The sequence below is a fragment of the Pelecanus crispus genome, chromosome 15 (assembly GCF_030463565.1).
Source record: "Pelecanus crispus isolate bPelCri1 chromosome 15, bPelCri1.pri, whole genome shotgun sequence".
Classification (NCBI taxonomy): domain Eukaryota; kingdom Metazoa; phylum Chordata; class Aves; order Pelecaniformes; family Pelecanidae; genus Pelecanus; species Pelecanus crispus.
In genome coordinates, this window is record NC_134657.1 from 7,122,939 (window position 1) to 7,255,614 (window position 132,676).

Below are 132,676 nucleotides of genomic sequence, written 5' to 3' on the forward strand. Positions count from 1 at the left end.
CAGAGACAAGTGAGACAGTTCACTCTCGTAAAGGTTGGAGTTGGTTTTTAATTTGATATGGGCCCCTCAGCAGGATCACAGGTGGTTACAGGATGAGAAAACATCTTTATATGCTTGTGAACACAGTTCTTTTGTATTATTCTTTAAAAATACATAGCTGTCTGACTTTCACACTGCAGAAAATTTTCCTTTAATTGTAATTGTAAGAAAAGCATTGCAAATTTTCAGGTCAGATGCAAAAAACAGGAATCGGAATTTATTCTATTTGTTCTGTTTGTGGGTGCCTTTGGGTAAGTCCTTTGCTTCAGTTTCTCCATCAAATGAAAGTAGTACTTTATGCACTACTCCACGCATGCAGTCAAATGAGTATTTTGAGGCTGCCCTTGGTGGATGAAGAAATAATTTGAGAAAGAAAACGCACCCTGAGGAATGTAGTGAGGGTTAATTAGTGTTCACATGTACTCAAATGTAATCTTGTCCAGTAAATGTGGCAATGCTGTGGCTGCTGAGCGTCTCTGTTTAGATTGTCCAGAAAGACAAAGAGCGCTTGGAAGAACAGCCATGCCTCAAGGCTGCTCAGAAGTGAGAATGCTGATGAAATAGAAAGCTCTTGTATCCCAGAAAGACCTTTGATATCTCCTTGGGGAAGCAATTTCCCCAAGTCCTCTTACCAACAGCCATGTTACAGTGGGATCAGGAGAGGACCTAAGTGCGTAACTCATGTGTACTCAATGGGCCATTTTTTTTTCTTTAGTTACCTCATGGGTTGACCATTGAACCCACTGCAGCCCAGATAACCAAGATAGGTCTCTCAGCTTAAGTAGTGAAAAAATGAGGAATCTTTACTTCTGCCCTGAATCCAGAGAACTACCCCTAGGCCCTCTACTAGTTCTTCAGTCTCTATAGCCTGTGGAATTGGAAGATCAATTATAATGCACTCCCTTACTTTACACATCCATACAATGTGTTCTCTGACATGTATCATAGCAAGACTACTAATCTATTCATTTTGTCTGCTGTCTAAAGCCACTGCTAACTGGCACCACATAAATATTTTGCATGTGCAAAAGCATAATTTGCTAAATGGGAAGAGATTACTGCCTACAAGCACAAGATGCATTAAAGAAATCATTGCCCAGTGAATAAACGCAGGAGTGTCATGTGGCCTCTCATGCCTGGCTTCCTCCTAGAACACAGGAGGCCTCAGGGAACTGAAGGTGCAGGGCAAACGCTGCCTGGCAGTTTCTTCCATTACCAAAGATACAACAAAGATTCAGAGCAAGCAAAAGCCACAGGGATCAGTAAAGGAGGAGGCTTGGGAGTGTTACGTCTAAGTAGCAGAGATGTGGGTGGAGATTACCAAGCACAGTAAAGGTGAGGGTGGAGTTGGACAGAGGGGTAAGGAGCTTGGATGGAACGCAGAAGGAGAAAACAAATGGGGAAAAAACATTCAAGGGCCTCAGAACAAAGGGCACTGTGGCAACGTTGATCTGGAGGTGCTGGGAGAAGTCAGTCAGGCATGGGGCTGAACCTTTGCAAAGCCGTGAGGAAGGGAAGAATGAATCTTTAGGATGTTGTTAAGGAAGAAGTAGCAGCTGAACAATCACCTTGAAGACTTCAGCCCCTGAGTAACAGGTGATTTAGTTCAGGAAGCCAGAGAGACACCTTCTCTTATTGAGCAAGGGAGCACCATTTATTAGCATGGCTATTGTCGGCATTCGCCAAAGACGAGGCACAGCTGCAAGGAGCTCAGTGATGCTGGTGAAGCCATCTTTCATTTATGCCAGGTGCAATGTGTGTTCCAGACACTGTTATCTGAAAGGCCTTAGTTAGGATTTTGGTTTTGTACTCTGTTTAAGCATTAATAAATATTGCTGAACTGTATTTAGTCTTAACTTTCTGAAGTGTATTTCTTCATTTTGGGGGAATGCAAAACTTTTACAAGGGTTTGAGGGTTTTTTTTCTTTTCTCGGAGGGGCTTTCAACAAAAGAAATTTGGAATTCTGAACCTTATTAAAGGCAGAACGATATTTGCTGTTCAATCTATAGTGAATCTCCATCACTGATACCTGAATGTGCTGCAATTGTAACTACCCGTGTGCAGATGAGAACGGTGACACTGAGAAACTAAATCACTGTCCCAGGGTCGTGCTTGTAACTGCTCGCATGTTTTCCACTGACTGAGCCTGCATTCAAACCAAGAGCTATCCTTGACCAATGATCCTTCAGAGATCTTTTTATAAGAGTACAGGGCATTAATGCTAATGTCTTGGCCAGATTTAGTTCAAGTGATTATATCCCACCTTCCTGAATTCCCTTCCAATTTCAAGCGCATATGAGATACATCACTCCCAGGTCTAAACTATGAGCAATGTCATTTGCATTAAAACATCTCTCTGCTTTCCCATCTAAAAGTGTTTCCATTTCATTGGTGGATGAACAATGTAGGGTTTTTGTTTTGCTTTTCTCATAAAGCGCTGCCAAGTTGGCTCTCCTATAATCTTTGGCCAAAAGGCAATTTAGGGGTATTGCATATTTGGTTTTGTTATTTTTGGTTCTTTGTCCTTCTGAGGGGTTTTATTGCTTTAACTACCATACTGGCTTTTACTCAGGAGCTTTTCTTCAGTGAATGTTTTGTAACTACAGTGCATGTTTGTTTCATAGTATTACAGAAATGTACTATATTATCATCTAGTGGAACTATATTGTTTTGTAGAATTCCCCAAACCCCTTGATTCCCTAGGAAACTGATCCTCATTTTTTTTTTTTTTAATGGAAACGGATAACTTGTTCATAAATAGCTTCAACAGGGGTGATTATCTTGAGTTTCAGAGGACTATGATGGTTCCTGAGTCTCACTGATTCATGGTTGATCATGAGGAAATCATTCAATTGTTTTGATGCTTCACTTTTCCTCTTGTGTAAAGAAAGGATAATATTATTTATCTAGCTTTACTAGAAGCATGCACGCTTAATCATTTGGTGAGTGTCACCTATTTTGAGCTCTCCAGACTAGAGGTTCCACACCAGCAAGTGCCAAACATGAATCATAATCTTTATTTTCCATAATCACTGCTGTTTATGATAATGATCAATGCTGTTCATTAATAGGCCAGATTAATTTTTCCAGGCATCATACTTTTTGTGATTTACTTCATTTTCTACTGTCTGAATCGGAGAGGCAGCAGGCAATCAGACAACCTTAGGTGACCCAAATAAAATGACAGGCAATTTAACCTAAGCACTGATAAATCCCCGAGAAACTTGCTGAAACCAGGGCTTTTTTCCCTTTGATTTCCTCTCCCGCCTGCCTAAGGTCGGGCGTGACCTCCTTTATGATGATTGACAAGGAAGCAGTATTACTTAGAAAATAATTTGATTGACAAGGAAACAGTATTACTTAGAAAATAATTCTGGCATGTTTCTGAGTCAGAAAGAGGAAAGGTCAGTCCTCTTCCTTATTTATTCCACTGCTGGTAGGTAAGGAGCTCCATCACCAGGATCCAGTTCCCATTTACCTCTCCATCCTGTGTTTCCCAAACTATAATTGGTACACAGCCATCAGCGGCCATAAGTGGACTTCTAATGACATCACCTTAAGACGCAAAGACAAATGGTGTGACATACCAGTTTCTCCTTACTGTTCATCACTTTCACTCAGAGCCTTTCACTGCTTCCGCATGCTCTTTAGCATTTGACATTTGTGTGATTACATTGCTCCTTATATCCGAAGTACAGCATGCCTAGTATTAGGACGTTATTAAGCTATTACCTTGCAAGGTGGATGAACGCCTTCAAAAGCCATTATAATGGCTGTGGTTTCGTTACTGCTGAACTTCCTTTAAAGCCAGGCGATCTCTACACAGATCTCTATAGATAATCATTCTTTACAGAGATCATTTGCAATTACATAGCATGTTTTTGTGACAAAATAGTTTTTCTTACTTAAAATATTTAGTCCTACAGGAAGATCCTGGCTGAGCTGACCAGCGGTTTGCTTTCCTCTGGTTAGACACAAAATGAGCCTCATTGAATGGGCTGCTTTGCTAAATTTCTTTGACAAATATGCCTTTGCCTTGACCTAGAAGAATTGTCTCTGGTGCTGACAGGAGGAATTGAGCCTTTCAATGATAAAATGTTTCCTTTATAGAGCTTACTAAGCAACACCGAGTACCTGCTGAACTTACCCTGAGCTGTATGTAAATCCTTGCTCTCCCACTCCACCTGCTGATGTTGTTTCTTTTTTCCTTTATGTCCATGAAGAGAAACGGGCATGCACTGAATGCCACCAGAATGGTTGGAGCAGACAGAGTGCAGAAGCACATGCAGTCTTTTACAGCTAGATTCTGATCTGTTCAGGTGTTCGGTTCACCTATTGATGCAAGCTTTGGGAGGTGCTGCAGCCTTGCAGGAGGACACATCTTTGAAGAAGAGGAGGGAAGCCTTTTGGAACTATTGGTACAAATAAGGCTTAGAACTTATGTCTGCCAGCATAATCCCTGGACAACTTAATAATAAATGTATGCCAAGACAGATTATCAGAAATAAGAGCAAGGCAGCCTGATTTCCTGTGGCGCCCAGAATAATGCAATGATGTTCAATCAGACACTTTACACTGAATATTCATGACAATGTGTCCTAGAGAGTCTTCTCCTGAGGGGTGCTCAGGGCATGTTCTGAAGTCTGCGACAGATCAAAGGTAATCTGCTTTTGTTCATCCCAATAGCAAAACACCCCAATCTTACCCTCTTTGTAGTTCTACTATTGCATTTAATCTTTAGTGCGCAGATATGTGCAGTATACAGTATTCTTTGACAAAGAACTAACCTAGCTGCAGTGGCAAAGCAGGGCATGGGGAAGCAGGGAATGTCTTGAACAGAGTTTCACAGGTAATTGCTGCTGATCTATCAAGTCAAAGTCAATGTTCAGGTTTTTAATGGAATAGAATATGAAGTTGATGTTTGCTGCCAAAACCTGCTGGAAGGCTCCAGTCAAAAATGCCAGGGATAATGAAGAAAAGCAGGGTATTTTATGTTAAGACACTTTTCAAAATTAAGTAATACAAAATGCATTACTTGCATTGTAGGCCTAACTGTCAGTCCTTGTGTGATGAGTGAATGCATTATCTCAAAGAGGAGAGAAAATTTCAGAAAAAATAATCAGGTAAAGGATATAAGCCCTCATGACATGCATTCACATCTGGAGGCATATTAAATGGCCTGCATGGCAAATACAAATTACAAATGTTCTTGATCTATAGACCTCTTTATGACAAATAGGTCTAGAAGTGAAAATAATCTCAAGATCTTATCCTCTCATGCTGATGAAGTGAGAAGAAAGTCTATTGTGTTAAGCAATGGGCATTGCAAGGAGCTCATCTGGTGAGGCTGAAAGCTAAAGGCTAAAATATATGGGATCTGATGGAGGCAGCACCCCCTGCACACTGTTGGAAAGTGTCTGCAGGATTGTTAAATGCACAAAGAATTCTGTCACCTCTTTGCCTAATACAGGAGTAAGTACTGGTCATCTTAAAATATCAGATGAAATCTAGGAATATCTCTTAAAAACATATTTTAAAATACTGTAGCATGACTACAACCCATCCTGTTGCAATTAACAAGCAGTATCAAAGCAATAGTCATCATCGTGCTTACATGGCAGCTTACATCACCTAAGCTTTATACAAACACCAATTAACCCTCTCAACAATGCTGCAAAGTGTCATTATGTCTGTTTCAGAGATGAAGCAACAGAGAGAGGCAGAAAGATTTGCCCAAGATTTCACAGGAGGAGAAGAGAAAAGTTCAAGAGTTTAAGGCTTTCACCTTGGTATTTCTTTGCCCATGTGTGGCAGACTCTACCCCTGTCTGTGGGTGGACTTTTGTATTTATTGCCATTGCTTTTGCAGTTCTGGTGGATAGGGAAAATTGAGTATCATCTTCTTGCATTTGTTTTTTATCTTCATTGGGGTTTTGTTTGTTTTTAACGTGCTAGAGAATGGACAAAATCTCCTTGGCAAGCAGGGACCCTCCGGCAAACAGGACATAGACTTTCAACAAACAGCTGTGAAGAGTTTGTAGACTTCTGCCCTTTTTGGGGTTTTATATGGTGCGGATGGGGTAAATCCAGTGAGAAAACATCACTAGTCCAGTTCAGCTCCTTTTGGTTACAAACCATTCCTGATCTAACTTTTGGGGGCTGCTTGGGGACTTCTGTGGAGGGTTCCTGTTAGTGCTGAACAGACAGGACAGACCAGGAATATTTGTGCTTTTCAGGTGGACTATTCACTCCACATTACTCATGGTAAGGTACGGGTCGTGGAAGTCACATGGCAGCATTTCTACTCTTCGATTGGCTAGTAAAGCTTTGCCAGGCATGAAAAAAATGAAAAACAAGTGATTAAGAGTGAATCCTAGGGGTTACTGGCTAAGTATGGTGCTTTCCATGTGAATAAGCACACCCCAAACATCAGACCAAACAGACCCAGAGCACAGGGATATTCATGGGTCTTCCAGATAATCTTCTGGAAGTTCGAATGAATCAAAAATAAGTCATCTATGCAATTCTTACACTGGCCTAGCATTTTGGATCACCTTTGGCATCATTTAAAGGTTACTAAATTATCTCTTTTTTTAAAGCCATGTTTTCTCTTCAGCCACAATGCTTCCCCGAGGGTTTTCCTGCATTCAGAGGATTATTACTACGCTTTTTAAAGTTTTCAGCACTGGTAGCCTGTATAGAGCTGTTTGTATGTTTGCCATTGGGGCTTTGGGGCTATGACTTTGCAATTACCAACTCAGGCATAGATAGAGCTGTTCTATGAGAAGGTGAAGGAATCCTTCAGAGGTTGCTGATGGAAAATGTGGTATTGCACCTGAATTTAACCTAAAAAGCATCCATCTAAAGAGGTATGACAGCTGACACAGCCACTTATATAATAGCTAGTTTCAGTTACTGATTTGCTAATGACTGTTTTGCCCTTGCGCAGTTTGTTCCCAGTTTCTTCATTCCCCTCCTTCCTAGCTGCCATACTGTAGTACCTCTTCCTCTTGTTGACATCTGTTCTAGTTCCCAATAGGAAAGCCTGAAGTTACTGGGTTGATTAACCCCAGTGAATTGCTACCAAGCATTGCATTGCAATCTCTCTCCTGGGTACCAAGAGGAGTAGGGATCGCCAGGGGAGATCTGCTTGCCAGAAGACAGGAGCCAGAAGTATTATCTACCACTTTCTCCAGGAGCTTGGACAACTGCTTGGGGAGATTTGGGCTTCATTTATGTTGAAGTTATGGTATCTGTGATTCCAGGATGGTTGCATCTTGCATGTCCACAGAACAAGAAGCTTTTACTGATGTTCTCCAACCTCTGCCAGTCCTAATTGCATCAGCATTCCTACAGATACTACGTCTGAGCTGGAGTAGGATTAAAAAAAAAAAAAAAAATCCACTAGCAAGCAGGATTTCACCAGCCTGTGAATCTTTGAAATTGGCTGAGGGGTTGACAGGTCTGAACAGGTAGAACGGCATCTATGAAGGCCTGTGACTAAAGAAACAAGAACAGAGAACAGGAAGAGAAACAAAAAAAACAGGTGGTATCCCAGAGGGATGACAGGAGCAGCTACAGACATCTTACTCAGAAAGGTGAGTGAGTGGAAATGAATGCTTGGTCATACTGGAAGCAAGCAGGATTTTGCTACTGAGGCTGCATTTTTAACCCTATGCGCCTCTGGTGGAGGCTTGATGAAAAGCAGGGGTTACATGGGGCTTCTTCATAACAAGTAGTGTAATTAAGGAATATTTAAATGGCTGGTGACTGGCAGAATATGCATGTGCTCGTTGCTGTGATTTCTGGGTTTTGTAAGGATGTGCCAGCTAGCTTTAGCCTTGCTAACTCAGGCACTGCTGGTGATAAAACCAGAGCACTAGGGAGCTCAGCACAAGTTAAGGAGTGTTTACCTACTTCCTCGAGCAGGTTTGGCAGCCTTCACAGCATTCGAAGCTGCTTTGGCTGGATGCAAACCAGTGCGAAAGGGACACCGAGGTACACCAATGCTATCCTGTTTCCGCAGGCAGAGCTCACTGTGGTTTCAAGATATAGATCCCCTCAGCCATGGCTCAAAGCTTCACACAAGCAAAGCAAGGAATGTTGGGATTCCCAGAAGAAATTTTGGTGCATAGACCTTCAACAGAGAGATTCCAGGAGATGAGGAAAACACCTGAAAATCAGAATCAGTTCAGGAACATTTGGGGCAGGATCAAAAGGAGACATTAAGCAATGTTTGGAAGCTCTCCAGGGCAGGGACTGCCTTTGTTCTACCTCTTGCATAGGACGGAACAAGCTGTCAGCTCTTCCATAATACCTCTGAGTACTGTTCCTTTCTACAGTAGGACGGCAGAGAAACAATTTTGTGTTCTGCTTTGAAAAGATGACAAAGTGGTTCTGGCTTGTGAGAACTAGGAAAAAACACAGGAGGCAGAGCCTGGTGCATGCCAGTTCAAGTCCATACACGCAGCACAGCCAACCAACAAATGCAAAGAGTTTTCCTTCCACTGGGAGTTTCCTTTTCCTATAGTTGCCCAGAGAAGTTTGTCTGCCTTTGAGTGGGAGGAGGAATAGACTGGCTCAGCCAGTGGCCATGAAGAACGCACCGTGAGGGAGCTTCCACAAAACCAGAGGAGATAACTCGCACTGATTTCAGAGAGAGGAAAACTGGGTTGATATGCTGTGGCCTGTGTAACGAGAGAAAATGTGGGAAGATGGTTTGACAGAGTAACCTGGAGCATTCCAGGAGAATAAACGCCATTCATGCAGGAAGAAGTGACGTGAGTAAAGCAAGATTTGCTAAAAATCAAGATTAAACTGTAGATCTGCTGAAGGCATGGGGGTACAGGATCTGCTCTGTATCCCTTCTACTGCTAGAGGAAGTGATGCCAAAGGCTGCTTTTCTCAGCTCGCAGGCTGAAGACCAATATAGAGAAAAAAAGCAGGGAATGTCCGGAAGACACAGGCAAGTTGAGGAATGATAGAAAGTAATGAAACACTTGAGTGTGAGAGAGCACGATAATATGAAACAAATGCAGCAAGGGAGAAAGTTAATAACTGAAAGACAGTTTGTGTGGTTAGTGGACAGCAAATTACAGTGAAGTTTGCAGCATGGTATGGCAGCAGGGAAAGCTGCTAGAAGTGGGGGGATTTTGATGTGTCATTTCAGTTTGCTAATTTGTTTTAGGCCTCTCAGTGCAAGCAACTTTCAACCAACCAGGAAAGCCTTCCTGAAATGTCCTCTTGTTCGTGTGTAAGCCAGAAAGTGTGATTTATGTGATTAGGGAGAGCATTCTTATCTGCCTGGTCAGGCTTGCCTCACTGCCATTCAGTGTTCTCACAAGAAGTCCAGACACTGGAAAAGATGTTTTGGACATTTAAAGTGATATTGGACAAAATATTAATATCTGAGCTCTAGAGGACTAGCCAGTCACAGCAGGAGAGACTAGCTAGAGATCATCACTAAGCTTCTCCAGTTTAATCTCAGCCTCTCTCACTCAAGCCGGTAACAACAGCAAATGCAATAAGGGGCACACTGAATGTTCCACACACTGAACGCTGTCCGTGCTGTTCATCTGCTTAGTCTAGATTAGTCTAGAGTCTTGATTAGTCTAGAGTGGGCTTGGTAGTGTAGGTTAATGGTTGGACTGGATGATCTTAAAGGTCTTTTCCAACCTAGATGATTCTATGATTCTATGATTCTATGATTAGTGTCTAGTAACAGCCAAAGTCAGTGTTATGAGAGGGGTTTGCTCTGGAGAGGGCAAAACTTTTTTTCACATGCACCAGCTGTAAGGAAATATTCAAGGATTAAAAAAAAAAAAAAAAAAAAAGATTGTCTGGTAGTACATTTCCCTAAGTGCCTGAGTCCATTCCACAAGGAACATGAATTCACTGAGTAACTACTGCCTCTTCTCTCTGCCAGCAGGATGCTCTTTGTACCTCTCCTGTTACTCTGAGCCAGTACTGATACTAAGACAGGCACATACTCAAAGGCATGTTTGTACAGTCTGATTTTCACCTCTGTTTCAGCAGTATCAGACAGGTGACAATTGTATTGTCCATGCTGAGCGTGCACGACAGTCAAGGCTAGTGTAGAGCCAAGGGTCGAGAGCGGAGTTTGGACAGTTCCTTTAGTACGTGACAGCAGTGGAAAAGCTTAAAAGCAAAATGACAGAATTCCTTTACTTTGCCTGTACTGTCTCCATCAACTAAACGGGATTTGGTTCCATTAATCTCAACCAGAGAACCAATTGCAATTCAGGGTTTGAGAACTTACGGTGTGGGAGGCATCCTTCTGCGTAAGGCATAACGTGTCCACATTGACATTTGCCGCTGCTCTGCGGGGCACGCACAGACTTACACCTTTCCTCCCTTACAGTACTATGAGCACTAATAAACCTTCTCTGCCCCACTGAAAATAACGATAGCATAGCCTTTTTGCAGCCCGAAAGGACTTTCTCATGAATGTTATCTCCGTAATCTGTTTCTGTATTTTGAAAGAAACACCAACTTACTTTTTAAACCAGCGGAAGAGTTCTCATCCCCTCTCCTCCCAGTTCAGGATACAGGATGACAAATGAGCAAGTGCAAACAGAAATGGTATCTTGCTTGAGGGACAGCGCTGTCTGCATATCCAGTTCTTCTCCATTTCCTGCAGGAAAAATTCATGGCTGGCTCAGAAGGTCTTGTTCTGATGTCCTGCCAGCAAATCTCTATGCTGAGGCCTGCAGCCATAATGAAGCAACAGAATTTGTCTTGTGTATGTTCATTGTGCAATAATTTCATTGTCAAGGATTTATTGTTGCCATTTTCTATTGCACAATAGAAAATGAAGAGAGAAAGAAGGGTGGGGGACAAATAAATGGACGTGACAGAATTAGGTTTTCAGTGTTCTGAGTTGTTTTAATGAGAATTTAACTACTTACCCCTTCATGAATCAGAGACAAGTGACTCTGCTGTAGCTGTTCATTCAAGAGCCGACTGGATTTTTTTTTTTTTTTTTTTATCAAAAGTTTAATTTTTACACCCCAAAATACTGGCTTCTTTTAAAATTTAAAAAACTTTCCAAATATTTTTTGTGACATTGTCCTTTAATACCAAAGACAAGGAGGGGTAAAAAACATTAACAACAGCTGTTTAATAGGATTCGCATCTTTTAAAATAATAATTTTAAAATTTGACCTGAGTGTTCTACATGTTTTGTTTTTCTAAAAATCCAGCACAAAGCAACTGTTAAAAATGTGAACAGGATTGAAATCAGTCAAAATCAAAAGAGTATGTTTCCCCTGATCTTTGCCCTTTCTCCCTTCTTTTTGAATTCAATTTCACAAGAAATTTTCATTGTCTTTGCAAATGAGAGTATTTCACAACTTCCAATGTAATAGGAAGTCTGGTTCCAGCCAATTTTGAAAGGCAAGCAGGAGCTCTGCTGGTCTGATTTGGAGCTCTAGACATCCATATCTTGAGTATTAATATTTTCATATAACAAGCTTCTTGCAAAACCATTGCAGAGCTTTTTTGAACTGGGCAGATTTCAGTACTAATACGCAAGCAATCTGAGGTGCCTGTGTCTTAGCAGTCCCAGGATTCTGAATCTACTTCTGCACTATTTATGCAGACTTTTGCAAGTCTTAACTAAGCAGTATTACAAAACCAGGGTGTTCTAATTTAAATTGAGTATCACGGTTGATTTAGCCTATTCAAGTCTCAACATCTGAAGAGTTAAATTCTTAATGGGTACGGGATAGCTCGCTATGGATAAGCAATATTCTTGGAGAAGCAGGAAGAAATCCACTGCCACGTGTGCCTTCGACTGAGTAGCTGATCATTTCAGATTACACTGAGGTATGTAATTCCTCAAGCACACCTGTGGAAACCTTAATGACTTCAATTACTAGTGATCATGCAAGCCTCCGGAAACCATGAAAAGACAGCAGAAAGCTAGTTCCTTGATGGGAAAGTTCAGAGCGGAAAGAACCTTACAGGATCCACGGTTACTTCACTAGGCCTCTGTAGAAATTACGGCTAAAAAGCTATTCTAGCCATTAAAAAAAAAATTAACGCACCACCACCACTCAAACCAACTTTAACTCAAGCGTAACCTTAATGTTAACTTGTTTGTCCAGTTCATTCACTTCCTATTATTCCCTGGATCATGCTTTGAATAATTTCCATGATCTGTTTCTTAAGTCCTGCCCCTTTTGATGTCATCGATTTGATCCATATAGGCTGGACAGCTCCCAATGTATCTTCAGTTAGAAAAGGAAATCTGAGAGCTTTGGACCAAGACTTGTCTTCTGTTCAGGACAGAGCCGAAGGCTGAGTTTAGCGGGTACCCTAAACACTCAAAGATAGACTTTCTGCCAAGGTACAGTGGGGTGTTTTGCTATTTGGTCTTAGTTGTTTTACTGTGTATTTCTGTATGTATATATGATCGATATGTAGATATAGATACCTATCCGCGGTTAAATATTTGACTACAGGACATGCGTGCGTATGTGTTTAGTATGTGTTGAGCATTGAGCTGCTGTGACAATACCTGAACATATATTTGTTTGCCACTGCTGTGTAACTTCCACTGACTTTCTTATGACCTGCAGCCTCTCTCCAGGCACTTACCACAGACAAGACAGGCAACTGGTCATTGTTGCTGTTACATGTTTTATTAAGTCCCTGACTGCAATTGCTATGTTAAATAAATTAGTGGTAGGCTGATCTGGGAAACCAGTGGAAAGAGGATGTTCTGTTGCCTGTACACATGTGTGTTTTGAAAGATTCCCTCTGGGGTTTTTTTTGCATTATCATATGCTTTTTCATTCTAGATATTTTAAGAATGCAGATTCAAATGGTATGAACTAACTAGCCATAGCCTTAAAAGCCCAGTCAGAATGTCTGAGAACAGTGGATTGTCTCTGAAAGCCATAGTTTGAATGTTTGCAGGTGGTTTTTCAGATTCAAAATTATACATAGAAAAAGTGTGTTTGATAGATTTGATTTAGCATTCACTTTTGGTAACTATTACCTTTTATTCTGCTTTTTCTCATTAGAGCAAGGCTGACTAGTGAGATTAATACAACAATAACAAATTAAATTTTCCTGTTTTAGTCTCACACAGCTTTCATTTCTACCTTAAAATACCATAAATATTTAAAGACTCATTCAATATATTTCTTAACATACCCTGCAGGCTTATTTTCATTTGTTCTTATCTAAATAAAATGAGAAAGAAGGAACCGAGTAAGACAAAGGTTGAACATACAAGTTAGCATAAGAGTTCAATCTGAAAAAAGTGTAATAGGGGGTAGCAAGACTACCATGGATTTGTGTCTGGAGTTTGCCATGGATAGTCCTTTTTGACTGAAGCAGCATCCAGCTGTAAGGTTGGCTGACAAAATTTGTAACCAGCGGTTCAGAGTATGGCTCTGCATAGTCTGTGTGGGAGCAACAGTTCAGCTACATACGCACTGCAGAAAAACAGCGCTTCCTTGTAGCAAAAGTGGAGTTGCTACTTTCCCACTTCAATTCTTTATCACACATGTTCTTTTAATTGTTCATGCCTTTTTTTTTAATTTTTTTTTTTAATATTTCACTTTGCTTGGGCTTCCTGTACTTGTTCAATGGCAAGTATATCTAAGAAATTTGAGAAATCATTTGTCATGTTTAATTATAGAAGTATAGAGCAGGTGCATGTGCCTTTGAGTTAATTTTGTATTGTTGTTAAACAATAGCTTAGAAAATAGAAATGTGGCGTGTGCTGTGGTGTTTGGGGAAAATAACTTGTGATAAACTGGGTTTCCTTGTCAGATAATACACTTTTGTGGGCTATTTTAAAGCTAATCTGGTACACAGCTTTTGGAGTGCTCTTCACTGTTTAAGGATTATTCCTAATCTTTCTGACATGAATAGGCACACTGAAGAGACTGCCTTAGCAGCTTGTAAGCTCTAAGATATCATTTCATATCAAGTGTCCTATTCCAAGGGCCTTTGAAATAAAGCCGTGGTTTAAAATGGAGAGGTCTAGCTGAGGATGAAGGCGTTGCAGGTCAGGGCACTGGTGGGTATCAGCGGAGCTGTGGCATCTCAGACTGAGCCACCACCAAACACTTCAAGGCCTGACACTCAGCGAAGGACCCGAGCTTTTGTTTTATTATCATGTCCCCACTTGCAACAATTCTTTAGTTATTTGCGCACTCCTTGTCTTCAAACTCTGTTATTGTGTTTATAAGGTTTTTATTTGGAGTTAAGGTTGGACCCAAGTGTTGTACTCAGTAAACTTCTCTTAATAGCATAATAGGTAGGGTGATTCACGGAGTGCTGTAATGTTGGAAACTCACATATTACAGGACTTGATGTCACGTTCAGTAAGTGGAAGTATGTCAACACTAGTCCAGTGTCCCAAACTGGTACTAAAAGCTAGGAAGATGTCCTCAGTCTGTACTGGCTAAAACATATGAGCATAAGTAATGCTCACACTTTCATCAGCATAAAGTCTGAAATTATCTAGAGTAGCATAGTAGATGTTTTACTTACTGTGGCAAAGGAGATACGGATTTTGATTTCCAGTTATGCCACTCTTGCTGGGCGATTTTCAGTTTCTGTGCTTCCTTTTTGCTTCCATAAAATAGAGAGAAAGAGAAGATTTTTAGATTCCTGGAAGAAACTATTTATGTAGGAGATAGGTGGCAAAATTTCTGTTAGTAGCAGTAATTAATATTTCTGTGGTCTTCAGACTTGAGCTAGTATTTGCAATGCTTTATCCATGTCCTAATGTGGTTAAACCCCTCTGTGGTTCCAACTGAGGTGGTGTTTTTCTCCACTTCCTTTCCTAAATACCCAATTCTGCTCATCTGACCTATGAAATACCTACTATATTTCATCTTGGAAGAGGCTCTCTTTCAGGGGTGGCAGGAATTAATCCTGTTTACCTCCGTTCTGCAGAATGAGAGATCATACAGCAAAAATTAAAACCAGATCCCTTTCATTCACTTGAAAGTTGGATTTATCCCGGTTCCTTGATGTAAGGCTGAAGCCTTACTAGTTCTGTGACAGTCTTGTTTCAGCCCTACAGGCCAGCATGTTTCACTAGCAATGTACTTGTAATAATGAATTAGTTATGGATCTGTATTAACGCACCCCGACACAATGTTTGAGAATTAAATGTTGGTCCTCAGTGTTCTTAGAAAGAAGAAAACTACACACCCCTTTGGCTGAAAACTTCTCAGCAGCTTGTGTATTAGTCACTTTTGCACATCCATACTAACAGAGAAGCCATAGTGTAAGTCTGGCAGAACGCCTCGAGTGACTTCGGCAGCAGTACGCAGAACATTTGACTACTTCCTGGTGTCCAAACCCTGGAAAGACAGATGAATCTCAGCTCACAGTTATTTTCAGCTTTTGCCAATAACAAACTCACTGACGCCCTGCTTGTAAGAGTCCACAGGTTGGCCATGGTCTTTCTAAGAAGCTAATAAGATTTTTTTTTTTCTTTTTTATTGAACAGAAACAGACTTAGAGGATGGAGCAGGAAGTGGCAAGAGAAGAAGAGAAGAAAGAAGGCTTGATTGAGTTTTATGATTCCTTCAAGGATATGTTTGAGTTCTTCTGCAAGAACACAACAATCCATGGCACCATCCGCCTTGTATGCTCAGACAGCAATAGGATGAAAACAGCTTTTTGGACTCTGCTTTTACTTGCCAGCTTTGGCATGTTATACTGGCAATTTGCACTTATGTTCAGCCAGTACTGGGCCTACCCTGTCGTCCTGACAATGTCAATACATTCAGAGCCCAAGATGTTTCCAGCAATTACCATCTGTAACCTGGACCCATACAGGTAGCCTGCGCTTTCCCCTTGGCGTAGTCGTGTCTTTACAGTCACGAGGATTCAGGAAGGGTCAGCTACCTTATGACTGCAGCCTGGAGGAGGCTGAAGGTAGAGGGAGGGCTCTCTGCCTTACAGGGCTGGAAAGGGACTATTGTTATTTTCAAACTGGTTTTAAGATAAGATCTTGTTGGGAATTGTGCAACAGCATGTAGCAGTTTATTTCATGCACTGAGTCAGGATAGAGGGAACTCTGCCTTGTGACTTGGTTCAGGCTGCTGGCTGATTTTATGCTCTGATAAAAACAGTCTTCCCCTGAAAAACACGGGTACTGTGTGTATTCATTCATAACTAAACTATCCATCTCTGGAATGATGCATGCTAGAGCTGATTCTGCTTGGGTTTTTGTGCTGCAGAATGGCTTTAAGGAAAAAAAATATAACTTCTATGGGAGTCTATGTGGCCCTGTTTGTCAAACAAGGCTCGCACAGTAGTGGCAAGTTATCGAGACGTTTCAAATTACATAGTAAAGGAATTATGTAATGTCCACGGAACAATTATCTAATTGGCTGACAGGAAGGCCAGTTTGTGCAGCTGATGTTGCACAGCTACAAGTTCTGAGGTTTTCAGTGGAAGATCCAGCAACTGGAAATTCAGCTACCGGAGCTCCTAATAAATTAATTTATTGCAGTTAGGTACACTAAGCGTAAGCACCGTAATTGCTTGCTTTTCTCACACAGACATCAAGGTCTGCAGGGACTGGGAGAGTAGCCTTTCCATAGATACTGTGAGGGTACATAAAACACAGTGCTTTTGTCTAATGGAAACATGGATATTTACAAATAGCTCCTATTTCTGTTCCTTGCAGATTTGAACTAGTTAGTGAACATTTGGTTCAATTGGATCAGATGGCAGAGGAATCTATCACTTTTTTGTATGGCATCAACACGTCAGCCAGCTTATTCCACATGAATGAGAAAAACATCCACGTAAAAGACTTGTCAAGCATAGGAAACCTCAGCAGATCTAGCTTCAAGCTGAGCCAAAACTTCTCACTCTTGAGAATGCCTGACCACAGTAACAGGTCAGGGAAGAAGGATTCCAGCGTGGGCTTCAGGCTGGTAAGTGCATGTCCTCTTTGAGATTTTAACCAGGCTACAGACGCGAGCAGCGAGGACCGGCTGCTCCCTAAGGGACAGGGGCAGAGGGGGAGCCTGCCGGCAGGGCAGGGACCCATCCCACGGTACCTGAGCAGGCGAGCAGGAAAGGTCACAGGTGGCGGCCAGGTCCAACCAAGAGCCCAGCTCATCAGGCAAGTTCATGGCAATGAGGCAGGTTCAAGAGCAGGCCATGAAGTTAGCCCACGGGACTGACAGGGTCCAAGGCGAGGCAGGAGCGCAGCAGCCCAGCTAGAAAGCAGCAGCCCCACAGCACAGCCCGAGGAGGGTGAAGACCCCAAGCTGAGCTTAAATGCCCTCCTGGGCAGAGGGTGTGGGTGGAGGCTCCAGGTGAAGCTGCTCAGGGCCCTGGAACCCTATCAATGCACTCAGGGCCCTGACAAAGATCTCACAAGGTACATTCAAAAAAAATGAGTGAAAAAATAGATAGTTTCAGTGCTGTGTAGTGACAGCTTGGAGGATGTTCCAGGAGAGTCCATCCCCGCCTCTAACAGTTTATGCTGATTGCCAGGATTCTTGTGAAGTGAAACAATAGCAACGTCAATGGTCTTACACAGCTCACCCAGCTGTAAAGTCCTTCTGGTAGTGACAAATTCAGTAGAGAATGGTAGCAGCAGGCTATGGGAATCATTGTACCCCTTTCTAAAAATATACAAAACATCTAGACTTAGCAGGTGAGCCTAGAAATAACAGAGAAACAACATGCGAGGATTCCCTCAGTGTCTAAATGCTGTGGTACTGGGGGCACTAGAAATGTTGCAGATAAAATGAAAGATGGCAATAACACGTCAAGAGGATGAATACAATAAATGTGTATGTGTGACTTTGGAGAAGAGTGCAAATGCTTCAGATTCTTCACATCAAAAACAGGGTTAGCGTAGATCTAAGAGCAGAAGCTATGACAGAGACATTGATGTGGCTTGAAAGGCCAGCAATTTTTTCCTGATTATTATCGTCCTGCCCTATCCTGAAGTCCTTCACCAGGCACACTTTCACCAGAATCTGTGGGTGTTCACCTGTCTAAGTCCTGAGTAAGAACAAAGAAACCATCTCAGGACTTGGTTCATGATTCATGGGTTGTAGAGGATTCCCACCAGCCCTGTCCTTCCTTCTTCCAAGGTACCTGAATTTGCTTGTCTGCTCTCTTCTCCTGCCTCTGTTCCCCTGCACTCATTCCCCTGAGATGAAGTAGAACACCTAATTCAGCTTCAAGGAGAGAAGGTGTTTAGCACACGACAAGATGACCTCCAGAGGTCCCTTCCAACCTCAGCCATTCTGTGATTCTGTGATAACTAAAATGATCGGAGATTTCACTTTCTGGAAAAATAGAGGTTCCCCTTGTCCCTGTATCCAGTATTGCCTTTACCCCCTGATCTCTGTTACCCTTAGGCTGTCATGTTCTGGCTGTGCTGAATAGCTGCCTCTTCTTTTCTTCCAGTGCAATGCCACAGGTGGAAATTGCTTCTACAAGACCTATTCATCTGGGATGGATGCAATTCTTGAATGGTACAGGTTTCACTACATGAATATCATGTCCCAGCTACCAGTTATAATCAATGTTTCTGATCATGAGGAGCAAATAGAAGATATGGTCTACTCCTGTCAGTATGATGGGGAGCCCTGCAGACCCAGGTATGTTACTTCTTGAGATGCTAACTGTGATTTCCGCAGAACTCAAGGACTTGGGAGACTGAAACTGAACCCACACTTTCAGGCAGTGCAGGCACTGCACCTCATGGCATGCTGCCAGGCTTAGCCCTTGTTGGAGATCTGACTGAAAGAAAGAACAGCCTTCCATGATCAGAACTTGGAGCTAGGAACCTAGAAATTAGTGCTCTGCCATGACTTACCTCTATGACTGTGAGTTAGAGTCTTAGGTTGTCAAAGAAACCTAAGCAGGAATTAAACCTTTACTGGTACAAAGATGCATTGACTGTCTTGAATGGCAAATAATTAATGTCTATCTGCATGGGAGGAAAGGAGCAGGAATCCTCAGCTATCCAATGGATAAAAGTCGTATTCCTTTTTGTTGTAACAATGAAAAGGGGGGAGAGAAGGGGAAGAAGGCTCTCACAACTCTACCGTAGCACTTGCCCCCTGAGCACAAGGATTGTTCTCAACTATTATGCCAGGAGGACTCAGTTAATGCCAAAAGGGTGAGATGGTCTTTTTGCATCCTTCTGTCCCCAGAGGTAAAGAAGTGAGCCTGCTGCACATACCAAAGGCAAAGGTGTACCTCCTTTTTCCCGCATGCCTACGGTCTCCACTGTCGGAAGCTCTTCCAAACCCAACTGACATACACCACCCAAGGCAATGCTGTGCCTCAGGCACACGCCAGCCATTTGCTGGCCTACTTGTTTTCAGCTGATGGCTTGAATGAACAGCAATGCACTCATCTATGACACAGAATAAGCAGAAGGCAAACAAGTGTTTTTATGAGCACTTTCAGCAAAGAGGAGAGGGGTCTACAAAGTTTGTTGTAGATCGTTTTATGAGATAAGGTCCTATCTTATCTTTCCTGGGGGCAACTGACTCTTACGTTCTTCTGCACTTAGTGTTTCTGATGCTTTCATGTAATCTATCTCTCTGTGCACTTGATGGTGAGCATCATCACTTTTGTACATGTGTTCATCCAACTCTTCTTAAGAACTCTTATAAACTGGTGGAATGTGGAGGCTGATTTGGCCAGGGAGGTTCAGCATGATCATAATAAGTGGTATAATTTTTAAGAAAACAAGGAAAGAGAGAATCTATTTCTCCTATTGATTAGAGCACAGAACTTCAACCAGCCTGGTTGTTGGAACAAGCAAGGAAATATTTAGTCTACTTGGTGGAAGGAAAAGCAAGTCAGAACTCTGAATTTGACTCCTGTGTTTGCTGCTCTGGCTGTAACCTTGGGTGAGCAGTGAATCCCTTTGCATCCAATTTTTTCCCTTGTTTCCGGTGAGTTAACAACTCTCCCATAGGCACTCCTGTACATATACACACACAAAACACATCCTACATAGAAGTAAAGGTATTGCTACACTCATAATTTAAACTCATCAAAATCTCTCTTGATTTCAGTGACTATGTTCACTTTCACCACCCAGTCTTTGGAAGCTGCTATACTTTTAATAGCAAGGGAACAGATCCGTTTTGGACAGCTACAAAACCAGGAGTTCCTTACGGTATGTTATTTGGCAAAAGGTGGGAAGAAGAGCTAAAGTTAATATAATTTGGCCATGGATTAAATATATGTCTTCTATACATGACTTACTGACATATAACACTCTCTTCTAGTCTGGTGGCACAAATTATATACTGTATTTGCTTGCTTCAATAGCCACATGTATATGATAGCCATATCTTAACTTATAGCAAGCAGAATATTATTACAGTTTTGGAATAGGCTGGTGGAATTGCTACCCGACCTCTCACCAGGTCTCTAAGGAAAAAGAACTTCTCTTCTGTGAGCTAAGACAGCAATCTGATCAGCACTGAGAATTCAAGACGTGGTGATGTTCCTATTTTGGCTCAAAATAAATTGTTATCTCCTTCCCTTTTCTGTGGTTTACAGGACTTTCCCTTATCCTGAGAGCAGAGCAGAAGGATCACATCCCCCTCTTGTCTACAGTAGCAGGTGTGAAAGTGATGATACACAACCACAACCAGACACCGTTCCTTGAGCATGAAGGCTTTGACATCAGACCAGGCATTGAAACTACCATAAGCATTCAGCAGGTTAGCCACTTGCTCGAGAGCATTGTTTCTTTTCCTTCTGATTGCAGAAAGTTCTGAGGCGCTGAACACTGTGGCTGACCCATGCAACGGACTGGTGGGACTCTTGGGGTCACTTCTCGACTGTGCATATATATTCGTGCAAGTCCCTTTTCTCTCTTCACTGTGCTCAGGTTCCCATGGGTAAAACAAAATTATTCCAAGTGTGCAAGTGGCCTGTTGGTCCTCAGTACATTGGGGCCTGATTTATTTTACACTGAGGCTCTTACACCTCTTAGATCTCATTCCAGCTCTACACAGGGGGCTGCGGGTGTGCATTAGGATGAGAACAAACATTCAGAAGTGATTTAGTTCTTTTGACGCGATGAGTTACTGCTTGTCAGCTGAGCCAGTGCCTGACCAAATGCACTCTCCTACCTTTGCCCTGCTACTATATATTTTATTAGCAAGGTATAGCTTGGCTGCTCGCATGCATTACTACACTTCCTGTCCTTTATATGATGCTCCATCCAGTTAAGTTTAGCTGGTGATGGCTAGGTCCAATTAAAGCTCCTAATCACTCAGGCCTCTTTTCTGTGTCCACAGGATGAGGTGAATCGCCTGGGTGGGAATTACGGGAAATGCACAATGGATGGCAATGATGTGAATGTTAAACTCCTGTACAACAACTCCTACACCCTGCAGGTATTGTCAGAGTGGCTGGCTGAGGCCCCCGCTTATTCAGAGTGGATGAATAGCAAACAAGTCATTCCTTACTCTCCAGAGAGCTTTTACAAATCAGCAGGTTCATTGCTGGAGATAGCAGAGAGATTCATGCCCTTCTGAAAAGAAGGGTGTTATAACTTGGGATGTGTTTTACTGAGTGGGGGATACTCAGTCCCAGACACTGGGGCTCTTCCCTCCTTGTAACACAGGAGAGATCAGACAGTGAACCAGTCAAGGCAGCTGGACTGTTCTAGAAGAAGTTCTTGGGCCATCAGGTCTTTATTCGTGTAAGTAGTTGCTCCTGGCTCTAGACAGCTTGGGCTGTTTGAGTGAGATCTTACTGGGTGTAATGAAACAAGGAGCTGGGGAAAATTCTATCTCACTGAGCTCAGTACTGTTTTCAGAGGTAAAGCCAAGGAATGAAAAGTGAAAACTTTTTGCACCACCATGCTCTAGTAACGGCCGGTGTCTTTTTGCTGCAACAAAATCTGTTCATTGTCTCCTAGCAGCTGCATGCTACAGACGGAAGATTTGGGCACTTGAGAATTTCTGGCTTATCCAATCTCTTACGCCGCCTTTATTTTCCAGGCTTGTTTGCATTCCTGCTTTCAGCACATAATGGTTCGAAAATGTGGCTGTGGTTATTACTACTACCCGCTGCCTCCCGGTGCTGAATACTGTAACTACAATAAGCAGCCTGCATGGGGTAAGACCACCAGCCGGCTGTCCTGTCCTTGTCGGAAGGGAACACCTTCCTCCAGCCGTCACTGGTTACATGACTCCTTAGATTACTGCCCTTCTACTGTGGGCCTATTTCCTGCTTAGACTATTTCCTCACATCACTGCATCCAGCCAGATGGCAGAGACCTTTCTGTGTATTTGCATGGATATCAAGTTAGTGCATAAAAAATTGTGGTGCTATCAAACATCCCTTTATTAAGGACATCAATGTAGGGTCCCTTTATTAAGGACATCAATGTAGGGTCGAGCTCTTTCATGTTACCCATATCGGTGGCTGTGCTGGTGCAAGACAAAGATTTGAATAACTTCTCTTGGTTTTCTGGTTGGCCTATCCTCAGCAGACCCGCACAGGGAAGGCACCTGCGTTGCACACAGGTGGTTAGCTCGGCCGTCTGGAACCATTCCAAAGTGTGAGTGAGGCCAAAACAGGTCTCAGAGAGCGCTGTGTGCTTGGGAAGGCCAAGTGAGGGCAGAGGTTTTGGTAGCTTTCCATTTGGTAGCCTTCCATTTCCCGAGGAAGTGTCTGAGTGTGTTCCTCCCATTTCTTTCACCAGGTCACTGCTTTTACCAGCTGTACAACAGGCTCAGAAATCATCACCTGAATTGTTTTGACCAGTGCCCCAAGCCTTGCCGGTAGGTCACAAAAGTAGAACACAATAAATGCCAGCTTGCAGAGGAAAATTACACCAGCGGAAACGTGGGCAACTTAGTGGAAAATTTATGGACCAACTGGCTGACTGAATTTTGGCATTTGAATGTTTGAACGCCAGTGCTGAGAAAGGAAAAAGATGACAGCATTAGGCAAATTAAATAAGAATTTTGTGTGTGCGTGACAGCAGAGAGGGGAGGTTGTGTTAATCACACTGAAATGTTTTATTAAGCCCAAACCAAATTGTTTGTGTCATTTTTCAATCTGTATTCTTTTTCTTGATTCACCTTTTTTCTGGTACATCAATTTCAAAATGGAAAGACATAATTGTACAGCAAAATATCAAATATTTTGGTTTTGAAAGCATCAAAGAAAAGTTTCCAGGATTTTGAAACTGTTCTGGTTTTCCTCCTGACCTGAACAGTTTTCAGGCAACGTCTGATTTCATTTTCTAAGCCGATTTACAAAGCTTTTTCCAAGGTTCTCAAGAGTTGCCCCCAGAACTTCTGTTTTGGGCAAGTAGTTGGCATTGTTAAACTCCTTCATGTATTCACTTTTAAATGCCAAGAGTCATAGTGATCATAATCCCCATTTTTATCTTATCAGGGAATCACTGTACAAGGTGTCTGCTGGGACAGCTAAGTGGCCGTCAGCGAAGTCTCAGGTAGTGCATACCGACAGCTGCTGTGTTTAGAGGGGTTACCCTATTTACTGTGACTGTTAAGGGTGAAAACAACGACACAGGCAGCAGCAATGGAAGTGGCAAATAAAGCAAACTGGTCCAAAACCTGGGCCCAGGGGGATGACCCTGTAGTTAAGATGCCAGGCTAAGATGCTAGAGAGGTACGTTCAATTCCAGTTCTAATCCAAACTTCCTCGTGACCTTAAGCAATTCACCTCACTGCCTTCGTTCCCACCTACCAAACGGCGTTAATGACTTGCTGCTTCCAGTGGGTGTTGTGGCGTAACAACTCGCTTGTTACTGTTTGTGAGGTGCTGCGGGGCTGCAGTGGAAACTCTGTGAGTCAACAGATGACCTCCTGCCATTCCTCATGTTCTAATGTTAAATGGGCAGTCAGGCTGTATGACCAGGTAATTAATTCATGTGATATAGGTGATAATGTGGATGTAAATACAACCAATCCATTTGAAAAGAGGAAATTGTTTGGTGGGGTTGCCATTAAAGGCAGGATTTAAGAACCAGAATACTATACACGCCTAAAATATCAGTGTGTATTTCCTTGCTATTCTGGCAAATATAGCTGCCACCTGATAGCTACCACTATGTGTTATAAACCAAACAATTACATCCTTTTTTATTATTTGCAATAGCCATTTTATTGCTTATGAAACCTACATTTACAAAATATTAAACATACAAAAACTCGGAAGACAGGATTGCCAATAACATACATATACTCTGCTGCAGGACTGGATCCGCCAAGCTCTAAGGCATCAGAATGGATATAACTCTACCAGCAACAGGTTAGTTACTGCAGGACGGTGCTCCTGTTAACACTACGGATTAACTCTTCATCCTTGTAGAATTTGTAGATGTTAGACCGGAAAGGGAGGAGAAGAGAAAAAGGTACAGGGTCACCCAATAAATTTCCCATCTTCCCTCACAACACTGTAAGACAGTCACTTCTGTAACCTTTTCCCAAGCCCATGTTAAACACCCTCAGGAAGAAAGCTTGAGCGAGTGGTGAAACCCATTCCCTAGCAATCCACATGTAACGTCGAGACCAGAATGCCGGCAGGTGAATGACGTGGCATCCCATCGTCGCTAACTGCTCTCTTTCTCCAACACAGGAATGATATTGCCAAGGTGACTATCTTCTACCAGCAACTGAACTACCAGTCTGTGAACGAGTCTCCTTTACTCTCAGTAGGTTGCACTATATCAGCTCAAGACATTGTTACCTGTCCTTAGTTATGGCGTGCTGGGTAGGGTTGGAGGGAGGATTATTTACAGCCCCCAGGATGGGATGGGATTACTCTTCTTAAGGAAGAGACTTGAAAATTTCCTATTTTACACGGTCACACAAAATTACTCCCCAATGGCAAGCAGCTAACCGACCTGCTGGCAATATGCAATAATTTCATGTTCCCAGAGCTCTGCCGTGTTTGATAAACACAACCCTTTGATTCTTTCCGCAGGAGAATCTGCTTCTGTCCAGCATGGGAAGCCAATGGAGCCTCTGGTTTGGATCCTCAGTGTTGTCTGTAGTTGAAATGTTTGAGCTACTTATAGACACGCTGGTCTTGTGTCTCCTCTTCTGCTACCAAAGGTTCAGGTCAAAGAAGACGTTGAAAGTAACTCACACTCCTACCGTCCCCAGCATGAGCTTGACCCTAGAAAACTACCGAGTTGTGCAAGAAGAAGCTGGAAAAGGTGATGATTCTGCTCATACTCACCCTCCTGGAGTGACTATTGCCATGAGCAGCAACAGTGACCTGCATCTTCACCCACTCTCCAGCAAGGTGGAAATGCCAGAGCTTTGCCCGGATGTGGTGCCTAATGGATTTACACACACGAAGGACAGCTCTGCGGAAGGGGAACTGAACAGCTAAGGAAGTGTTTGTGTGCGCAGAAGAAGTGGGAGGCTTGAAACTCCCCGAAAGCTCAGGTGCTGTCAGAAAGGTCGCGAACAGAAATGTTCTGGGTCGGCGATCTGTGAGCACCTAAACACCACACTGCTGAGCTTAGCGATCCTCCTCCAGCTATTACAGTTCATTATTAAACCAGCCGTGTGTCCTGGATTCAGGCATCATGCAATGTTCTTTTGTTCCTAATGAGTATCTGGGGAGGGGAGAACTGCAATTCTGCTCCCTGGGACAGTCGTCGAGTCCTCGTAAAAGCCTATTCATAGCTTTTAACTTTTAAACCCCTGTGAGGAAATCCGTCTGTGGCTTCAGACAGGCCCATCTACATTTCACAAACGCACTCAAGAGAAAAGCCAGCCTGGCTGTGAACGGAAAGACCTCCAATGCTGGCCGAGGAGTGTGTGCTCGTATCAGTCAGCGTCGTCTCGAGGACGACAGCGCGCCTGACAGCACGAGGTGGCTCTGATTACAGCTTTGCATCCGAGCCACCTCTCTGTCCTTCACCTACTGCTGTTGCCTTTTGAGGACAACGCACAGAATGCTGCTGCTGAGATGCTTTTGGACTTAACCCAGATTATTTCAAACGAGACTCACTATCTTAGAGGAAAGGAAAGAGAAGAAATGGTGTTGGGAACTTCTTTATGTCGCAGACAAAGCATCTGATTTATTTAGAAGACTAAAACCATGCTGCGTTTTTGTTGCAGTCCATTTATAAATAGAGCCGGTTTAATGTTAATATTTGACAGTAACTTATGTGTACATAAAATACCACATTTATTTTTGATGATGTTGTTTGCTCAGGAGCATTTTACTCTGTTATGATCTTGTTTATGACTTTCTGTAGAAAACAAGAGTTAACAAGAAATCAACGAGCTTTGTTTTGTAACTTTTTTAAATAATAAAATGCTCTGAATACGGACTGCGTCTGGGGGTTTAGTTTGACTTTGTTTTGTTTTCAACCAATATTTGGGTTGAAACACTTCTAAGCGTTGGCTCTGGAAAAGTCTTTTTCAAACACGTCCAGACCTTACTTGCAGAAGCCTAAATGCACAGGGCCAAAAAGATTTTTGGTTCCAAAAATGGAGGTGGGATCCTCATAGCCTTCAGTTTGCTGCTGACATCTTTGGAAGCCAAGCACCGAGACACTTTTGAAAGTCTCACTTTTTTGCCTGAGAACCTTTTAAGAGCCTGGGTATCCTCCCTGCAGCACTTCTCGCTGGGTCTCTAGGCCTACCCCAGCTCCTCTTCTGTGTTTTTTTAATTCACAAGGAGCATCTACAGAGAGTAGACCAAACCCAGATCGATGGAGCTGTAACGCGCCAGCCAAGCTACAGTGGGTAGGGACACGTGGGCTCCGTTGCAGCGGCCAAGCCAGCCCGTTCTCTGGGTCTTCTGCACCGGGAAATGCAGCTGCTTTGCCGAGTGGTGAGAGCGAAGAGTGGCTTTAGGCAACACTGCAGTCTGAGTGACCCTGTTGAGAAAGGATGCCATGAAGGAAAAAAAGCACTAAGGACAAGAAAAAGAGAAAAGAAATTAAGCTTCTAAGCAGAACATCTGGGCGTGCCCTGGGAATGCAAAACTCACGTGAATGCCATGCAGTGATTACTGAGAGATGGCGATGCCTTAGGCATGCGCACATCTATACGTGTGCGTACACACGCACTTTGCCCTCAGGAGAGAGCCCCTCTCAGAATGTCCAGACTTGTTACCACTGGGACTAAATGGGACGGCTGAAGGTCAGCTAAAAGGAAATCGATGAAAGTATCTTTATACAGGTCCCAGTGCACCAAAAAAAAAAAAAAAAAAAAAAAAAAAAAAAAAGTCACTACAGAATTCTGCATCATATAATACAATTTCCAGGAGGAGCCAATTTTGGGACAGAGGAGCGCAGAACGAGGGATCAAGTGGCGATGTCTTGTCTGGTGGTCAGATTTGGAACACGAGGTATGTGGCAACACAGGACAGGGGTGTGTGCTTCGGTTTATACGTGTGCAGACCCAGAAGAGCAAGGGGTGTTGCAAGCCAGGAGGGAGATGCCTTGGCAGCGCGGTATGTGAGTGGGCAGGGAACGTCTGTCGGTCGTACGGAGACCTAAGGCTGGAAGAGCAGAAGGCGGGGGGGTCACTACGGGAGAGGGACACGGAGAAAATTTGCTTCACACCTGCTTGTGCCACCTTTAGTAGAATAAAATAATGGTTTCTAAGCTAGTGGAAGCATAAGAGGTATCCAGTTTGAAGGCAGATTAGAGCAATCCTCTCTGAGGGTGTGGGCTAATTTTCAGCTTAGCAGCTACCTCTTTATTACACAGCATTCCCGTAGCCTGCTGTAGTTGAGAAATCAGCCGTACAAATTCTTCATTAGGGTCATACCTTAGCGCCTGTGATATCATCACTGGAATATCTGTCCTATTTGGAGCTCCTTATATCCGAGGGGCGGATTTCCAGCGTGGAGCAAAAATTGAGGCACAAACGGGAGTCAGTGTTCTACTCAGAATCACAGGGCACTGCCATGGAAAGGTATAAATCTGGAGTGCCAGCTCTCTGCTCTAGCTGCCAGGCTATCGTTCCGCCCCGATGGAAAGCTTTGATGCTAGCTGTCATAGAAATGAAAGCTGAGCAGCAGGAAATGCAAGAGGTTGTTTCGAGTCCCTTGCCTGCTGCAAGCTGCATGGCAAGCTCTTCCGCAGATGTGACCAGGAGCCGGCTAGCAGCTGCTCCCCTGCAAGCCCATCACCCTGAGCCACAGCCCGGCCCTTTCACCGAGCGCTTCCCGCCGCGCAGCTCCGTGCTCGCCCAGTGCCGTCTCTCCTTGGGTGCCTGTGGCCGTGACGGCTCGTGAAAGCCGCATCCTCTCGTCTGGCTAGGGAGACGTTCGGAGGCTTGTCTCTCAGGAGAAACACCTTGCCAGAAGGACGGAGGTGTCTATGAAGCTGCCACATTGCTAGTGTGCTTCATTAATAGCATTAATGAAATTAGAGCATTTCTTAATCAGATAAAACAGAAGGGCTACCAAGAGAGTTAGAATCTTGTGACTCTTTGGAGAAAAGTTCATTTAGCTTTCCCTCTTCAAGCCGTAAACCCGTGCCAGATAAATTTCATATTTTAAACCTTCTCATACTAAAGTGCTTCACTGGCTTGTAAAGATCTAGGGTCAGAAAGAATGAGGAAAGGTGTGTGAATTTCAAAGAAACCAAGCCGGTCTTTATTCTCACTTCATAGATACTGTTTGCATGTGAGATTTTTTTACTCCCACCTTTTGAAAAAAATACATTTCTTCTGCCATAAGATATATTACATTTCCGCATGTCGTAGTTCATACACATCATTGTGACAACGCACTTTATTACGTCGTGGTGCCTATACCTGTATAGTCCACGCATAACCTTTTATTATTTTCGGTAACTATGACATACAATAATAAAAATGACAAAAATAGTACTGTAAGCCGTGCCTTAGAGAAGAGTACAACTCTCCTAACAGTGAGACGCGCAGCTAGCAGGAGATAGAGACCCCCTGAGGGAAAGAGCTAGATTCCGCTTTCAGCATCGCTCGCAAAGTCTCCATGGGCTCGGTGTTACATTTCCTGCTCCATGCTAAACCAAATATCTCAAAGCACTCAGCGGTAGAGGTATCTCACGAGGTGAGTTACACAGCACAATGAAGTCTTTTGCCAAAGGTTTTGCAGCCGACCGGTCGGGACTGGGACCGCTACGGCTTAGCGGTAGCCCGGCGCCGCGTGCCGGGCAGCCTTTCTCCTGCGCGAGGACGGGAGGGCTGCGTGCGGAGGGCTTCGTGCCACGGGGAACGGCGTTCTGTCGCCGCTGCGGGAAGCCGGCACCACCTCGGAGCGCGGCAGGCGGCCGGCGCCGTCTGTTACCGAGCCGAGCGGTCTGGCTCCAGCGACGCTGCCGCAAAGCAGCGGAACTAAAAGTCTGGCACATTCGCTTTTCCTCAGTCTCAGGAGCGCTTCAGGCTTGGTCTCCTGGCATGCTCAATGGTCAGGACCACTTACCTGTACTTCATCTGAGGGAGGGGGATTGTTGCAGTATCGCTCGTGTTTGCATACACCCAGCAAGGGGAGATTTTCCCAGAAATAGCAACGTAGAAAGGGCGTTGAGAGCTGAAAGATCAGCTTGACTCATTTTAAACTGCATTCAGGCACCGCAAGGCATGGGACCCAAGCCTACAGTCTGAACGCACACCTGTTCTGGAATTACCCCTGGAACGTCCGTCATCTTCCCGGGCAGGGTGTAAAAGCAGACACCAGGGAAAACACAGGTTTGCAGCAGGAGCGTGTCTGAACAGAGAACCTCTTCCGTCAGGAGCTGAGCTCAGCTTGCCTGTTACGCCTGCTCGGGTGTTTCTGCCGCTCCGCGCTCGCGGGGCTCGGGCAGCTCAGAGCTTGACCTTCCCGCAGAAGGTCCCGGCAGAGGGAGGGAGGGGACTATCTGCAGGAGTGGCTGAAATGTAGGCTCCTCCTCTTGAGTTTCTCAGGGTTGTTGGAAGCCATGTGAGAGAACTCCCGGAAGATGTCCAGGTAGGTAGCATCTCCTGCAAAGATACACAGGAAGAGGCATTAGTCCCAAGGTTTTTGCTTTGCCTTGCTTTGATACTTCCCACCCATGGAGATGACGGTGCCTCAGGCCATTTTCACTTGGAACTCAGGACTTTCATCTGGATGTAAGAGACAGCTCTACCTGCGACACAGAGCCCAGCTCTTTAGCCTTGCGCTGCCTCAGAGGGTTCTGCTTTGGCTTTCCGTTCTTTGTTAATAAGAACAGGATTATTCGTGAGCTTGCATATGTAAACATGCTCTCAGGACTCTTGCTTCACAACCGGATTTGGGATAATTCCTCCCTTTTAACATTATTGGTACTTTTTTCCAAAGCCCAAGAGACAGTAGAGCAACTTTTAAGACTTGAAGGAGAGAGCTATTGTGGAAGCCGCGTGCTCTGAAACGCAAAGGTCTTTTGCTGTACCGCTTGTGCAACAGCAGAGCTTCGCGCAGTCGGGGCCATAGGGCTTGATGTTAGTGTGCTGGAGACAGCGTTCAGCCAGGAACAGAGATAAGGGAATTTAAGAGTGGTCTGGCTTCTCTTCTGGCAGCCAGACTTTTCCGAGCTTGTTGTGGCAGGTGCAACATAAGTCCACCTGTACTGGAACAAAACAACAACCTGTGGAAGGGCACTATCAGATAATAACAGTTCTCCATGACGGCTGACTCAGGGCCCTGTGCAAACCACAAGCGAAGGCAAAGAGTTCAGATGTCCCAGCAGCGGTTCTGTGATAGGATCTCCCTTGGTGCAGGAAAGGTTTCAGATTTATGCTGCAATTCTAGAGATAATTGGGCACCCGCATCCCATTAACGATATCTCTGCTTGTACGTTTGCTGCTGGATGTTCCAGGGCACTTTCTGTCACGGACTGGGCTACCGAGCTCATTTTTACCTGGTGATGAACCCAGGTAGTCACAGGGGAAAAGATAAGGGAAAGATCCCAGGTATTCACCTACGTAGGTGCAGCTGCCTTTAGTCTTTCAGAGAGCTCCCGTGCCCTTTGTTTGACAGAAGACGTGTCCTGGAGAGTCACCGAGAGGGTAGATCCGCAGCTGCCGTGAGCTGTGCAACTCCAAGGCACATCATCCGGCAGTACTGGGGCAGTGCTGAGGGAAGAGAAAAGCTAATGCCAAAACTCGGCTCCCCAAAGCCAAGTCGATAGCAGGACCCGGCGTAATTTCATATTGCCTCACAAACTCGGCTGGGGAGAATGGTCTGAGGGTGAGTGTGGACGGAGAAGGCCCGCAGCTTCCTCACTCGCCTGGCAGCGCCTCCGCCCTGGGGCATCCTCCGAGCCTTCCTCCGGCTGCTTTCGCTGCAAGCCCGCAGGACCGGTCCCTCTGCAAACACGGTGTCCCCTTGCACCCCAGCTCATGGGTGAGCACAACGGCACCTGAGAATTGTCTCTTTTCAAAATATGAAGAGAGTCCAGCCCAAAAGCTCTTGAAAATAATAGTCTTCAGCATTACCCACGTGCGGGTGGCAAAGGCTTCTAACGCGAGCCTTATCATCAGGCAGGCTTTGATCAGCATCTGTTGATTCCCAGGTGCAGCAATGCTTTGTACCTGCCACAAACCCAACTTGACCTACCTGTTAGCTTCTGATTACAGCCACTCGAGCCCCTCCTTAACTGGCGGGACTCAGCCCGCTTCCACCGCCCCTGCCAGTGCTGCCCTGTACGTGCAAACGCATCCCGATGTTACAGTGACTTCTGCCGCGCAGCCCGTTAGAGCACCGTGCCCCCCGCCACCGACAGACCCCCCACGCTGCCTTTCGTCCTCTGCAGGCACCACCCCAGCTTCCTAGCATTTCTACCTGCTCCCCCGCCACCTCTTCCTCCCCACCTTCCCTAAATGAAATGCACTCCCTTTCTGCGAGAGGAGAAAAACCCCCACTTACACCCTACACAGAAACAGGTAGCTTTTCTGGGAGGACGATAAAGACCCATCTCTCCAGGGTTTATTTAGAATGAGTCTGCTGTTGAATTGTTAAGCATACCTGGCAGCAGCAGGTAGAATCATAGAATCATAGAATCATTTAGGTTGGAAAAGCCCTTTAAGATCATCCAGTCCAACCATTAACCTACACTACCAAGTCTACTCTAAGCCAATCAAGGGTAGACCAGACTAAACCATGTCCCAAAGTGCCACATCTGCCCGTGTTTTGAACACTTCCAGGGATGGGGACTCCCCCACCTCTCTGGGCAGCCTGTTCCAATGCTTGACCACCCTTTCCATGATGAAATTTTTCCTAATTTCAAACCAACACCTCCCCTGGCGCAGCTTGAGCCCATTTCCTCTCGTCCTATCGCTAACTACGTGGGAGAAGAGACCAACACCCCCCTCACTACACCCTCCTGTCAGGGAGTTGTAGAGAGCGATAAAGGTAAGTGCTGAACTGGCCGAGACCTGGTGTAGAGACCAGGTAACGGCCGCGACTTCTCCTCTGATCCGGACTCAGTTTTGACACCAGCGGGATGGTGCCGAAGCGGCACTCGTAGGGTAGCAGGACAGAGAACTGCTATTGCCTCCTGCCAGCAGCCTGACCACGCTGGTAAAATCATCAGCATGTCCTTGGTCAGTGAGATCACTAACCCTCCTGCATACTAGCAAAATGTTCTGCCAACGCTCAGAACTCCAAGAATCCTACTGCTGTAGGAAAGTACTAGTCCCAGATTTTTGAAGGTATTTAAGCATTTAATCCTCATTAACTGAAGAAAGAGACAGTCTTTTGGAGATCTGGGTTTCTGTAATCGCGTTTCAGTATTCAGTGCATTTATCTTTGTGAAACTGGGTGAGACCGTAGTCTCCATTTTAAAAAGGAAATAGGTAGCAAAATAAAGGGGTGGCAGTGGGAGCCCGTAACGGGGTGAGGAGTGAGCCATGTGTCTCCCAAGCTCTGTGCTTATAAATTTACTGTGACAACATGCAGCTCTCCTTCCATAAATGCCTTAAGTGACTGCAATGCTCCTGATTTTGAAGTATCCTTCCTATTTAACTCCTTCACTGAGTTCACAAGCCTATCTGCATTCATTAATTGTGATCCGTTCGTCCCTCCAGGGGCTAACAGAGGTTATTCCACAATTTTGTTTTTCTGCATTTGTTTTCCATGCTAAGTATGACAGAAATCATGAGCCCAGGCCAGTCTTTCTTTTCTTCTTCTTCTTTTATTTTTCTGCCACAGACACACAGCATGAGAGAAACCAACAGGTGAAGGATTGCACTGTGATATGTGGAAAATGGTGGTCCATGTGCAGAAGAACGATATTTTCATCTAGTGCAAGGTCTCCTTTTACAGGATAGCCATCAGCAGAGCTCGTAACATATCACGCATTAACCGATTCGGGTACTCTGAAGAAACATGGGGGGGGGGGGGGGGGGAGGTTGGGGGGGTGATCTGAGCCTGTCACCTTAACCCCAGCCTTCTTCCAAAGCACCCTGAAATCACATTATCACAAGACAGTGTCACAGAAACCCAGACAACACTGCAGAGTATTTATGTGGCGTTCCACTCTATTCACTGCCATCAAATTCATGCTGTGGGTTGCAGAGGAGAAGGAACACAGGTTAAAAGGGTGTGGTTTTCTAGATTCAGTTAATACAGACAACAAGGCAAGAAACCCTACATAAATAAATCAAGCCAAAGAAGGAGGAGGGAAGGAGTTTATCTAGATTTTTATTAACAGTGTTTCAAGAGACAATAGAAGAGAAGGGAGGGGAAAAAAAGGCAGACACCACAGCAACAGTTTTAAAATTGTACAAAGATAATAACATACAGAATATCTGGTTCCATAGTTACAGTCAGTACAGGCTGTGTAGGGAAAGGGGGAATTAAAAAACGTGTTACAAAGTTGTACTGAAAGCAGGCAAGTGAAGGAGGTTAACAGGTTATAGCGTATTTACAGCAAGTGTCAGCCCCCGGTACAGCAGCCCAGCCATTCCGTGTGTAACAGAGCCGTATTAATCAACCACACTTAGCAGCTTCGACTTGGCTGAAGAACTTCTTTCTCTCTGTGCTGTTTAGATAGGAAGGTGTGGGAGCCTTAGCCAGGAAGTGGCTGGCTGGGCTTTCTCATCTCAAAGGCTTTCACTCCAGCCTGCCAGCCCGTGTAACCCTACGGTAGGAAAGGTTTACTCCATTTCTGTGATTCAGCAGCCACAGGTCACGTGTAGAGGGCTCCCAGGATGGGGAAGCCACACCAACGTTCCTGTGCTGTTGGAGGGACACGATGGATGGAAGTCAACCGAGAGGGGTCTAGGGATCCATGGGCAACCTGAAGGCGACCACCTGGCCATCCCCAACATGCCACCTACTGGAGCACAAGGACGTACAAACCAAACATGCTCCTTCACGGGCCTCACTGCTAAGTGCTGAGATGCAGGAAGTAGGAGCAAATGCTGAGATGGAGTAAGTAGGAGCAAATGCTCCTCCTTCAGCTAGCCTCTCTAGCCATCTCAACTGCTGCCCTAGAAACACACATGGTCCTCCTCGTGCCTTGGAAACCATCTTGGCTACTACCCCCACCTCTATCCCTTATTCCCTCCCCATAACTATTCAGCTGCCCTATCTTCCCACTAACACAGTGCTGGGATACAGCTCAGAAGGGACGTACCCCAGCCCACATTCCCTACAAGGCTGAGGAACCAGCAGGCAGACTGATATGAATCACATTCCTATGGAAACAGCACTCTATATTTGGAATCTCAAAAAAAATCTTGTTTCTTCAGAACTCTCACTCTCCCTTCTCCTGCTCAGTCCCTTCTCCCCCACACCCCCTTCTCCATACAACAGCACCACACGCTCACAGACATGCGCACAGACATTTGTCATCAGCTAACCAGTGGTTTAATATCGTATTTAATCCGTTCATCCTCTTTTGTCTTTGGTTGAAAGCAATAATGCTCGGGCAGTGAGGAGAGAGAAGTGGGTTGGGGACAGTCGAGCAGCACAGGAACAACACAGGAGTTCAGCAGTAGACGACAGCTGTGTTGTGGCCACTGGACAGTTAAGTTAATCAGTGCATTCCTTTAGGAGGTCCTGTTTTTCTCTTGCATAAATAATGGACATTTTTGCTGGCCTGAGATGTTACCGATCTATTTTATGCTGATCACAGTCTCAGCTTGCCAAATCTTTTTCTTTGAAGACATAAATTCTTCCAACTCCATGTTTTTCCTCTAGACTGCTCCAAGAAATTTCACATTGCAGAGACCATCTCAGAGACAACAATATTAAAATAACCTGAGGCTTCCCTGGGTGACATGTGGAGAGGGAACACAGAGGGTATAATTTCAACTTGCCAGCAACCTGAAGTTATCCCATTTGGAATCAGAGACATGTGGCAGACCCCAAAGATTCAAACCTAGACTACCTGTCCAGGCACTTGGTTACAGGGTTTGGGTCGAGTCAAGCAAAAGCTAGGACAGGTATATAAATATTCACCCAGATCTCAAAAACTCAAAAGATGACAGAATCTGCATGGCTGAGGCAATGGTTTGGGTCCATTTGTGTTTTGACAATGCCTGGCATGTTGCTTTCTAGACAAAGGCAAATCTCATGTTAACTGCGGTTGCAACCAAGTTACTGTCATATAGAGAACATACGCACTCTTTGAAAAGAAAGGAAGAATGAAAAGAGAGTAGTTTTGGCATTAGATATTTCAAACAAGATTGTACAACACAAATACAGCTGTATTTGAAGAAGGAAAAAACAAAGAGAAAGTGTTCACATCGAGTCTTCCCTGTGGCCCGGTTGGCCATTTACTTTGCTCAAAACAAACTTTCTGTACAACTTCCCCACTCTCCCCTCCAAACTTCTAAGCACACACACACGCACACACACATACACCCCAATCAAAAAAATTAAATAAACACAGAAAACATTGAGAAGTGCCTCCTTAGCATTTTTTTCCTGGAGAACCTTTTTGTTTTAGAAACTGCAGGATGTACTAAAGTGTTTGATTATATTTCAAACTAGAGGCATTTAATGTCTCATGATCTGTATAATGAAAATAGAAAAGGGGGGGGGGGCAAGAAAGGAAAATTGTGGGGGGAAGAAAGGCAGGTTTTCCAAAAATATTCCCTAACAATGCTACAAAAAAATCCTGACATTAAATACAGACAAACTGTATTGAATAAAAATTGCACTAGTCCTCTGGGCACATCAATAATAAATTAAATACTTAACAATTTCACTGATTAAAAAAAGACAGCACAAAATCCATAACAAAAGAACATAAACCCCCCCAATACTGTATGTAGGAAAAGTGCACAAAGTTGCTTTATACATTGAATCTAAATAAAGTACCAATACATGTTAAATAGATAAATTGTCTTGCAAGACACTGCTTTTTGCACCAGTATTTACATATGCTTCAACTTCATGTACTTCAGCAGTGAGTCTGAGCTTCAATGGACCTAACTGTACGTGATTTTTGTATTGTTCTCATGAGCCACTAACGCTGACTGTGAAATAAAATGACCCAAAGTGGAAGCCACGTCTCCAGTTCTCATTGGCTTACAGAAAGGATCAGTCCTATTTCTAACTTCTCATAAAGAGCTGGAAAACCAATTGGGGTGTTTTAAGTTGCCGTACACGTAAAAAACATGGCTAGACAATGACCATGTTGAAATTCATTAACAGAGTAGGACCGTGGAGTGGTGAAACATCTATTTCACTTTCAAGATCTTTGAAGTACCCTGAAAGATGCCAGCTTTGCTTCAGTGTGGCCTTTTTCTAGGAAAGGGCACAACTTGAGGGGGCATCAGCACCGACAAACGTCTAAACTGATGCAGATCAGTATAAAAGGGGATAGGATTAGCAAAGAGAATTCATCAGAGAATCTCTCGGTTCCTAACCCAGGAAGCAGAGTGAGTTCGTGGCTGGATTTCGGTTCCCGTACTGAGCACCAAGTGCTGGTCTGGATGCCGCAGGGTGCTCTGCGTGGTCCAGCCATAAGCACAGCACAGTCCTGCTGCAGGCAGACACGTGCTTAAGGGCTTCGCTGTATTGCTAGCGGGCTCAGCACCACGACTCCTTTCACTGGCCACCACCACCCGACACCATTTGAGCTCTGCACAGAGCAGCGAGGTCTGCAGGGCATTTCACACAGATGATTTGCACGACTACAGATTTGCTCCTGACCCCACTGAGACTGATAGTAATGCTACTACCAGTCGCAGAGTAAGTGGGCTCAACTGGCAAGGAAGGGGTGTCAAACGGGGCAGTGACACACAAGTGAAGGCACCACCCTGCTCTAGTGGGGAAGCCCATTTAAATTTAGGGTGACTTTTACCAGAAAGAAGACAAAGTTCAATGCAAAGGACAGAAAGATGAAGCTCCATGGGAATGTAAAGTGGTAACTTTCCATAATCCTGCGAAAGAAATGCTGAGTGGGCAGCGATGCTGGCTATACCTTCACATGAGTGCCAGGAATAAAGGTATTTAACCCGGAGCATATTAAATGCACACTGAAGGAGACCATGTAGCAGCACTGCAGCGACAGCTATGCGCAGTGCACATCTACCTCCATGTGGTATCACTTACACAGGTGTATGCCTGCAGTCAGCCCTCTTCGTTCAGTGGCGTGACTCCAGAGCCACGTGTGGGAGCTACAACTCAGAACAGTCCCTACCCACAAAGAAACTGTCCTCTGAACTAGGGATTTATATGTCCTAGCGCTCCTCCAAAAGTGCATTGCAGAAATGATGGCGTTTTATGCCACGCTGCTTCATCCCACACGCAGTCCCGAATCGCTCCTGAGGGTGCCACAGCTGAACAGGGTATGAATACAGACCAAGACCTGCCCTCTGCCAACTGTTAAGGGCACGTCCTACAGCTTCTACTCGGAGAAGAGTTCAGAGGGAGTACTGCCTGGTCAAAGGCTACAGGACAGTTTCAGAGCAGGCACTGAACAGCTCAGAAGGGAGGATGCAAGCCTGCATGGTGCACTTCCCCTCCAGCCCATCAGCGGGCTGCGGATCCGCGGCTCACGCAAGCCAGGAGTTCGGCAGCCCAGGTTCAGCAGCAGCATGCTGCGTGCAGAGCACCGGCTCCTGGGACAGAAAGAGTGGGGAGAGGGAGAAAACGCCAGGAAAGGTATTGCCAATGATAAAAAGGCTGATGGGGCTTAGCTCATTAATTGTTATTTTCCAAGATTGATGGAAGATTGTTTATTATTTAGGGAAGCACAGAGGCCCTGGGGCCGGATTTTGCGCTGCCATCGATGTGCAGCAGTGTCAGCCCAGTCACTAGGACCGTTTCAGATTCACAACAGACAACTGGGACCGAGACCAGAACTCAGCACTTGGTACTGTGCATCCCAAAGCTCCAAAGGCATGAGAAAGCCGCAAGACAAAGAGGGACATCAATACCCAGATTGCACAGACAGAAAACTGTGGTCTGGCTACAGCAAAATATGGGACAGCACTTTCGTAAGGAAGCAGGGAACTCCCTTGAACTGAGAGGACACCCTTCTCGAATCTAAGTGGAGTTTCTTTATTGTTCCACTTTTAGATGCGTGGGTGGACACTGAGTGCTGTTGGTTCAGTCTGAGGGCAGTACCTTGAGGGAAGAGCTGGATCACTGTTGCTTCAGTATCCGAGGACACAGTAACGTCAATAGAAACAAACCTGCACAGGTTTAATCCGCTAAGGGCTGCAGCACGACAGCAGCCAGCATACAAAAAAAAAGAAGTCAAACACGTATTGGATAAAAAATAATACGATTGTGTATCACTGCTGATGTAATGCAGGAGGATGGGGAACTCTGCCTGGTATTCTTGCATTCCTTGCGAGATCTTGATCCCCTCAAGATCCCACCACTATCTGTAAGGCACTACAGCCCAACCCCAGAGCCAGCAGCCCAGGTGCCCAGGCAGGCTGAACCCCAGTTGCGGACAGCCACCCACGAGTCCCAAAAAACGCTGATGTCAAATGCAGTTGAGGGCATTCTGAAGAGGCTCTTACGGGAGCACATCTCAGCTTGGCATCCAAATTCCCAGCCAGAGGGTAATCTGCCAGTGGTGTGTGTGCTCCGTAAGCCCTCCCGAGACAGGATTACACGGCTGCAGCATTTCTGCAGAGCTACTCTAGCACGATCCCCGTAATACAGTCCATAAACATAGCAACAAAGTGCTCTAAGTAGAAACACATTCCCCCACTCCAGCAAAGAATAATACAAGAAAAAGGAAAGAAACAAAAAGAAGATGATTCTGCCGGTCATTGGAATTGGGGAACTCAAAAACCCCGGGGCCAGCTGCTGAGATGCCCTGCTCACATGCTTCAGCATGCGGGGGGAAGAGCACAGAGGGATGCACATGCAAGTAGAAGTCTCCTTCACAGAGATGCTAAGTCAGAAATCTGAAGTGACCAAGAAACAAACTGAACCAAGGTCAAATTGCATCGCGCAGCCAGCCATTCGGGCAGTGGGAGTTGGACGTGGCTTTTCTTCCCTGACACAAAGCCCATCGCCAGCGACAAGCTTCTCCCAGCCTCAAAAAATTAGCACTGCTGCTTCCATAACACTGTGCAGATTGCACCTTGGCCCAGGAAGCAGACAAGCTATGGCTTTGACCAGCTAACCACCAAGGGCAAAAAAAGGGGAGCGTGGCTGGTATAGTCCTGAGAGCAATTAAGGTGAGTAGCCATCGCTCTCAATCCTACCCCTTCTGTTGTGCCTTCTGGAGCAAAGTATCTCCGCCCCACAAAACAGCCTGTTCCTGACTTAGAGGTCATCTTTTAGTTTTCTAAACTGGCCCCAGCAGCTCCCAGACACTGCAGCAGTCCCATGAGAGAGCAGGCTGCTGGTCACGCTGCCAGGAGAGAGGGCTCCATGTCAGAATCCCTTCCAAACAAACTGTTCAGACGAGAACGCAGTGCATGGTAACTACACTGAAGCAGAGACAGGTTCGTCTGATTGTATTGTTGGTGGGTTTCTCCTGGTGATAGAGGGTTTCCTTTTCTTCTCTTTTTTTTTTTTCCTTTTTTTTTTTTTTTAATGCTAAACTCGTCTCCCATACTTTTCACACACTCAAGTCCACACGCCATGGTCTGTGGTTATGCCCTAGGAGTCTCCTACACAAAATCAACCATCCAGTAGTCAAGCATGAGAACTTAACGCTAACAGGAAAAGACCCCGTTTCCTTCCTGTGTGCATCTCAACCTGTATGTGCAGGCATCAAAAACAGACCAATCCGCAAGAAACACCAATATACCAAGGATGGGGCTCTCAGGGCTTCTAGAAATTCAGCCCAACTTCAAGACAGCAAAGGGAGGTGGGGGAGTTGTCACTAACACTCATCTATATTAAGGCTGATGAACTCCTGTATACACTTCCTGTACTGCAGCTCAGTAGGGCTGTTGCTGGGATATTGACCTGGTTGTCCAAAGGGGCCCTCTGCTTCTCGCATTTCCTCATTCATTCGAGCCAGACGCAGCCTAAAGTGAAACGGAGAAAGCACAAGGGAGAGAGGTTTGGTTATTCCTTCCCTGATGGCTATTTACGGGCAGTGTTCCTGTATATAGGCACTGGAAAGTCCTGGCTGCACTTACAAGGTAACTATGTCTGCGTTGGCTGCCTGGACAGCAATACTGAGCGGGTCCTGCCCGTCGCCATCCACCGCATGCTGATTTGCCCCTCGCTTGAGGAACAAGCAGACCTGACTGCAGAAGGGAAAGAAAAGACCATCAGAGCAGAAATTCCAGCTCATCCCACCACAATGGCGTGGGCAGAGGGTACTGTCCTTCCAGAGGCAGGCACAGCTTCACTTCTATAGGGTTTTTTTTTTTTAAAAAAAATCAGGAAATGCTGCAGTGGCATGGAGAAAGGAATGGGTGTACAGGGGCCCAGTTACATCCTGTCTATCATCATGGGGCAATTATCCTTAAGACAATCAAATTGCTGATGCAATATAAAAAGGCATGCTTTGCAAATAACCTATTCACCAAAACCCAGCTCCCTTGCCCACCCGACCCCATGACTCTCGGTGTTAATGCTGAATCTCAGTCCCAGGGTGATGGAGCATGTCAGAGCAACGTGTGAAGAACTTACCCAGTATGCCCTAGGTACGTGGCATGATGCAAGGGAGCCCGGCCTCGGATATCTCTTTGGTTAACATCTGCCCCATTCTGCAGCAGGAATTCACAGGCTATCAAGGAGCCCTGGCAAGGTAAAGAGGAATTTCTAAATAAATTCAGCCAGCCGTACTGAGGGGATGCATGAGCATGTACCAGGCTTTAAGTTGCCCGTTGTCAGTGCGCTCTGAACTAGAGTCAAGACCTTACGTTCCCAAATGTGGCCTCCCAGCCACTAGCACAACATACCCCCATCACAGCTTGAATCAGAGGAGTTTTGTTTTCATCTTCATCATTCACCCAGTTGATCTCAGCACCATGTGCCAGTGCTTCTGCCATGAGAGGCAGGTTTCGGGCTTGTGCTGCCTTGTAGATCAACAAGCCAGGATGAAGCTCCCTCAGGTCCTCCAAATCTGATGCTTCCTGTTCAATCTCTGCTTCACCACTTGACTCCTCTGACACCTCGCACTCTAAAAGGCAGAAAAGGATGGAGAGAGATGACCCAAAAGCTTCGCATTTCCAATTTCTTATGTTCCCTGTTGTTCTTGGCACCAGACAGTCCTGACCATCCATCCTGCCTGAGTGCTAGCTGCCTCCCCGCACTTCCATCAACAGCCTGCGACACCCACCTTCCTCCGTCACGCTGTCCACCACAGAGCCAAACACCAGGATATCGGTGCTCCCATCTGTGCTTCCTCCAAGCCCACTGTCACTGCTCAGACCTGCAGGGCCAACAGAAGACAAACCAAGCCCATTTTAATACACAGGCATTCCAGTACCAGGCACAGCTGAGACCACAGGGGAAAAGTGCTGCGCAGAACGGCACACACGCATTGCACCGGGCACTGCCTGCAAGGGAGAGGGGGACTGCTATCCCATTTAGCCCCACTCAATAAAACTGCCCAAGGTAAAATTGCAAAGCCTTATGGTGTGCACGTCCCCACGCTGCCCTTCATGCAGGGATGCTCCAACATTGCCATGGCACTTTGGACTGTTGAGGACAGCCCTTGCTGCAATGCATGAGGGACGCCGTGACGTAGACTGGAGCAGAGCAGCAGCAGAGACAGCTTTGCAGCAGATTATGCAGTGTCATAAGCAAATAAAGACACCCCTCTGCTTTTATCACTAATAATCTCAGTTTCCACTCTATCTGTGCTCTCCCTCGAGCTTTCCCGTTGTCACTGGGGCACTTGCCAATGCATTGCTCTTGTGACAGATTATTGACCAGGACTGGACCAAATAATATCAATAGCGTGTATCTCAAGCAAAACTCTTAAAGTATTGTCCATTGGATCACTCACTTTCACAGACATCCCTACCCTTTCCCCACAGTGCTTCCCACCTTCCCTGCTTAGCTGGTGAATGTTACAAGACAGCTGACTATGTACAAGAAATGGAGCCATAAAGAGGTGAAGCAACTTGTCCAAGGACACACAGTGTGTCAGTGGCAGAGCAACTTTGTACCTTTGCCAGCCTGCACCCGAAAGCAGTCAGGAAAATGACAGAAAGGAAGGAAGAAGCATGTGCAGAAGTCGCCCCTGCAGAACAGGGATGGCCCATCACCTTTGTCCTGAGGGATGCCCAGCCCCCTTGGGAACTCTGGCTGGACTCAGCTTCTTGCTACTTTTAACTTCCCAACGACTCTAATGGCCGAGAGTGTCTGTCCTCCCAGAACTCAAGAGGTTAAGTCCCCATGATCTACCCCAAGACCTACACTCAAACCACTGCGATTAGAAAGAAAAACAAGCCAGGTTGTAGCTGAGCAAGTGTTTCTAAAATATGAGCCGAGTAGTCTTTGCAAAGAGTAATAGCAGGGAAGCCTGCAAGAGCTAAAGATCTGAGTCTTGAAAACCATAGCAGAACAAGACACCTTAACCTTAAAGGCTGTCTCTTGAAATCTTTGGAGCAGCTACAGCTAGGTCCCAGATAAAGAACAGTCTGTAAATCAGTGGTCCTGAAATCATGGCTCACAAGTAATCCTTCAGCACTTTTCAACAGCCAAAGGAGATAATGAAGCTACAACAGGAAAGGTTTAAAGTGGCACATATCCTGCGTAGCTTTTTTTTGGATTTGCTGTTAGAAAAATCATTGCTGTTTTTTTTGTAGAAAGCAATCCTACTGCTTGCTGAGACTATGCTCTCCCCTGTGTCAGTACAAGTAAAGAGGGACTCCAACGAGGCCACATGGCACTACTCTAGATTTACATCAAAGCAAAAAAGCAGGATCTGGCTCATATCACGTGCATTTTAGTATGTCAAATTCCCAGTTCTGTTCCCACTGAATCAGTGATAAAATTCTGATTTTCTTCCACAGGAGCAAGATAAGGCTGTTGAGCAACTCTGAAGTCCTGCTCCTCCCAGGTATTGTTTCTGTTGACTAATAATGCTGAATTCCTTGAAACTGGAATAGCCCTTAACGTGCTGATTCAGACAAGCACTAAAGCACCTTCTTCACTGATTTCAAGAGATAACACGTACTTGCAGGAAAGCCTGTGATCATCTTCTGTGCTGACTCAGGACCTTAAATATTTCTCGTAAGTTCATACAGTAACAAGCAACTGAGCTAAGTTTTAAAAGGTTACCACTCCTCAGCTGAGTATGTTAATGGCCCACACCACCAGCCTGCGACAGATGTGGGGCATTTGAAGTAAACACTTCTTACTTCCTATTTCCCATGAGATCCCACATGTACAGGATTGGATCCTTTATCTCATCTGAGGGACAGTTGTTCCTTTAAGATGTAGTAACTTGACTGCTGGAAACCCGAGGAAGTTTTTTGCCTTGTGAAAGCCTGCCAGCCTGTCTATCCCACACGGGACTGGTAACATATGGGTTCCGATCATCTGGCTGAAAGAAAATACATAACTGCCTCCGAAGCTTGGTTTGGAACAAGTAAAATTTGGGTGTCTCTTTTGCTGCTAGCTGCCAGAGCGTCACCTTACCTCCGTCCAGGAGGAACGGCGTACCGCTCCCACCGGGACCAATGCCACTGCCACTCCATGGGCCACCTGTTAGCGGATGCTGCATAGAGATGTGGCTGGCACCTAGAGGAAGGTGGACGGAATATGAGGGGAGTTCATCGTCACAAACACAAAAAGAAAAATTGTCCGCAGTAAGACTTGCTAAAAAAGGAAAAAAAAATAAAAGCCAAAACTAAAACCAGAAAAAAGCCAATGGAATGCATAGTCTGGAAGTAAAAGATGTTGGGAAAAAAAAATCCCATCCACCAGAATGCAAACACCAGGGACTGACTGGATAGGATATTAAAATAGTATGTGCAACAAAAGAGCAATGGGCTGGAGTTTGTGCAGCTAACTCCCCATCACTCTTCTGAAATATTTACCCCCTCTCCAGTGAGGCCGACACCTTGCCTTAGGTCTGGTGCAATGCACATGCCCTAGAAGAGCCGGGAGGTAAAGCGTGCTGGAAGCAGAGACACTTTCTTTCTTTGTACTTACTGCGTGGGCCGGAGCCAGCACCAGTGTCAAAGTAGGAGAAGAGAGAGTCCAGCTCGTCAGGGCAGAAAAGGGAATCGCGACGGAACTTCCTCTCCAGCGTAGCTGCTATTTTACACAGAGAGATTTTGAAATACATAGTTAATAACGTGCAAAATAACAAATGAGACACAGTTCTACAGAAGTATTTACACAGGCTGAACTTGAATGTCCAACCAATGTACCCCAAACCTGTCCAGTGCCATACTCACGCCCACATACACCATCAAAATATACCAAAGAGCTGACCATAGGTGGGGATGCACTGCAGACCAAGTCATCCCAAAGCATTCTGAGCAGCCAGAACCCTTCATAAGCATGGACTCTCTTACAGACCAGGCAGGTAAAAATAAAAGGATCTGAAACTTTTTAAAAACCAGGAAGCTGGAATACGAAAGCAAATGCACAAAGCAAGCTTAGAAGTTGCTGGATCACCCTAGCATAATGATCTCCTCCTTTAACCACAAGAACCTCCTTAAACAGATGGAAAATGTTAGGAAATGGCTCTAAAGACCTGTGTCAACACGGTTTGTGTAACAGCGTTTTTGCTTATACCTCTGGCAGGCTGCAGGTCCTAGAGAAAGGCAGGGCCACATGTGATTCGGGCAGCTGTGTACACACCTACAAAGACCGGCGGGCAGACCAACACAGCTTTTCATGGGGAGTGGGGCAAGGGAGGTTCCCACCTGATGACAACATGGCTGGTGAGGCATTGCCTGCTTCATGGCGGTACTTCCTACGAGCCGTGGGTGCTTTCGTGGTGCTGTTGTGTCTCTGGCACTTCTTCACACACCAGCGTCGAGGTTTCCGCTCATTCTCTGTTAGAGTCTCCCCATTTGGCAGCTTCTTCAGGAATTTCTTCTCAACATACTTCACCTTGATCCAGGCTTCCTTGTCCTGCCTAAGAGAAGAACAGCATAAAGGTGTGCACAGGGTCACAGGATTTGCCTAAAGCAAACAGCCACAAGGAGATGAAGCTGTTCTGGGTCATTTTATCAATGACCTAAAAAAATCACTGAGGCCTGTATGAGAAAGGGAGAGTTTCTCCAACCTAGAAGTATCTCCCATTTCAAAGCAAAACTAAGAAGTGCAGTGTGTAGCTGAGAGTGGAATGTGATGTTCAGCCCTAGGCAACACCACGTGCTTCAGTTACATGTATTTGTAAGGTCTCAGAGCAGGCGTAAACCCAGCAAGCCCTGGTTCCCAAGCACGTTTCACCAGGTTTCTGGCTGGTCATGCCCCACTGACCTTCCTGAGAGTCAACTTCAGGCTGGCTACAGAGGGAGGGGGCTGAGGTAGCTGTACCTGAGGTAATTTGGGCTGTCAGTGAAGGGCCAGTCACACTCGATCTGACTTTGCAGAGTACTTAGGGTATTGGGTTTACTGCGTGGATAGATAGCTTTCCACAGGACTGAGAGGACCAGTGTGTGCACTGAGACTCACCTGGAGCTCCCTGCTGTTGGTTTCTTAAGTCCCAACTCCTCACACTGTGCCTCATAAATCTGATTCATGGTACTGTTCCCCAGCTCGCACATCAGCTGCAACACAACAGGGAATGAATGAAATCCTCAGGTGAGGATCTACCTTCCCTCTAGTCTAGCCTGCCACCAAGTAAGGCTCCCTCCACGTCCACCATTTGTCTATCTCTTGCCATTAAAAGCCAACACTCACTTTCAGTAACTCTGGCTCCCAGGAGTCCAGTGTGAGAGATCGGACTTTGGAGCAGTGAACACCCAGACTCCTATTTATCAAAAAGGAAGAAAACTGAAATGGTTACATGCCTCAAAACAGAACTGCTCACGCATAGTAAGATGAACAAGATCAATCCAGTTCTTACATATTTATCTATACAGAGGTAGCTATAGCAGAGAGTTTTATGCGTATGCATACACAAATGTACGCGCACACAGGTACCGCAGCAAGCAATTACTTTTGAGTCTATCTGTACAAACATTATAGTCAGTTGTAATTCAGGCTACACCGTTTCTTCCAGGAGCTTGCAATCCACCCCTGGCTGGCAGCACAGAGCACACATGCACGCAGTACCTGTGGATACCAGAGCACTCGATGCACAGCAGAATGCCCAGGTTGATACTGGCCCAGCGAGGATCCGGCTGACCACAGTCACAGCACTGGTCATTCCCAGGGATGCTCTGCACTCTCTGCAAGATGGTCTCTCCTTTCACACTGCGCTCCCGGGAGTCGGTAGCAGAATCGATGCTGCTAGTTGATGGGGAAGCAGTCCGGTCCAGTCTCTGCAGGGAAAAAAGGGTTCTAGGATTCTGCAAAGCACTGCGGAGAGAACCAGAGCTTTGCGTAGCAGAGGCATTGACAGGAAGCATTACCTGAAGAAGAATAAACTAGGGGTAGTCCAAGAAGGGAACGGGTAAAGCCTCATTAACCTCCATCACTGCCACGAGACGGCGCTCCACCCCATCCCTGCTCTGGGAGTGCGGGCAGCGTGCAGAGCATCGTCTGGCAAACTACTTGCTATCATGGTGCCTCGCTTGCACTGGTCCCAGCCAGGGAGCAAGCTCTTCCCAGGGGAACGTAATTTGTAGGGGAACATCAATCCAGAGAGTGATGGCAAGAAAGCGAAGACGTTAGGACAACACTGATTTAAAGCCTTGCCTTTATCACAGCCCAGCTTTGTAAGTGTGGCTTTGGTTGGTGAACACTTGTTGCCTTTGAGTTAGCACTGACATCAGCTCCCTTCCTTGAAGGCAGAAGAGTATTTCCAAATGGTCCACCCACACACACTGGACCTGCCGCAGCCCCAAAGCCCACCGTCAGGGCTCCCAGATACAATTATGGACCTTTCATGATCCCCCTCACTCACTTCAATATAGTAGCTGTCAGGACTCTCCCGGTACGCAGAAGCAATGCTAGCTTGAACAGCCTGAATCCAGGCCTGACGCAGCTTTTCCGAGTCAGCCTGCAGCATGCAGCTCCTGTGAAGGAAGAAAATGAGTTGGAAAGATCAAAAGGACAGGTTGCACATTTGGGTCAAAATTGTTCATCTTCAGCGCAGACATTCCAATGGGGGCAGCACCTTGATTTGACAGGCAAAGGGGCAAAAATTAATCCTACAAGTTTGCACTGTCAGAGAGGTGTTCCCTCTTCAAAAACTCCAGGCAGGTCTGCTAGCTGTTTTGAAAAGCTGACCATTGCCAGTTTTGCTGTCTAGATGTATGTTAGGTATGCGTGGCCTAGATCCAGCTTATGCTGATGTCTGATGAACTCCCCAGGGACTCTGCAGTACAGGCAATGGTATCTCCCCGTCAACATTTAATAGCCCAGGGCAGCATCTGGTCAAATCTAATCTCTTGCAGTTCCATGCACAGACCAGCTACCATGAGGATGGCCTAGAGAAGCCACCAAACTTACTTGGTAGGCGAGACGACCTCAAAGCAAAACCTCCTCTCTATGTCTTCACACGGCTTGACAGTACAGAGCCGCAGGTCTTCCACCACTACCGTGAGGACGTCCTGAAAGGGTGAGAACAGGTGGCTTTGTTGGCTCCCTGAATCTGTGTCATAATCAGGCCTCTCCGAAAACTCCTTCCCAAACCCTGCTGGTTAGCATATGCTGAGTCCAGAAAGAGCAGAGCCAGCCCGCCGCCGGATAACTCTAAGGCAATGGGGAGGGATTATACAGAATCAAAGCATGGGACCATATGCACATGACGTGCCAGGCTTACTGGGTACTTCACCAACTTACCCTGACGAACAGGAATATTTAGATCACCACAAACACCAACTGCTGCCACTTAGCTCTCAGAAGAGTCTAACTTTGGAGCACGATAATGCCTGAACAGGCTTGCTGTCCCTCTGATCCAGTTCTCCTCCCCACTCCTTCCACCCCACTCCCCCGCCATGGTGCAGAAGTCCCCAGCAAAGCAGGATACCGGACAAGTTGGCTAATCTGCCAGTGTCACCTGGAGTAGCTTCACTGACCTTTAGCTTTTTCTGGTACACCAGCTGACTGTTCTGTATGGAGAACCACCTCCTGAGGAACACAGACAGACAGACATCAGAACAAGTGAACAGGAGAGCTACAGACAGGCAGTGTGGTCTGTGGAAGAGCAGGATATCTTTCAATTTGAAAAGGGTGTAATTTATTCCAAGAAGCTGGAAAGTAACATCACAAGAAAAGCTCATGCTCCTCCAGTGCCCTCCCTTGGAGAACAACCAAAGGATTCACAGCCTTAGGGAATGACTCCTGGCATCGAGATGCTGTGATGGCAAGTGTTCTAGATATGTCAGTGTATAACAAGAAGGAAGGAAAGATGGGAAGAAACAAAGGAGTAAGGCAGTCCTGTATTACTGCCTATGATTTCTGGGGCAGAAGCCTGTGTGTGCACACTGATCCTCGTGCACGTAGTAAATCCAGTGCCTGTGGGACATGTTGCGCTGGTTAGGGCATACTTGTATATGTGCACAGTGGGCACACTTGACAGTTACTGGGGAAGTTGGATTACTTGCACGTGCCATGTCAGATGCAGTGTGCCTGCTGCCTCTCCAAGCAGAGACATCAGGAAAACCAGAAAGTCCCAGAGGGTCATGTTCCCTGCAGCGTAAGTGCCCTTTGGAATGACCCTTGAATTCACAGCCAGGGGAGTTGCTAGGAGAAGGGAGTTGCCTGGAACCGTCCCTCTCTATCACAAGAGTCAAGCACAGGTCTTGACATGAACCTGACACACTTTGAAATGGCCTTCTGCTCCACAAAAACATGTGGTGTCAGTGAAAGCAGCCATGCTATGGACCGAGGGTATACTTTGCTTAGGAAACACCAAGCAGGAAATCCTAAAAGGTTGATAAAAATTCAGCTAAGATACCCTCCCAGTGCAACAGCTTGTGAGCACTGAAATCAAACGCTGTGATGCACTGTGCTGTAGCTGCTGTTGTGATTTCTGGTTCCTCCAGGTGCAAACTTAGTACTTAACTGTCAGGGGACCAGAGAGCCTGAGGGGTAACAAAATTATACTAAACTTGACTGGAATCTCCTTAGTACTAGGGGAAGCTTCAGAGAGAAGGAATCACTTACCTAACCAATTCAGAGATCTCTAACAATTTCAGGTCTTTTTTCCATGCAAATACAGGCAGTTTCTGTGCATACCACAAACTGTTCACTGAACCATTTAGTGTTTATTTATTCCAAAGTCTAACAAGAGCACATTTCAGCCTTGCTGTGATGTATACTTTGAATGTATCCCATAGCCAAGTAAAAGATTCCTTAATATTGTATCATTCCCCTGTTATGTGAGAGGAGGAAGTGGAGGTCAAAAAGGCATCGATCTCATGCATTAGAAACTCCCTGGAAGGGTCTGAATCCTTTTGCACAACCATGTATGAAACCCATTGACTATCTCAAGGGAAACTAAACAGACAAATATCGAGCAAGGCTAGAACATGAAACCTTTGCTTCCACTTTCCCCAAAGTCTCTGGCAGCTGCAGAGGCTCCTGACTAGTGCAGGAGGCGTATGAGCCTGGCATTCCCAGTGACCTATCAGATGAAATACTTATAAATTATTAAGAGCAAGGTCAGTGCACAGAAAGCCATTTCTCAGCTCCCGGCAGCACAGTTGATATTTCTACTCTCACATATCTCCCCGTCCCAAAATAGACAGGTTTGATACACATGGCATGTCCTGCTGTGTTAGGGTGTTTCTCTTAATTGTTATAAATTTACAGCTTTCCTAGGGCAAGACTCAAGCTGCATTGTGCCCTATCTTCCCTGCATGGAACCCGGTCACTCTTCCATTGTAGAAGAGAAGTCCGTCTCCCTCCTTCTTCATTCCCTCCCATCAGGAATTTGTACACAATGATAAGATCCCCCCCAAGCCTTCTCCTTTCCAGGCTGAACAGTTCCAGCTCTCTCAGCCCTTCCTCATATGAGAGATGTTCCAGCCCCTTAATCACCTTCATGACCAGTGAAGACTGGACCCCCTCCAGTAAGTCCATATCTTTCTCGTGCTGGGGAGCCCAGAACTGGACACAGTACTCCAGATGTGGCCTCACCAGTGGTGAGTAGAGAGTAAGGATCACCTCCCTCAAGCTGCATGCAAAATGCTCCTAAAAGAAAAGTCTTTGTATGCACAAACTATCAAACCAACCTCATTTTAACTATTGAGAGCTTTTAACTACATAGCCCAGAATCCTTCCAGTGATGATAACAGTTGCTAAGATCTCACTAAAAGTGAAGCGTGTTCCTGTGCAGCCAGTATTAGCTATGTTCAGAGTCTTAGCCCAAATATCAAATGGAATATGAGTTATTACTCACCGATTCCATGTTTTGAAAGCATTGCTAGCTCTCTTGAAGAGGTAGCCTTCCATCACCACTCCATTTGGGGCATCAACATTAAACTCCACCTTCGAGTCATCATAGGAGAAGTCCTGCAAATGGAAAGAGACTAAGACTCTAACATGACTGCACTCTCTAGGACAAAGATGGAGATGAGCCTAATTAAAACACCAAGAAGAAAAAACATCTACGTCAAAATCCTAAGGTTCGGGCAGAGCTGTCTGTCACAGCCATACCCCTATGCCTTAGTGGGCTTCCGCCACGATTAGTAGTCATGAATTATCCTCATTCCAGGAAGTTTATCTGTCCCTATTGTTTGCAGGAAATACATGGTAGCTGATAAGGAGAAAAGCAGGTAGCTTATCATTGCGAGGGCTACAAATTCCCAATATTTGGGGCAGTTTGCAATGGGAAATAAAGCAACAGAAGTGCTTTTCACAGCCCAAGTGAGTTGGCAATGCTGCTGCCACCTCTCTGTTCTGCAAGGGGGCAGGAACAGAACAAACGCCAGCCTTTTCACGCAAGGAAAACAGGCATGATGATTTCTAGAGGGAAAGACTTATCAATTCCATTTTCATTAGCTATCATCATATGCCATCTCCAATCTGCGCTCACTCAATTCTCTATGCTATGCTACCAGTCAGAGCTGATTTGTCAGGTTTGGCACTGATTCATCAGATGGATCTCATGGATTCTGACAGCTGGTGAGCAAGACACAGAGCAGAGAGAATAGCAGCTGCTCTCACAGAATATGGGATCCTTCTCCCTGGGCAATGGTCTGCCTCCTTCCCAAGAGAAACTAGGTCAGGAAACCTAAATGACTTTCCCCTCAAACCTGGGGAACTAAGGCACATTGTCCCTTTGCACACTGACTCCACTCTAATGATGCATTCTACCCACAACTCCCTCTCTCGAGTGCAAATATTTCCCCCTGTACTGCTTGGTTCAAAGACACAACAGCGCAGTGGAAACGGCCCCATTAAGTGAAGTGCCTTTCCTAGCTCAGCATATGAAGACCCTTGCGATGCTGTGTTGCTAGGCGACATGCACTTCACTCTCATTAAGATGAGTTATTTTCATGTTCAGAGATGCAAGCTTGCCTGGGAGGTGTCATAATACGAATAATACTGATACAGAAGGAGGAGATATAATGGGACAGGACTGAGTCATTCCTTAGAAAGACAGCGTGATGCCCAATTAGACACTAGAAACTGCTGTAAGGCACGCAATTAAGAGAGGTCTGCTCAGCCCCACATTTTCTTGCTGTAAGAGGATGAATCCCATGGGGGTCCTCTTCTGCAGCTGTCTTTCATGTACATATTGCAAACAAAGGCTAGAGGGAATTTTCCGCTAACTCGTAGCTATCTGAATGTGTGATTTTTGTAGAGCTGCTCCAAAGTGACAATTCTATAAGTTTGATGAGACTCTGCACTGTTTTATAATAAATAACACAAACATCCAAAAATCTGGACACTGTTGAAAAGTGCACAGCAAGTGTTGGGCAAAACCCTTCCAAGCACATCCTAAAAATGACCATTTAGCTGTGCCTCACTTTGTGGAAGAGATAAAAATAAGGGGAAGGGTCTAAATATAATCACCTGACTTCTTCAGCTGCCCTTACATAATCAAGCAGTGTGATGGTAAGAAGGATATATTGCTGGTGAGGGCGGGAGGAACAGATGGGTCATATACGTCACTACAGTAAATCCACTAAAAACCAGGGAAGTCAAGCCAGGTGTGCATTTAACCTCATTGAGTCCGTATTGTATTACACCTCTCTACAAATTGAACGGCTAAAGCAGTTCAGCTGAAGGCACATGGAGTTGTTCCTTGCCTTTGAAAGAACTCTAACCTGCACCAAACCCAGTTTTAGAAAGAGAAAATTATACACAAAACCACCAAGCGCATAAACAGCTAAGATGACAGAGAGCCACCTGGATGATGTCCAAACACAGAAATACGTTGCTGTGAACAATGGCTTGTGTTTGCATTGCTTTGAAGATTCTTCTCTTTCTTGTTCTCACTGGTTAGGGAACATCCCCAAGGCCAAATTCTGCTCATATTTCTGCTGGTGTAATTCCTGAGCAACTCTGCTGCTATCAAAAGAACTACTGCAGGGCAGTTGAGGGCAGAATACGTCAACCAGAGCTGTAAGCTGGATTTGTAAAGCAGGTACAAATCAAGGGAGAGGTCTGAGGAATAAGGACCAGCCTGCCTCTTATCCCCGGGGCATGTGGCAGTCGGATCCTCAGGGGCACTTTGCTCCATTCCATTGCACTCTGCTTGGAAGGTCCTGAAGTCCTTGCTACAAAGTTAGCGAGAGTGTGGAGAGACAAAAGAAGTAAGGGAAAGGGGAGGGTGAAAAAAAAAAAAAAAAATCCAGAAATGATCCCCTTGATCAGTATAACTTTTCCTTTCACTGCCAGGCAAAGGCCAAAAGGGAAATGTACAGAAATGGCTTGGGTAGCTGAAAGGCAAAATCATGGCAAGTGCAACTGTGAAACTTCCAGCACGCTAGAGCAAGCTTAAACTATGGGCTGAAACAATGGATTCCTAGGCACATCATCTTGCTGTAGCCCATACAGGGAACTTTCTTACCGCAGCCATTGAAAAGAGAGGACAAATATCTGGAAAAAGAGTTACAAGAACATCTGTTGAAACTGGATTCCAGGTCAAAGCTAGCTTAGAAACTGTCTAAGGAGATCATCTTGCCAATGGTGTTGAAACATCACGGTAGTGTATGGCCACAGCTGGATGCACACAGATGTGTGACAATAAATCCCCTTAACTGGCAGACCTGCCCTTAACGTGTCCCTGTATCTGTTCCATTTGTTGACACAAAAAGATTTTGATCCTGTTGGTTCTAGGAAGTAAGTCAAAGGGTCCTGGCTGACGGACACAGCCCCTGCCAAGCACATCATTAATACGCCATCAGCAAGTCTCTCTGACTCTTACAAGGGACGCAGTGCATCTGTGGACTGCCTGACTCCACACAGAACTAGCAAATAAAACCCTTCCAACCTCGCAGGCCAAGCCGCGATGTCTGGGAGGTGCTGGTGGAGGAGGAATGTCACCCGTTCTGCAACATTCAAAGTAACTTTCTTGGTTCACCTTACCCTTGACAAAGCAGGGTAACAGAGCGCACATCTATGCTTTCTCTTGTCCCCTCTTTTTCTATTTCCTGCTATACACAAGATTTTAACACATGATTTTAATAAACTACCTTTTACTGAATTCTTCCCATCATTGCAATGTACGCAGAGCAGGCAAGTCTGCTCTAAATGAGTTTGGACTGATTTATTAAGTCTGCATTTAGCACCTCATTGTCTCTAATATGAAAAAATGCTTGACACGGAAAAGGCTTCCTCGGATTGGGATCTGAATGGCTTTGGCTACAACTGCATATGCAATCATGATTAGCAACAGCAGCGACATGTTGGATCACACATTGGTAAAATAAATCGGACGTCTTCCAAAATAAGAAACCAGATCTCTGCAATCATCTGCTTCCCTTTCCTTCACCGACTTTCAGTAAATCACACCAATCTTGTCTCACTGTCCCCTCCCCTTCTCAGTCCTGTCACTCTGAGTTTACACACGAGGCTGCCTGGGAATTGATATTCTTTTAGAAATGACATCACAATGGTTTCCATGGGAGCACACCGAATGCTGCTAAAGCAACAATGAAGTAACACATTCCAAGAGACATCCATAGGGACGTGAAAAAGGACATTAACGTGGACACTTTCAAACCAGCAAATGGAAAGCAAAAACCCGGCACAGGCACAAACAGACCCATAAAAGAAGAAAAAGGAAAATTTAACAAAAAAAAAGAAAAAGCCCTATTTGAAGGTTGCCTCATGGCCCACTCAGTTAAGAACTCCCTTGTCCACCTCCACACAGCATGCACAGAGACCGCTTGCATTGCAGAGGCCAGACAAGCAATTGCTCCTGTGAAGCCAGCTTTTCATGCAGCGAAAATGGCTGAGGAAATTAAATAAACCTCCGGCTTCAGTGAACAGCCTTAATATGAAGAGTGAAGATGCCCCTCATCCGACTGGAATCCTTGCGGGGGTGAGGCGGGGGTGTCTTCTAAGTAAGGAGCCCTGCCTGGGAGCATACCCACCGAAGCAGGAAAGGTTCATTCCTACCCCAAAGAGCGCAACACCTGGCTAAGAACAGACAGAACCTTTCTCTAAAATACCAAAGACTTCCTTAAAATTCTTTAAAACACAATCACTATGGCAGTGGCCCTCCCTGAAAAGCCTTAGCATTACTCCCTCACTGTATCAGTTCAATGTGGAAATAACGATACTGTCCTTTTCTGTACAATGTTTTGATCTCTACTGATAGGAAACCTATCAAAACTAGGCAATCGTGACCAGTGAATCATTTCAGTCCAGGTGTTTTTAGACATTCAGAGAAACATATCTTACTACCAAACCTCCATGTTATTTTATTTTCAATCAATACCATTTAGGACAAGTGACAACACATGCGAGACATGCTTTCCCTCATAGAAGACAAAGGCTTTATCCAAAAGTGCCCTTTTTACTTAAGCAACCAATAATGCTCAGTATTTAACAACATTATGTACACTCTAACAACATTATGTATACATCCATGCATTGAAAAGAACTTCTCCTGGAGGTGAGTTAAAAGCTGTATGTGACTAGTTTGGCTATTCAGTTCTAAAGAGAACATAATTCAGAGAAATATTCACATTCCCTAAAGAGGCACACACGCCCCTTCCACACAAACACTGGTGCATGCACGTTCTGTTCTCTTCTGGTGCCTGAATATATTTCAAGCTTTTCTCTATCTGGCTATTTTTACCTCTGTGTATATACTGTGTACAATCCAAGACCCTCAGAGGCAGATGGAATTTGGAGGAGGGCTCCCCTTCATTCCCCTTCTGTGCAGACAGCTTGCTTTCATTCCGGCCAAATCCCATTTACAGACCTTTTGTTTCTTGAATTTCCTAATGCCAAATGATCTCCCTGCTCTGCAGCTTGCCAGCAGATGATGCACAGAGATCCGTGCCCTGCCCCAGAGCTTTTCCATCCCAGAAACAGAACCGAACACATTTGCTCTCCTGCAGTAATAAAGCTGTACTTGCTTTTGGGTCACATCAGCAAGCAAGGTCCTACAGGCACAATCCTTGCTCCCCCGGGGAAAAGCGCCCTCTAAACTTTCTCCCCAAGTCAATCCAACCCTGCAGGAGTCTCCTTACCAGGAGGTATTCAAGCCTGCCGAAAATCTTCATGACGCCGGCTGCGAGGGAAGGTTTTGCTGCTCTCGCCTAGGAGCAGGGAGCAGCTCTGCGTGTCCTCTTTCTCTTCGCTCTCTAGAGCAGCATCTCTGCCAAGCACCGTGGGCTGGCAGGGAAGGAGGGATTTCTTTTTCAGCCCCTTCTCCTTTACCCCTCCTACTCCTTTTTGGGAAGCTATAAGCTCTGCCCTTGGCTCCTGTCAAAGCAAGGGGCACAAGGCGAAGGAAGTCTGCTGGCCTCTGGGGACCACCTGCCTCCCCCTCCCGCTGCCTCCATTCACAGTCAATCAGCTTAGAGCAAGGGCTCATTACCATACAGCTGGCACGGCGGCACAGAGGGGAGTGGGAGAAGCCAGGCGACACACAGCAAAGTTGACAGGAAGATGCTCACCGAATGCCCGCCCTGACCTTAACGGAGCCAGCTTGTTGCCTTTGGCAGGGTCGGCTTCCCCCAGCTCCTGGAGCAGAGCCACCCTTTGGCCAGCAATTCCACCCCTGCTCCGCTGCAGCCACAGAAATCAGGGTGAAGTGCCGTACGGCCCCCCGTTTGCTAGCTACCAGCTGACTGAATGAGGCAGAGCACTCTGCCTTGGCACCCCATCCTCCCTTCCCCTGCAAACAGGCAACAGAAGCACGATCGCTTCCCGCACTCCTCCGGACCGGGGAATAGGTAGGAGGCTGCAAAGGAGCTTTTACGCAGCTCGGTGTTCTCCCGCTTTCAGAGACTGGCCTGTCAGTTTTGGTGCAGCGGAAGGATTCAGGAAAGATTCATCTGTGAGAGAGGACTGGTTTAAACCTTACCATTTCTCTCCCCTTTTCCCATTGGAAAAAATTCCTAGGCCTGTGCGTTCCAGTGTTAAGTTCTCCAAAATTTTTCTCTTAAGTGGTCCAACCTACACCAGGCCCTGCATGTCTTTGTGCATCTATCTGAAGCAACTGAGCACACACAAAGCCATGCAAACTCATTACGCGAGTGGTTTAAGACAGTTTAGTTCAACACACAAGAGAAACGTGGGAAGCTACAAGACTATCTCCTGAGCCGTTGCAGAAATGTGTTCAGTACCGCAGTCCTTGCACACACGCATCCCACGCAGTCAGAAGAAAGGCACCCCCGGCCTTCATGCTGAAGCTCTCCTCTCTCTTTGCACGACAGGAGGATAACTCAAATATTTATTGTAGCCCAGAAAAATTGAGACTCTTCCTTTCCTCTTGCTGATTTTATTGGAAGCCTTTCTGTGTAAGGGACCATTATTTTCCTATGAAGTGTGAAGCTGCAAATGGAGCTCTTTAAAGTTTTGGAGCTGGGAAGGCAAAGAGGGCAGCGGTTAAAATGAGAGCTTGAAATGATAGCTGCCCTAGGAGTCTGCCCCAAAGGTGGTAGATGTTCTGTGAGGGAAGATGGGGAAAGGGTGGCATAGGAAAAAGGCACCTGAACTCCAGTATCAACGAAAATAGCCAAGATTTGTGCTGAGTTTTTCTCCCCTACCAAATTTATTCTAACTAAAACAATCATGAAACAAAATGCCACAGACCACTTCCTTATGACCTTAGCTCTTAGAAGGCTGCCCTCCACACCTCACAAAGACACCCAAAGACAATTCAATGAGCAGAGCCCTATCTTCAGAACCCGCGCAGCTCCCTCACCCCAATAACACTTCAAAATGTATTATTTAAACTGGATTCCCTCCCTTTCTGTCATGCCTTAGCAGGCTGTTTGGGAAGACACTGTGTTGAGGAAAAAAGGATACTTCTGCCACTCTTCTCTAGTTAAGCGCAACTAAATCTCCAAATTTTTCAAGAGGCCAGAGGGTATTCTGGGCTCAGCATGAAGACATATATTCAAATACGTGCTGTGCTCCCTTTGGAGACGGCGAGATGCTCACCAGATGCAGAGTGCCATGCTCCATTGCAAAAGGAGGAGCAGCACTGACTCAGAGTAGCTGAAAAGCAGTGTCATAACATTTCCAGGCAGGAAGCTTTAAATCCTAAATTGCAGTAGGGATGTTCAGCTCTCTTACAAGCTTATGCACACTGAGAGCCACAGCTCTATGCATATGTATCCTGATGAAGAGTAATTGCTCGTTCTCCCTCTTGGAACCTGACCTCCGCTTCATTCCCTGCTAGTCCAGTCTGCAAAGCCACGTAAAGAGATTTAAATGAAATGCAGCGTGCTAGAGAGATTTTCCATGTTCCCTTGAATGAAGTCATCACTCCAGCAGAGTCCCAGGGGAACTGAGAGTTCACAAATGGATTTACCCCTCCCTCAGACCACTTAACCAAAGGGAGCATATGCACAGGCCAATTCACAGGGAATGTCTGTCATTAGCTTTCAAATCTGGTTACGTTTCCATTTCATGGGTTGTGACATTTTTGAGAGAGAGCATTAGAAAGAAAACAACGGCCACTTAGATTCCTCCTGTTGAGAAGTATTGATCCACCTAAGTGCCTGCCAGATTTGGAGTCCTTAGTGATTCCTACTCAGGGCTTGGTTCATGAACAGCTATTTCCCAGGGCTCTCTGAAATCCCCTCTTACTGTGCCCACAGAGCGTGAGGGGGGGGTGTGTGCGTGTGTGTTCAAAGTCCACCAACACCCTCTGTTATGAGCCTGTGCAGCCAATTCACCTCCCACCACACCCATGGTCCTCAACAAAGGCTCCTGGGTACCAAACATGCATTGAGTGCCAGCCAAGTACTGCTGCCACTGCAACACCGAACTCCGAGTCAAGACTGACCACCATACAGAGTAGAGGGAACCAAAATCTTATTTTAGCACAGGACTGAAAACAACTTTGATGAGGATGGAACCAAACTCACTTAGAAAGTGGGCTTTCAAATCACACCTCCAGCGTTCAAGTTACAGCAATAATGCTATGGCAAGGTTTCTTTGGTTTGCTTTCAAAGGCAGGACTAAATATCCAGAGCAGCACAGTGCTAATTCTGAGCAATGAAGATGCCAGAAGGAGGAAATACATGTGGGTACTCACTTGCAGGAGGGTCTGCAGGGGCAGGTCAGCAATCCATGAAGAAGAGAAGGAAAAAAAAAAAAAAAAAAAAAAATTAGTTGATGTTGCTACAAGCCTCGGATTTGGAATCATTCCCAGATGAATGGTCTGGAAAATCAGAGCCTACGTTAACCAAAGATACCTCCCTACTGAAGGCTCAGACCTGTTTGATAATAAATCCTATTATCTTGCCAGTTCACAGTGGTTACTCCCAATTACAGCAGGTGAGAGTGCACACAGAGTGGGTTACCATAGCTTAGCTGAAAACAGCAGCTTGCTCAGCCATGGCAGCTCTATCGCTTGGGTCCCCATGGACCTTTCCAAAGTTGTGCTGCTCAAGGCTGTAGCCATGTCATGTCACAGGAGCTAAGCAAGAATCATCTGAACTGCAGTTTGGAGCAGACTGGCATGAAAGAAGTTCACGGCAGCACACTCCTCTCAATACCCGTACAGGGTCCTGCTTGCTCTCCCCCATGACCCATTAACATCACTTCAGTACAATGTGAGCACTCTGTGAATGAGAAAAAGACCCTGCAGCAAGTCCCGTCTATGGGTACCAAAGGAGTGCGGATTCATTCGTCTGCTGGATGATTTAACAGGGACCCTGGCCATCTGGTCGGGCTGGGCTGCCTCACCATGGGGCAAGGCAGCGAGAGGCAGGGAGAAGTGTCAGAAGGGACATGCTAATCCTGCAGTAGCTGGAGATCATAGGGCCTGCCAGACAAAAGCTAGCTCGCTCAGCCAGAGGAAGGATGAGAGACTAGGGGAGAAACAAAATGAGAGACACAGAGAGAGAATGAGAATGGTGGGAGAAAAGCGTTCTAATCTCGCCCCAAAAGCAGCTCTCCTACGCAGTCAAGTTGTTTTCACAGGCAATTACAACCAACTACATCCACTCCTCTGTCTCAGAGCCATTTACAGAACACGAAGCTTTAAATCTTCCCACGTCCTCAGCAGCAAAGAGGAAGACAAAGCATAGAAGGAACGCTTGCTCAGAGGCAGAGCTGGGAAAACAACCCAGCTGCCCTGACGCACGGAGCCCTCCCTGTGTCCCTCTCCCCGGTGTACTCAGATGTGTCAGGAGGCGAATGTCCTGTACTTGATCAGGCCTGCCTCCTAGCTAGACCTCCCAGCGTCCACAAGGTTATTACTCTCATCTCAGCAATTTCTGCTGCTGCTGCCCTGGGCTGCGAAGGACTAACCCAGCAAGGCCCCTCATCAGATGGCAGCTGCCGCTGCGTGATCCAGACAACCGCACTGATGGAGAGAAGTGCTGCTTGCACCAAGCTGCAGCCTCGGGACTCACCCTCTGCTGTATCAGCGCATGCTTGTGCTCCATCTCCCTCTTCTCCACCGCAGAATCAATCACCAGCTGGTCCAGCTAAAGGCAGGGAGGAGAACACCGGGTATAAAAGTTAGGAAGGGGGTTTATGAGCCACTGTCCATCTCTGCTTCCCTGCTCTGGGATTACACCAGCCCCACCTAACAGGAGAAGTCCCCACAAGAGGGGAAAAGGGCTGTGTTTGGGTGTGCACAAAGTAACCATAGCTCTTGGCTGCCACCCCATCGCGCAGCATGGCTTATTGAACATCCAACAAGCACGATGCTCTGACCACCCCCTGATTACCAAGTATGGCAGCTGAACAGGAGAGAGGATGTCCTTTCAGGGTGAAGGAGTACAAACAGGCAGATTGAGTCAACCACATTCCCTGTCCCCTCACCTCTGTGGCTAGTTTCTTCATGTAGGGATCCAGTTCATGGAGAAGACTGTAGCCCTGCTGGAAAAAGGTGTACTGGGCATGCATGAAGGACAGCATCTGGGGAGGGAAACAACAGCAAGGTCAGAACAGGTTCTGGGACGAAGTGAGTGTGAAAAGTCCTTATCCCTTATTACCCACAAACAAGTCTCTTCAAGGTCTAACCCTTTCCCTTCCCAAAGCAATCTATCCATTAGATGCCTCTCCCTCTTCTCCTTTCTTCCTCTCACAATTCCTTCCACAGTGTCAGGCAACCCCTGTTGTGAGCACAAAGCAGGAAAAGCAGTGTCCTTCACCCCTGAGAGTCCCCTCCAGTTCTGGCCTGTGGAGCATCTGGCTGGTCCTTCATTCTCCCCTCGTTAGCATACCTGCAGCCCCCAGAGCAGTCCCAGACAGTATCTCCAGGGCAGACCGAGGAGTCAGTATGTCGACCCATGCAACCTGAAATGGAGAGGGCTGCCTTTCATTGAGTCACTGAGAGCAGCCACAGAAAACACAGAGAGCCCTTACCGCATCCAGTATTTCAAACTTCTTCTTGGCCTGCAGGACGTTGATCTGTGAAGGAATCAAGATAAGACTCAGCATCAGCAGCATTAAACACTGTGGCATGGAGATCTAACTATGAACAACTTGCTGCAATACCCTTAGCAGCAAACCACCAGCTGTTCAAGGACAGTTCCAGAAAGTTAGTTTCTGAAAAGACAGTTCTGGTGAGTTCCAGGAGGAATAAAAAGGGAAACAGCATAGATGCATTTTCTGACCTGTGCTGCTACTGATTAAGGTCACTGCTATGTCTGTACATAGGCTGACAACAAACAGTGGCCCCGGCGTGCGATTTGGTACCACGTGGAGGAGATGTTTAATCTATCAGGTCACTGCTTTGATTCCTCTTAGCAGGCTGAGAGGTACCAGTGTAGTGTTCTGGGTTTTCTCAGTAATCACAGTGAAGCCAGCCAGTAAATTGTGGTACCTGCGAGGGGCCTATGTTCTCAGGGTGCATACCCTTTGCACACCCCTTTTTCTTGGAGAAACGTGCATGGCTGACTGCCCCAGAGGCCGTCACATCCCTTCCACACAGAGGCAGCAGTAGCTCAGGATTTCCTGTGCCAGCCCTGATGTGCTTGGGCTCCTGGGCTGGAAGAAGAGGCCTTCCTCTTCCCTGGCCAGGGAAGAACTGCAGTACCTCTTGCAACAGCAAGATAGCATTGTTTTGGAAACGCACCCTGCTACTGTAAAAGAACCAGTTCGGAGCATTTACTGTGAGGATAGGAGAGCCTGGCCATTCCTTGAGTCTTCCAGCAGGTGCTTAGCAGAGTGGTTGTAGAAACTCATCTTTGACACCTCACGGTTCACCGCCTGCATCTTTGATCAGGAAAGTCCCACCTAAAATCCCTACCATAAAACCTCGGGCACAATGCAGCAAGGTGCTATGCCCTGATTCTTTCTCTCTCTCCAGTATTGTCCTATGCCACTGGGAAAATGAGCGCTCGACCCTACTCCATGCAATTGCAGTTACAGCATGTTCTGGAGTGAACAGCAATCTTTACCCTGAAAGGAAGAACAGGAATACTGGAATAACCCAGGACTATGAGGTATGTAGGAAGAACAAGAAAGGTAGTATCTGTTTCTAATGTTCATCACTCTACCGGCAAGACTACAACCATCAGCATCTCTTGGAAATGAAGATAAAACTATCGCAAATCTCCTTTAACTGGGGACAAAGGCAAACTTCTGTGAGACCTAGTTCATTTCTCTGATACTGGGCCAAGGATGTGGAAGTGAAAAATATCCCTGACATTTAAAAATAATAAAGAAAATAGATGTAAGAGGCTGAGAACTGACCCAGGAGAATATAATTTCAAAAGTAAAAAATGAATAGCACATAGTTACATAATAGCTTGCCCACAGACCCCGTGAGCTACGCCGGGAAGCCCTACAAGTGCTGCAATTAGCACTGAGGAAACTGTCAAACGTAGCAGAAGGTTTCAACGGTGCTTCAGCTGTCAGGGTCATGAATAACGTGTTACCATGACAGACAATCGGTTCCAGCCTGTTAATAACTCATTTATAAACGCAGCAGCAGTTTGCTTAGAAGCACACATGGGCGTTCACACGTGCACGCAGATCCAGACGTTTGCCCTTAAGGATACATTCTACGTGTAGGAGCAGACAATGATTTGCAGACAACACTGGACAGCGTTGTGTTCGGTCCCTCACTTTCAGTAGTTTCATGAAACTGTTTTGCCAGACTCTCTGGAGGGTTATAAAGATCAAAGCAGTTACAACTTGGGGGAAGAGCCTCCCCTCTCTTACACCACTTATACCAACATCCTGGGACAATTTCAAGCAGTTGTGATCAGCTACAGAACTCACAGCCCCACCAGTGAAGTTCCTCTCATCCCAGCACAGCCTACGCTTTCCTACAGACAGGCTGGATTACGCCAAAAGGCAGCTCAGAGCACCCTGGCACCTACTGCAGTACAGCGCTTTGCTAAGCCATACGTGGGTTCATAGCGGTACAACTACACCCGTGCCTGGAACTGGAGCAAACCTTGGTGGTTTCATGCTCTACCACACACCATTCCTAAGGACTCCCTGCCTCAGGGGACAGAGGGCAAAATGTCCAATGGATTAGTAATCCAGTACCCTTTTGAACCCCGTTGTAAGACCCTACTTGCCCGCTCTCATCCCTCATCTTCTTTATTCCCTACGGTAGATTATTTACCAATTTGTATGTGATGTCTTGTTCTGTACTGGGAAATCCAGTCAGAGCTGGGGGCACAGACACAAACCTGCAACACGTAGTCTAGGGCCAGATGCCGGAAACACTTTCTGGTTATGGTCAAGGTGCCTGTTGCCTCCTCCACTTCATGGGGCTTGTGCCGAGGTGCCTGGGCATTCTTCACCAGTGAAATCTCCATGTCCTCTCGCACCTTGTCAAACTGCTTCTTGGTTTCCTTGAACTTCCGGACATCACTGGAACCCAAAGAAGATGAGATGGTGAGAATTGTTGTTACAAAGCAGCCACAATATTGCTGACACCAGCAAGCAGGGAGAGGTGTAACCAGGTACGCTATGATCACTCAAGAGATCCTGCTCCAGATGCCTTTGGGATCCTAACCCACCCCACTAAGCTGCACCAGTCCAGCTGGACTGACTCCAGATTAACTCCAGACAGTCTTTCTTTACAGACAGTTGGCAAGGAAAGATATTGACCCTACATACTGCCTTCAAAGCCTTAAGGGAATTCTCCAAGGATGGCATCCAGCCCTAAAGATAGTCCACAATTGCCCTCAGAATCAGTGGTGAGCAGAACACTTCAGAAACTACCTGTGAAAACACATGCTTCATATTTAACTTTGTGAAAAGAATAAAACCAGCTACTTTTCAAATTCAGGACAGGGCATTTGACTAGGGCAGGCAGGCCGTTCGTGTGCATCTCTAGCTGATTCTGTCTTCTCTGACTGTAAAATCCAGACATTTGAGTATTCTTTTTCCCTTTTATAATAAGCACGTTTATTAACATTTGCATTTGGAAATACACAATCCACAGTATGAACTTTTGAAGTTTTATTTATGCCTAGAGACCTCACATGGGATCAGGGGTCTGTTTTGCAGGGGCAGGGGGGAGGCTGTAAAGGCACAGAAACAGGCAGGGTTTTTCGAGTTTAGTTGTGTTTTTAGTTAAATAGCAGGTACCATTCAGGCAGGACTTGAGTTGCATGACCACAAAGAAGCAAGGACAGCAATTCCTGAAGATCAGCTCTTACAAGTGGCCCTGGTTCCTCAGGAGCTGAAAGCAGCAGTGCTGATTTACAGCAGCTGTAACACACACACACTTATTTTCTGTCCAGGGAGCTCTGTTTACCTCAATTATAAATTGTTACAACTTAAAGTAGTTAAAAACTGCTAGTAAATAAGTAGCATCCACTTATTCTTTGCCCTAGGGAAGACAAAGAGCCTGAGTTGAACATGACAGTCAGACGGTAAATGCTGAACTCTACCCTGTGGCAAACTGTTTGAAGTTGCGTATACTTACATATGGATCAGCCTCCGGCCAAGAGAGTCTACCATGGGCAGATCCAGTAAGGATAAATGAAAATAGAGGTGATTGGAATACTGTTCTGGTGGTTTTTGCTTCTTCACATTGCCCTCAATGCTCCAGGCTGCTGAGTTACATGGCCATCTAGCTCCATTCACAGGAAAATAACAGGGTCACTTTTTGCGTTTTTGGGTCTCTTGCAGCAAAGGGCTGTGGGGATTTTACACAGCTTTTGATCCAGCTTTGGAGAGAATGGCTCTCTCATCTGTGCATATCCCCAGTGGAAAGGAGCAGGAGTTCAGAGGCGTGTGATACTGCTGGAAATTCTCAGCTAGCTCTAAGCCAGGCTACAGCAGCATGACTGCAGCCTCAAGACTTAGCTAATAAAACCCTCCTACTCAGCAAGGTCTGTGGCTTGGTAACACGCTAAGGCAGTCACAGAGCATGTGGCTACTGACAGCATGGGCAGGGCAAGCTGACCTCTCCTGTGTGTACCACATAAATAAACCAGGCCAAGACCTTCAGGGCTTGGGGACAGGGAAGGCAGGTTAGAGGGTAAACATTGCCCTCTCATATGTCTGGATCACCATGCAAGGGCACAGCTGCCATTGTTCCTTTGGTCCCATCGTCAGCCAGGAAGTTGCAGATTGGCCCTAGGTGCATTATTTAAAATGGTCCCAAGCACAGAAATTATTTTCCAGCCAAGGGCAGGAGCACTGCAAAGATCAAAACACCAGGGCCTGCAAGCACAGAGGCTGAGCAGTAGAAATGCAAAAAAGAGTAAGTTGCAAAGATGCTGAAAGGATGACAGACCCAAAATGAAGGTGAAATTCCCCCTTCCGACTGCCAGCCTTAAGCAGATTAAATCTGAGCTCATCAGAGAAATTATTATAGAGAAAGCAGGGGTAGGGTGAGTGCTAGGCAAGAAGATGGGGATGAGGAATGAGGTGGGGACCCCCTCCTCCATCAGACCACAGAGCTGCTGAGGGATTCACAGTCAATTACCAGTCCCCATGGCAACCAGCTCCTGCTTAGCTGAGGGCCTCAGCTCCCTCTCTGACCTACATTCAGCTGATTTGGGATCCCGTGCTGCACCAGGTACCTGCCCTGGGGAAGAGAGGCACTCGGAGGAAAGATGTTAATGCAGCAATGGCAGGGACAGCCTGCTGAGAGACTTGATCAAAGGTACAGACTGTCCCCATTCAATTAGCTTCTTGGGCCCAGTTCTTCTGTACCTCAGGCCTGCCATGGACGAGTTAACATCCTTAATATGCAATATTCTGCATTGCTCACACCAGGCTATTGCAAACTTGCTTTCCATTAGCAAAGAACTCTGGACCAGCGGTCAGGTTCCAAGCTGAAGGCACAGGGATGATTAGCTGCTCCTTCCACACAAGAAGGGCCCTCCTGTCTGTAAGACTCATCTTCCAGACAGATGCTCAGGTTACTCCAGAAAAGCAGGGCTGCTGTAATTTTGAGTGACTAAGCATGTTGTGTGGGGAGAACACAATGACTCTGCTGGACCCCAAAGTCATTTGGCAGCAAAGTTCCTCCCTTCTGCTAGCACGCACTGGTTTAAACCACTAATGAAACTCTGCATTGAACGTAAGATAACATAAGATGTTAGAGCTGGCCCTCCTCTGCAGGCATGTGAAGCAGATTTAGCCTAGAGAATCGGTGAGAAGCAGCAAAGATGGGCTCTGCAGATGAACTTTACCAGACTTCGGGATGATGCTCTGATCTGGAAGTATGCCTCATGTCCAGCTTTAACTATGAGATGGGAACAGCATGAGGACACCTGGCTGATAACAGAGCAACCAAATTATAGTGCAGCAAGATGACAGCAACAGCCATCACGCAAACCAGATCCTTTCCTCTGCCCTTCAGTGTCCCTTCTGCTCCAAGCAGAGCCTTCAGTAGTTGTGTGGAGGTTGTAGTTCTGTTTCCAGTGCACAAAGGACAGGTGCAATGGAAGTTCAAGAAGCTGAAGACCAAACTGATAAGACAAGTACTCACTCTTTCACAAAATTGTGCAGCTGCTGCCGGACTGACCTCTGAGCCTGGTCAAACAGGATCTGAAAGAAAAGAGAGGGAAAAGAATATAAAATATTTTTGCAGCATGGAAACACTGAGGAGTCAGAAAATCCATGAATGCTGTCTAGGACCTTCAGTATGAGGGACTCAGCATTACTGCAGGACTTAGTGGTGTCCATTACTTGATGGCTGTCATAATGGATAATAACTTTTTTCTGTAGCTGCAGCACTCCCTTAGAAGTGCAGAATTCCTGCACTGCAGGTTCCACAGCCTGTGCCAGGGCTCTGAATATCCCCGAGATCTATGGCACCAGCATATCTTCATAAGAGGAGTGTTTGTAGGGGCAGTGGCCTTCATAGTCCCCACTTCGAACTCTCTTCGGAGCCTCGAATTTCTCATTTTGCCAGAGGAGGGCACCATCACCTCAACACTACAGCACTTAGGCAAGGAGACGGGAACAATCGCTGAAGGTAGATCACAGCCAGCCACACGCTGATGAACACGGGTGAGAGATCCAAGCATACAGTATAAAGAGCCTTAGTTCCTCCAAGTCTGTTAAGTTTTACTCTGCTGTCTTTCCCTCACAAACAAATGGTCCCAAGCCCATTAGTCTACACCCTCCGCCCATCTCATCTCCAGCCCTCCCCATCTTCCTTTAAGAGACGTTCTCTCCATACCCTCTGCTAGATGTGAAAGTGGTGTCTGCTCAGCTCCCTCCCACCCATCTCTGACGGGCATGACTACAAATAACTCCATATTTCGGACATGCATTGGGATGACACAGCATTTTTGGCTAATTGGGACCAGACGGGCAGAGGATCCAGACCACATAGCAACTGCAGCAGGAAGTACACATCATCGCAGGGTTACAGCGGAAAGCCCTTGGCCATGCTGCAGCTAACGCGAGCGGCCCACAAAGAACGGACAGAGACCCCATTTCATTCCACCACCAGGAACACGAGGCCTGGGCTCCGGCCCAAAACTTAACGATACCCTGAAACGCCACAGTGCTGGGGTCTGGCATCACTACAGCTCTTCGGCATGAGTAACCCCGGCTCATTTGCTCCAACGTAACGCTGCGTCCTGAGCAGACAATTGAACCTAGAGAGGTCCTGGAACGCACAATGGTAACTCCTTCTGTCTTCCTGAGGATGCAGTCACCAGGAGCAGCATTTCCCAATCCAGCATTTGGCCTTGTTTTCTCTCTTGAAACGACCAAAGCCCTTTCGGGGGAGGCCGCCTGAGCCCAGAGCGTGAGGGACTGTTCTCAACCAGGGAGCGTGAGGCTGACACAGGACTTCATCAAGGCACCTTCTCTCAGCAAGCAGACTGCACGAAGTCCTTTGGATTAAAACAAACAGCTTTTTCCAGTTTGCTTTTTTTTCCCCCTCCTCTTTGTGGCAAGCTTGGATTTCCAGTGGGAGGTTTTTGGGCAGGTTCCCTTGACACCCCACCCACCATCCCTCCTCTCCTTTTCTAGCCACCTTCTCTGCTTCACTTCACAGCTCAGGTAAGACCCAGAAGTGGTGAGCACCGCTGGGTCTCCTGGCTTTTTCCAAGAGGCAGGAACAGTCATATCAGACCATTTACAGTGCAAAAGAGCTGGCGTTGCCCAAAGCAGCAGCTTTTTGTGAGGAGGCGGTGGGTTAACCTTGTCTGGCTGCCAGGTGCCAGTGAAGCCACTCTCTCACCACCCCTCCTTAGCAAGACAAGGGGAGAAAATAAGATGAAAAAGTTCATGGGTTGAGATAAGCACAGGGAGATCACTCACCAGTTACCATCACAGGCAAAACAGACTTGACTTGGGGAAGATCGATTTAATAAATTGCCAATTCAAAATAGAGGATAGTGAGGTACAAGAACAAAACTAAAACCACCTCCCCCACTGGAGCATGATCCGCATTCCCAGCCTGAGCAGTACTCTGTCCACAATGCTAAGACCTTGGCAGGCACTGCAGACATCTGACATGTGACACACGCTCTGACGTGGTCACAAGCTTTAACCTTCTCATGCCCCGTAGTCATCTACTAGCAAAACCACTCTGGTTCATTCCCGACCCTTCCTTCCAGCGCCAACAGGCTCACACAGACGCAGCTGCCCTCCCTAGCTAACATCTCCCACTAGGAGAGAAGCAAGTCATGCTTTTGACACTATACAGGTGTACGGCTCCAAACAGAATGCAAAGCACTCTGTGTAGAAGCAGCAGCCTTGGCTGCAGAGCCTTAAACACATTCATTATGTGTATTGCTGCAGCCAAGGACAAAGCAAGAAACATGCCAGGACTAGCTGAGTATAAACAGCCACGAACAGCCTCTAAATACGAACAGATGCAAAGCAAGGGGGAAAGAAAGAAAACCCCAAGACCACCCAGCTTTGTGTTTTTACCAATGTAAATTATTTACTGCTCTTGGCATCCATTCGCTCTCTCCAACAGCGCTCCAAGAGGCATCGGCCTGCAACTCTTCCCATCGAGCAGCTTCCCCAAGTGATGTTTGGGCATTGACAATACTTCTCTCCACTCATGATACCATGCAAGGATAGACAAGCAGCAAGAAAGCCATCTGGTTCCCACCTGCACCTACATCTGGAAAGTTTCCACCATTGGTTTCTGCCAGGATGACACATTTGCTTAGGATCAGGGAAAGGAAGGGACACTGTTATGTCGTACTCAGGACTGCAGACGAGTACCCTGGGACATTCCAGGGAAGAATGGATTCCAGGGTCCATAAAAATCAAACCACACAGCTAAGGAACAGGTCTTCCTCAGCTTGATAAATAGCAAATCCGGGCTACACAAAGCCACAATGTAGATGGGAACTGATGCGATTGAAGGGCTTCACGAAAACGCAGGCAGTTCCCTGTTGTGTGATGACAAGCAGATACCATGCTAGGCAGTGCCAGTGTGGAGCACCTACATCCACCTTACCATTCCTGCCTGGAAAAAACAGCTCCTAGCTGGTGCCCTAGGGTACTGCATCGAAAGAAAGAAGCAAAAATCCACTGAGCACTCAGTACAAAGGACAAACTGAGCAAGTCCCAGGCCAGGCAGATCACCCTGGAAGTAAGACACTGCCCTTGCCCTCCTGTGGTGTTCAGAAAGGCTCTGCACACCAGTGTCGGGCTGGAAAAAGGACAGATGCTTTGAACAGCACAAGTGAAGCATTCGCAGAAGATCTCTGCCTATAACAGGCAGGCAGCCTCCGAGCAGGGCGCTTCCAGGCCTATGTGCAATGCTCTTCTGCCATGGCATGTGCTTGTTCTCAGGCTGGCTAGAAAGAAGAATTAACTAAGGACTCGGTCCAGGTCTAAAAATCAGACTTCATAAAACTGCTCCTTACTGGAGCTGTTTACTGAGAGGGAATTGAACTCATGGCGATCACAGAAGCAGTATTCCTGTGTCCGTGGTACAGGGACACTTCTAGGTGGAATTTTAATTTCAATGTATCTGTATCAGAACAGGAGAACTGCCCACACGAGGAAGATGGGCCATATACATCCATTTCCTGCTCTATCAATACTCCTCTCCCTTGTTCCTGCTATTCATGCACCGAGCCCTACGCCACCGTGATGGTACCCATCCCTCCAGCCTGCCCCGATCCATACCGTGCAAGTCTGGGGCAGGGATTGCCGAGTGGTTTGTGAGGGGATACCAGGTAATGAATTTGCCTTTCCTGCCAGCAGCATCTCCGCTGAGAAGCATCCTATGATAACAGCATTACTTTCATTGCTGCTTCATTAATTTTGCCAGGCAAGATCACCAGGGGAATATTTTCAAGTGGGTCCTCCATTCAATTTTCAACACAAAATAAATAGAGTTTCAAAAGCTAGAGTTTCAAATATAAAATCATCCCTTGGCTTTTTCTCCTTTCCCAGACATACTTGGAACAAATCATTTGTTTTAAGATTTTCCAGACCAAATACCACCCCACCCTCTCTCTTAGCTTCCACCAAGACATGGGAAGTCCAGCCTATGACTCACACACATCTGTGCCTGAGGAGGGTCAGCATGGAAGAAGGGAGTTAAAACAGCTCTCGCTCAGCAGCAGCAAAAGGCCAGATCCTACATTTCACTTTCCCAGCGTGCGCTTCTGAAGCAACAGGATAAATCCAAACCTGGGTTTGACAGGAGGCTTAGGAATTTCATGCCCCCAAGAAATGAAAGCGAGTTCAGTGGCCCAGGATGTTATTCCTGGAACCGCAAGCCTAAAATCAAGACATGAAATATCACAGATCCAAAGGGATACCACTACTACAGCACTCCCACATGACTCCCTGCAGAAATTATAAGAGAAGAGGAGATCCCACCAGGCTCCAAAGCAAAGCAGAAGCTAAAAAGAAGTGAGATTGCCTGGCCATGGACTGCTTCTCTCAACACTTACATGCATGAGGTTCAGAAGTAGGACATCACAGCCGCACATAGGAATAGTGCTTGTGTAGAGATTAAAGGCAGGCAACAGCGTTTGTGGTAGGAATTTGTCAGGGAGCAGCAGAGGCCATTGGACCAGGAGCTGAGGGGGGATAATGCAGCTGGCAGGGACCTCACCAGCCAAGGCTCCACCCCACCACACCAGGAAAGCAGGGCAGGTCCAGAGAAGGTGGCCAAATTCAACCAAGAGCCCAAATCATAGGGTAAGTTTGTGGTCACAAAGCACGTCTGAGGCCAGGCTGGGAAGTTAGTCCATGGGTCAGGCCCAGAGATTGCCAAGCAGATCCATGATGACAAGGCAGGTCCATCATCAAGCTAGAAAAATCAGTCTCTAAGTTGGGAGCACCAAGGTCCGTAGCTGGGTACAGCTGTAACTGAGCTGGAGACCTGTGCCCCTACAGCACAGCTCAAACCAAGACTGAAGGCCCTGGGTGGACCTTAAATGGAGTGCCCAGCCCATGGGTGCAGGGTGTGGGTGGAGGCCCCAGGTGAAGCTGGCCAGGGCCATTAAGGTCTATTAGTGCACTGAGAGACACAGCCCGAGATGAGATCAAGATCACTGAGCAAATCAGTCATTCTCCTGCAACAACTGGCCCCAGCTGACGAGACGGAGGGTGTGGAGCTTCCTCTGCAGCTGCCTGACATGTGGACGAAGGCAGCTCTCCCTGCTCCAGCTCTGCCAATTCCCTACCCCAGCCACAGCGGTCATGAGCTGGATGAGACACATCTCTACGCTCATCTCCCCCACGGCCAGCGCAGAGGCCTTGTTCTCATCGACATCCCCAGAAACAGTCCAGGGACTGGTTTACGTTGCCTTTAAATGAGGGTTGGTTGTCTGGTGGCCTGGGAATCACAGCCTGATCCTTTTATCCAGTCTTGAGAATCCTGCCCCATCAGCAGTCGCCCAAAATGGGGCCACTGCAGTTGTCTGTGAGAGGAGGAGGCAGCTACAGCCAGGACGGCGGGGCTGGCCGATCGGCTACGGGGCTGCCCAGAAGTGCTTCTGTTGGCTACCTCTGAGCATCTGCTGGGGAACAAAAGTGACCCCCCACCCTGGCCTGCAGAAGGTGGTCAGCCATAATCTTTATGTCGGCCTTCCTGTCAGACACCCATTCTGCCGATAAGCCCCTTCGCATACGTGCCACTGTTAGGACTGCAGTGGCTTTGGCAGTCTGTCCTGACCTCTTCAACTTCAACTTCTTCTCTTCAACTACCTGTCCTGCTGCAGACTTGCAAAGAGTTTTCCAAGACCTGGGTGCCTACTTGTTCCATGGCATGTCTATCCAAGCTGACGGCAGGGTGTGCCTGACGGAGGTTTGGAAAGAGCATGTAAATACCACTGCAGCTGCTCAAATAACAAAATAAAACTCAGCAATGACAGCACACTGTACATTTTTCCCTGATTTCATACTCCTACAGTTTACTTCTCTTTCATTGCAGCTTCTAGCAGCTGAGTGTAGTAACCTAAGGGGCAGGAGGGCCAGGCAGAATTCAAGCATCCTTTGTTTGGCAGGAGATGCTTAAATTACTTTTATTCCTGTCTGGCTATATGATTTGGTCCTACATCTCTTAAACAATGGCTCACCAGATAAATGCCACCCATGAACAGCATTCCATCTGTGATGCCTTTGTAATACAGCTCACTTGAGGATTTGTGCTCTGGAAAACAAGCCAACACTACTTCTATTACACGGTCGGATGTCAACACTGTCTAACCCTAACTTCCGAACCAAGCTGAAGTTGAGTGTCTCTCACATAAGCTCAAGACCTCCAATTTGTGCTTAGGTCAAAGGACATTTGTTCATTCCCCTTATATATTATTGAAGCTGCTTCTCTCCCCTAACTGGAAAGTGGACATGCTAAGATATTCCAGAATCTGACAAAAACCTAGTGTTTCTGAAACCCAGAATGCAGCACTGAGCTCGTGTTAACTTCTAGACTGGCATCAAACTTCAAGGGCAGCAGCTCACGAAAGTCTCTTGGGCTAGTACCATGTCATTGCACTAGGACACAATGGCAAAAACTATGAAGCCACGAGATGACAAAAACCATCTCCCCTGTCAGCTGGTAATTCTGCATCCACAAATGATAACCCTTACTGTGGTAGCTTAATGCACCTGGACCCTTCCAAAGTGCTGTCAGAAAATGCAGGTGTCCGCCCAACCCTGCGGAGAATACGCAGCTTGGAAGCACTCTCCACTTTCACTTCCTTCTTCCTTCCCCCTGAGCTCCACCGCTACCCTCCACCCATGACATCTGCCATCTGCCTCACTGACTCATCACAGCTTGGGTGGCTTTTCTTCTTGTCAGCAGCAAATGCTTCACGGCTCGCTCAGCACAGCTAAATCTCCCCTGCAAGCTGCTACTGCTCCTGCTGGAGGACTCCTGTGACGTAGCTACTGTGATTTATGGCAGACAGGAAAGCTTAGGGCTTAATGAAGCTCAACACAGCGCTGTCTGGAGTGATACTGATGAGGGCAATGTTAATGTTTCGTCTTCTGAGCTGGAAAATACCTGGTGCTGCTGAAAACGCACTTAAGAGGCTCAGCCAGAGTAATCTTATCACAACAGCACTTTCACTTGCATCCTTTCACTTTTCTTGTATTTCTGATCACAGAGAGAGGGAACTGCATGGGAAAGCACCTTAATGTGTAAATGTGATAAGGTTGTGCTGCAGATCCTGGTATTTCCTTCCAAGACACATGCAGGGCAACAGGCTGGTGGGAAAACTGCCTCCCGTTCTTTGGCAGAGCCAGGGATTATTGCATCCCTACATTCACTGCCCCTTGCCCTTGTATAACCTGGAGCCTCCCCTTCCCTAGTTCCCTGGAAGTGGATGCTGGCAGCTTTGAACTATCCGTAAGTTGTACATCTCTTAATCTGGACCGCTAGTCAGCACCAAGAGGTTGGCATGGAGCACAGCCAGTTGTGTCTGCTTTAAAAGTCTACGGAGAGGATTACCCTTACTTCACAAGTGCTGATTAGGTACGTGACTGCACTAGAAAGAACTGCACCTAAAAGCAGCGCAGGGAGCTGACCTAATCAGTTTTGGGGGAACAAAATCCACTTCAAGTCTAGGGTTTAACAGTCTTTGGCAACGGGGTGAAAAAAAAGGGTGAGCTTCTGCACTGCTGTAATTCCAAACACCATTGCCTAGTGTCAGTGTAAATCCAACAGCCCATAAGTGTCAGCTACTGCTCTCGAACCAATGGCAACTGTATGCTCCTTTACCTGGGGGGATGCCTTGTTACATTCATGTACTTAATTACATTCATCAGATTCTGTAAAAAGAGGGAAAGGCTGTTTTCTCACATATAATGGTCTGGCAGATTGCGATGCCTTTCAACCTGTTTTGTGTTTTAGGGAAGGTGATAAGGAGGAAGGCAGGAGGCAAGCAAACACACGGGTTTTGGAGCTGACAGCACAGCATCTGTCTGCAGACATGCAAGGAGCATTTCCAGTACGGAAGAGTTTGGCAAGCCACAGTCAAAATGTATTCACTCCAGTGTGGTATGTAGTGAGGAGGAGGGGTCACAGGGGAGACTTCAGGCCCTTGGGCAAAATTCCAGTTCATGCCATTCAGGCTCATGTGAAAGGAAATGGTTCACTCTGGTGAGCTGTGCAGGAAGGTTGCTGCAAGGCTCTGGCATCCCTGCCTGCCACCCACTGCTTAGAGGTCTCACAGAGGTAGCTGGAAACTTGTTCCCTGTCATGGATCATGCACCTCTAACCAGCGCACGGAAGCTCGTCTGATGAGGCGATGTGATACAGCAGCCTTCAGACAGTTCAGCCATGCCCTCTGCTGCAAAGACTGCACTTGCCAGAGAACGGGCAGGGGAATTTCTGCAGAATGTCAGCTCATTCTGTGTTGAGGTTTGTTGGGCTCCTGGCAGGTAGGGGAGTGACAGGACAGAACAGTACAAATAATGGGACAGACCATAACATTTACTGGAGGGAAGTACTGTGGGATATTTAAGACCCCTCACTCCCTCAGGTTCTCAGGTACAAGGAATTTTTCAGCAGTAAGATTTCATTTTCACTTGGGGGTAGGGAGTGCAAGCTAACACTGCAAAGGTGTCCAAGTGCCTCAGTTTCACTGGGTCCAGTGGTACTTGGAGAACTAAACACCGCTGAGACCCTGCGCCTCTGCCCTGCTTGCGTTTGGTAAAGAGCCTATTACCCTAAACACTGTACTTTTACAGGTACTGGAGGTAATAGCTGATGGTTTTAAATTCTTAGCACAACTGACAAGTGCAGGACTCCTAGAGTCAATAGGGAAAGGTGGGGCATTTTGCTTTTGGAATATGGGGAGGAGTCACAGTCATTTCTCATCAGGTATATCTGGCACAGACTGAAATTTTGGGCCTAGGATGCCTGAAGCTGGAGACCCTTATCCCTTAAATATGCAATATAGCATTAGTACAACTGCGAATCAGACCGCTGACTTGCTGTTAGAAAAGATGAGTACAGGAGTTCAGCAGACAGACACACTGCCACGATTCTTAGGAGAGGGAAATGGCAGCCCCCCTAAAGCAAAATACAATATTCATCCAGACACAGCAGAGCCACCAAGAGAAATACACGCACAGCATCCTGCCTTGAATCTGACTCCGAGGTGACATGGCAGCCAGCAGGACCTTTGGCTTTTCTGCTGATGCTGCTACCGACATCTGCAGCGATGCTTCAAGAGGTTAGCATTGCAACGTCAGTAGGAAGCTCTTTTTCAAGCCACCAAGCATACGTTTCTGAATGGAATATCCTAGCAAGCCAGTTGCCCAAGATGTCGGAAGGCCATTTTCCCCTCAAGCAGCAAGCAAAATCAGCCTCCCACGTAAGCAGCTGGCATGTTACAGAAACACGTCCGCTGGAGCTGCTCGGACAGTGCCATGCTCCAGCTCACCGGTCAAATCAAACACAACCAGCCAGAGACATTAGTTTCTTGACCCTTTACTCAATCATTACCTACATCAGTTTGTCTGAGCCATCTGATCTTTCCTGTCTCCTCTACAAAGCCATCCTCAGTAAAACAGCTGCCCAAGCAAGCCATGTTAGGCAGTCAACATGACCAGCCAAAGCCAGGAGCCCAAACTTCTTAAATACTTAACAGGGAGAGGCAGTCACTTCCAGAGTATAGTTCAGGGAAGCCTCGGACCGTAGCTTCATGAACCTTTTCAGCCAGCACAAGCTAGCACTACAGACAAGAGTTTGCTGTGTTTGTGTGGCGGCACTGTGAAATGGCTTTAACTAGCCAAAAACCCGGCTAGTTTGGGCACAGACCAGTGCCCTCTGCAGCTGGACGACCCCCTGAGCCAGCACTAGGGAGGGACGACAAGGGTGCTGGAAAAAGTTAAAAATGGAGGGAAGGCAAGAGGGGTGGCAGGACTGCCTCTCCCTGTCGTATGGCTGGTCTGTGCGGGCTGGAAGAGGTCATGAAACTGCTCAGACCAAAGCAGCTCCTGAGGGAAGCCAGTCTCCTAACTGGGAACTAACCCAGAAGGTGCGAGCACTTTCTGCCCCGCTGGCACTTGGTTCTGCAAGGGTCAAACGACTTTGTGATTTGGTGGTTTGCTTTCTCTCACCAAGCCAAAGCAAGAAGCACAGATCCGAATGGGGAAGGGACAACGCAGAATTGCTCCCTGAGCTGTTTGCTAAGCAGCCTGTGGACTGTGGTTGAAACCCTCCGCAGACATTGTTCCTGGAGCAGTGCTGCTGTCTCACAGAAGGTCTTACCCAAATTTCATTGTCAGACAGGGGCCCAACACTAGTTCCAGTTATATCAGTGCAATCTCCTAGAAATCTGTGTGGCTGAACAGAATTTGAATCCCAGCATCTTTAATCTCAGTATTAAACCCGTTTTCTTTTCTCTCCACCTGTCTACCCTTCCTTGATTTCATCCCTTTCTACAGTTTGGGCAAAAATTCCATTACCTGAGGTGTTGATTCATCTTTCTGACAATCCTGGTATTTACCTGGCACACAAATTAGCAGAGCTTCTGTTAGTCTGTGTGTCCTCCCAGTAGCCCCTCAGAGACAGGAAAGCACTCAAAATGCCTTTTGCAGATATGGAAGCTGAGACATAAATGTACAATAGTCCAGATCCATAAAGGTATTGAGGTTTCTAACTTCTATGCATGCTTTGACATGAGTAAGGCATTAGCCCAAATGCATGTGGCTAAGAACACAAAAAAAGGTAGAGGACACTGATCCAGCTCTTCTGAACTCAGCTCTCTCTTTTGGCATCTGTCCTCTAAGGCTGCTTTGATGTTTTTCCTCCTTGTGCATTAAAAGAAAGGTGGGAACGCTCTGGAGCTCAGTTTGCTCATCTTCTACATTCAAGCGGGTTTTATGCTTGGATTTTGCTGAACTAGAATCAAGACATCTCCAGGCCCCAAGCTCTAGCAATAAAATTATAGAACAAGCTTTTCCAACTGATTTTTTTGGGATATATTCCCTTCTTTTTAACTTGTTCCAGTTGTACATACTGTCCTGGCCACATTCCTAGAGTAAGCACTGACAACAGTTTCATAGCTGAGATACTCCGACACGGATGAGCCAAGATACACATCTACACACACGCACAGGCACAAAGGAGACCACAGAAGGCACTAAAAATAACTCAGCTAATTGAACAGCCATCAGAGAGGGCTCAGGATGCAGCAGTCATTCCAAAGCCATTTCCTGGAGATGGACTCACACTGCTGTGCACCAAGGGAGGAGGGTGCTCTCCAAAGGCAAGGAGGAGGGAGGATTTAAGCATATTTCCCCTTGTGCGTGCAGCTGGTGGTAGGGAAATACTGCCTTTTACATCCCCTGAGTCACACATAGTGGGGAGCCCACCCCTGCTGACCAGGGTGGGGTGCATGGGAAGGGTTATACCACATCGGCTGGGGATTTGACGGCTCTGGGAAGGGTCCTTCTGCTTATTAGTTGGCTGAGGGAAGAGCCATCCCAGAAGTGCCACTTTTGGCAGAGACCAGGGATCCAGGGGAAGCTGAACAGCTGGCGTAAGCGGAGCTTGCAGACAGCATTCTGCATCCAGAGGTTTCTGCCTGGGACTGCTTCCTCAGGGCTGGGCTGCATGCACTCCTCAGCCCAGCCCCTACCAGTGCAGCTGTGATGTGATCCCCGGGAATGAAGGGGCAGCTCCTCAGGGGTTCATAACGCTCCTTCGCAAAAAGGCCTTACGTTTTCAGAGGGAATTTGAACAGCATCAGAAAATCAGGGCTTGACTTTCTCTGCTTTGACACAAACACACCTTTTCTCTGATGCTCACACTAGTTTATTCACTCCCTCCCCACCAACAACATTGCTGTACAGCTGTTTGACTGTTCCCAAATACTAACAGTCCTAGGAGAGCTGCGTGTGCAGTACCTCTCTCCCCTGTCATTTTTTACTAGGAAACAGTCTTCCCACCTGCTTCGTGAAATAATTAAATGGACTTGATGCAGCTTCTTCTCCAGCTGCACGTGGTTAACTTGCATCCCAAAGCAAGCATTGTGCCTAATGTACTCTGACAGGGCATCGTGGTACAAAAGTGGGTCAGTCCAGTGCTGACACCCTGAAGCTTCTTTCGCTCTAAAGCACTTGTGCTTTAAGCTCCTACTGAGTTACAGACTTAAAATTGCAGGTCTGGCATGGAGCCACCAAGCATGACGCACCTTTCTCTTCTACGAGGTTTACAGATGCCATGGCTGGATGTTTGGGATGGAGTAAGGGCAGATTCTGATTCCTTGGGCTCTGTTAGTGAGATACAGTCAGCTCAGGAGAACAGGAATTGCCTGGGCATTTCCATCCTTTCATCTCAGTGTAGCACTAGTATGTCCTGTGTTATCCTTAAACACCAAGCTGCACACAACTCACTGAGCCTGCTTCCAGCATCAACTGAACAACGCAGTCCTTTCAGTTTGACCCATTCACAGCCTTGTCGGTGTCCTAATGTCACAAATTTGAATGCCAAGCTTCAGAGTGTATTCCAAATCTGCAGCAACATGGTTATACATGGAAGCTGTTAACAGTCAGAGTCCTGAGTTGTCAGAGCTCCTCAGGACCCTGACCGTCCTCACTACAAAATCCTGTGCTATCCAAAAAGAAGAACAAGTGCGGGACCTTTGTGAGCTCTCCTCTTCCTTTGACAAAGGGACCCTTCTACACATTCGTTGTACATCTCTGATCTGAAATGAGCCAAAAGGCACCCATGCAACAGCACATACCCTTTCCCCAAGTGGCACCTCCTCTGCAAGCCTGTGGAAATCCCATTTCCCGGCGTACATGATGCATCAGGACTGATCATTGTGAGTACACAGACTCACAGCTCATCCAATTCAATATTGTTGCAAGAGGCAACAATAATTCTCAGCCCTTTGCTGCTCTCTTGGCTACGCAATGTGCAGGGACTGGGACCTGGAAGACAATCTTTTCATGGATCCCACCTTTGTGCAGTGTCAAGTAAGCCAAACGCAGACCATTAATCAGCGCCTTGAGAAAGAGGTTGCCATCAGCACACAAAAAGACAAGAAGAAGTGTCATCTTACCATGTGATAGTTAATCATTTCCTGCAGACTGTCTCCAAATTTGTCGAGGCACTCCTGCAAAAAAAGGTAAAGAGAACTGGCAGTGAATAGAAGCAGCTGCCCTTCATTCCCAGGGGTTCAATGGCTGAGAGAGACTCTCATTAAGCCACAGAAAAGCCACCCTGTCATTTGACAAGAAGGCATTTCAAAAATGTCTGACATTGAAGTCATAGGCTCCCTGTCCTTGCCAGTCTAGTCCTGAAATCAGCGTGTCAGTTGTTGCTTGTGTAGGCCAGTTACCTGCATTTCCTAAATACATGGTGCTTACTGACCTAGATGCCAACAACCTTGCCAGCACTGTGGCTTCCTAAAAACACAGTTCTCCCTGCAAGCAATGAATCTCACTCTGATTGTTCAGCATTGCATTATCAGATGGTCTCTACATTCCTCCAAAAATAAAATCTCATACTATATGGCTACTGGAACAGTATAAGGGTCTTGGACATACTTACCGAAATCATTTCATCCTTCTTGCACTGCTGCGACAAGTCCCGGACTCCGCTGACAAAGTGCTTGTTCGTGGTGATGTAGGCTTTGCCTGCTTCAATCATCCCACTGCATAGCTTTACCAGCTGCACAAGGAGAGAGGTGTGAGCAGAGAGGCAGCTGATCACATCAAACTGAATTGCAGCCAGGCTGGTTTTCATCTGCACCAACACCGCAGCCCTTTAGAACAGGACACCACTCATGTTCCTGCTGTGGCTACACCAGCAGCCCGTACTGCACGTGGCAGAAACGGGGATGCAAATCGCACTTCTCAGGGTATGTCACGCTGTCAGCATTTCACTTGTCACTTAGGAATAACAGTTCCAGGCTATCCCCTGAGGACAGATGAATCAGAGCAGCTTATTTTTTCCAGTGGGTTTCTACTGTTCATTCTATCCTGAGGCATCAGGACTGCAATGAAAGGAACCCGATCACACAGATTGACTGGGGAGAGGTAAGACTCCTTGCTGCTGGGTGGGAGCGATAAGCTGTCTAGAATCTCCCTGCTGGGAATATGCTGCTCGTTGGGATTGTCAAGTCTCTGAGCCCAGCTGGCTGTTCTGTACCCTTACGGAGACTTGTCTTGCTGTTACCTTGGAATAAAGGGGAGCCAGCGTTCAGCAGCCTCACGTTTTTGTATCATGTTTTCCTTAAACCAACTGACCAGGACTGCGTAAGCCATGTCTGCTGTGTGCAGCCAGTGAAAATCTATGTTCCCTCACATGCAGGTTAAATCATCAAGGTTGTAGATAACATGAATTCCCACAATTCTGCAGCCCCAGGAAACTTTGCTGGTGAACTGTGAGGGATTACAGCATCTATCTCTGGACTGCCTGTGACTTAGTACTGATGGACCTGGAAGGAGTTTTGTTCAGAGAAACGTTAACAACTTTAAGCAAGCTACACATGCTCCAATTCTCATCACCAGCCTTGTTATAGTGAAGTTACCTGGAACTTGCAGCAAAATGGGGTGGTTTCCTCACTTGGAATTAGTTTACTGCAGCACAGGCATACATCTCCAGACAGCCTTTCTTAACTTTTGATAATTTAACAGCTGCAGGGAACATTCCCAGACTTCCTAGCCACAGCAAACTGCCTTAGCATGCCTGGAACTGGCTGTAAAGACTGGAGCATTAGCTGAGCCAGAATTCCTGGCCAGTAGCCTATCTCCTTGCAGCCAAAGCTCCTTGTAAAAGGTTACGGTAAACAACCTTAAGATAAATCCATAAACCAAAGGCCCAAGAGATTTGCAACCGTAATGGCTGGCCACTAAGCACAAGTTCTTAAATTTTTGGTTGGTTGGTTGGTTTTTGTTTTTTTTTAAATCATCACTGTTCTGGGCTTTTTAACTAACTGAAAAACTTTAGCTGCTGATAATGAACAACACTTGGAATTGAAGTTTTCCATTCTCAAAATCCAGGAGCCTTTTAGGGATATTAATCTTACTAACGAAAAATGGCTTTTAAAACCTATCCCTGTCAACCAGCCTCACCTACAGGCTGGGAATGAGTAGCTCTCAAGTTTGGTTTGATGCCAAAGCCCCACTGAAGCATGGTGTGCTGGGTTTGGGCTTGCTGCTTGTTCTACTTATGCAGCCACAAGGCTTTGGGGCCTAATCTATATGTGTGCGTTGCAGAACAAGCTTGCTTGCCTCTGTCTGCAGTTCTGTAAAAATATATCTGAGTATATCTGAGTGTATAAATATATATATAGTCATACATGGTATATCTGTATATATACATATATATACTATATAGCATATACAGACTTCACTCTTTCACACTCACATCTGTTACTCTCCTGTCCACGCAATTTGACAGAACAGCATTGGATGCTAGCAGACTTGTACTATCCCATGCAAGCCCAGAGAAGAAAAGCAAACAGATGCAATTCCTGTCACATCTGGAGCCCAGACGTACACTAGGGGTTTGGACAGATCCTCTGGAAAGGAAATCCAGCCTATTCTGCAACGTGGCGGTTTCTAGCATACCTCTGTGCAAACTCTTGTGGCCAAGGCTGTGTTGCTAGTAGCTGAAGGCCATCGGCACAAGCACACTCCCAAGGGGAGCAATGACGGCTTTGCAGATGGAGCACAGGACGGAATGAAGGAAATCTCTTTGAAACAGCCGAAATCTCTGGTGTTCCCTTGGATTAATCATTTACACTGCCCTTTACCTTCATTTTAAACAGGTGTTAAAAGGCTAATCATGTATAAACTAAGTGCACAGTAAAAGGCAGAGAAACAGAGTCAGTCCTTGCCAACTTGCTGCTCTTGAAGAACTAGTCATGCCAGCAGTTTGGGTACACTGAACAACATTTACACCAAGCCCTAGAAAGGCTGCCCTGGGCATCCACCCAGCTGGTACACAGGAGAGGAGCTGGGCCATCCAAGGCTGATTTGTTAGGAATGGGGGTGATTGAATCTTGTCCAAAGTTACCCTCAGAGAAACTAATTTGAACTTCAGTGGCTCTTCAGATGCAAACTCCGGCCTCACTTGCCCTGGACTCAGACCTGATAAGCCTGTTGCTGACAGTGACTGAGCCAACACTTTGCATGACTGGTCATCTCCGCAGCAGACAGGGGAAATGATGCACGCCAACAGAATGACACGTCCACCCGCTTTGCACTAGCAGAATATCACCCCACAACTGCTGTCAGGGAAAGACCAAAATTGCATGAGACTATTGTTTTAATGCAGTCCTCACCCAAAGGAGCTCAAATCAATTTGCAACAAAACACTGAACAATAAAAAGCTAAGAGTCCTGAACAGCTCTTGGACTTCCAGCCCGCCCTCCTCGCTCCGAGACTGTTCCTGGCACACCAAGTCGTCCAACTACAGGGAGCACTGACAGCTGTAGTGCCAGAATCAGAGCAAGTTTTGCCCCGTGCTTTGTCTTTAAAGCCTTACCCTCTTCCACAGAGGAAAAGAGATAACCTAAATCCTTTTGCAGCTTTCACCAGTGAGACTAGTTAGCTTGTACAGATAACCATTCCAAGCAGCTTGAGTAGTGAATAGGTTTTATAGGACACAGCTTTGCCTAGGGCTTGTGACTTCAACAAAGCCCATTTCTCCATCAGACACAGGAGTTTTATCCCTTGATAGCTTTGGGAAATCTCACAGATAAAAAGCCAACAGCTCTTCAGCCTCCTCTTCTTCATTTCTCCCTGTTCTCATTTAGAAACAACTTGGCTGATGTCTCAGACATCAGGAGGAGTGCGGGTGGAAAAGCCGCCTTCCATCATAAAGCCTCTGACTTAGATCCAAACTACCAGTTGGATGTAAAGAATCACCAGCATAAACGCAAAATGGCCAAACTGGTCCCTGAGAGGGTATTTCCAGTGTCAGATTACAGCAGTGGCACATAGCCTGGCTGAACATCAGACAGCAACCACCAGCATCAGTCTGAATCTGGCCCCTTGTTTACCTGCAAGCGTCTCCTTACATCCCTGAGCTGACACAGCGGTGCCTGCGCTGTGCGGACAGGTAACGGCTCCTGCACCTCACAGGTTAATAGACGGTGGAGAGGGGAAGCAGACAGCACTGAAATAACTTGCCACGGCAGGAGAAGCAGTGTCAGTCCCCTGAGATCCAGGACCAGAAGAAGAAGGCCATCATTCAGCATGAGGAGCCCAAGTCTGGACCTTTTGTCCTAACTCCTTTGGCAGTCGCAAAGGAGCCCTGACAGGTACCTGTCAGTAGAGGGAGACATGGTCCTGTTGACAAGCCCAGTGTACTACACATTAGTTTTCTGACAGCCTGAGATGGGCTCACTTTTTAGAGCAGACTGGTGGGGCCATATTCCTAAGTAGGAACTCATCAGTCCCTCTTCAAACCAATGCGCTAAGCTGCCCCATCTTACCTTGTCAAGCTTTGCCTCTATCTCCACCACATCTGTTTCCACTTCATCAATGGTTGCCCTGCAATGACAACAGCAAAAAGAAATAATTAAATCGATTGCTTATGATGATTGGGAAAGAAGCCAGAAAGTCCCAGATGAGTAAAGACCAGAGAGACTACGGTATGTGTGCTGGAGGTGGACAGGAGGAGGGATTCACACTTCACACTTTGGAGCTTCCTGCTGCTATGTAAGCTCAGGACCTAGTTACTCAGGAGAATCATAGAATCATAGAATCGTTTAGGTTGGAAAAGCCTTTTAAGATCATCCAGTCCAACCATTAACCCACACTACCAAGTCTACTCTAAGCCAATCAAGGGTAGACCAGACTAAACCATGTCCCGAAGTGCCACATCTACCCGTTTTTTAAACGCTTCCAGGGATGGTGACTCCACCACCTCTCTGGGCAGCCTGTTCCAATTCTTGACCACCCTTTCCGTAAAGAAATTTTTCCTAATTTCCAACCTAAACCTCCCCTGGCGCAGCTTAAGCCCATCACACCTCATCAGCAATAAGTTCCACAGGGCTGGGAAAAGAGATAGAGACTATGCTGTTTTCTGTCAGTGCACTGGAGAAATTCAGGTGTGCTGTGGTAGTCGTACACAGCAAACTCACTTAGTGGCCTTGTTCTGATTCTGCAGGCAATGTTGTTAATTGGTCGTAATGCTAAGTGACACAAAAATAACCACTGTTACACCTTAGCCGTCCATTCACATCAGGCACAAATTGCTTGCTTCAGTACCACCAAAACCCATTTTCTGGCCTATAAATGTGCCTGAAGTGCAGCCACATGGTGAATTATGTCCTTTGAACCTTAGGAACCAACACTCAAGCAGAAACACATCTTGGTCCTTTTGTCGCCGGACACCATAAGTCCCTTTCACACACGTGGGGCTTTGCCTGCATATGGATAAATCTGCTCCATGATTATGAGACCTGTTTTCTTTCCACGTCACCGGGCAGATGTGACAGTAAGAGGCTAGTAGAATCCAGCTGCAAAGGTCATCAGGCCTCCCTCACAAAGTGAAATATTAACATGACATCAGCCATTTGCAAGAGGCATTCCCAGACTGAGGCATGTGGTATGAAATGACTTTTTTTGAGGTCAGAGTCCATCAGTAAGCACTGTAAACCTGAGAGCGTTCCCTTGCAGAGCTGCTCACTGCTATACGATGTCTATACTTGGACAGTTGTTTCTTTAACCACACACCTGCAAATGTGGTAAGCCTCATGCCACCCTTATGCACCAAGGATATGCAATCCAAATTTCACTGCAAGGAGCTTCTTAAGTTTGTGGGCTTGTAATTTAAAAGGTTGGTTCCTGAAATATTACACTCAGGGGCTTTAAAAAATCCAGCACTGAACATGTGCCAGCTGAAAGAACAGTAGGGAAGAATGTGACTTAGAGCCACATGAATCTATACTGCTATCTCAGCAAAAGGACACCCACAAACCAAGGGGAAGAGCAAAAGTCCTGAAGAAACCATCAGAGAATGTAGTAACTCTGTGCCTCTGAGGCTCTTGGTGTCTTCAGTGAAGTAGTGAATGATGAAGACGGTGACTGTCTTCACTAAGGGACATGCTTCTAAGAGAAGGAAGGATAAATTTAAGAAGAAAGTCCAAGAAGTCACAAAGCTGGGGTCTAAATCTAAACGTCTGCCAAGCTGAGGAAGGGTTCGGGCCAGCAGCACGGTACTTGTATGTACCTTACAAAGACTACACATAACCAAAGTAGCACAGCACCCTCAGTAACATCTATTCTAAGCATTCTTCAATGGGAAATACGTATAATACCTTACGTAGGTGTGTGCAGTCCCCATCTGTAAGCTGTGAGACAGCCAACATTTGCTACAGTCCTGTGTAATCCAGGTGGAGCAAAGAGAAGAGAGTCTGTCCTCACACAGTACTGGAGTAAAACAGAAACGTTGTCAGGTCTGTCCCTAGCATCCAGGAGATCTTCAGCAGCTTCAGACAAGCACTGCAGGAGAGAGCAGCTTTTCTACCCATGCACTCCCTCCAAAGCCTCATGTGGGCTGTGAGCAGCCGGCTGACGGGGCCATCCCGTGTGGTGCGCTCTGATTAATGACAAGGAAGGCCAGGTAATGTCAAATGACCGTGGGAACTCCCCTCCCTGTACGCTATGCCTGGCCTTTCCACGTGTCTGTACTTCAAGAAGGTGGCACGTAATTGATTACAAGGTGGAGCAGAGCAAAGCCCCTTCTGACACCATTGAATCTCAACAAGTTGGACTCGGTAGGAGAGCTATGAGACATTGACACCCCACCCTGCAAACTGGAAGGCTGGAAAGGCTAAATAATACATTGGCCGTCCATGAAGAGTCAGTGATGGAGAGTGACAGATTAGCAGACCCTCAATCTTGCCTGTTAACTTTGCTGGAGGCAATGGAAATCAACTTTTCTCCTGTTGGGCCGCCTGATCACTTTGTCCTTGACAATGTTCAATAAAGTAGCTTTTACATCTCAGTTCAGATTAAGATTTGCATTGAGAATTAAGACTCCTCTCTCCCTAGCGTCTTTTTAAAGAGAATTCCCTGTAAGGAGTTGTTTTTCCAAGTCCTAGGCAGTTTGGAAATCTCCAGTCCCTTTTGGCTGCCTTTTCCCAGTAGCATGTGAGGAAACACTTAGAAACAACGAATTTGCTTTGGAAAAGGAGCGCCCAGGAGTACAAGGTCTCTGGGCAGGGATTATCTCTTCTCAGGACTGCACACCACTTAGCACAGCAGTGCCCTCTGCATCCTGGGGCCTCTGTTAAAACATCAGTATAAAAAGGTTAATCCTTTCTTGGCTCATGACTTGCTGACTCGTGAGAGCAACTTCCTTTCTGCTGCCTTAAGACTTCAGATGTTTTTACTGACATCCACACAGATACTCACAGACCAGGAGCACTGGATGCCTCGACCATTTGACATATCCTCCTCGTAGCGGCACTAAACCCTCAAAAAACACTTGCAAGAAATTCTTAATTGCCTGGAGGTGCTCACTGGGAGTTCCCAGGCACACAACCTAATGCATTGCTGGTTGTCACCTGGTTCCTCATGTGCTGAGGGGTGCTGCCTCAGCCCCAGGCAAAGCTGGCTCAGCGCAGAAGCCTCCATGCGCTGGCCCCATCCCCACCTTGCAGATGCTGTCCGGTATTGCTGGTTGGGGACCCAGTTCTAAACAGCCCATCGCTGCTCCAAGGGAGTTAAACAAAGCCCTGAATCCGAGTGGCCACAAAGACCGCGGGTCTAATAACCGTCTCGTTGAATCTAAACTGGCTGCATATGCAAGAACTGCGATCTAACAGCTGCAACTCTCCTTCAGAGACTACTGTCCTCCCCTTCCACTGCTCTCTTGTTCCCAGATGATATTACTTACAAGCAGAGGAGTGTCTCCTCCATCAATGTTCCTTTCCGTTAAAAATTCCTCCTAGGCTGTGGTTTGACCATGCTGCTCCCAGCCAGGGAGGGCAGAAGGGGGATGCTGGCCATTTACAGGCCACTTGTGACTCCACTGCTGCCCTCTCCTCATCTGGTTTCTTTTAACAAGTGAGTCTGAAGTAGAAAAAGGGGTAGGTCTGCTGCTCCTAAATGAGCTGTGATGTTCTTCAGCTCTGTGAGCAGCGAGAAGCACAGAAACCCTGCCAATGCTGTGTGAGGAAAGGATGTGTCTCTACTCCCTTCATCCAAGAGCTCTTGATGTCATCTCAGCAAACAATACTCCCTACATCGTAACATAAGCCAAACATCAAATCCAGAGGAAACAGGCTAGGTTATTAATCACCATTATATATCATAGAAGACAGCCTGGAATCTGCTTTCATTCAGAAATACCAGATGCAAGAAAATACAACTACTGCCTACAATTGGCTCCTCTACTTCCGGCCATGCAAGGAGAAATAGGTACTTACAAAAAGTTTGCTACCTGCTGAGCACGTTAAATAAAGCATATTTGTTACACCTTCCCTCGCCCCACACATCTCTCCTCTCTTCCTAGGCCCTTGATAACTAGACAGCCCTTTCCCTGCCATGACACCCAATGTAAAAGATGGTGAGGCCAGACCTTCAGACACAGATTTCACAGACACCTTCCATGTAGAGTCACCCCGAGCAAGCAAAACGGGAGGCAGCTGAGCACTCTGCTTCTGACCGGAGCAAGCCCTGGGCTCTCTGAAGTTGCAGGAATACAGCATGGCTGCTCAGGAGTGTACTTGATCCCTGGCCTTCTCCTCTGTCTCTAAGGAAGCTAGCAAGAAACCAGGACAGAGCAGGCAAGACAGCAAGAAAATATGCACGTTCAAAATGGCCTTTTTCATCAGCAGTTCCTCAAAACTGCTAGAGGCTACCCACCATGGTGGGAGCAAGTCTTTGTGTGTAGGCTCTATTTGTGTAGGAATTCATTGAAACAACTCCCAGCAAGGAGTCCCAAGGCCTGACTTTGCTGCAGTTGCAGGGCTCTCAGTTTCCCTTATTCAAAGCGAGGTAACCGGCCGCTGCAGATTACAAGCAAGTATGATTTTCTGTGGTAACAGCAGAAACAGCAAGTATAGTGCATCTATTTCTCTTTTTGCACTTTTGTTTTTTAAGAACAGGCTCTGCCTTGGGATGACACAGTAATGCCAGCTTTTGCTTTCTACAAATACCCTTCTGTCCCGCCACAGGCACTCAGAAAAGAAGGAAATGCAATAAAGACATTATGGAAAATTACTAACGCAGATCCATGTCCAGCCCACAGCATTGCCACCACTGTCTTTCCAAGCTCTGGCCTGACTCAGGGGCTCCTATAATGTGAAGCTGCAATGCTGCTGATAGACGGTGGCTTAGGTCCTACTAGCCAAGCACCTAGCAGAGAAAGATCCATTGCACCTTCTGTGTTCCTGTCTGCTCACCCGAGCCACACAACCAAAAGGGACATTGCAAGCTCTAACAGAAGGGTCAGACAACAGATTGATGCCATTAGAGAATGAGGGCCTCCACTTCAGCGCAACAGAAACATCATGATCTATTACTGTGTTGCAGTGCTCACCTGACCTGGCATCCCTCTCTTCTTCTTCCTGATTGTGCGGTGCAGAACCAGTACCCATGCCACCGGGCAGCAAGGGACTTGCCCAATGAAAAATTAAAGAAACAGATCTTAACTGTGAAGCTCCTTTGACAGTTCAGAAAAAGTTATTTTAGCAGGTGTATTTAACAGCGGTCTTTTCATTGGCTTGCAAATTACACTTGATTGGTTATTAGTGCTCAGGAATTTCTTTCCTTTTCAGTCCTGCCGCAGTGTTCCTTTGAACAGCATCTCAGCCAACAGGAAGGTTTCATACCATTGCTATTGACTTAATTCCAGAGTAAGATATCTGTTCCCTAATTAGAGAAAACTCAGATGTCAGTATGGCCATCTTCAGCACAAACAACACCCACACGAGTATTTCAAAGCTTTGCAATATTCTCAGTGATCCTCATAAGCTTCAAAAGTGTCAACTTGCAAGTGTTGGAGAAAGATGTAAAGACTTAGACAGCACAGAAGGGAATGGGTGGCTTCTAGAAGACTGGGCGTTCTGTCAGTGTCCTGAAACACAGATTCACTGGGCTGCTGGTTACTGTGGTGTCAGCACAGCTAAATGACTTTGCCTTTCTGCAGCAGCGGCAGAAAGCACCACCCTGAAGATTTCAGTCCTCTGTGCCATAGCAACAACAGCCCAGGGACCTTCTCCAGCAGACTGAAGAAGTGCTGGGCAGTCCTTTCTTTGCTTCCCTCCAACACTTCTTCCAACCTCCTCCTTGAGCAGCCCTCTGGGAGCAGCCTCTAGAATCTAAGCTCCTTCACCCTCCCATCAATTGGATGAAAATGAAATGCTGGTGACTCATTATGGAAGTACAGACTCCCCTGTGCCCAGGGCTCTGGCCACAATCGATCTGCTACCAGCTCTTTGAAAACACAGCCAGAAAAGCAGCTTCCTTCTCTCTACTAATGCAGTGCTCAAGCTTTACTGCAACACATATGGCTGCCCTATACGAATGGCAGCCCGCCTGCGCTGGGGGCAAAGCTTTTGAAAGAAATAGAATAATTAAAGAGCCTCTTTGAGGCAAATTTTTTCTCTTGCAGCTATTTTTGTTCTCTGGGTTTGGAAGTCGTGTGCCTTCATGCATCGCACTCTTACTGCCAGATTCAATTTTTCCACTTGGTTTCTTCATGCTTCTGATAGCTGGACATAACATCCAGCTAAAAAAAAGAGAGCTGGGATTTCTGGGGTTGCTTTTCTTTTCAGGAAAGCAACAGCAGCCATTGTTTAATGTGCAGGCATCAGCTAGAGGCTAGTGTAGCAAGACAGTCTTAGCAGCTTATTTCCTGCCAGGAGTTGCAGAGAGCATCTATAATTTAGTTCCCATTTTTATCATACCCTAAGAAAAGGAGTTGATATATTTGGACTCTGTGTGGAGGAGGAAGACATTTTGGGTCTGGTATCCAATAAGGTATGAATACAACTGACTATGGCTAGGAGAGCATGAAACTTTATATTTGGTGTACAGACTTGATATAAAAGGTTCCAAGTGTTTGATTTCAAGGACAGTGATCTCAGGGACCTATTCAGTTCCAGGACTGTAATGGAGTTCCAGCTTCATTACAGGAAACAAGGATGAACATTTATCCATCCTTTCCAGTTACATGGTGCTTTTATATCTGAATTAAGTCCTTGGAGAGATGAATTATGAGGCTGAGATGTGTTTAGGGGTGGTGCAGCCATGCATCCATCTTGGATAAGCTGTAAGTGGAAGACAAAAAGACCTCAGTCTTCAATCAAGTGCCTAACTCCTACCCTGTCCTGTCTTTTCCCATACACCTGGTCTTGTTGGCCAGGAATTTTTCTTTCTGCAGCTCTGGCCCTTTGCTTCTTAGAAAGCCATGTAAGTTCTCTAAGGACTGGGAGAAGGTTGGAGCAGAGCAGCGGCGTGCAAAACCAGAAGCAGTTCAAGTTCCCTGCTCTTCCCCACCTTCTCCTCCCTGACCAAATGGTGTCAGTGCAGGGCCTGCCATGTCAAGGGAGAAACCAGGGAGCAACATCTGGAAGTAATAGGTGCCGACTCCCTTGCTCACAAACTCACCGCTGTCCCTCCCCAGAAGGATGTGCATGAATGCCAGCAAACTTCGTTATGACCTGCGCTATCCCAGTACACTGCGAACAAGCTGGTAATGAGCTGAAGTGCTGCTCGCTGAGACCCTTCTTGACAGGCCCTGCTGCATACAGCCACGACAGGCCCAGCACATCTGCTCCAAAGAGCTGGAAAGCTTGGGGAAAGAGATTATACCAGATTCTTTAACATGTGATTTCCCATCCTTCAAGGGTACAACATGCCTACGTCCATCCCTGGGCTTTGGGGGTTCAAACACATCCTTATCCTGCTCGCTGATGCAGTTCCAGAGTCCACTGATCATGCTTCCCTAGAGAAATAACAGGTTTCAGTGGAACTGCTTACTGCAGAACATAAGCACTGGGCTAAATTCTCTGCCAATTTCATTCCCAAATTTAAATCCTCCCACTGTTCCACTGTAACAGATAAAAGGCAAAACCTTTTCAGTTACACAAGCAAGCTGAGAACCTGGAATAACTCCACAGGGATGAGTAATGCCACCTCAGCACTGCTGAGCTCCACTGCTCCATCCTGAAGGAATACAGAAGTGAGACGAACAGGCATGGCGAGTGGCACATATCGTCCCTACGGAACCTACATGCTTGCCGTGTCCACAGCGCTTGTGACTTCTGCCACAAAGAGAACACCCCAGGCACGGGCAGCAGCTGTAGCAAGCGCACAGGGATGCTCGGCACTTCGGGCTCACACGCCCACCCAGCTGGAGGCGTCTGGTGAGGAAACCAAGTGATTCCGACAAGAGGGAATTGACTCCCTTCACCCAAAAAAGCAATGTCCCAATTGCTGGGCAGCCAAAAGCTGAGTAGTCATGTCCTGGCTGGGTGCCCTTCATGTTTCCTGATGTTGTGCTCTTCCTGCTAATGCTTTTCCAGGCCTTGGGCTATTTCCGTCATGAGGGGAGAGAAAACAATCCACGACCTCATCTGCTAGTCGTTCAGTGCGAAGCGGAGCCCTTCCAACTAGAGATGAGACTCGAGTTTCCTTGCTCAGAGAAATCAACAATTCCCCACAGTCCAGAGGGTTCTGCCTTTTGAATTTTTCTTTGTCCTTTAAAGAAGCCTTCAGAAGCATGATCCGTGTGTGACCAAAATCTTCCCAGAAGCATTTTTATATCCCATGGGGCCAGGAATAATAAGCTATAGTGCTATCAGAGAACAGGGTCTGTGGCAAGAACCCATCTGCCTTTCTCCTCTTGTGACCTGGTTCTACAAACGTTCATTAGATGGTCCCAGCCAAGCACCAAGAGAATAATCGCCCGCATCCAAAACGTGATCAAAGCAAGAAAGTCCCACTGGCAAACTGGTGCAGCAATCAAGTCGCCGGCACCGCTGCAAGCTGAGGCTGAGTGTAATTGTGTGGGTGCCCGGAACCGCATGTTATGAGCCGTGCTTGGGGTGCACTTAGAAGGACAGAGCTGGGAGAGGAGGACAGACACAACCAGAGGGGAAATGGCAATCTGACCGAGGGGCGCTGGCTGCGATACGTCAGCCAGGAGGTCCCTCTTCCAGTCAGATTATCATCAGTCACCGCTTGCCTCTGACTCTGCTGAGTAATAGTCTTACAAAAAGAGATGGTTTGTGATGGCTGGAGCAGCGAGCGGGCCTCACACAGCTGTTACTAGCTGCCGCATCAGTCATCTCTTAGCCTGGACTTCCCCACTGCTAAATTGATAAACATTTGCTTCACAGTGACACTGTGAGTATTCAGTGATTAATCCATGTTTGGCAAGCTCCGGGGGATCCTCAGGTGACAAGCTGCCTACAGCACAGAACAGTCATGTATTCGATTAATAAACCTTACCATTAAACGCTATTGTATTACTAGCCAGCTTAGGCATGAAGTGATCAACAGGCATTTCGCAGAGAGGCCTGTCTGCATTTTTCACATTTCTTTTTCTTCATGGTGGAACAGTGGTCACGGTTTTCTTGACATTTTTTGTTAACTGAGTGCCTTTGACACAAACACACACGTGCTCTACGTGAAGGCAAGGACGGCAGAAATCCAACACCAAACTAGGTATTAAAAAGTAATAAAATGACCTAAAAATGCTTGGTTACCTCTGGCAACTATATGAAGAAGAGAACCAAAAAGAACATAAAATGTAATTCCAAATTATTAGCTGCTATAATAGCAACTACTTATACTTGCAGCTGCCAAAGCAACTCACAAAGCTGACTTAATTAAACATGCCCTTCTTTTTCCTCAGGAGGTGCATTTGGTTTTCCTCACTTTTCTGGCAGGGAAACTGAGGCATGTGAATACAAAGACTAAGATTTTTTTTTTTTTCAGTATTAAATTTCAGAAAAACACAGGGCTACTTTCTGCATGCAGTCACCAGATTACAGGTTGTTAAATTGGTCAAGTAAAGGGCTCATTTGTTCCTGAGGCACATTTATATACAAAGGCTATCTCGTTCACCGTCTACAAAAAAGCTGCATTTTAACAGCTAAGCATGTAAAAAGCACCTTGGATGTTCTTGCTCTCGAAAGTGCCCACCAAATGCAGGTACGTCTCTTGGGGGCTGCGCAGGTCTGCACTGCACGAGCTGATCCTGCTCTCAGTGCTATCAGCAGGACATGCGGGGTCCGAGCCAGCTCCCGTCGCAGCCAACGTGAAGACATCCCTTCAGTTCAGCAGGAGCTGGAATGCTTCCGGAGAGCCTGCCTCCCTCCCTCTACCTCCATTGGTGCCAATTCTAACGCGGGCTGATTTGCGACTCTTACATATGCGATCTAACTGCTACATCGTGTTACCGCTCCTTTACAAGCCCTCTGTATTCCTGCGCATAAAACTCTCCCCCCAGTCGGAGAGGAGAAGCTGTACCCCTTGCACTCCGAACAGAGCCCCACCTGCAGCCCAGCTGTTCCCAGCTGCTGGCTCGGATGCACACGGGCTTGCTCAGTTTCAAATCTCTCTTGCCTGGGACGAGGCGTACATGAAAGAGGAGGGCCACATCCAAAGTAGTGCTTTTACACCTTGTGCTATACCTGATCAACATGTGGAGTGGGCTGGGTAATTTCTAGAAACCCACCTTGCGCCAGGAATAACTGCATGCACGCGTGCATAAAACCCGCTTTGCTAGCAGCAACAAAAATGACCGTCAAATCCAGGAAAATAGCTAATCCATGCCTTGCAGTGACAACTCCTCCACAGAAACATCTTCTGTGGCCAGGAAAACGACTGCCTCATAAGCCTAATGCGTTTGGAAGTGAGCCACTGGCACATTCAGATAAAAGACAATATTATTGAGCCAGCCGGAGCACTCAGATCTCTGTTTAATCCAAATCAGGCTGCTAAGGGCCCTACACTGCACATCACTACAGTGATGTTCAGGGTCTCCCTTAGTTTAATGCTGCGGGACAGATTGAAACGTGCACTTTCCAGAGCTCAGCACAGGAAGCAATAACTCCTGGATCCTATTCCTGACGGCCACAGCATCCATGGGAGGCGACTTACCAGTCTCTGTGCCCCATTATCGCTATTAAAAGACTGAGAAAAATGAATCCTTCCCTCTCTTGCAGGAGTGTTTGGAGGATTTAATAAATAGTAGTGGCAAAATGTTCAGAGTCAGAAGCTGTAGGTGTGCAAAGTGGAGTTACTATTAGTTATTAAATCTGACTGTGTTCTATTTGAAATGGAGTGAAACCAGCATTTGCCTTGGTGAGATTAGCTCTGCCCCTAACGAGACAAGGATGTTTGGCACAGACACCAGTCCTTTCTCGTTCAACTCCTTCTCCAGAACCATCAGCAGCCTGACAAGGTCACTAACAGCTGCCAAACTACCTTCCAAAGGAGCACAGACTTTCTCTAGAAATTAAAATAAGGTGAGTGTGTTCCTTCAAGGAAAGGGGGCCTGCAGGGGAAGATAGGATTTTAAGTTCCACCTCCATATCCTCGTCTTCTGCAAGATACTGTATTTCTGGAGGTTTAAAGTGAGATGAGGTAAAAGCCAAGCACTGATTACTAGTGGTCACTCTTTGGATTTTTTTTTTTGCAAGAAAGAAAAGTGCTGCTTTTATTGCATGGTGAAATACGGCTGTGGATGACCCTACAGCAAGTACATCAGTCTCACTTCCTTTGTTACGGTAAGATACAAAAGAGAAAAATAAGGGACCTGACACAGACAGACAGCAGAGTCAGCAAAACTCGAAAACAAGGTAGTTATTAACCTCCCTAAATACCTATCTGAAAGCTTCTGTGCCCTCTGGTATCCACTGTTCCTCCTCCTTTCTTCAAAAGAGTAAGTATACTTTGCATCTCTCCGTCAATGTGAGCAGACAGCACCATGGCAACAGCTCCATGGTGACAATATCCATGACAACCAGATCCTGCAATTGCTATGGCTTCCTGTTCAAAATGAGAGCTTGATTTGCATGACTTTTTGCATTTGCTCATGGAAATAGCATGGGACCGGTTACAAGATAGCTAAGCGTAGCCAAAGGTTTCCGAGGGTAATGAGCAGAGTATACAGAATAGTGTTGGAGATACACGTTCTAAGGAGTAATGAAACTGGGGAGCGTCATTAAATACCAGCTCAGCATCCCACCTCAGCTGGAGCGTGGGCGGGAAAGCAAAGACAGTCTAGGTGAGATGCCTTCTCAAGGCTACAGCCGCAGCAAGTTTGTAGTTCTTACACATGAGGCAGAAGAGCAGCCGTGCCAGCAAACTGCCTTTTCAGGCACACACATCACTTGTTAAAATAGTGGAGTTTTTAATCACTTTGTTGGTGCTGGTTCCACCAGGCTCAACAAGCACAATCCTACGGGAGTACCTACCAGAGGGATCTGAGAAGGGACTCTAGAGCTACCCTGGATGAGCACATATACTCCCTCCCATTAATGCCAGCCATTCCTGAAGCCAAAAGCTCTCTGAAAACGTGAATGGAGCCGTATATGCTCACATGCTTCACACACGTATAGCTTAGGTGGGAAATTCCAGGTACAAAAAGGGGACTCATCTTGGGGAGTTTCAAAAGCAAATAAGCACAAAGTCCCCCAAGTCCTGGTCCCAGTCTTAAACTGGACTCCTGTTGGAAGAGTCAACCTAAAACTGGGAAGAGGATGGCAGGGAGTGAAACCCATCAGGAGCCAGGAAGAATATCTGGGAAACACACTCCATCTACAGGAAACCTGCCCATCCCCAGCCTGTTGCTCGGTCAGCCAAGCGTGGCTCTTACTGTAGCCAGCACTAATCTGTCCCTGCCATGCACACCAGAAACACCAGTGCCTCCCCCAGTTACACACAGTGGGATGCCTAGAGCTAAAGAGTGTTTGGGATTAAGCTGCACCTGAGGCTTTAGTGGCTCCCTGGCTGATGGCGGGGGTAGCAAGTGCTGCTGCCACATGCTTCTCCTTTGCTGCTTCTCTCACCTCTCCCAACCAGCCCTTCACCCCAGCGACCCACGTGTGGGTCAGGCTCAGGCCGTCCGTTTAAAAATCAGCAGCCACCACTTCTTTCCAGCTTTGTTGCATAACAATTTCTAATCAAACCAGACTTTCCCATCACATTTCCACCGATCCTGTGCATGCCAATCCTCAGCCCTTGCGCTTCCATACCTCCATTCATCCTCTTCAGAACCCCTGGCTCACCACATGGTGGGGGGAGCACAAAAAAAAAGGAGCAGCCTGGATAATGGAAAACCCTGCATACAACTGAGGGAAGTCAGATCCAATGTATTACTATTCAATTGTTGCCTGGCTTTAAGTTTGCCGAAAGGAGCTGGCTTCATAGTCTTGAGTCTGATGAGCACAAATTAGTCACAGCACATGAACAGCACTGTCCTCGGTTGTCTCTCACTGGTCCCTCTTTCCTTCCAGAGGGGAACCAGTTCAGCTGATGTTGACTCCCTTGGGCCTTGGAGTCTATTGTTCTTTCGTCAACAGCAAGAGCAGGACAAACTAGATTAAAACTCAGTGGGGTAGAAGACCAATGACTTCAGTAATGCTTAAATGCTATTTCAGAGCAGCAAGTTCTCAAAGTGCAAGCTTCATTTCTCCTTCTGTGGATCAGTGGCAAAACTCTGCATTTAGCACGGGGAGGCTGAAATGCCATCTTCCTTATCCTTGTGAAGGTTCCTGGCTTTACTGACAGCGGTCTGGATCCGGAGAAAGTGACATCAGGGAAAATACTGCTCCATCAGCCCCTGAGACCGCTGCTGCCTGCTCTCACCCACCCTTAGCAAGCTTCTGAGCAGGCTCATTTGCTTTCTTCAGATTCTTGGGAAACACAGCTTGCTCCCTTGTCCCCTTGTTATTTATCCCCTTTTATCCCTCACGGCAAGCTCCCTGCCTTCTGTTTGTATGCAGAGGGGGAGGGAGTTCCTGCAGTCCCTGCTGGCTGCAGCACTCTCACACAAAGAAAAAGTAAATGTTTATCTGGTTCTTCGGTATGTATATCACTGCTGTGCTTACAGCTCGGTAGAGAAGTCTTGCTGCAGCTGGAGTTAATGCCTCAGATTACCATATTCCAAGGGTGGGTCTAACTAGGCTGGGAGAGTGCTGTCTAGTGACTTGGAGCAGCAGTCTGGGAGACAGTGCTCCTGGGTTGTATCCTTACCTCTGGCAATGACTCAGTCATGTCATCAAAAATAACTCATAATCGCTCCCTGCCTTGGCTTCCCCATCTGTAAATGGAGCTGTTTTCAGAAAGCTGTACTGTGAACTCCACCTAACGACAACTGCACCGCATTCAAAGACCTTCAGAGCAAAGATACCGTGAACAGATTACTGTTAATATTGCCAGAGATTTATGAACACACCCCCAGTGCTGACAAGTCAATAGCCTTCCGAAGCACAAACGCTCGACACATTGCAAATGCTGACCTAGATTTTGAGCAATTATGCTGGAAACTGGCACGTGTGATGCTTTTGCTCTCTGGCTTTCAAGTCAGCAGCATTCATGTAAGTAGAGAATATATAGCTACCTTTAGTTTCAGAACTGTCCCTTTCCTACTGCCACTCAGTGTTTCGAAGTGTTAGCAAGACCAGACCAAAGATTATTCTCTCTTTTTCCATCCCCAAACTGAGGTTTCTACTGCTTGAGTGGAAGCAGAACGTTTGCTAGGTGCAAAACAAGGTTTGAAACACCCCATGACACTCCAACTTCCATCCAGGAAAGGGCAGCGTTGCTTGCAAATCCTTGGTGACTCACTGCCGTACTGGGTCAACGTAGGGTTCACTACACAGGGTGGCAAGACCAATCTTGTGATGCCAACAGTGACCTGTCTGCAAGTGAAAGAAATTCCCATAACACAGCAGTTCAGTTGGCAATGGAGAAGAGGAGAAAAGAGCTCCTTCCTGACCCTTACGGCGAACAGGCGGTATGAACTGTGGTGTGAGTGTACCTCATCTTACCATCGCTGAGTGTAGGGATGCTCACGTATTACTAATCATCTTGACAGTGAGAATTTTTACCCATTTTCCATCCTCTCATTAAATCAGGATTTTTTAACATGTCCACCATTCCTGCTAAACGTGTGAACTTCCAGTTTCTCCCGTCTTTTTGGTACAACAGCCCCAAATAGCAGTGCACAGTGCAGCAAGAGGGAGCATAGTCCTTCCCAAGAGTCAAAACATGGGAGCCATAGCTCAGTTCTGAAGGGACAGCACATGTGCGAACCGTACAGGGGAGCGGGCTTCAGAATGGGACGCAGGCTGTATCGCTCCGTTGTGCTGACTGGGACAAGGCTGCTGGCTTGCAGGCAACAGCCAGGCTTGAAAGGTACAAAGGGCTGAGATCGAGGTCTTGTTAGACTCAGTTGTACAGTACATGCCACAGAAGCTCATCTGGCCAAGTCACTAGTGACATATTCAGAACCGCTCTTGCTTCATCAGGTTAAGGAGAAAAGTCCAATTTTACTAGAAAACATTGATTGCCTTCCCGATTTCTGTCTGTATAAGAAACTGGCTTCTGGTGCTGAAATCTCATGAGATGCTGGTCTTCACAGAACTGGGACCCTGCTTGCCTTGTCTGCAAGGCTGACTTAGAGCATCCATGAAGCTATTGCCCCAGACAGTACAGTTCTTGCAGTAGGCTGGCTCTGGCAGCAATAAAAATCACAGGTTTGACAGAGAGTTAGCAGGGGATGTTTCCACAGCACTGAATTAACCTCCCCGTTCCCTTTACATGTGTGAATTTAGGACAGCGATACTAAAGTTCAGCAGTCAAGTCTGTTTTAAGATGGCACCTTGAACATGTAAGCCTCGGGGAACTTGGGTTTATCAAAGGGAGTGGTGAGAGATAAAAAGGAGGATTCCATTAATCACTGTGGGAGTTCTCCCATGGAAAAGAGCAATCCTGAACTGGAAAGTCAACAACTCCTAAGCAGGCAGCCTTTGTAGTAGCTGGGCCTCGTATTTGATCCCAGGTCAGATCTTCATAGATCAACACATGATCCTCACAGCAAAAGCCAACCAGAAGTGACAGGAGCTAGTCTGCAGTGCCAGACAAACTATGTCCACTAAAGAAAATAATCTGTGGTTCTGTGTATGCACTATATTTACAGGTTATTCTCTCCAGATGTAAAGATCACACAATATGACCAAATTACAGACTTTGCTGCCCAGAATACATTGCAATGGAGCGAGTCTGACTAAACAAGGAGGATATCTTAGTAGCTTCTCCCACCTGGCCTTGGGTGGTTGGGACACAGGGAAGCCACCAGCTCTCACGAAAAAAGAAGCAAGCAGCAAATTTAAAAATACAAGGAAGATCCCTGAGCAGCAGACTGAGGTAAGAAGCCTAGCTGAGCACACCCTCTGGAAGAGAAGGATACAGCAGCGTCACAGGTACCACCACGAGGAGCTGAAGTGGGAGAAAACAGCTGGCCTCCCACACGCCTCTGCTGCCATCCTGTCAGGACGGCACACGTTGCCGTACTGCTTCCACCAAACGAACCGCACGCTAAAGGTGCGGACAGCCCTGTCCGTCCCCGCTCCCCAGACAGCGCGCTCCGCATCCCCTGTGCCAGGCCAACATCTCCAGCTGACACCATGCAGGAAGAACACAGGCCGTGTCCGCCATGCGCCCCAGGCAGCTGGAAGCGTCATGGCAAATTCATCGAGGGTCCTTGAGCTTGGGGCCTCGAGCAAAGCTAGACCCACGGAATCTTTTCAGGGAGGGAGAGACAACAGCATCTGCATGCACCTCGCAATGCTCTCTGCAACTAGAAATTGCATGAGACGAACCAAACGATGAAGTTTAAACAAAAGCATCTCTTTAAAAACTTAATCCTACTGGGGTCCTTAGAGGCACACATACAGATGCACTGAGTCTTGTCATCCTGGCAGCAGCATGGACGCAGACCTCCAAGACAGGGCAGAGACCAATGCAGAAGGAATGGAAAGGCCATGGAGATGGAAGCAGCTCCCTCTGGACTAAGGAAAGAATTAGAAGCTTTGCAGGAATTAACTCCTATTTTATTGTGGTTGTATTTAAACAGCTCTAAAAAGCCTTTGTCTTTAAAAGGCAAGAGCAGACCCTCAGAGCGAGAACTGTGGTTTGTCGCTCTCCCCACCCGCGTGGAGGTAGGACAGGAGAGGAACTGCAGCACCACACGTGAGTGCCTCCGACCCTGCGCTCTGCCCGCTGTCCACCGCCGCGCTCTGCCTTTGCTCTTAAGCGGTCTCTCCACCCAGTGCTTACAACTAAAATCTGCCATCCCAAAAGCGTGAAAAAAAAGACTTCTCTACCATTTTGTTCCAACGGGTTATTTTCTCTCATCGCACACACACACACTATTGTCTGTTGCACCAGCATAAAGAGTCCTGGCACTGCATTAGGATCATTACAACCCACTGGGGATCTGTCCCTTTTCGTGCCAGATTCATGCACAATACGAACCAGCTACTGCTTCCACAGGCAGAACCTGGCACCTCTGTAGTACTTTCAACTCTGCCGTGCCCGGGTCATTCTGGGGGAATTTATCAAAAGTGGCAAACAATAAACATCCCAGGAAGCAATTAAGACAGGCTAAATACAACAGGCTGCTTGAGCACACACCGGGACCATCCTACTGGGCTTAGGGAGTCACAGCAAGCGTCAGGAGGGTGGGATTCAGTGCTTGGATTCGCTGGCTTGTTGGCCTGTGAATACAGCTGCCTCCCTTAAGTGCTTGTCCTTGTTCCACAGCTCCTGAGAAACCAGAATTCACAGCTCTTGTCTGCTCTGCAAGGCAGCCAAGAGGCTGTGCTGATGTCAGGGAGGAACTCTGAGATGCTCGGATGAAATACACTCGGTCCTATGAATGAGAAACAGTAGCACTAATTAAATTGCCATCAGACTTGAAGGGTCCTGAAAGGGGCTATTTCCATGCTTGTCCCATTCAGCATTTCAAGCTGAGAGAGAAGCGTGGCAACCAGAAGAACAAAGCTGAACACAGAGGTGGACGGAGACAGATGAGAACAGACATTAGATAGAGATATTTCTAATGACTCATTTCTGCAGTCCCGGTTTGCTGCACAGCAAATGTCCTCTGCCCAGCCACACCACGCTAGCTCTGCAGCTCCAGCGCTACGTAGGACCTACCAAACCATGCACGAACCATCCACCAGCCTAGAGCCTGTTTTGCCTTGGCTGAATGCTGCAACACAGATCAGCAGCAGCAATGCTATTTATTAAAAACCCCACCTGGCCAGGATCCTTGGCATAGCACCATGATACCTGAAGGAGAGAGACTCGCTGAGGGGAAGGTTTGCTTTTGATGCTCGAGGTGTCACCACATGGCTTCACCGCAGGTCAGTAAAGGCCTAATAGCCTCATGCTCCACACGGACACAGTAAGGCAGGGAGAAGAAATAATCACACGTGCTTACACAGCAATTCAGCGACGGGTGCGAGTGCTTACTCCCAGGGCACTGTTTTATGCTCTGATGGCAATAGCTAGCCAGTGAGAAAGCTACCAAAGGTGGGTTAACATCAAGGCCTTCGCTGGCAAAGGCGTAGAGGAAAAGGCCCTGAGCTAGGGTTTAAAGGGCATGCACATGCAAAGTCCTCAAGCAGATACTTGATTTTAAACGTGTCTCTCACTCCCACCAAATTCAATGGGATTTCACATATATGCCTAGTGCTAAGCACATGCTTCACCCAGCTTGCTAAGTTGGAACAGGAATCGGAGTGAAGAAATGTCTTTGTAAAACCAGTTGCACTGGTATAGCTAGTAGGATGAACTAGATGTGGAGATATGCCCAGCAAGGAGTAAACTAGGGAGTAAATGTTACATACTGCTACGCTTAAACCCCGGGGTGCCTCGCTGTCCCAAGGATGAGAGATTAAAGACACGGAGAGACTCTTGCTAAGCTGGGTATGTGAAGCACTCCTAGTTTTTTGTAGGCTTGCTCCATCTACATTGCTTAGCATTAAAGAGCAATTTGGTGCAGAGCACGAGAGGTGTGCACACTAACAAACTGGAGTCCCACAAAAATGCCAGCCACAAAGCAAGCGTCTTCATCACAGCTGAGCATCCCAGGCCAGCCTAGACAAAGAGAGGAAAAGAGTTGTTTCCCCAAGCCACAGTAGGTCAAACTGCAGGTTGCTGAATTTCTCTAAATAAAAATATGTTCACTATGCTTTTATGCAAACAAACAAACAAACAAACAGTAAAGCCAAGCACAAAACTGAGGATGAGGTATTTTGGAGGTCTGCATGACCACTGAGTCTCTTTCATTTCTGGTAATGCCCAATGCAAGGACACCACAGATGTCCTTGGCTGTGGAAGTGCATTGCTCTGTGACTCCAGAAGACATACTTTCAAACGCATGGCATATCTTAAAATAAGAAGCACAAAATCCTTTTTATTTGCCTGAGGCTACTGGGCTTTTCTCTGGAACCACTAGCTCTTTGACTTCTCTGGGTCCCATGTGACCACACATTACCAGAAGCTGCAGCTTTAAAAAAACTAAATATCACAAACTAAGCATCAACTCCTAATCCTCAGCAACCTAATGGAATGACTGCTACGGCGTAAGAGGTGAATTTGGCCAGCAAGTGAAAGCAGACAGGCTGGATCCTCTAGCACGAGACACTGAGACACACACTCCCCAGTCCTGCCACAAATATCATCCTTAACACTAAGCCAGGAGGGCAGGACATATGCAGAATCGGCATGTGTAGGTGGGTGATGAACTGCAGAATTGACTGTTAAATGTCTACCTGTTAAACGGAGGCCTTAAATCACATACTAAACGTCTACCTGCAAAAGTGATGAATTAGACCCTGAAAATGAAGGCTGCATACCTTGTCACTGATCTACATCAAATTCATAACGTAAGAACATAGAGGAAAATCTGCTGACATCAGTAGGGATTAAACAGGTTTTTGGTGAGAAAACAAATCTGGTTTATGTGAAATAGTGCAGCCTTGCACCTTGCTGGTAATGGTATGGAGTGGCAGGTAGACTCGGGGCCTATGACTCACTAGAATTCCACAGAAAAGTTGTTTTGGAAAAAAAGCACCACTGGCAGATGTTAGGTGGACTCTGCTGTGCTGCACAAGCCTTCTGCCTCCAACCAGAAATAGCTGGGCTGCAGATGCGTGCAAGATTTTGTTTAGTCTATCATGGTTATTGCTGCGGAGAAAACTTTGGTTTACTCCTAAATATTCATTCTCCCACACACATGCAGGACCACAATGCACACACACAGAGTTTGGCAGAAGATGCAGAGCCTGCTTGTTTGAAACCTAGAGCTGGAATACAAAGGCATTTCAGAGATTGATGGGAGGGGAGCCAGGAAAACGATGCAGAAAGGCCAGAGTAGATTAGCAAAGGGAAGTGCAAGAAAGCAGGATAAAAGTGCTTTTGCTGTTTCTCGGGGGCAGAGTTTCAGTTCATACAAAGCTGATGTGAAGCACTGCTGATTTACACCAGCGGGGACTCCAGCCCTCAGCGCTGGTTCTGGACCCTTGCAGCCAAAGAGAGTTTTGCCACGAGGCTCCATCAGATCGGGCTGTTGCTTCCTGTGCCTCTCTGTGCTTCAGAACCGTGGGCGCCGATCGTGCACCTGGCCTGGCTCGGAACCCTTCTTGTCCCTTGACAGTCTCTGAAGTGCCAAACGAGAGAGAAAGAGGGACTGTGGCGAGGAAGTCACACACAGAAACGCGGAGCAAGGCAAACGTTCTGATTTGCCAGCGGCAGGTGTCCCTTTGCTGCAGCGGCAGTGATAAATGTCACCCTGACCTCCTAAACACAAACAGACACTCAAGCACACTTCACCTCTTGTTCCCATTAGCTCCAGAACAGACCACCACACAGGGCCTATTCTACGGGCACAGTATCATCTTGCACTGATTGCTGCTTGTCCCCTGCCTTGATGGTGAATTTTGAGCTCATTAGCTTAGCTGCTAATGGCTCTGCACGTGGAGCACAGGCACGCTTGGGGCCACCGATAAAGCCCTCCCTTGTGGCCGCCGCCACAGGAACTCCATTGTGTGCCCCAACACTGGAGCTGTGTTCCCTTGGCTGCCTCCCCACGATTCTCCCGGCTCCGCGAGATTTCCCGACCCTCTGCCAAAGCTGAGCCTCGCTGGCCTTTTCAGTGCTGGGGTTTTGCTTTTACGTTTCTCAGCGCGGCACCGTTGTCAGCGCAGCTCCATCGGCAGGGGCGACGTTCCCGGTTCTCGCCGGCACCCGAGCCCACGGTCGCCCCATTCTGCTGGAAGTACAGGGCCCGGACCCTCACAGAACCCCCCAGAATTCTCCCTTGCGAACCCCGAAAGGAGTCTGGTTTGTGAGGGGTGTTTGGCATTTGGCACTCCTCACTGTGACGCTTGTGACCAGCCTTTTGCACGTGTCATTTGGAAAAGCCACCTCCCAGAGTTTCAGTGCCTTTGGCCCTGCTGCTCAAACCTTCCCGTGAGTGGAGAAGTGCTGCAACACCAGTAAAACAGGGAAATCTGAAGAAGGCTGCTAGGATAAACATAATCATAAAAAATCAATGGCGAAATGACACGGGAATTCACAGATTTGTGGTCTGCAAGCAGTAGGGACAGTTAGGACTGTCCAGCCATACCCGCATTACCCACACCAGAAACTTCCAGCTGGTCACTCCAAGACCAGTTCCAGCTCACCGGGAACACCCCCCATAGGAACAGCTACACGGAGATGGGGTGGCAGTCCCCAGGCCCTCAGAGTCCAAAGTCCAAAGCCCTAAGTCCAAAGCACATGACGGAGGAGGTCAGTGCGTTCCTCCAGCCTGCAGACGGGGTACGCACGGCGACGAAAGCCACGCTGCCATCTCACAAGGCCAGCAGCAGGGCAGAGCACCCTCCTCCGCAGTCTCAAGCCACGAAACACAGGTCCCGTTCATTGATTCTACCCTGCCAATATTTGCCAGTGTCACACGTTTCTCTGTTTCCAGAAAGAAGAAACTCTTTTGCCCCTGAAAGGCAACGACATTCAGAACTACACTCTCCTGGGAACAAACGCGGACGCCCTTTTTATGCGCACCCTGCCTTACCACCCTTTCAGCATCTCCTCTGCCTTTGCAGCAAAAACTAGACTTCAAGCTTGTCTCAACACAACAGCTTTTATTGAAAGAAGTGGAACCATGGTGCATGAAGTCAACAGTAAATCTGACATTAAAACCAACACAACGCCCTGGGAGGTACTGCAGACCGGGAAGTGCTGCAGAGCAGATCCAAACTACCCCTGCTTCAGCTCTGCGTGATGCCCAGTCCCCTTGGCATACAGGCTTCCAGTTAAAACCACCAGTTTCAAAGCAAATTCCTGTCAGCGACACAGTCCTTGAATCTCTGTCGCAGCCACAGAAGGAGCACTGTCCCATTATCTAAGGCAGAGAGAGCATCTACCACTTTCATGGGATAATCCCTTAATTAGTGTGGCCTCCAAAATAATCCTATTGAACGGTTTACACACAGCGCAGTTTAAAACAAGCCGTGCCACAGATCCCAGGGTAATGGACAGTATGCCATTCTTAGGTGCCTTTGCATTAGCTGATTAGCTTTCTTTTATATCTGCTACAACCAGTTGTGCCCCAACCCTCCCAATCTTTCCCCAGCACTAATGGGCCTTTGCTTAATACATTACAGCTTGCTGGGTTTAAAGGCCAATAAGGCTCTTTTGACTAACACGTAAGACCACATAGGCCCTTTAAAAAACTTATTTTCCAGAAAAAACTTATTTTCCAGAAAAAAAAGCTTATTTTCCAGAGTAGGCCCCAGTCTTGACGTGAAGCTGTCAAGACAAGCAACATCACCAGCTCCACGGACACTGTGCTGCTACTGGCCCACACTTTGCTTTTCATGCGAATTTGTTGGAGAACGTCTTCAGGCCGCATCGTCTCACCCTCACCAAGCCCTGCTCTGCATACTCAGAACCATTGGATCAGCCAAGTCTCTCCACAAGTGCAACGTGCTCTATAGGAACACAATATGCTGGCTGGCTGGCTCAAGGTGTTTCCTGAGTACATTCCAAGCTGGCACCTAAGAAAGCCTGCAGGCAGCACCACCCTTTGCGAGGAAAATCATTTCAATGCCAGAAGCTCCGTCCTCCCTGTCCAGGCTGAAGAAGTAGGATGGGGATTGAGAAATTAGCTTGGCCTCTTGTAGCAGAGTGGGAAGAAATGTTATTGCTGATTCATGAAGACATAAGAAAACAATTGCTCTTTTTATCCAATGTTTTTGGGACTCGGGGATACTTGTGCAGCCCTAAAGCGTTAAGAAATGAGTCCTCATCATGTCCTCCACCGACAGAAATCAGGGTCCCTGCAGGAATTAACTGAGGGGGGCTGATGCTTTAGGCACTTAAAGCCCCGCAGATCAGGAAGTGCTCCAAGTAATCAAACTTTGTATGTAATACAGTGTGAACTCTTGGGGCCAAAAAAATAAAATAACCTGTCCTTTGTGTTACCATAACTGTTATTCTTCCTTCTTTCTCTTTCTTAATGCACACATATTTACATGTGCACTGCCCTTTTAAACTGCAAATACTGAGCAGTTCTCGGAGGACAATGTCTGGAAAGGTTTCCTCCTATTGCCAGAAGAAACAAATGGCTTATATGAGAGATATTGTCCGGGGGGGAGAGAAGGGGGTTGGTTTTGGACTGGGTTCTGAACGTCTTTTCTCTCCCCTCCTCCCACTCCCTTTTTCTTCTCTGATTCACAAGGAAACCACAAAGCAAACTTCAGACTGAATGAGGCTTGTTTTTGTGAATGTTCTGGCTTTCTTTTAGGACATTCACTTCTACCCCCACTAGCCTGAATCTCCTCCATTTATGCCAGCCCAATAAATTCAGCAAAACTTCCCCAAGTGTAAACACAACCAAAATCCGGCCTGGTATTTAATTACCATTGCAGTAGCCACTGGGAGTTACATTGATAGACAAAGGCAAATTTTAATGCTCTCGTTTGGTCCAATGCTGTTTAATTTGGTTTAACTTAAACTTTTCAAACTTTTTAAACACGCTGACCTTTGTGTGAGGACAGACTTCCACGACCAAAAGCCCAGAGTTATTCAGTGCTTTTACCTGCGCAGTACATGGAGTGCATCCCTCTGCCTCTCCAGATACCTGTCCTGAAAGGCAACTAGCAAGACTCCTAAGCAACCCTCCACTTCCGTACCTTGCCATCACCACGTCATCAGAAGGCTCTACTCTATTTCAGTGCAAAATTGTGTTCAAAAAACGGGTAGATGTGGCACTTTGGGACATGGTTTAGTCTAGTCTACCCTTGATTGGCTTAGAGTAGACTTGGTAGTGTAGGTTAATGGTTGGACTGGATGATCTTAAAGGTCTTTTCCAACCTAAACGATCCTATGATTCTATGAAAATCCAGCAGAACTAGCTAAAATTACTGTTGTTGGTGGTTTTATAAGGTATTTTATATACTTCAGCCCATGTCTACTCAATATTGGGATTTAAGGGGTTTTTAAAAACTTCACAAGCCGCCCATGTATTTCCAAAGGCAATTAAGTGCCTTTAAAATTCTAGCCTGGGATCATCAGCACTAAAATGAGATTAATTCCCTATCTAACAAAGAACTGTAGGAAGAGCTCTGTTAATGCTTATTTACAAGGCCTGGATAATACAGCGATGCACTAACCTGCAGGAAAGGCTGAAGAAACTTCTGACAAGCACTGGATATAGCTGATGTGTTTTAACAAATACATCCCTTCCCTGTGAAACAGGTTCTCCCGCTCAGGGCTGAGTAGGAGTGATTACACATCAAAAGCTTTGCTTATGCAATCCTTAGGGCCAAGAGCTAACTCAGGGCACTGCAGCCTGGGATGGCACAGAATCTGTCAAGTGTTACATTAAATGTAGAGCTGCCTGGGAATTTTCTGGAGAAAAAAGTATTTTCTGAAAGAATGCCTTGGCATTGGGAAGTGCTGATTTACCAGAGTGAAACATTTCATGGGGCAGTGTTGAGACTGGGAATATTCCACTCTGGAAGGAAAAGATGGACCAATATGCTCTGCTTCCACCACTTTGAAACTGAGCTCCTTTGACTTCTAAGTTTCACAGTTAAGATCTGAACCCAGCTGGAAATGGAATGACCGTTTTCAGATGAAAAATTACTTTGGAATTTCGTATCACAGGAGTTTCTTTGACCAATTTTTCAGTCCATTCCACTTCTGAAATAAAAATTGGAAAAAAATTACAGGAATTCCTGCAAACGTGCACTCCCAGCTCCTCACACAGCTCCAAAGAAAGCGCAGCCCTGCCCTGCGAATTGGCTCCGCATTGCAGACTAACCTGTCGCACAAATGGGGCTAATGACCGATTTCTGTAATAAGAGCTGGCAAGCGTAAGAAAGATTTCACACCCTTCCTCCCATGAATGGGGAAGAAGCATTCAATTAGGAACACTGCCTATTGCTTAATCATTTCCTTTGTGTGCATGGTTATTAATATCTTTACACAACTAGTCAAGCCAGGGGCTACGTTTTCCTGTACTCATTTTGGCTACTACTTAATGCTTACAGAATACATATAGAAGCCATACCCACAGAAAGAACAAGGAAAGAAAAGGATGCTATTGTTGGTATTACCTGCAGTAGCAACCGCATTCTCCAAGCATACTGAAACCCCTATGTATTTGATAATATACAATGTCTTGGAAAGCGACTGTCACAGCTCCAGTGAGTTTAAGTGGATAAGGCAGGTAAAGAGCAAGAGAAGAGAGGCACAGGAGAGGTAATGTGACCCAAGGAAGTCAAAACAGAAGGTCAACACCCAAACCAAGAGTAGAATTGATCCACCTGATCCCTCATCCAGTACTTCGCACTGCCTGTCAGACAAACAGAACTCAAAACCTCTGCTAAAAAAATGAAAGGTAATCATCAAAAGCAAGCTGGAAGCAGTCTGTCTTGAAACAAGACTGGAAGTTGGGAGGAAAGCCAGATGTTCTCAAGCCTGCAGCTGGTCCATAATGGACCCAACAACAAGCATGCACACACATTGTAGTTAAATGGTTCAGGCAATGCTGGGAAGAAGCCTATTCCCTGTCTACCTTGCACCTAGCACATCTGGATTTTGGCCTTTCAAGTCCATAAAGTCAGATGATAGCACCGCATTGTCCTCGCTTTGTAAGTAAGATAGCATTTAAGTACATGCTTGCAAGTCCTTGCTGACCACTGAGCTCTCTTCTCTGCTGATATAGCAACAACTGGAGCCAAAACACTCCAGGTGTTGGCACTAATCCTGCAGACAGGGGTTCCCACTGCACTGTGTGACACATCTTGGCCCACTTCTGTTCCCAACTGGCTGAGCACCTGGAACGAAAGGATGTCATCCCTGGCAGAGCAGAGCAGAGCAGAGCAGCTGCCTCCTTCAGACAGGCATCCCCAAGCAGGAAGTTCAGAGCACCTCCGAGATGCTCTGCGCAGTCACCCGCGTTCTCCCATGAGGGAGCGAGCTTAGTAAGTGGAGAGGCAGCGGGCAGCGTAATGCTATTTGTATCAATCACGATTTAAGCGAACATCTCCGTCCACTGGAATGGAGATTCAGCTGCTTCTGATTTAATTAATGAAGGCCTCACTTGCTGTGGGAAGCAGGACCACTGCCTACCAGTACGTCGTTTAGAAAGGCCTTTTCTTCCATACATGAGCGTTTCTGTTCTGAAAATTCTGTTACAGACTCACACAGCAGATTAACAAAGGAAATATTTTACCACGTGCCTCGTTCAAAGAGAGGGAGTATAACTGTGCACTGAGTTAAATAAAACCGCATCTGCATTCAGCTAACGCAAGCTGCTGGTAGGATGTAACTACAAGCTGGATATCCACCTGTAGTGCTAACCATTCCGGCCACCCAACAGCGACCCACAGGCAAACCGCGTGCCACGCCAAGGATGCTGTTCAGACACAGCTACCTGCCACACTTTGGGGCTGTACTTAGCATGGTGAGTGGTGCCAAGGGAAGCGTTTATGGCCTCTCACAGCAGGCAAGTCGTGTTTAGAGGCCCTGACCCATGGACAGCTCATTGAGAAGTCTATGAAGACCCCTGCTTGCAAGTATTCCCCACGCCTGCCCAAAAGGCAGGGTGCCCAACAGCTCCGACGGATAGAAGTATGTAACAGTGGAAATCTTGTCAGCATCCTCCACTCAGCCGACATCCGCTCACTGCAAAGGGAAGATGAGAATGCAGAGCCCTGAATGAGATGTCCTGGAAAGAAACAGGCCAAGGAGACAGAGTTCATGTGGGGAGGAGTGCCTGGTTTTGATTTGAGGCTGAGTCAAGGCCAAGCCACAGCCCTGGATTCTCGATGACTGAGATCACACAAGCCTGACTTGGAAAACAACTGACAAAACCTCCTCAGAACTGGTGACTGTGACACACCAACCAACCCAAAAGGCACTAAATTCAGCCTTCCACCCAACCCAGAACCAAAGGAGCTTTGATCTGGCAGTTTGTACCCTGAACCATCTTACAGGCTAACGCTCTAACAGGAGTTTGCCTCCATCCCAGACAAAGGGATGATCCAACGGCACTACAAAACCACCACATGTTCCTGGAGGATATGCAGGAATAACACACAGTGTCCTGGTTTCTGTGTTCTTCATCTTCACATTTCCAAGGCTCCCTTTGTGCAGTGACTAGTTTATTCTCAGATCTGCAGCAGAAGGGAAGGTTCACTCTGCTTGCTTGCCAAGTCTCAACCATGGCCTTTGCTCTTATTTTGTGGAGGGTTTCTGCACCGTCAGATTATCTAAAATAAAAATCATCTGGAATAAGAAATAGATGGCTGCTCTTTGTATTTGATAGCACCCGTGTCTATGCTATTGCTAAATGGGAACAATGGCTGCAGTGATTTCTGCCTGGTCTGTGGCTCGCTGTGCTTTCAGCACTTCAGCAAGGCAGCCAATCTCTGGCCTGTCACCACAGGGTAGCTCTGATCCTTCCTAAAGCTTTACTATCAGCCTGCAAACCTCCACAAAACCCGAGACCTGTTGCTACTAATCTCTGTTTTCCTTTCTGCTCAGAAGTGACAAAGTGGAATGCAACTCCTGCCTCACATTCCTCCAAGCCCACAGGAAACTATAAATCAGAAGAAAAGCATAACATCCAGAGAGAACTTGCAAAAGGCCAAACACTAGGATGGGACGAGGGGCTGGGGAAAGGGAACAGGGAACCAGTAAAACCAGCCAGAAGGTGAGCGCTAACCCACACCTCCACCTTTGCTGGAAGAGGTCCTGCTCCAAAGAATGGAGGGAAATTGAGGGTCAGGGCAACTAAAAGTCTTCCCCTCTTTCAAGGGAATACACGTATATCCATATTCTTCATTTCCTTCCAAGCCCCTCCACTGCCTCTTCTGTAATTAAATAATAATAATTAAAAATCTTTTAGCAGGAGATGGTTAAACCTCCCCAAGTGCCACCCTGGGCAGAGCTCTCAGCTGGCCTCAGCTGTACCTAAAGACCCTGCTAGAAGACTGGCCACCCGCAGGAGGGGAGGCTGGCCGTGGGGTGGGAGAAAAAGCTGAGAAGAGCTTGTGTTTGGAGGGAAGTGAGCGAGTAGCGATGGGTCTGTGAGGTGCCAGCTTTGTTTGGCTCTTGAAGCCTACAGCTTGGAGTGCCCCAAAGCAACCCTGCAAGGCCAGAGTGACCCGCCTGGCCATGAAAGCACGGCTGCCACTGGCCTCTAAGAAACCAAGCTTGCTTGCTTGCGCTCCTCCTGGGAGCTTGGATGACACAGGGAACTGTGGTTGGTCCAGTTTTGCTTTGCAAAGAGTCTGTTGCAGCTCTGCATCCTCAGTGTGATCACCCAGTCTGCAGCCAGGTAATGGGAAGTGAATTGCATGGCAAGTCTCTCTGGCTTTGTGATAGAGCCTGCTCTATCTGCCGCCCATCAACCCTGAGGACGGTGGTTTAGGCTGAAGCACTTCTTTGCGGTTGAATGCAGCAAGGATCTGCTTCATTTAGAGGTGACTCGTCGTTCTGGTCAACATGGCCGAGATTTACTCTGGCCCAGATAAATCTATTTATAGTAAGTATTATGCTAATTCCATATGCCAGTCTGATCCACTTGTACTCACTGGAGCAATAATGCTTTCTGCTATGTGTCCTTTTTAACTACTTCTGTGCAGCCAGCAGCCATTTTGTTCTCAGATCATCAGCTCTTACTATAGGGTAGATATGTACTTCCCCCGCTTCCCTTCTCAGTGAACTACATAGTACTCCATTTCCCGCAGCCCTGCTGATCTCCTCCCTGTGGAAATCGCTGGCTCAATCCAAGATCTGCGCTGTGTTTTGAGTAAGTGGGAGAAACCTAGGTAAAAACAGACTATGCAAGTAGTTTTAAAGCCACTCGCATTTAAGTCGCTTTTAAAAAACCCTGAATTGCTTTTATTACCTTATCTGAGGTTCATGTTACGTATTGTAAAGAGTAATTCATTTACTGTCACTTTTGTGAACTAAGGAGTATGCAGGGGATTTTACTCATCATTAAAACGCATCTCTCTTTGGGATAAACTGTACCAATTGCCTAATGGAGAAATGGCAATAGAAGAGCTGGTTTTAGTGGTTTGAGTCTCCTGTTTTTGTTCTAGGATAATGGAACAAGCTGTATGTATAATCTTGCCTAAAATCTCTCTACAGATGGCTATAAGCATGATGCAGATGTGGAAGGCTGTGCCAGTGCTTTTTGATCCTGGGAGCATGAGAGAGTTTTCTGCAGTAAAAAAATGAGGTAGAACAGCTGAAGCTGTGATGATGTAAGTGACACTGAAATGATTCTGAGATGCAGGATCCTCATCTCTCTCGTCGTTTTATTCTCACTTGTTTTTTTCAAAGGTTCCACTGAAAAATTTCTTTTCCCTTTTTGAGCCCAATGATTGCTCAAACACTTGAACTTGTCATCAAATCTATCAGCGTCAGCTCCTTTCCTGCTACAGGACTACAAGTAGCTAGCAGACTCAACTCTTCGCTCCTTATAAAGTCCCAATGGGCAATACAGTTAGAGATTGCTGGCTTGTCTTGCTGCAAGATGGGGTTTGGATTACTAGTTTGCTAAAAGCAAGCTAGTACAGCCAGCCAGTGACATCATCTTGCTGTTCCACTGTTAAGAGAAGTCAGAGGGAAATAGGGAAAGTACATCAAGACATGAAAAACAGATTGCCCAAACCTGTTTTTCACTGGTACATGAATACAGATGTTTTGCTGGTATTTGGTGGTCTATTTTCTCATGTTTTTCATGGCTAGATGTAGGTATACAACCTCTACAACTGTTTCCAGTATGTCTTCTCATGGGTGAAGAGATTCTGTGCCTAAACTTAGCTTAGCTCTAGCTTTGGTAATAGAGTTCATAATGTTCTGCACGTGTTTTGCACAGCTACAGAAATATCCAAGGCTTTGTCTGAAACATGCTAAATGTCAGTTTATGGCTCTCATATTTCTACTGAGAGGCTGGAGGTGTATGTTTAGACAGAGTTTTGAAGCAAGATGAATAAGACTTCATATTTTGGTTGCATGGTGTTCCATTGACTTTAAATCGGTACATTAATATTTAGCAAAAACTGACACCTCTCTTCAGGAGACATACAATGACAGATATGGCTTTTATGTACTCTGCTATATATACACAAGTATGGACTTTTTCCAGTATTGCTTCTCATTTATGTTCAAATTATAAAAAGGCCCACTGGAATTTATTAAAGTATTTGAGTTTACCAAGTACTTTCCCATACACTGAATTCTCCATCACTACTTTCTCATAGCTAGTCTGAGCTCCTGTAGAATCAAGGCACTAAGCAACTGCTCTAGTTGGACCTGCTTTGAGAAGGGCGTTGGATTAGATGACCTCCAGAGGTCTCTTCCAACCTAAATTACTCTAGGATTTAATGGCTCAAAGATTAAATCCTTCCTTAGCTCTTTTAATGCACTCTTCATGTAATGTATCTCATGATAACAGGTTTCCCCCCAGCTCCTCTTCTGTAACCCACAGCCAAATGTTCAAGGAGACAACAGCACCTTGAGCATCTAGATCTCTCACCATCCAGCCCTGGCTGATCTGCAGATTGTCATGCGTACATAAAGCAGAGCGGAAATGCTATAAGGAAGGCAGTTTACTTTTCACTGCTCATGATTACATCCTACGGGGGAAATTCTGACAGAAGTTGCAGCAAACTATTTCCTACTTCTGCCCATAGTGCTTGAACAGCTTCTCAAATCTTGGGAGAAAAGGGAAGCAGCTGAATAATGTCATAGTACTGTTAATCTTCCGATACTGCTATTTCAGTGTGTGCGGAAAGGAAAATCCCATTAGAAAACTGACTTGGTGAGGATAGGTAGATCAGGTCAGGAAATAGTATTGAACTAGACTGCTTCCCTAGGGTAGCATCTCTTGTCTACACAGCCCTTTTGGTGGTTTAGGATCAGCAGGATGCAGATGTCTGTGCAAATTATGGTAAAGCCAGTAAGGAACATCAGCCTCTTGGGGATTCTACAGTCTGACTGACAGTAAATCAGACAGTTGACTTTAAAAAGGCACCATCCTGAGGGCAAAGGGGGTTCTCCGCTTGCCAGAGCAGTCAGGACTACCCGTTTCTTGTTCAACATTGTTCTTGTCTTCAGCTCACTGAAAGTCGTTTCTCAGGTAAAATGCTGAGCTGAGCACCTCAAAGTGATGGATTCTCCATGCAGACCATTTCACAGGCCAGCCATGTGCACTAATGCTGATGAACTGGCAGAGTAACTGACAAAGATCATCTGGGTAACTACCACATAGCAATTTCCATCTTCAGCTCATCAGAGCATAGCACTATTTCTGCTGATAGCTAATAATTTTTCTGGTTATCAAACTGAATGGATCTCTACCTTCCTTTCTGTTCTGAATATGTTTTGCAGAAGAACGACACAGCTGCAAGATCCAACCTCTTCAATGTGCAGTAGATCTTAGCACCACATCTCTACTACACTTTGAGAAAAGTCCAGGAAGAGACTTAAAATCTGCACGGACAGCTGCACTCCTGCAGTTCAGTATTCTCCAGGCCTCTCTGAGCATCACACCGTGCAGTTCAGTTCCTGGAATGTCACTCAGAAGAAGGATGCAAGAGAGGGCTTTGAGTTCTGGAGAAGAAAAGAGACTCGTCATGAGCAGCCTAGGTGAGGCAGCAGACTCCACCACACCTGTCAGTCCAACTGCACTGTGTGGGCCGAAGGTGGCTTCTCCTGAACCAAATTTCTGGCTCTTGCTTTGTGCTGACCTGGGCCCACTGCGTCTCCCACAGAGAGAGGTAACTGGCCTTATCTGACCCTCTCAAGCTAGTTCATCCATCTGAAAAGATCCACAAACAGGACTCCAGTGAGACGCATGCCCAGCAACAGGCATGCTAATGACCAAACATTCTCCACCCTCAAGACTTCATCAGGTGGGTCATTTGCACTTTGCCATGAGTGATACTTTTTCTTTCCTACACACTTTGATCCAGCTTGCTAAGCGACCTTAGAGCAGAGATTGCTTGTCTGCTCATCAGAAAGCACCTCCCTTCCTGGGTCGCAAGGATTGAGCTTTTGCAGTGGCAACATGGAAACTGCACAGCAAAGACTGAAGACAGGACTATTCTTTTCTGAGCTGAAGAAACAAACATTATGTGGGCATAAGACTCCTCAGATGGCATTTGTTTGCTTTCTTTTAAAAAAAACTTGTATCAAACAGTTCTGTCTTCTCCCCAAGTGAGCTCAGCAGCACCCGTTTACCAACAGGGCTGGACAAGCTCCAGCAGGCTTTGTTGAGACTTCCCCTGGTCCGTAGTTTAGCTCAATCCACCCTCCCCCAGCAGGGATGTCTTTCAGCACTAAATGCTCCTTGTTTCTTTTTTCTCTCCCTGCCCTGGGCCTTGGCTCAAAACTGGAGCTCCCCAACCTCTATGCTCCCTTTGTCTCTGTCTGAAAGGCTTTTCCTGTGTCGTGTCCTGCCAAACACAGCAAAGGTCTTGCCCTCTCTGGCAGCAGAAGTGCTGAAAGTGCTGACTGACCTGGGGGCAATAAGGGAGGATCCTTGCCCCTTCTTTTGCCCTGGGAGAGTTGGGTGTCGCTTGCACCCTCCGAGAGGTGCCAAATGGTTTTTGCTGTGTCCCAGTGCCACAAAACAGCTGGGTTTTTTCCTGTAGAGTACTGATACCAGTAAGTAACACAACCCTTTCCTAAAGGGATGAGAGTTTAAGGCTGTGCTACTTCAGCTGATGCTGCATGGAAGCTTGCTGCGGGAAATATGAGTAAGTGTCCTAGACACTACTCATCCCTTGCTTTTATTTATTACTCTCAAGGGTTGGGTATGGTCCCATTTTTCTAGCTCTGACTTCCTCTTACAACTCTCCAGAGGGAACAGAACTGTTGTGATGTGGGCTGGGGTTGGGGAATTAATTCTCATGTAAAGAATTAGTGTCTCAGCCATCAAGCTTTAGAAAAGGACATTCTTTTGAGTGCAGCTAGCAGGACTTTTACCAGCTACAGATTGCTTATCTGCTCTCTGTGGCTATATGATGGACTGTCACACCCCTTTGAGCTAGTAAATCATCCTTGCAGAATGAACCTTACTGTCCTGCTGCATACCCGATGCTGTCTTGGACCCTGCTCTGGAGATAGGATGGTTAGGCTCATATGCAATGAGGAAATTCCCAAGCTCACACAAAAAGCCCAAATGTTTTGGGTAGAGGGAATCATTGGGCAGGAAACAGGACCAGTGCTGCTTGGAGTAAAAACTAATACGTCTTCCGTACTGAATGATGTAGCCCAGGCAGAGGAGAACAAAGTTGGCATTGTAGTACCCAGGCCTCAGCAGCAGAAAAAGAACTGAAGCACAAAGCCAAGGGTCAGCACAACAGGGTTCAGCCCTGTAGAATTCACAGATATTCATTCTTCATGCTGAAAATTTAACTAGAAACCTCCACTTCTTGATTTCTTGGCATCTCACACATCTATCTCAACCCAAACAGTTCAGAATTGCAGGTAAAAGAAAAGTACGATGAATAATTGTGGTGAACACAAGCAAAGATTAAAGTCCATGAGGCTAGATGCTATAGCATTTTGACTTCCAAGAGAAGCCCTTTCCCATCCCATCAACATATATATCAGCTTGGAGTTTTCCAGTGTCTCAGTCCTGTTTACTAGTTTGGCAATGTCCCATAGTTGTATGCATTATCTCTGAATTCAGATGAGTCAGTGGTACATCAAGAGCTTGCGTTATTCCAAACTCCTAAACTCAATCTGGCAGAACTGGTTTTATTACACTCTTTGAACACTTAAGGCAGCCGTCTTTCTACAAACGTCAGCTTGCTGCCTTCTCTTCCTCCAACCTTCAGGTAGGCTGTTCTCTGCAAAGCTGAGAGCACCATCTGAAGTGCCAGCCTCCAGATGGTGCAAGCAAGAAAAGCCGGGAAGTGTGTGGGAAGAGAAGTGTGTGGGAAGTGTGGGGTGGGGAAGGGGAAGGGGAAGGGGAAGGGGAAGGGGAAGGGGAAGGGGAAGGGGAAGGGGAAGGGGAAGGGGAAGGGGAAGGGGAAGGGCAAGGGCAAGGGCAAGGGCAAGGGCAAGGGCAAGGGCAAGGGCAAGGGCAAGGGCAAGGGCAAGGGCAAGGGCAAGGGCAAGGGCAAGGGGCCTCCTGCTATGTCAGTGCTATCACAGTGGCTGTTTCCTACATCCTGGGGTGAGGTCATGGTGCAGGGACAAATCCATACTTCCTGCCAAAAACTGGGTTTATCAGAGAGAACAAAGGGGTCATATTCTGAAAAGAAACTGATCTGTGGGAAACAGCATTGTTTCACTGAGCTAGAAATGGAGCAGGAACAACTGACATGCTTAAATAGCCGTTCTTCACAACAGTTACGAAGATTTCTGCATTACCACAATACTTCAAATGTAGCAGGACCACACTGATATTTAAGCTGGTATTCTTCTCAAGTGCATGGGCATAAAATGGCCTCAAAGCAAGCCACAAGTATGTATACTTGCATAACTTAACTTTTCTTTGTCATAGGAGTAAAGATAAATCTCTTTTAGCTGCTCCCTATGTCCATGGAGATACTTTACTGTAATAATATATGCGGACCATGTCTGTAAAATCTACACACGATGGTCAGAGATTTAGCAGACAAAACCATATGTCGGCCTCCTCTACGTACTGTTAAACAAAGGCAGGCACATCTGCTTGGATGCTGAGAAAGGACTACAAGCTATATGTCTGTATTTCTGTGCATCTGAATGCATGTACATGCAGGCCATACAGCTAAATTTTATTCCCATAAAACATCCTCTTACCTTACCAACAGGCAGATGTATCCAACCCTTGGAAACACTGCATGTGCACACATGCATTTACACACATGTTCACATAGGCTGTTTCTATTAGCAGTAGCATTTAATAAAGAGTATGGAAATTATTAAGCCCTGCTGTAGTGTGATGAAGCAGAATGCGTGTGCAGAGAACGGATTATCTCACTCTCTGATATTATATAATCTGTTTAGACCGTGCCACTTTATGCTTATTTAAGGAATGAATGAGCACTTCACCCTGGGATGTGCCACCCGTGAGTTCTGACATCATCCCTTTAATCCACTGTAATGAATATACTGCTTTGCTTTTTAGCCATTCCCTCCCTATATCCAGTAAAAGTTCTGTACCAGAGCGATTACTCTCAGAGACCATGTACGTGTGTGTGTGTTATTCCACAGTGAATTAAGTGATGGTTAACTATGTCAAAGCAAGAGACTGTTCTCCGCCTCCCTCAAGAAGAGACCTGGCACAGCAGCAAAGTAAACTTCTGCAGATAAGGTGCAGTAAGACAAGAACGTAACACGTGTGTGGGCACACTGCTGTAAGCGCACCACCCTGCACTTGGTTAACCTTGTGTTCAGTGGATTGGCATGGGCTGTTGAGAGCACATACAACCTTGCCATTATTTTTTTCTGGTCCTTTCTTCCTTCCTATAAAGCAAAGTCTCCAAGCTGAATTCCCATCCTTAAAAAATGAGAGGCCAGAGGAGATGGCAACATGCAAAAATAAAAAGATCTGTAGACGCACTGCTTTAAAACAAATCCCCTCCAGTAAGCCAAAACATGTACCCCACCAAGTGAAAAGAATGGAACATTTTGCTAAGGGGTTCGTGTAGGGGCAATTATCTTGTCTCATTTTCTTCTTTTGGGAGCAGTGGCTCAGAGGAGTAATTAGCTCCTGCAGCAGCATGTGGGGCTTACTCACTACTTCTTTGACCTGTGTAGGTATTGTCTCACCTAGTTTGTCAGGGCAGACGTATGCATGCCTAGGCTCTGTTCATAAGCACGGGACTGGTGGCAAAGCCAGTTTCCTCACCACCAAGCATGTGCAGGAAAAAACACATAACTGATAGAATCGTTTAGGTTGGAAAAGACCTTTAAGATCATCCAGTCCAACCATTAACCTAACACTACCATGTCCACCACTAAAACAATTAAGGGGAGAGTAATAATTTCATGTTTCCTGGCTTGGTGGCTGGATTATTTTTAATGAAAGTAAAAACTAGGAATCACTAAGGTTGGAAAGGACTTCTAAGATCATCAGTCCAACCGTCAACCCAACACCCCCATGCCCACTAAACCATGTCCCAGAGTGCCACATCTACCCGTGTTCTGAACAATTCTAGGGATGGGGACTCCACCACCGCTCTGGACAGCCTGTTCCAATGCTTGACCACCCTTTCCGTGAAGAAATTTTTCCTAATATCCAACCTAAACCTCCCCTGGTGCAGCTTGAGCCCATTTCCTCTCGTCCTATCGCTAACTACTTGGGAGAAGAGACCAACACCCCCCTCACTGCACCCTCCTGTCAGGGAGTTGTAGAGAGCGATCAGGTCTCCCCTCAGCCTCCTCTTCTCCCGGCTACACAATCCCAGTTCTCTCAGCCACTCCTCATAAGACTTGTGTTCCAGACCCTTCACCAGCTTCGCTGCTCTTCTCTAAGCCTTCTAGAGGAATGGAGTCCCCAGCATACCCTGTCCTCTTTTCTAATCTGTTGCAGCAGGAGTCGCAACCCATTTCCCTTCCTTCTAGCAGCTTGCACAACAATGGGCAGAACATTAAGCAAGATGCTTTTCCCGGGCTGGTACGTGGCCAGCCACAAAGGGTGCTGTGACTGCAGCTGTGGGCAGCTCCTTCTGGGCTGAGGGCCCGTCTGGCTGCAGCTCGGCATGGATGCCGTGGAGTTGCAGGAAATCAGCCTCCACCCTCCTTGCAGTCCACAGGAGTAATTGTTCAGTATCCCAGTTCTCCTCCCTATCCTACGGGGTCCTACAGAGAGGAGGGCTGGCAGCTTACATCCTAGCTGCTGTGTACTGGGGAGCAGAGACACAATTCACCTCCGTGCAGCCTGCAAGATCTACACATCTCCCTGGGGCTGCAGTTAAGCCATGTAGTCCATCCCCTTGGCCTGGGACTGAAGCATGCAGCTCCCCAGCGCTCCAACGTACTCCATGCAGGGAATTCTACAGTTTAAATTCCTTGCCTATTCTAAGATCTCAACAGAGCAGCCTCTACAGTGCCTCAGAGAAGATAAAGAAGCAACTAGAAAGCTACTGGCAGGTAAAAATCTGAACCTTCCATACTGGCCATAATGCTTGCTTCCTTTTCTTCCTCCAAGTCTGCAATTGCTCATCAAAGAGGGAACAAATTCTGCTCCCGGTACGTCTTCCTCTCCCCACAGGACAAGTAAGCGTGGCGCCGTGTTAGCACAGAGCTGAATCTACTTTCTTTCTTTTTTTTTTTTTTTCACTTCCTTTCCTCCACCCCCATTTTTAAAACAAGCTTTACATTAGACAGGAACCACATTAATTATGGGAAGAGCTAACAACCTGTGTGTGTAACAAACACTCGGGAAACAGCAGTCAGGAGTGACTGTAAATGTCTGAAATCGGAATACAGCCCTGATGTAGAGGAGAACTGCAAGGAAACAAGCAAGAAAGCACTCTTGGCTCCAGGGAAACATTCTGTCCTGCCCCCAAAATTCAACCAAACTTGGATTGCAAGTCTGTTTTCCAGGGCTCTCTTCTTTATCCCAGATAACTGGACTTACAAAGCTAGCAGTAGCCTGTTTTTTTAAGCAAAGCCAGTGCTTAGGAAGCCAGGAAAACTCATGGTTCCACTGGCCTTCCCACTGCAAAAAAAATTAACACTGTGGCTGAAATTTCACAGTGTTGTGAAACCAGGTTTTAAAGGGATCGTCACCATTTCAGAAAAGCTTGGGATTCCAGAGCTCTCGTGCTTGTTTTTCATTCCTCCCTCCCATCCCTGCTCATCTGCTGCCCCTTGAGAACAGAGCAGTTTAGGATGCTTAGAGTCGAGGCTTTACGGGGTTAGCCATTTCAGGTAGCTTTTAGGTGCAGGAATTAACATAAACTTATTTTGCAATGGCTACAGGAAATTGCTAGGTGGTGGCAAAACTGGCTCCTTCACCAGCCCCGTGTGTCTGAACAGGGGCTGGGAATGTGTTTGCCCTGACAAACTACGCGAGACAGTACGGACACAGCCGAGAGACAACTGCATCCAGACCCAAAGTCACTCTTGTAGCTCTGATTACAGGTCTCAGCCTTCGTGCTGTTCCTAACCCCAAATAATCCAGCACACACACTTACCATCCTGAGTTCATCTGTTACCCTGTTAAGCCCTAATACCAAACTGAGAGTCTTCGGCCTCCTTATATCCACTACGTGACTTGAATAGGGTCTCTCAACTCACCGTACCTGCGTTAGTAACCCCAGAATACGTGCCCTACAAATCAGAAAAAGGGGAAAGGGACTTGCAAGTCCTTGCAAGTCCTCCAGCATGGATTGAACTAACTCAGGAGCTGCAGCAGAATTTACAATGCCCTGATCTGTGCATTAGCAGATGAGACAGTGCTTTATTCCTTATCCAGTGATTATAGGTCAAAGCTGAACTGCCCTACTGACGGTGCAAAACTTTGCAAAAGCACCCAGATTAATAGAGGCTGTGTCACTGATAACACTGATAACGTGCAACAGGCTCCTACCTCAGGCTGCCTGGCACAGGGGAGGCCAGCCAGGGAAAGCTGCCCGACGCGCAGGCCAAGCTCCTGCAGGCAAAGGATTCTCCACCACGCTGTTGCATCCCTTCTCCCCGACCAGACCGGAGAGCAGCCTTGATGATGCCACCGAGACCAAAAAAACCCAGCCTGACTCCAGGAGCCTGCAGTGTCCTCCTGCCCCTGGGAGGCATAACGAAATGAAGGCGAACGGATGGCTCCTCCCGGGCTGGGAGAGGTCCCTAAGCGCGCGCGGCAGCAGTGCACTGCCCTCCTTTTTAGCCCTTCTCCCCTCGGAGCCCGCTGCCGGAACGCCACACTCCCCTACCTAACGGGATCATCGGAAATTAATCAACCGGTGCTGATGGCATCACATTACTGAAGGTGCTTTCTCATCACAGACATTACTTATTTCACAGGCTATTGATTCAGATGCACAGTGTGACCCTTCCATCCTGTCCCTCTCCCTGAGCTAAGGAAAATGAAACTGAGAGGCTGTTGAAATGAATAAAAAGGATTTTCCTCAGCCGCTCAGTCGCTGAGTGCCAAAGCAAGCAGGAGCCCTCTGCCCCGGACTCCCCGTTCTCCGCTCTAGCTAGCGGAGAGCCTGGGTTCCCTTCAGATGAAGGCCCAACACCATTGCTTCCCATCACCTCCACGAAACTGGCTTTGTGGCACCTTCCCAGCTTCCTGAGCTCCAGCAGCGCGAGTGACACCGGACTCCGACTTAATCCCTAGAATGCGAAGCTTGCTGGCTTTGCAGTAACACGCATTTCAACGGGAGCCGGTCTAGAGTCCACACGAACGAGGCTAGGCCAAGGAACGTGCTCGCTTGGCCATGCTGCAGGCCTTCGAGGACCAGGGTTGGAATCCAGAGATGCTGCACGGTGCCAAGACAGCCAGCAAAGCACAATTATCAAAACATGTGGCACTCCAAGAGGAATGGATGACTCTCCCACAGATAATTTCAACAGTGCAGACAAGCTAGCAAGCTAGCATCAGCATCTCTCCGCTGCATTACCTCTGGGTCTAATTACCCTCTTCCACCACAGGGTTATTGCTCTTTTGTTTTTTTGTTTTTTTTTTTTCCTTTTAGCAAGCTTTGTCATCTAACTTCCAACCCTCTTACATTCTTTATTACTGCTAGAAAACTAGCAACTAGCAAAACCCTGATCTTGGCTTTCTCAGTGGCTTTTGGCCATCCTAATAGGACAAGGCCTATGGTTCCTTGTGGTGTTGCCCTCTGGAAGGCTTTGAGGGAAAGCAGTCCAGACTCACACCCTCAGCATGTGACAGCCAGAATTTTACACTTTGCAAGACTTCTCCTGCAAAATCATTCCTGTTGAACAGCTTTCTCCTTACACTTATCTCATGGCAACCCAAAAGAGAGAGATAAATGTCCGAAGACTATCACTGACAAAAGAGATGATTTTAATCTCTGTGTAGCCACACACATCCCAGCCAGCAGAAAACAGAGAGGAAGAGCTACTGAAAATGAAAGCAAGCAACTTGCAACTCAGAAACTCATCTGTTAGACAACTAGAAACATTTCCAAGTTTGCAGATGTCCTTACAGAGTACATACTATTACAAAGCAAGGTGTGTTCCAGGAATGTTATTCCGGTAACAAAGTCAATCGTCAAATTATGAAATATCAAAATTGCCCTTGCTTGTGTGCTACACCATGAAACTTAGGAGCTATAGCTCCCATGAGCAGCCTGAGAGATTGTATTTCAGAGTTTAAGATCATCCACTGCAAACTCACAGCTTCTAAGTCTGGGCAGTTTTATCTTGGGGAAAAAAAAAAACCCCAAAAAATCCTTTTCTGATTTGGAGAGTCGGGATGGATCAGTGGGGTATTAGCTTCAGAACCTCGGCCCTTTGGGATACCCTGCTTACGCAGTTCACAATTCAAAGTTACTAAGGAAGCTGCTTGCCAAAAATCTGGCATAAAATACCATTTATGAAGCCAAGCCAGAGATGTCAAGTCAGTAGTCACCCAGTCAGTTTTCTCATACCAGGGGATTTTCCTTGACTACACATTGAATAAATAAATACCTTCAGATCTGCCCACTGTAATGTAGGCTGAAGGACTGCAGCTTTCTCCTAAGTACTTCAGGATTCACATGGTAGTTTTGATGACAGGGAACCTCAGATTAGGGGACTTCTGCTTCCGTATACTTCTGTGAGACCACCTACGGAGGAAAGAAACCTGTGCCACGCGAGGGTCCTGCTGTGACCCGCTGTGAATGCGATTCACCTGACACAAGGAGAGCCGAAATGTAATGCAGCCCTGGTTGCAAAGGAGGCCCGTTTGGGTGAGGCTGGCACAACTACAGTCTCGGTACGGCACATCAGGTCCAAGCTGCCACAACCACACGTGTGGGGGGAGAAGCCAACCTCTTAGATTAGGGATGGACCCCACCGTAAACCACGCCCCAGTACAACCCCAGTAAAGGCCAGATTTAGTTCTGCATTACTGACGTGGGGTCACTTTAAAGTGATGCTGAAAAAGGGAGGCTGGAAGTCAGGAAAGGAAACAAAGGCTCAGCGCATTCGGAAAGCACCACACTGGAAAAGAGGAGGCTGAGGGGAGACCTTATCGCTCTCTACAACTACCTGAAAGGAGGTTGTAGTGAGGTGGGTGTTGGTCTCTTCTCCCAAGTAGCTAGCGATAGGACAAGAGGAAATGGGCTTAAGCTGCGCCAGGGGAGGTTTAGACTGGAAATTAGGAAAAATTTCTTTACGGAAAGGGTGGTCAAGCATTGGAACAGGCTGCCCAGAGAGGTGGTGGAGTCACCATCCCTGGAGGCGTTTAAAAAACGGGTAGATGTGGCACTTCGGGATATGGTTTAGTCTGGTCTACCCTTGATTAGTCTAGAGTGGGCTTGGTAGTGTAGGTTAATGGTTGGACTGGATGATCTTAAAGGTCTTTTCCAACCTAGATGATTCTATGATTCTATGATGTATAGATATGTAGGGGCTGGATGGACAGGATGGACTGCCGTAACTGGGAGAGCGTCTCACAGCTGGTACTGTGAGAGGAAGTGACTCTATGGTGACATCTTTGCTTTGACTTCTCCCTTTACGTACTTCAGACCCTTTGACTTTAGAAGTGCAATGATAAAGAGATAAGAAACAGCATAAATAAAGACAGGTATTATGACTGATACAGATAATGTCATGCTGCTTTTGTGATAATATCTTCTCTCTCGTGCAACTAAACCGGCAAGTGGTGGCAACTGTGCTCATTAGTCCCTGATTCAGAAAGAAGCGCTCTCTGTAGGCGTTATCTTCATGCAACTGCAATCAGTATCAGGGATCTTGCTTACATAAGAAGCCTTGTGTAACAAAACCCAATTTCAAATCAATGCATGTGCTCTTTTCGTTAAACTGATTTAGTCAAACAGATGAAGATTCTTTCTTTGGCCATTCTGGGTGTAATTTAAATTTGCTTTCAAGTAGCTTTAGCTATTAAGTTTGGCTTACCTCAAACTGCACATCAGTGGCGTGCAGCGTCAATTGACAAATCACACAGAAGCCACCAAAGTTTTTTTCTGCAGAGGCCTTCACTAACACACATTCACACAGCATGGATGCATTAAAACTGGTTATGCTAGCTTTAAACTTGTCTAATTCAATCTGTTATCAGGCTTTGCAAAATCAGTTTGACCAAGGGTTTTAATTCTTCCCATTCTGTTTGAAACACCCTAGTAAGAGTTAGAAAACATTTTCTAAATGCGCTTGTTTTTCCACTTTCTTTTCCTCTGGCAAATGACAAATTTGTCTTCTTGCATCTTCCGCGGAGCTAAAATTACACGCCTGCATTTTTCTCTGCCTAACGAGAGCTGCTATAACGTGCAGCCAGTGCTGCACGCTGCTAGAACAAACATCCCTGCCCGCGTCCCTGGGTCACTGCCGGATGGCAGTGCTGCTCCGGGGAGCCCCGCGAGGTTCTGAGCTGCTGCATTACAGCCAGCAAGGCACGGGGGGGGCGAAGACTGGCACCCCGCAGACCGGGGTACGTACACGGTCCTGCGCAGCCTACGCCTCAACTGCAGCTCCCCCTTTCCTGCTAAGCAGCACAGAGGCCGCTCAGCGGGGCTTGGATGTGCGTGGCGGGGTGCCGTTCGCTGCCTGTTCCCTGAGGTCTTGGGAGCTGTAAGGGCTCCTCGGGAAAAGACTCCAGGACCTGAGGCAGAGCGCAGCACCTCCTGGCTCACCCCGCTGACGTGCAGCCCACTCTGCAGCGGGTAACCCTGACCTCACAACAAGCCTGATTAATAAGGTCAGTTAATAGCAACAGCAGCTACAAGAGCGATGTTAGTTAAGGAAATAACCGCTTATTTCCCTCCCTTGTGGGAATTACCACAGAGGCATTTGGGGTTTTCTGCGACAGAGAGCTACAGCCAGGTCCAACCTCTGCAATTTGTTCCTACTCTCCCTTGTCCTGATTGCTTTTACACCCAGAATGAGTAACGATGTCGCTACCCATCCCTCAGTACCAAGCCAGCCCTCCCTGAGCAAGGAGGGAAGAAAGGTAGGGGGTAAGCCTCGGGAGCCGGCAGTATGCCCGAGGACTTCCATTTTGCAAGAATGAGCCACGTTTACTCATCTCGCACTGCTGCTTAACAGATCTGCGAGGGTAAGGGCAGTAATGGGTTCTTCTTTGCATCGCTCCAGACCACTGGCTTCCGTGACTGAGCGGAACAAGTCAGAAACGTGTTCCTAGATTTCCCAGACTACTGCTAGTTAAGCAGAAGGCTCTGCACGTCAGGGAGATGAAAGCCGCAATATCTATTGGGGTTGCATTCAAATGTGCTAGAACTGGTCTTTCAAGGTAATTATACTTGTTTACTGGAATGGAATATACATGTCTCTACAAGATGCCTTACAGAAATAAGGCTTATCTACCAATCTAAAGATCTATACATATCTAAGTAACAAAATTTTTAGAAAAAGTTTTCTTTGTAGCAACTGGTCCCTATAAATTAGGAAGCAATGATGGATTGAGTGTATATTGAGTATTGATTTGGAGTGGTTTGGCATGTAATTGGATTTGATTGCTCAAGTGGACTGGTTTGGTAGTCTTATTATGGGACGCTTAATACAGTGTTTGTTTATGCCTGTGCAGTATTTTTTGGGAGGTTTTTTTCTCCCTGTGTATAACAAAGAGAAAACAATTTGATTATCTGGAAGGCTCACTGTTGAGGGGAATAAGCCAATTGTAAAACACGGCACAACCCTTCGCTGGGAAGTGCAAAGGGGCTCCGTGCAGCAGTGGGTGCCAGCAGGAAAGGGAGGGTGACTCCTAGCTAAGGGACTGGTATGGAGATCTGGATTAAATTTTTGCCTCTTCCATAGATGTTTCCTATGGCAAGGGACTTTACCTATGGCTGTCTCAGTCCCTGTTGAGAAAGTGGAAATATGCTACCTTCTCTCACCTCATTTTTATCTATATTTTTGGGTTTTTTTTTTTAGCTTGTATGGTATTTTACTTTTTTTATAGTTGAAAGATTTTAGGGGCATGTTAGTAAGCATCTCTGCCATGCACTATGGAACAAGTCCTGTCCCTTACAGGCATCTAAGTATTCTCTTCTATTACAAACAAATAATTGTAACGGAAGAACTAATTAAAGAGTTCGGAGAAAGAAAAGTATACATGGAGGCTAAAATCTGTACCCTTTGAGAAAGTCCGAAGAATTCCATTTTGTTCTTTTTTTTTTGCCATAGGCCTGCTAATGTCAGTATTTTCTCACTGTCTGAGGTGCTCGTAGTTTACATATTCCCCTGCTACATATATTTCAGCCCTCCTGAAATATATGGGCTTATTTCTCTAGTCTAATCTCTTGTTCTGCCTGTAACAGGCAGACTGTGTCTGGCCATTTGGGAAATAGTTCATAATTCCGTGCTTAAATAACTGCCTTTTGATAAAGGTCCAGCACAGTGGTCTGAGAGCTGTTTTGTTTTTATGGATGGAGCAGACAGAGCAGAACGATGTTGCCTGCATACTAAGAAACTTGGCCCGAAGCCCACACACACCAAAGGCAAAATAAATAAATAAACATATCAATCAATCCTGACGTCACCAGGAAAAGGGTCACTGCCATGTGGAACAAGACATCTGGACAGTGAAGTCACCGCTCTGGAAGGATGCCACCGAACAGTTCACATGCTCTGCAGCACAATAGGATAAAATGACAGTCAAAAAAAGAAAAAGCGGGGAGGCGGATACCTTCTAATTGATGCTAAGGGAGCAGAGGTTTAAAGAAGGAGCTTCATACCTTCTGCAAACCCATCCATGCATCTTTTTCCTGATGAAAAACTCCCATGATTCCAATGCCAGCCAGACACACAAATAAGACCAGGCTGTCATCTCACATGACACTGCCCATTACACTTTCAGAACCAGCTCTGGAACAAGAAAGAGCAGGACCTTACCACGCAACTAAAATGAAAACGTGTGGAGGAGGACCCTTTCCGCAGCCCTACATATTCCCATACGCAGCGATAAAGAAGATGCACTTGCCCCGGTATTTGCGTTACCTGCAGCTGCGCGCATACATACACAAAATGAGAACTGTTCAGAGTAGCCACAGCAACACGCCACTGCAGCCTTCCGTGTGAATCGTGCACGCCAAGAAATTATTTTTAAATGCACTTAAAGGCAAACTCTTCTATTTAATAAACAAAAAGGTTTTGAGAAGGAGCAACAAGAAACGTCTGCGGGGAAGGAGAGACCCCTTGATATAACTCCTTCCCCTGTACACACAGCCGACCAACTTGCTTCCGCAGGCTATTGTCTGTCTTTCCCTCTGTCCCCATCCAGGCACAGTACTGAACGCAGCAGGAGACTGTTAGCTATGGAAGCTCCGATCTCCCCTTTACAGCACCAGGACGCCGTGGCCCATCCGGACACCTCGCCAGGATGCTCCTGGCACAATGGAGCATCTGTACCCAGACCGTGGAGGCTCCTCTCCCGCCCTGGGCATTTCTGAGACACCCTGATGTAAATGCAGCACAGCCAAGACGGGGTCTTTGTTGTCAGAGCCTGGATTCCTTCAAGACCGCTAAAAAAAAAACCACCAAAAAAACCCACCACCCTCCGAGAGATGGGAATGTGACTGCCTGGAAAACGAGGGTGTTTCTTAGCACCGGCTCCCCGGGCGGTTCGCATCAGCACCGCGCAGCTGGCCCCCGCAGGGCGATGCCAGGTTGCCCTGTCACGACCGGGACCCACAGCAGCGGGTTTTCATCCGAAAAACGCCCGAAGCGAGCGGGGCAGCGGGGCGAGGAGCGCGGGATGCAGCGCACGGCGGCGGCAACGCCTGCAGCGGGCCGGCGGCAGCCCCGGCGGCGAGCGCTGGGCCGGCAGCCCCAGCCCCGGAGGGTGGCGGGGCCGGGGGGCGGCCGGGACGGCTCCCCGCTCCCCGCGGTGCCGGGCGTCAGCCGGGACGGCTCCCCGCTCCCCGCGGTGCCGGGCGTCAGCCGGGACGGCTCCCCCCTCCCCGCTCCCCGCGGTGCCGGCGGCCGCCCCGGCCCCACCGCGGAGCGCGCAGCCGGCAGGGCCCTGCCCGTGCCCCCCCCCCCGCAGCCCCCCGCCCGCCTAAAGCCATTACCAGAGCGCAGCGCGGCGGCATCCCCCCCCAACCCGGCCGCTCCGCCGCTTACCGGAACCGGGGCGAGTCCTTGATGCACTCCTCGAACTCCACCGTCATGCTGCCGGCTCGGCCCGCGGCGCGCTCAGCGCAGGAAGCGCATCGCCCGCCGGCAGCCAAGGACGCGCGGGCGAGCGCCCGCCCCCCGCGCTCGCCGCACACGCGCCCGCCGCCTCGGCGGGGATGAGCGCGCCCGCCGAGCGGCCCCGAACGCCCCCGAGCGGCCCCGAACGCCGCCGAGCGGCCCCGAACGCCCCCGAGCGGCCCCGAACGCCGCCGACGCAGCCGAACGCCGCCGAACGCAGCCGAACGCCGCCGAACGGCCCCGAACGCCGCCGAACGGCCCCGAACGCCGCCCGCCGAAGGGCCGGGCTGGGCCGGGCCCAGCGCGGGGCTGCCCGCGGGTCCCCTCCCGGGCCGCCACCGCTGAGTCGCCGAGCAGGCTCCGGTAGGCTGGGAAACGCCGTTCCCTGCCCGCCTCCCCGGCCGTGCGTTCTCCTCTCGGCTCTCAGCCGAGGGCGGGCGCTCGGCAGCCGCGCCAGGCGCCGGCCGAACCGCGCGTTGCTGGGCCCTGAGGGCCGTGAGGGCGGCCGCCGCCTCCTCGGCCGGTTCCCGCCGGTGTGCGTGGCGGGGCAGGCGGAGGGGCAGGCGGAGGGGCAGCCGCACGGAGGATTGGTGCCAGGCTGTGTGCACCGCAGGGGGAAAAAAAAAAAAAAAAAATCAAAAAAAAAATCGCACCGTCCAGGATGCACAGTGCGGTGCTATAGCGGCAGTGCCAAAAGCATTGGCATCAACCCTGTTACCGCTTAGTCTAGTTTTTAATTTTCTGCACGCCGTGGATTTGCTGCTGCCATCAGCCGTGCTAAATCTGTAGTAACTCCTCCGAAGCCAATGTAATCAGCCGAGGGAGGACATCTGGGCTTGCGGGTCCAGCTGGACAGACGACATTTGCCGCAGGACAGAGCCATGTAATGTGGCGTGGGTAAACGAGGCTAATTACAACGGGCTTACTTCTGATCCTCCACCCATCCGGCACCACAGACAGAAGAACGGTACAGACCGCATCATTCACTGCAGGTTTTATGTGAGTTTCAGACTGAGAGAAGGGCCTGGAGTGTAAGTCCCCACGTTCTAAGGAAATGCGTCCTGAGTAGTATGGACCTAAGCTAAAACCAGGAGTCAGACAAACACGAGGGCCAGGGGCATCTGCATCCATGACAGAATGTCACGATGAGGCCTTACCTCAGCCATGGACAAAACTGTAATGAAATGCGATGAAAGAAGGTGTTTGGTGCCATTTCCATACACAAACTACAGCCAAGACTCAGCTCTAGGCCAGGCTCCCGTTTCCTTCTGAGTTCCCAGACCCGCTTGATTTGTAAGGCACAGTCAAGAGCATCTTTGTGTGAGCAGAAGTATTTAACGCAGTTATCAGATGCTGGGGGGTTGTGAGGAACGCAGAAGGAATTGGCCCCACCGATCGCCTTGGTCCAGGAGAAGGGGCAAGGTGACCTCTTGTGGCCTCTGTTTTATGTGGTTTCATAAAGGTCAAATCAATACAATTTTTATTTTCTTCGGTGCTTCCAGCACAGACGAAAGCACGTGGATGTTTCTGCCTGCATGTGTATGCACAAGCTCGGGGATTAGAAATTACCGTCCTCTTTAAAGCTGAGATTCATCAGTTTTATTGTAACAGAGCCTGGATGCCAATGTGTGAGTTCAAAGCGGGTTGGATTTCTCCATTCAAAACAGAGCTCAGATTTGTGTGAGGGGGCCAGGGATTTTTCTGTTGCTCTCCCTATTTTGCTAACGAGTTGGGTGATTGTTTACACTGATTTTAGGCTATCTATTGCACATACAGATACTGCAGTTCAGTATTTCAGAAAGATGAATAAAGATTTTTAAAATACAGAACACAGCCACAACGAACACCTGCAGCCTTTATTTATTATCACTATCTTAGCCTATTTTTGTCCCTGTAGCTGTTGTTTACCCCTGTAGCTGTTATTTATCCCTCAGCAACTGGTAGCCTGCACACATCTTTTCACAGGCAGGCT

General features: G+C 46.9%; 2 protein-coding genes across 2 annotated transcripts; one reads left to right on the forward strand and one right to left on the reverse strand.

Moving 5' to 3' along the window:
- The first annotated feature begins 12,366 nt into the window (after positions 1-12,366).
- On the forward strand, positions 12,367-25,439 carry SCNN1D (sodium channel epithelial 1 subunit delta). The gene is made up of 13 exons (XM_075721553.1): positions 12,367-12,409; positions 15,542-15,873; positions 16,730-16,982; positions 18,478-18,671; positions 20,106-20,209; positions 20,599-20,762; positions 21,345-21,443; positions 22,053-22,170; positions 22,760-22,838; positions 23,461-23,518; positions 24,284-24,339; positions 24,667-24,742; positions 25,015-25,439. The coding sequence occupies exons 2-13, from the start codon at positions 15,557-15,559 to the stop codon at positions 25,426-25,428; spliced, it is 1,932 nt and encodes a 643-aa protein (XP_075577668.1). The 5' UTR covers positions 12,367-12,409; positions 15,542-15,556; the 3' UTR covers positions 25,429-25,439.
- Positions 25,440-29,904: 4,465 nt separating this feature from the next.
- ACAP3 (ArfGAP with coiled-coil, ankyrin repeat and PH domains 3) lies at positions 29,905-94,982 on the reverse strand. Its single transcript, XM_075721734.1, has 30 exons — positions 94,966-94,982; positions 94,359-94,496; positions 93,975-94,132; positions 93,567-93,575; positions 91,465-91,648; positions 84,333-84,390; positions 80,438-80,557; positions 79,947-80,000; positions 66,971-67,029; positions 63,705-63,888; positions 61,423-61,467; positions 60,877-60,972; positions 60,462-60,536; positions 59,138-59,149; positions 50,861-50,973; positions 48,534-48,585; positions 47,965-48,065; positions 47,417-47,528; positions 46,624-46,832; positions 46,249-46,318; positions 46,021-46,115; positions 45,264-45,478; positions 44,542-44,646; positions 44,026-44,127; positions 41,714-41,806; positions 41,334-41,554; positions 41,062-41,171; positions 40,563-40,673; positions 40,387-40,448; positions 29,905-30,011 (listed from the first exon to the last, which is right to left on the reverse strand). The coding sequence occupies exons 1-30, from the start codon at positions 94,980-94,982 to the stop codon at positions 29,905-29,907; spliced, it is 3,087 nt and encodes a 1,028-aa protein (XP_075577849.1).
- Between the last annotated feature and the right edge of the window lie 37,694 nt (positions 94,983-132,676).

Excerpts from the sequence above, each read along its gene's own strand:
- ACAP3 (XM_075721734.1), bottom strand. Across the intron at positions 67,030-79,946 it reads AAATGATTAACTATCACATG|ATCCTGTTTGACCAGGCTCA; the intron begins GTAAGATGACAC and ends CTTTTCTTTCAG. Across the intron at positions 46,116-46,248 it reads GGGAGCCAGAGTTACTGAAA|CTGATGTGCGAGCTGGGGAA; the intron begins GTGAGTGTTGGC and ends GTTGTGTTGCAG.
- SCNN1D (XM_075721553.1), top strand. The coding sequence starts at position 15,557 with ATGGAGCAGGAAGTGGCAAGAGAAGAAGAGAAGAAAGAAGGCTTGATT. Across the intron at positions 20,210-20,598 it reads AAAACCAGGAGTTCCTTACG|GACTTTCCCTTATCCTGAGA; the intron begins GTATGTTATTTG and ends TGTGGTTTACAG. Across the intron at positions 23,519-24,283 it reads GGCCGTCAGCGAAGTCTCAG|GACTGGATCCGCCAAGCTCT; the intron begins GTAGTGCATACC and ends ACTCTGCTGCAG.